Consider the following 121,896-nt stretch of genomic DNA (forward strand, 5'->3'; position numbering starts at 1 on the left):
CTTTCATACAACGTTCAAGGCTGCTGCTCAGATATTTTTTGCAGCAAGCCCATAAAGCTGCCCATGATGTTTCTGGCTAAGTGGGTAGGAAAAAAGAATGCTTCCTGCATGAGCTAAAAATGAAAAGGGCTAATTAAATCAGCTCTGAAATAATAGTGAAACAATGCAGTAAAGGTTCCTCTCTCTCACGCAAATGCATAAAGTTCAGCCTGGTCTGACCCGATTACTGCAGCCCAGGATGACAAAAGCAATGACCCAGTGGAAGAAGAAATCTCTCTGGGCAGTTGCTGGCATGAGGTTCTGAACAATGGGAAAATGCTGACATGCTGCAGTCTGTGGGGTAGGTGCCACAAACCCACGAGTCGCATCCCATTCAAGGCTCTGAAACCTGTTTGTTGTGAAAAGTTTACAAAGTTCACAGTTTTCTTTGGGGGCTGATGGCTGGGTAATGCTGAGAGTGGATCTGCATGCAGGGCTGTTGGAGCAACCATAAGATGCCACTGCTCACAACTGGCCTGAAAGAAGACAATGGCCAATTTTCAATTTTTTTCCTGGCAGAGAGAAGAACAGACTCCTAAAGCCATTCATGCACAGCCATGGGGAACATTGAGCTGCCATGGTGTTCATCAAAAATTTCTCCAGGCTTCAGCTGAACTTTTTCCCCTACTCAGAAGAATGACAACAAAAATAGCAGTTTACCTATTTTTGAATATATTTTACTCTGCACTCTGAGGTCAGTAACAAATCTGTCCCTTCAGCAAACATTATTTGGCTTCTTCACATCTCCTTACATCATAAAGGAGCATGAATTGTTACTGTCCAAATTCTAAGCTCTCAGTTTCCTTCTGATAAACCAGAAGTATGAGAATCACCTGGCAGTCCAGAACTCCAGCTGGCCTTGTCATTGCAGACTCTACAGGACTAACAACATTTACACTTGCTGCTGCCAAAACCAGGACAGAGCAGAAAAACCAAACAAAAGGCTGTTAATATTCAATGACTATTTTCCAGATTAAAAGTTCAATCCTGCAGGTGCTACACCTGGGGTGCAGAGGTGTAGTATTTCAGGCAATATGACTTCTTTTGGAAGATTTTTCTTGTCTCCCATAAAGTAAAAAAAGGGAAACGCAAAACAGCACGCACTCAAAAAAAGACAAACCAAACCGCCTTTCACTAGTTTTTCAGCTACACAAGAACCACACTGTATTTTTTATTTGTAGCTTGTTCAGATTTATCCTTTCTATATTGATATAAACATGCTGCTTACTGATGCTGTTGTTTGCATACAGACTTATGTTACTTTCTTAGGGAGGAGAAAAATTACCAACAAATGTGCACTCCAGCAGACGGTGCATGCCGTGTGCTCGTTAGCAAGGTATCTTTATAATAGCAAAGCAGTTAAATATTGATCATGAAGTTGAGCAAGGGCACAAATGCTTTATCTAAATTACCTTGAGGTTTGAGGAGGTTGCTGAAGATAAAGTAGTCTACAGGGCTTACAAGAAATCAGCCCACACAGGCATCTGCTGTGGAACTATCAGCAAAACTGTTCTGAGGCAGATTGCAGTCTGACAGCCCAGGACTCACGTACTCTGTAACTGCTCTATCAAACACCACCAAGGAATGCTGCCAGTGGCCCTTTATTCACAGGGAAAGGGGCTGGAGCCACCTCAGCTTGCTTAATTCTGTAGGATAGTAAAGAGGGCAGGAGTGGACATGGGACCCTGAAGCAATGTCACAGCAGAAATTCAGCTTTGATCACTATGAGGGAAAACAAAGGGTTGTGGAGAGATTCCGTCTGGCCTAGCTGGATGAGCTCAGTGAGTATCCACACCAAGAGATTCCCAGACACCAGATAAAACAGGGACACGTCGCAATATCTCCATTGAGCAGAAGACTTTAAATAAATTAATTTGATTGCATTTTTTCCAGATCTAACCTTTTCCTACCCATGTCCACACATCTTCCCTGCTTATACATCAGGGCCAGACCAGCCAGAAAGGGACGGCAAACACAAAAAGGTCCAAGGAGGTTTCATCTACAACACCCAGAAGTATCTCACTCCTAATCCACACGGTCAGCACCAAGTTTACACACCAACATGACTTGCAGAGGTGAGATTTGAAGAAGGACCAAGAGAGCACACTGAGCCAAGCTGAAAGCCCAGAACCCTCTCAGTGCTGTCCCAGGAGTTCAGCCCCAGGGTGGCCTCTGCTCTGCTCCAGCCCCCAGCACTCATGGAATGGTGGGGAAAGCAGAGAGCTCCAGTTACCATGGCATCCCAGACAGCAGCCCTCCAAGCCTTACACTAATGAGTCTGGATTCTGCTGTTTACATGCCTCGTTTAAAAGTATAATGATTTAGGAGTCAGCAGGATTAAATCAGAGTAAGAGAAAAGCATTTTGCCTCGAGGCTTTCTTTAGAAATTAGACAGATCACTTTCAAACATGCCCAGTAACATTTTAGTGTACCTTTGAGAGGTTTCAGCTCTGGTATGGCATCTCAAAAGCATAGGAAGAAGAAAATGCAGGTCTTCAACATCTAGACTGTATGAGGAGAGGGGAGGTTGGTGTCCCCAAGGAAACAGTTCAGGGCTTATATATGGAATCACTTTGTAATTCAGACTTTCTAATAACACTCTCACAAAAAAGACTTGAAATCTCCATGCCTTTTCACTGATAAAGTAGGAGTACCCCAGGCAGAACGAGGACAGCAGCAAACATGCTTTAAATTAAAGGGAAAGCAAGATGAGCAAGATGTGACCCAAATATCTGTGTGCCAGCGTACAGGCAGCATTTCTTGTCCTGGCCTCAGGGGATTCACGAGGCACTGTTCAAGCACTGCTGCTCCAGCACTACACAGACACCCCAGAACAAGTGTTCTCAGTCACATTCTGGTGTAGTTTTGCTCAGTACCTCTCATTGTAGCAGTGAGCCTGACAGACAAAACAGACCAAGCAGAAGAAACAAAAACTGCAGTTACAGTTGATGGTGCTTAAGTGTCCAATTTTCACCATTATGGGGCTCCAACTTTTTAAAAATAAGTCTCCCATAATTATTTCAGAAATTTGGCCTAATTCCAGTTGAGGCTTTAATGGGACTCGTTTTTGACAAGAAATAGGACATTGTCCCAGTGGAGTCTCATTTGGATATGGGCCACCTGCAATTACCAATGAGCAGAGCTATGCAAGATGAAAAGCACAGGCAGTGTAATTTCTACCTTGTGTCCCAGGCTCTGTGGATTTGTTACTCATACAGCCTGTCCATCTGGGGAGCAAACAGCATGTACTCCTTGATGAGAAACTCTGGCCAACCGACCAGCTGTGAAAAAAATAGATTACTCTTGTCACTTTTTTTCTTCTAGGTAATTTGCTGGGAGTAAAAATATAATTTCTTTGAAGGTTTGCAGTTAAAAGAAGATCCAAAGGATAGGTCTTACTTGTATTTAAATTCCACCACACTTATTTGCTGAATGCAGTTTTGAAGATATTATGCTGATTAAACAGTTTTTCCCTGTCATATGGAACACTGGAAAAGTGAATTTCTATTATTCACAGTACACCAAAACCAAATAACTGTTAAAGGGAAAATCCCTTTTAAAAGCAATACTACACTTTTCTATCATTTTCTCAATATATTTTTCATAATCATATGTTCTTGCTGCACCCAGGAAACTGAACAGTTTTTGTCTTATTCAAGAAGGTTTTGGGCAAAATTCCACAGTAGTTTTGAAATTAAAAGTTAAGAACAGTCAGTGACCTACAGCTGCTCTGAAAAGACAGATTGCAAGTGACAGACTAAATGACATTATAATATGAAAATTATTCTTTTTAGCTTTAATTCCATTGTAGTCACAGCATTTCACACATCATGCTTGCTGACAGATTCACTGCTTGAGCTAAAAAGGCAGAGGGTTTTGCCACAGATTCTACCATTTTCTCCAGAACACCCACAAGAGAGTGCCAGAAAACTCATTTTTCTGAAAACAAAGAATGAGAAACCAAGCAGGTCCTGATAGGACTTTGGCTTTTGGATGTATTCAACCAATTTCTGATCTGCATTTCTTAGACTTTTTATCTGATGAGCCAAGACTACTTAGATGTGCATGTAAGACTACTGCTTTTAAAATGTTAATATATTTTCCCAACTACCAGCTCATTTTAGGAAGTTATTGGTGATTAGCAGAACAGCAGGACTTATACTCAGCACCTGTCCTAAACTACACCCAGCAGTTGTAGATTTGGGTGTATCAGTGCAGCAATCACCCTTTCAGGGACAGTAGTTCTGCGGGAGTAAATCATGTAAACTTAACGTAGGTATGGCAAAACTGCATCATGAGAAGTGAAATGCCTTATAACACCCTTTATCCCACAGCCTGCTAGAATTCTAAAATTAAAAAAGCAAATACTATTACTTTTTTATACCTAAAGGAGTACAAGAATAGCAGAAAAGTAGTCTGAAATAGAGAAAATACTGTTCTCCTATATGATTCCCCCATTATCTCTGTTCCACATGACAGAAATACCTCTCCATGCACGCTGCACTTTCAATACTAGGTAATGGAAAGAGATGGATCTCCGTAATTAGGAAGAGAGGAAGCCACAACAGGGGAATCAGCGCTTGCTGTGTCTGATGCAGCAGTTGCTAACCTGACCTGACTGCAGAGGTCATGCACAAGGAACAGCTCCAGTGCTGTCTGGAGCCTCTGACTTCACCCACCAAACTCCCCCAGAACAGCCAGAGCTGGTGGGAGCAGCGTCTCCAATGTTAAAAGGAGAGAGAAGAACAGATGCGTTCCCCCAATTGCAGAAACTCTCTGCTAACAGCTGAGCTGTGGAAAGAAGATGATGGCAGAGAATCTGCACCACAAGCAACCATACAGACTCCCCTATGATGTCAAAGACAGAATGTCTCCATGGACAGAACTTGTCCAGCACCTGCAGCACTAAAACACCAAGAAGGGTGCTTTAGCAGAGAAATTAACTGCTCCCCATTTTGTATTGAAAATTTGATCCAAAGAAATAAGAAAAACTTACCAGAAAGCAAAATTTCCCTTTTTTTTTGCCTTTATCATTTGCATATTTCAGTCTACCACAAAGGAAAGCCAAGACTAAATTCTCAGTGGGTTATGAGTACAGAGCAAGTCAGATGAACCAGTTCACCTTGTAAGACTCAACCAGTCTTGATTTAAGTAAACTTTCAGTAGAGATAACAATGAAAAATGCCTTGCAAGGACTTAGTAGAAATCAGTGTACTGTTTTCAAACCCTTTTCACCCTAAACTTATCCTATTCTTCTACTTTTCCACAAAAGTATGTATAAAAACACCATGGATGCGCCCAATGGTACACATTGAAGTACTCAAATTCAATATTAGGCCTTTCTATATTACATATTAATAAGTAGTCAATCCAATGGAAGTCATTCCAAATAAATGCTTACAACAGTTATTTTTAAAAGACCATATATATATATCAAAAAAAGATACTTCTTTTTTTACCCTGAAGCACCAAAATTCACAAGTCTGGTCACTTATTTATAAATATATTCCACACTACACACAGAGGGATAAATATTTTAAACATATCCGCATAGACAACATATATGTATTTTCAACAAAATATTTCAAGTGCATTCTAATCAATGATTTACCATAAAGAGAAGACAGACTGTTCTCCATTCATGATGCAGACAGGTGTGGTAAGCATTATAAAATACTGACTCAATGCACATTTGTTTTGTGTTGACTGCACTGAAATCTATCTAGCAGTGAATATCCCCAACTGCAAAGAGAGCCTGACACTGAATTAGGAGCCATTTAAGTCTAAGAAATTAGTCTTTATCAGACCTGTGCACAGAACTAAGTTTCACATAACGAAGGCAACACGATTCAACTGTGCAAGGCTGTGTTTTAAATAAAATGGACAGAAGGCAACATGCCCAAAACCTGCAGTGTTCTGCTGCTACATGAAATGAAAAGATATTTAGCCAAATAATCTGCTGGCATATGCCCATGCACTTGGAGTCAAAGCAGTCATAGGAGTACAGAATCTGCTAACAATTATCCATATTCTCACACAGAAATGCATTGACATGAGTCCACACTCACACAGGCTTATTCCTCATGCAGTTTCCAGATCACTCATCTTGTGGGTACAAAAAGATACATGCTCATATTTTATACAGTACATTTGAAGACTGAGCTACAAAAAGATTTCTGCATGTAAATGTATGGGAACATTTCCTCCGGGTGGAGAGGGACGTCAGGAGAATCTGATCTCACAGCCAGATCTGCAGTAACCACCCCGAGATAACCTCAGAGGCAGCTTCACAACCAGCTGTTCTGAGCTCACAAAGAATTCAGGCAGCAAGCCAGAGCCAAGCCCAGATGCTGCTATTGGGAACTTTCCAAAGCTTTACATCTGGATCCTGCTTCTGCCAAATGCCCCATCTGCCTGCAAGGTGATAAATTCCACCTCTCAGAGGACAAGAAGCAAGAGAACACAGCAGGGAAGGAGAGCACCAACAACATCAAATCAATACACGGGGTAGTTAACATTTGGTTAGAATTTAATAAAGTATTTTCTCAATATTCTCCTGCTCCACATTCCTACATCAGCTTTCCACAGAATGCCCAAAGTCCCGCTTTTCCATCATTTTCAGCTACTGGAACACTTCATATCCAGGAGACCTAAAACAACAACCCATATGCCAAATGTGCAAGGGCAATACAAATGGTTTGTGGTGGGGGGCATTTCTTCCCCAAGATACCAAGAGATGGCTCAGATAGGTCTGAAGAGTGCAAGGATTTAAAACACTGCAAACACAGAAGCATCAGTATGGCTCTGCCCAGAGGCAGGACTGTCCTTGGGAAGGGTTGTAGGTTTTAAAAGGCTGATCAGGAGGCATAATTAGTACTGTGAGAGTTAAAAACTTATCCCTTTATGCTCATGAACAGCAGGGAGGAAGAGAAAACTGCACTGGAAAAAAAATTATACTCCTGCTAGTGGGGCAACATATCTTATTTTTGCAACTGAGGACAGTATCAGAACAGTTAAAAAAAAGAAGAATTCAGTCCAAGAGAAGTCACAATGGATATTCTGTATCCAGAATTGTAAAGCAAGGAGAGATAAAAAATAAAAAAAGACAACAAACACTGTGGAAGTGGTTTCATGAGCTTCAGGGTTTCTATTGCCCCCCTTTTTGGTACTTTCTCTTTTAAAACCAGCAGTAGCTGAAATCCCTCCGAATATCACAGAACTGTGAGCTCTTCTCTCACACCAAACTGCAGAAAGCTCAGCTTGGGGTGGGACCCTCCGTGAAAAGAACTTCTCTGAAAAAAAATCCATAGCATTCTGTAGCTCAAAGCCTTTGTAACATCACTATTCTTAACAGCACTGGCTTGTACACCGCCCTAGAAAAGAGCAAATTTTCAATAGGGCTAAGCATTTGAGGAAAGCTTACATCACATCCACACTTAAAACAGATTTAAGGGCCAAGTTAGAAAACTACAGAGCTGTAGCACAGGCAAAGATCCTAAACTCAGTGATCAGGCAAAGAACAGAAAACTATTCAGGCAGGCTGCATAGCCTGGTCCAAGAAGGCTTTTAAAGGGGAGCTTATGTTCAGCAAAACTTTTGTGAGCATAGCATTAAAAAGCTGTTGGGACTCAAGCTAGAACTACAAAGTACTGGAAATAAAAGGTCCAGGAATGCTTTCTAGACCATAGTGTATAATGCTAGTATATAAAGATTAATAAGTACAGCAATGATGGCACAATTCATGGAGAGGAAACAAGCTCAGTGCTACACCTAAGTTCAGTGATTAGCAATAGATGGGTTCAACTTGGAAAGAGGGAGAAGTGAATTGTGTTACAATCTGGTTTTGTACAGGACCCTATTAATAAATACATAACAGCACTGTGCAGGAAGCAACTGAGCTTACTTCCTACCTATGCATTCATAGTTGGCAAAAGCCTTCATCAGTCCTGGAAAAACAACAGAAAATGACTTGTACATTTTAAAGACAAAAAGGTAATTTGCAAGCCAATGACTTACACATAATAATATTTTAACATTAAATGTAACAGAGAACATAACACTGCTTAGAGGCCTATCAGGCTGGCAACCTTGTACAAAGTACCATGTAAACAGAATAAATATCACCCCCCACTTCAAAGGCCTTATAAAATAAAAAGTACATGATGTAGTGGGTTTGACATTTCAAGAAGATAAAAACCTAATGGCAAACATGCTAAAGAATCCACAAGGAAAGCAGTCCAGAGAACAAAGACAAACAAAAATTGGAAACCAAACAAGGTCTGGCAGTGAAAAGCCACAGAATCAACCAAGACTGACAACAAGCAACCCAAAAAAACTCCTCAGAAGCTCTTACAAAAAAGAGGTATAAAAGGTTCTAAAGACAAGAGCTAGAACATACAAGATCCAGGTATGCATAGAAACACACATGTGTACATTGACATATATAAAATGACAAAGGGATGAAACCTTCCTGGAACTGAAGCAGAGGTGGGAGTTCACAGAGGCTGTAGTTCAGGACAGTGAAAGGGAATAGAAGAATAGAACTGAACTTTCAGCACCAAATTGTGATTTTTACTGTTGCTTTTTATTATTTAGTACAGCTACATTCCCTGAAGTCCTTTAGTTTTGAGGAACTAATATAGATTTGGGGTCCTTCTAGGTCTAGAGTGACCTGCACTGTTTTCCAGTATTGAAAGCCAAAGATTTATGTACATTAGTGAAAAGTCAGAATCTTTTATGACAAGGCAAGAACAGAGCATGTTGCCAAAAGAGGAGAGCCTCTTACTGGCAGGAATGGGACATTTCTGCAAAGGACTGGGCACATTTTGATTTAACAGAAGAGCAATGCTGCATTTCTATCTATCAGCCAGTGTAAGATTAATGCCTTCTGATGTGAGACTACTACACACCAGAGAGAGCTGACTGACAGAAGCATTAACTAATGTTTGTAACATGATGGTTTTACAATCACTGCCCTCATATCTTTTAAACTAAGGGCTCCTATAAAGCAGGAGGCGACACCACATGTCACGTCAATAAAACTCTAGAAGCTAAATTCAAAATCTAACTGTTTGTGCATAGAGAAATACATATGTATGCACGTGCACATATATGTCCATTCCATGATATTTCTTTTAAGCTTAGTACCTATAATTACTGGTACAGAATTGCATAAGCTGAAAAGAATTGTTCCTTTTTAGAGGAAAAAAATCCCAGCATTGCTGAATTAGGGTATTTCTAAATTTTAGGGAGAATATTTTTGGCCCTAGAGGTATTCCTCTGAAAACTCTACTTTATTTATGTCATTTTCTATCAGGGCACATTAAGTTGGCACAAAAATCCTATCTCATTGCCAACCAAGTAGTCGAGTGGATTTACAGCAAACTCCAATGTGGCTTACAAGGGAAAAGCCCAGATTCCAGCTTTGACTTTACTGCAAAACTGATATTGAGCAATTTTAGTTAGAGATGAAAGAAAAAGTGTTTGTAGACTCAGGCGTCATTCTAAGAAAAAGCAAAACAAAGAACAGAATTAGTATTCTGAAGCCTGTGGTTGACTCTACTGAGCTGGAGACTTCTCATTTATTCATTGCTGTTTTGTGAAATTTAAGACATGTCCCCAGCTTCAGTAGGACTAAAATCAAAACTATTTCTACTTTTCCTCATCACTAATGCAGATTAATTCATTAAGAACTAACCAAAGACCATCAATCAAGCTTCCAGGTAATCAATAATAAAGTCCTATAGGTTCAGACTGAGCCATCTCTATTTTCACTGGGAAGCAATTAGCAGGTTGAGTGTTATTAGAGTATATTGGACCAATTCCAATAGAGATGTAATGAATGGAATTAAACAGATTTCATTAACACCTGCACATATATTGAAATACATACAGAACAGGCTTGGTGAGAAACCAACAAGAAATATGAAATGTGATCCCAACCTGAATCATCTCTTCAAACTGCTCTTCAGAAAAAGACAGCCCAGCTCTATGGACTAAGTCTCTATGTTTCAGCCAGATTATTTTTTTTTTAGTTACTTTCTCATTCCCATCCAGTTGCCCTCTTCTTTTGCTTAGACATGAATAATAAAGCAGGGTTAAAAAATAAAAATAGAAAAGGATCATTTGACAGCAATGCATTCATTCTTCTTTAACTCCAAACACTGACAACTCCAGCAGCTACCTTATATCTCCAGGTTCCAGCAGACTACTGGAAGGATTGATAACCAGCCTGCAAATAATTTCTATGTCTGTGAACTCACTAAATACAGATTGTTTGTCTTCTATGCTAAAGAATCTCTGTATTACCATCCTGCTTCTCCTTAAGACATTTCTATCGCTGCTTTTATGTTTCACTTAGGGTAGGGAGAAAAAAATTAAAAGATCTCTTTTAATCTTTTCTTGGCATGTACAGTTTAGAAGGGCAGTGGGGCAGGTAACGAGTTTGACCTTGTGGGAGTGGTGGGGCCCTCAGGGTACCCTGCTCTCCTGCTCTCTTCCTTTCTTTGGGACCCTGCAAGCAATGGACAGAGGCTTATGAGGAGATGAAAAGATTCCTTTTCAGTTGCTGTTGAAATTAACTGATCAGACTGCCATCTGTAGGGTCCTGCTCTTCCTTTTCTTGTATTCTCCCTGCTGTGGGAATGAAACTGCAAAGAGAACAAAAGTGCCACTCAATTCAGCTAAAAGGAGTTCTCTGAAATGGCAAGCTGTTAATGTACATACTAAAGATCATCTCCCATTGTGCTTGTCAACCAGTTTGCTCATCATTTAAGCTAACACTATCTCTTTGCTTTATCTTGAAAGTCCATGAGTTGCCATGACAAGTCCAGAAAAAAAAAATCTTAAACGTTTCTTCTGATAATTGATGAGATGTTAAGCTTGAGTTAATAAAGGCTAAGTATCAATTCCTGTCCATTTCAGCAAGGTAGGGATACTTCAGAAGAGAGCTCTGCAGACTTCACACAAAACCCAGCTACAAAAGAAGAGCTAAGGAAGTCTCCAGACGTTTGCATCTGGGATACTCTCACTGGGGAGCAATGCCTGGGATGCTACAGCAGCAGGAGATAAACCTAAGGACAACATTCCCAAATAACTCATTCTGATAGTTGGATCAAACCCCAACTGATATATGCACTGCAGAACAGAGTTATACAAGAGGGGCAGACTCATTTTCCAGGACAAAGAAGAAGCAGACAAACATAACAAGTGAAGACTTTACTTCAAAACTGTTCAATGTTCTGCATAAGGGTCATAATTTTTAGGTGCAACTCCTGAAAGGACAGAGTTCTGACCTTGTGTTAGGCTTTGCAGGCAAAACTCAGCACATTATCAGCCTTCATAGTTAACTGTTTGCATTGGGAGACTTTTGGTTAAGTCAGCAGTGACTCAAGGATATTCTTATAATAGAGAAGTAGTTTCAGGGTGGAATAAGTGTGATTTTCTGAAGGAAAAGGGCTGGAGGCAAGAAGAAACAAGAGCTAAAAACAGCTGATGAGCTAAATATCCATGGGAAAAAAAACTATTACTACCATTTTTAATTTTTTCTTTAAATCTCAAGATCACCATTAGAAATTAATGCTTGCCATGCAAAGGTGCAATGCAGCATAAATTTGGTGAAGACTATGGTTAGATCAATATTCCTTTAGCTTGTAAAAAGGTGTCATGACCTAAAAAGCCCTAAAATACCTGCTGTCAATAAAGCAAAGTACATTTGCAAACTCTCAGGTTACATTACCTGATGCAAAAATGTTTATAAGAGCTCTCTACAATGTTTGGGAATTTCTGCTATATTTATGCAAAATTTGGGAGTTGAGCTACAGTACTTGAACACAATGTACATTGTTTGTGCAAGCAGCTTTCAAGCTGAGGGAATTTTAGGACACTGAAAATTCTTTGTCCTTCCTGTTCATATGTGCATACACTGAACTGCCTGTAAACCAGATGCTTTGAAAGTGCTGGGACTCCTTTGTAGCTAAGGCAGAAATGTTCTAGTAAGAGCTTCTAGCTTTTTAGAGAATACCTGACTTTAAATTATCTCTTCTCTCTTTCATCAAGATCATTAATTGCATGTGTATTTGCAGTGCTATCTGAGACAGGTGTCACATATCTTTGCCCAACTCATTTGATTAATTGCCTCCAGAGCCTGCCTCTGGCTAAGGGGCATGCCACCTTTTACTACAATCCCTGCCAGTCACCAGCAATTTATTTGTCACATGTACACACACAGCCCTAGCTAAGAACAGTAAGAACTCATGTTACCATGCCCATCTCATTCAATTAATTGCTTCAGTGGCAAGCCCCTGGCCAGGACAAATTTGGGTAACTGTAGTGTTAAATCACCCATACAAACATTTTCCACATCTATACTAAATCCATTTACTGGATTCTCCACTTGCCCATTTTCTGTCACCATTTCCCCAGTCCTTGCCACTCATTTGAAGGTTAAATATCACATTCACAGTCTCAGCTCCAGCTGTTCATCTTGACTCTGCCTGCCCTTTGCTCCATGTTCTGGAGTCAGAACACACAGATGAGATGTTTCTCCCAAATCCAAATATATATTATTATGTAGAAAGTGTCATCATTTAGAAGGCAGGTGGTGTAAAATTCACATAATGTCATGTTTGTATTTTGTGCAATTTACCCATACCCCTTGTTGTTTCACAATGCCCAGACAGCTGCAGTTTATGCCAGGTGTGCAATGACCAGGAACTTACCCACCCTGAGCAGGAAATAACAGTCAGAATGGGGAATTCCAGAATGCCCAGCTCAATAAACAGCACATGTCATTCAGGCCAACAAAAGTGTTAGATCAGGGTACACACATCCATAGGTTTGATGGAGAGGATTCACATCTTAACTGCAGTTGGGACCAAAGTCTGTGCAGTGAGAGTCAGGCACAGGCATGAGGAAAAGGAAGGAATACACTGCTGCAAGTTCCCAAACACAGAAAATACCAGATGAGATCCCTTCAGCAGAGCCCAGACTTCACAAAAATCAGTGGAGGATATGCAGCTGTCATTACCTACAGCAGTACTCTATCTTAGTCTGGCACTCATGGCTGATTGTACAAAGTCAGAATTACAACTGGTACACATTACTTCTAATTTCTTTGTAATAATGATTAATCACTAAACTCTTCCTCCCTCAGAAGTTACCCAGAAATGAAAAATCATCATGAAAACAGCATTATAAACATATCTGATAAACAATGCAGCCTGACTTCTGATCATTTTGTCATGGTTTAAAACCCCAACCAGCAGCCAAACACCACACAGCCACTCACTCCCCCAACAGTAGGATTGGGAGAGAACTGGAAGGATAAAAGCCAGAAGACTCTTGGGTTAAGACAAAGACCGGTTAAAATGGAGAGCAAAAACCATGCACAAAGCAAAGCAAAAGAAGGAATGAATTCACTGCTTCCCATGGGCAGGCAGGAGTTCATCCATCTCCAGGAAAGCAGGGCCCCCTCATGAGTATCAGTGACTTTGGAAGACAAAACACTCCAAACACCTCCTCTTCCTCCTTCTTCCCCCCACTCTATATATTGAGCAGGAATATCCTGCTATATATCTATGTACATGGTCTGGAATATCCCTTTGGTCAGTTGGGGTCACTGTCCTGCCTGTGCCTCCTCTCATAGTCCCCATTTCCTTGCCAGCATGGCAGTGTGGGAAGGAGGAAAGGGCTCAGCTCTGTGTAAGTCCTGCTCAGCAGGAACAAAAGCACTTCTGTTATCACCATCACTGTGTTCAGCACAAATCCAAAACACAGCTCCTCAGTCACTGGGAAGAAAAATAACCCTACTCCAGCCAACACCAGCATAATATTATTTAACTTCAATCTCTACAATAAAAGTGAGTGAAAACCATCTGAAGTATTAGAGAAAGTAATTTATGGTGGCAGAAAGTAAAAAATTCAGAAAAGAAACAATACTGGAAAATCTTGCTGTTCTGGCATGGGTGAGCTGGTTCTGACAAACAGGCACCTGCTGCTGCTGAACCCTTCACATGCCACAGTCACACTCTGCATCTGATCAGTCATGAAAGCACAAATCCTACCCTCAGACTGAATCAGGAAGAAGCTACATGACAAGCAGTTATCCTCCAAGTTCACGAAATTACACAAAAGGTCACATCTACCCTGGCCATTCTTCATTTAAGTGTCACCCACACAGCCATGTGTTCACAGGAGATTTATACACCAGTTAAGCAGCTGCTGTTCATTCTGGATGCAGGTCCATGCTCAGACCAGCTACTGCAGTACAGCTGTATGCATTGGGAATGATAGTATGATTTCTCTGGATATTGTCCACATTTATGGAGCCTTATTTATTGATCCAGCAAAGGTTTCTGATACAGCTGACCGCACATTTTTGTTACAGCATTTTAAGCGTGACACAGATTTTACTGTGGCTTGGTTTAGCAGCAATATAATTGGTCACTGGATATTATGGGGGAGCTGGCACTGCAACAGCTCTGCTGTGTCCCTGCAACAAAGGAAGGACATTCCATTCCCCCAGACTGTTGATCCAACACCTTCTCCAAGTATGGCACATTCACTCTCCACAACCTACAGGAGTCCACTGAAAAGTCTGTGACAAATACTCAGTTTTCTTCTTCAATGGAACCCGTCCACATCTGGCAGCCTGGACAGAAGGAGAGACAGCAATTTTAAATACCCTCCCTGCTCCTCAGAAGAACAACGTCAGAACTCAGAAGCTTCAACATCATCTTCCAGGCTTTCCCCAAATTCTGCAATTTAGTATTTGGTATCACTTTCTCTAACCCTCATCCTAGCAGATGTCTAATTCTTGGGCTTGCAGAAGGATGTGTAAAATCCCTTCCAAGCTGCAGTAAGTGATTTCACTTCAGCTGACAGCAGTTTAATTTAATACATATACTGTTTTCCAAAAAGTACAAATGCAAAGGTAAATAGTTAATTCTGTGGGGAAAGTGCTTCCTGCTTTATTTACTGTGCTTCTCATGAACCTCAGAAAGCACAGAAATACACAGGAGAATCTCAGCTACAGGAAGTCTGCATGGTGGGACAGGAGTTTGTAGGAAACAGGGCAGTTCTGGTCTCAGAGGTCTGGCAGGATGAAGGCAGAGGGGAGAAGCCACAGCAGGACCAGTACAACTCCATCATCCAGAGAAGCAATAAAGCCACCACTGCTGGCATCAAACACCAGAAGTCTGACTAAAGAACAGGGTTTGAACCCACCACTCAGCCTGGAAATGGAAGGGAAGAGCAGGGGCAAATCCAGGAATGCCCCTGGGCAGGCCCTTTAGCCACAAGGCACAGCAAGTGACAGCAGCCCTTGATTTTCCTCAGTATTCAGCTCAACTTCTGAAAAATTATTGTAATCAGTTCTTTCATTTCAGGGGCTGATCATCTGCCAGAGCTAACAAAGAATTTGTTTTCCTCCCAGTTGAGCAGATGCACTTGAGTTCTTTTGGTTTCTCCACCTCCAGCCCTAAAGCATCAGAGCACTCATGTGTTCCTGGGTGCTGCAGGCACAGGGGGGAGGCATATCCTGGCTTTTCTGCCTGTGACACATCTGCTTTTTCCAAAGGCTAAACACTTCAGTCTGACTAAAAGCACTGGGTTAACAGTGCAGGCATCTGTGAGGAGTAATTATCTCTGTTATACAAAATTTACTTAATATTTAAATTATGGTGTGTCCTCATGTCACCTTTAACCCTATGATGACAGTATCTTAAATACACATAGCTGATTCCTCTTGATGTTCAGCAGGAAATATCACATCATCTCCAAACTGAGAAATTAATTTACTTTTTCTTACAGGATATAAAATGAATTGAACTTTGAATGATATACAGCGCTTAAGGCAATCTGGTCCCTAATCTGTCTCAACTTTCCTCAGCAGAAGCAATGAATTGTCCAAAGAGCCAATTATTGGAGGGAGAAAGGCAGAAAGCATTCCTCCACAAAGCCAAGGGTACAGGGAGATGGTCTCTCTTATCCCAGTGGATCCTGGCATGCACAGCAAGATCCTTGAGAGAGTTTCAGACACATGTGCAATATTTAAGTGTTACAATGTGAGCACACACAGCCAGGAGCTCTCACAGCCTCACAGGTGTTGTTTGCCCCATGGAAATAGCTGCTTAAATCCCCTCATACCCTGAAGGAAACTGTAGTATTTCCACTCCAGAGTATCCTTTCCTTCTATTCCAGCTCATCTCAGGTGATATTTCCATACCTTATGTGAAACAGCAAAGCTGATGTCTCTTTGACATTCTGATTAAAGGTACTGGAGTGCATTCCCTGTACACTCACACACAAAATGGCTTAGGTCCCATTCCAAATTATATGCACTTACTGAAATGGGATCCAAAAATGGATAGAACTTGAGATCACACATTTATATTAATTTTAATGTTCTCAAGATTAGTCAGAATTTTTTAAGCAAATCATTCATTTACTTGAATCTCTGTTTCACATTAGAGAGGATAGTTGTACTGAGATTTTAAATCAATTTTGGAGTCCTTTTCTACTGAGGATTAAGCTTGATGATTAAAGGGACTTCATGTTAATTTCAATAAAATTTTGCTTCCCCTTTCATTTACTATTTCATCAATTCAGTAAGAGAATTTTGCAGTCCCAGAGCTCATCTCTTGAGGTCTAACACTACAGTTTCTTGGTAGGCTGTTCTTTCTCCCTTTCCCACTGACTGTGATAGAGCCTAACAATGGTCTCTCTCCCCTTTGACACTGACCTGCTGAAAGACTCCTAAATGTGCTCCTCATACCCCACTGTTCTCACTAAACGTATTTTGACAAAAGATCAAAAAGGTGAATGACCAGCACATCCCTGTGCCTGCTCTGGGTTACCCCCACAGGTTGTAAAGAGAACAAATACAAATCGGTCTGTGTGCAAAAAGCCAAGAACTCACAGGCAGCACTGCTGGTGCCCTTAGAAAGCTTCCCTCCCAATTACAAAAATCCCAGAAAACACTAAACAACATGAGGCCAACAAACCAACAGAAAATTTCAGCCCCATCTACAGTCTGTGTTACAGAAGCCCCAAAAGCCCCAGACTAAAAACCACAAAAGAAAAGGCTCCAGGTTCAAACCCATTCTCCATCCCAAGGCAGGAACATTCCTGGCTGTTCCCTGGAAGTATTTGCCTGTCCAACAACTCTGCCCCCTCTGTCCAGGTCTGCACAGCTGAAAAAACCCACACTGGCATCATCAGGAGTTCCCTGGGAAGGAACAGTTCTCCAGCACAGACATCCCCAGCACTCCACCCCCCAGGGGTCATGGGCTCAAATGGGACCTCTGTTCCATATTGTTGTGCAATGAATCTAAACAAAATCAAAACAAGCAGTCATTGCTTATGACAGAATATAAACTTTCTTTTCTCTGCATTGTGGTAATTTTCCACCAATTTTCTTAAAGATTGGATTTTTCTAATTGTAAGAGAAATATTCACAACCACCTAAAATTTCATTTTATTTTCCCCACTAAGAAAAAGAATCCTTTCAATGAACCCTGATAGATTTTCAAATTCCAAAGTCTTTGTCACCATAAGTTCCTTTTATTCCAAGTACATCTACCAAGTCCATAAAATATTGTCCAATTCCAAACCCGATATCAGCTTTGCAGACAAAGTACTCAAGGTCAACCCAGATGTCAAAGAGCTCAACAAATGGTGAGGCAAGAAAACACTCTCAGCTGCATGACCACCTCCACAGCACCTTGCTCCTGTGCCATCTTATCCCTCTCAGCTCTGTACTTGTATTAAGAAAAGCTACATAACTGACACCACCTACATACTGTCCATGGCTATATTTAACACTTCAAATCTGTTGCAAGTCTCTCCCTTATCCCTTTTTAAAGTAAACCTATCAAAGAAGTAAGTCCTTCTCTCTACAGAACATAGATATTTTTTCCTCCCAGGAGACAGGATAAATTTAAGACCCAACACCTAATGACTGAGCAGAGATGGAAGAAGGAAATGTTCAGCTGTGAAAAGGGAAGAATTTCAACTTTTTACTCTGAAAAGCATACAATTTCCTTCTTCCCTAATGTTCCCAATAAAAGTATGCCTAGAAAAGAGTTTTGAAATAATTTTAAGGTGTTTTATTCTCCACTGAGCCCTGTGCATTTGGACTCATAACAGCACTACAGAAAGGTTACAGTGGATTCCAGTCATTCGTTCTTCACCAAACACCTTTCAAATTCACCAAACAGGAGTGGTTTGCTCTTTCTGCTTCCAATGGAAACTACCAAGCAACATCTCCAATGCTTTTGCTCATAGGTTGAGGATTAGTTTTGCCATTGAAAATACGTTTTTTAGGTCTACTACCTCAGATTGTGGATCTCTTAACAAATGTTTGTGCTAACCTTTCTCCCAAAGTGTGGTTTTTCCTGGTATCTCAAACAAGACCACCTGGGCCTGTGCCTTGGTATTCCTCAGACTTTATCCAAGACTTTCTCACCTCTCATTTCTCCTGCCAAGGGAGCAGCTCCCTCCAAGGCACTGGCACAGGCTGCCCAGAGCAGCTGTGGCTATCCCAGCCTTGGCAGCATTCAAGGCCAGGCTGGATGGGGCTTTGAGCAAGCTTCTCTATGGAAGATCTGCTCTGCCCATGTCAGGGGCTTGGAACTAAAAGATCTTTAAGGCATCTCTCAACTCAAACCATTCTGTGATTCCTCATCCTCACTGACAAACAGGCAGAAGCTCCCAAGCATGAACAATCTCAGTGTGCCCCTACAAAATTCTTCTCCTTAGAATTAAATCTGGAGTGTGCTGTGCTAATCTGCTACTTAGTCCTACTCTCAATTTCCCTCTCAAGCTAAAAAACAGGGTACAGAAGCTGTGTTGCCCTGTCCTTTAGATAAGCAATACTTCTTGTATTGCTTTCAGCAGTTTGATTAACACAGCTACTGCTCAGTACAGACTCCAGAGCTCCTTTTGGGAGACATTTAGGCAAAAGGTTTGATTGAGAAAGTCACTAGAATCAGCCTGGGTTTAAGAAAGTAGTTTAGCACAGCAGTGTCACTATTAAATGCACAGAAGCTTATGGCTTCCTTGCAGCTGTGAATGCAGAGCTGTTAGAGACCATCTTTATTATAACAAATATATAGAAATCCTTTGTGTTCATCTAGGGGTTTGAGCTGAGCCCAGGCTGCAGCCAGCAGTATCTATTTCATGGTACAGAGTTCTCAAGATGCCTCTGAAGCTTTTATCAGATACTTCAGCACACAGGTATTGAGCACAGGTGACAAAATACAAGAGTGCCTCCACCTCTGTCTGCACTCCACAATGGAAGAAAACAGGTTCTCTGCTCTGTGCCACTGCTGCCATCCAGAGCCAGGATGAATGGTGGTTTTTTTGGGAGTCTGACTCCAGCAGGAGGATTTCTGCTAGAATTTCATTCTGCAGCATTGCTATGTTTTATTTGCTGCATTTGCAATGCCATCCTTCTTCCCCTTTAAACAAATTGACTGTTAGAGCACATCACAGAGCAAAAACAGCTCTGAGAGTGCTGGCACTTTGAATGTTCTGCTGGAGTATGGGAAATTTGTATCTTTTGATGGAACAAAGTCAGTGGCTTTACTTTGCTGTCGCATTTTGTTAAGCCTGTGTCCAGTTTCATTTACATGGCTGTTAACATCCCTTTCTCCTTGCTTAGAAACACTGAGGCAAATAACACAGAGCTCACACTGGAAATGGAAATACAAGAATGCATCTCTCTATTTATACACTCACAGCCATAATGTCAGAGCCGGGGGCAGCAAGAAGAAAAATACCTGTGCATCTTATCTATGACAGCCAGGTAAATCTCAAATTCCTGAATGAATTTGATGTCTAAAATATGCATGCTTAGTTTTCTAATTAAACAAAACTGTATTTGCCATTTGCTGAGAGTTTTTTTTTCCTTGTTGTTCTTCAGACTGTTGTAGGTATGTGGAAAAGGTGAGGCATGCATCTTGCATCTTACTGCTAGATGCTTTTACATGAGTCTGTCCACTACATTGTGTTCTCTTCTACTTTCCCAATTAAGACAGCTTCACAGCATGCTCTTTAGCATAACATTTCCTGCCAGCTAATGCCAGAAGTACACAGTATGCTACAGTTTCACATGTTGGATTTAGCTCCCAAAGGTTTCAAAGCTGTATTTGTGACAAGAGTGGACACTGCTCCTGGCATTTGTAAAGCTGTGCATGTAGCAGAGGATGGTCACCAAACACACCAGCCCTTTCAAGCTAACCCTGCACCAGGTAGAAAAGGGGTAAGGGAAGGGCATGAGAAGATTTAAGCACAACAGAAAGGTCTTTCCATATGTGACATGATGCATAAACATACAAGGTAACATGCAAGGGGTGCTGGAGTGCATATTCCAGATGCTGTCATGGGGGTTACTCAAACCCAGCAGCAGCACCTGACATCACCCAGGATGGTCCTTGGGAGCAGGAGCTCATTTCACATACAGACTCTCAACAGCACTGTCCCGCATCTGCATCCCATTAAAAGTACCAGGAACATTTAAAGACATATTAATTATTAATAAGGTGGGTAGAATTCAGCCTATAATGGCTTCAGAAAAGTGAAGTGGTTCTAGGCAGCATGGGGGCTGTTCTATCAAACTGCTGAATGCAGCAAAGGCATTCACTGACTTCCACAAAATGACTGCCTGTCTCAGTCAGTTCAGACTCATTTGACAATGCTCTTGGTAGAATCAAATATTTCTAAATTTAGAAATTCAACAGGGAATCTGAAACTTGAGAACCATGGCATCTTCTAGACAAGTTACTACTAGCACTGCAACTCAAATTTTATTTCTTCTTATATTTCAGTGCTAATAATTGTGAAAAATGCATCAGGCCAATTTAACAACAGACAAACCCATTTTTGGTATAATTTCCCAGGGCTTTGCCTTATGACACATTTAGTGAAACAAATCTTATGCTCTGAAGATGAATACTTAATTTGATTTTTTAAACCATGTTATACCCTGTGTTCTACATAAGAAAGAGGCAGGGCACGTGCCTGTGCCTTAATCAAAACCAACACCATTTCATTAAGACCCACTTTCCCTTTGAGAAGAGAGGTGTTAGGCTGGGATTCAGCAGGTGGCACTGTTACACATAATTTAACACTTTTACAGGCTAGACATACTTTTTGATATGGAGATGGATTATGCCTTTGTTAGGTTTTCCAGAGAAGTTCCTTTCTGGGGAGCAGGGAAGAAAAAGGACAGGTCTTCCAAAGTGTAGGAGGCTCTCTCTCTCCACTTTAATCTCTCTCACAAGAGTCAGCAGTTGAAACAGAAGTCAAGGTGTACATTGGAAATGCTGGGAGACATGATGCATTTAAATTCAACACCATTTTTCTTTCAGGAACCAGTCAAACATTTAAATAAATCTCACATCACTTTGAAGAGAGCCATCATCCATATGGCTCTGTTTTTAACAGGAAGTCAACTCACAAAAATTTCTGAGGTGCAAAACCTTTACATTGAGAATGCTCATAATATTTAGTAGCAGTTATATTTAAAAAAATAAAAATTAGTACCTAATACTTTTTCTTACACTGAATGTTACTTTATTGTACTGATATTGGTCCTCCCCTCTATGTGAGCACCCCAGGTTACCACGAGTGGTATAACTGGGGTTACCAGGGGAAGAAATCTGGGTACAATACTTCAACTTCACTCTCTTTCCTGTTGTTTTTTTCTGGGTTAAGTGCAGCCCAGGTCCTTGGCTTGGTGCCCTCTATCATAACTATTCCCACCACTAGGAGCTCCCAGATGAGAGGCACTGACTTGTAGTTCCACACCAAGGAAGGGTAAACATAGAGAAGCTTTCTAGCAGCCAGGAAAACAAATTTGCTGCTCTTTTGGCATTTCCATCACTCTCCAGTCTACTCCTCAAGAGCACCAACCACCTCCCAGCAATGTGCACTGCAATTATGAATTTGTCTTGGTGGCAGAAAGCTTTTCTCTAGGCTCCAGACTCGTTTCCCTAGATGTCCCTCACTCACTTCCACTGTCACTCACTGGCCTGCTCCCTCTCCTCTTCCCACAACACAGCAGGGTCCACCTCTAACTGCCCATCAACTCTCCACAATAAGTTTTGAAATGGGATTTCAGTTTCAAAGAATTGATTCTTTATCACCTTTGGCAGTATTGCAAGAAATGAGATTTTCAGTTGCTGCCTTTTCCTGCACAGCCAATGATGGTGGCCAACACCTTTGAATCAGATCTAGAGTTATTTTTTTTTTTTGTCTGGGTTTTTTTTTATATCTACTCGCATGGAATTCACCAAACATGAAACAAAGTACTTTTTTCTTGGTGATTTTTGACGGGTTTTTGTTTGTTGGGGTTTTTTAAAATCATATCATTTAAACCGATTTGTGCCAACATCAAAAGCTTTGAACTTTTATCTAGGAGGTTGAGCTGAGCAAATAACAGATATTGCTGCCTGAGCTTTGGGGAAAAAGCAAGGATGTGGAAGCATCAGGAAAGATTTATGAGAGAGGAGTTCAGTCTCTTTGGAGGCAAATCTATACTGAGATTACAACAGCTTTTAAAACAGATGTTTGAGCCAGGAAACCACAGGTGGGGAGAGTCAGATGGCATCTTCTTAGAAGGACTAAAGGACTCTGGAGAGAAGATCTATAAGAGGCAGACTTGTATCCATTGCAAACTCTGAAGCAAGCAGCCTTACTGGCAGATGACATGCAGGAAAAAAATGGGGAAGATGTAAAAAAAGAAAGGAAATTATCAGATTGTTCTATTCCACTTGTGAGCCTGTTTATTTCTTTGTCATGATGGTGGTCAAACACTGGGACAGGTGTCCAAGAAAAATGTCAATGCCCCAAGCCTGTCAGTGCTTAAGGAGCATCTGGACAATAGCCTTAGGAAACATGCTTTAACTTTTGGTCAGACAAGTTATCCCTTGAGTGGGAATGATTTAAATATAATTTGTTCCTGGACACTAGACAAGGAGACTGTACTTCCAAAGACATGCTGCTGCTTTGAATTAGCATTTGCCTTTGAACTCATGTCCATTTGTAAAGTTAAGGCTTTGGCACCAAGAAAAGCATCAATGCTGTACAAAAGCTGCCTATTTGGGAATGAATTTTTCAGTGACCTTCACAGGACATGGCCAATTTCCATGCCTGCAAGTTATTCTGATAGGGAACTAATATATGCAATTTGAAGACAATGCTGAGGAAACCAGCAGAGACAAAACTCAGAGACCAGTATCAGATGAGCTCAAAGAGACTTTTAATATGGCAGGACACGCTGGGCTATTCTCTCTGTAAAACAATACCATCTGCCTTCCTCCTTTAAAAATTAAAATTCAAATAGAAGCATAATTCTGACTGTTTCAGCCTTTATCAAACTCAACTGTTCAGCACAGCATTAAATAGTATGAAATAAGGACTCTTGGAGGACTGTGCATCCTGCATGAAAGCATTCATTAAGTCTAAGTTATGGTTACTTCTGCTGTCAAGTCAACAATGCACAATCAGTGGTGGCTAAAATTTTAGGCTGGTGTGTTAGACTAACAAATAGCTTTTGAGTCCTATAAATTCTGTTTCCTGCTAATGAGGACAAATTATATGTCACCACAGAATTAATTTCTTTCTTCGCACTAAACAAAATAACAGGAAGAAACTTCTTATAGATACAACTTCGTAAAAACTTGTGATTTTGCCAGAAGCAGCACTTCTGTTGTCTGCATAAGTGCATACAAAGAGGAGGCAAAGGAAAAAATATTTGGGTTCAGACTTTTAAGGAAAAGAACAGAAAATAAATTGGAAATTACACCTCTACGTGATTCTGCAAGCACCCCACACTGTCAAAAATATTTGGATTCACATGAAAATGAAGCATCTCTGAAGTTCAGGCTGTACTGAATCCAAACACAAACTTTATGGCCAGGACCATCTTTAGTTAGGATGGCATCCTACAGTATCACAGACCACCAACCTGAGCTACTAAATTTTATTGAACACTCTTCCAAAAGTTTACAGGCTGCTCCTTGCTGGTTTGCCAAATGCCAGCTCAGAGTCATTCAAATCAGCACTACAAAACAACATCCCCAGCTCATTTCTATCTGACTGTATCAACACCATTTCCTATAAACCACCTGGCATAAAGCACAAAACCTTACCATAGACCTATTGAATGGCTTGGATTGAAAGGGATTTTAGAGATCACTTATCTAGAAAACATTAGGTATAGGGTATTTAGAGTAGGATTTGGGAATAGCACCACTGGCCACACTACCACAGATCACATTAAGAGGATATAACCCCTCATGGAGGGCAAAACTTAGGCCTCAGGAATTACAGAAGCATTCTAGAGGTACTGTACTCCCTCAGGATCACTAAAACAAAAGATTAAATGTTTTGCAGTCCAGACCATGCAGCTGAATCAAGATAAAATGGCCCATAGCTCTGTAGAGCTCCACCCATCCAGTGAGCAAAGAGCCCTGGAAAGCAAGTGCTGTATAGGAGCTACAAGGTGCACAAACTGAATTCATGCCAAAGAAAATGACTGGCTTTTCCATATAAACATAGAAAAGCCTGCTAGAGATGGTTCAGAAGAAAACACAAATAAGACTTACCTTAAGCTCCTGTTGGACTGGAACAAAGGGGAAAGCTTGCACAAAGCAGCCCAACACCAAGAGCTTCAAATTTCACCCCAAGGCACAAAAAACCCACCTCCTCCAGAGCCCCAAAACACCTGGAGGCATTTATTTGTTTAGTAATTGCTCCTCAGCCCAGGTGCTCCTGGGAAGTGCAATTCAAGGTCATTTAATGACAAAACCTGGGCACCTGAGGGAATTACAGACTGTGAGTTCACAGAATTGTGTATTTGTATGCAACAGAAATCAGTAACCCCTTGATTATAAATACTAAATCAATGTTTTCAGGTGAAAAGACCTAAGTCTTTGGGTCAGTGCAAGAGGTTAAATTTCTTCTACAAAGCCACATTAACAGTACCTCAGTTAAGGCAGTTAGGATAGAGTTATCCTAGGAAAATATTCCATAAACATTGATGTACTCATTGTTATATTTGATAGGAAGATCTAAAGCTTAAATATTTTGTATGAATTCTGCTAAGATTTTTAACTAAAAGAGATCTTTTTAACCAATTTTTCCATTTCTCCAGGAGTAAGCCTGACAGTCACAATTGATCCCTGTTTCCTAGTACCTCACAAGGATGTCATCCCTTTCTTTTTAAACCAAATCCTTTCTAGCATTTCAGAAGACAGAAATAAAATCATCTGCTCTCAGTTTCAGCTATAATAGTTCTGAATAATTTATATGTAGGAAGAGAAGGAGAAGAGATGTACAGCATATGACTGATCATATTAGTGTAGAACAGCCTGATAAACTGTTTTCCAGAGGAATGTCAGTCTAGTTGCATCTTTATAAATAACACACTGAAAACTGAACAAGAAGCTACTTCCAAAATGTAAATATTTCTAATGAAATCGTTGCATGTAAGAGCAACCCTATCTTATTGCATAGTTTTTTTTTCCTTATAAAGGCAGATAATTATTTAACTATCGAAATTCCTATTAGATTAGGAGAGGGTGCACTGAGGTATAGACCTGAGAAGCAGGAATTCAGGGCTCATATGTCCATTAACTGTTCTTTCAGAGGCAGTGATTTATGGAGGATCTTGCTGAAAGGCAAAAGGCAAGTTCTGTTCCCAGTTCTGCAAAGTCATCCAAGACACTTGTCCTGTTACAACACTATGGTCTTTGCAATATAGCAATAGACTTCTGTGACTTCTTTCTTTTAAGGTCCACAAGACATAAAAATTTGCAAAGTCCAATGAGATCAAAAAATAAAAGGAACCTTGATGCTTGTTCTAACGTGAAAGAATTAGTGAATTGCCCAAATAATTAGCTATAATTACACACTCCAATTAGCAAAACACACAAACTCTCACAAACCAAACCCATAACTCTCAGTCCAGTTGGTCTACTTCCATGTGCATTTGTAGGCTGGCATCCACATTAGAACTAGAATTTTCCAGTATATGCCAAATAAAGGCCTTACTAGGAGGCGAGTAGGTCCCTGGGTATGGGAATAGTCCTTTGCTCTTCCAGCACAGCCATACAGAATTAATGAAATGGAACATTCAGAATTTAACAGGCTCAGCAGATGATGCAAATTTCACCCTTTTTCTCTCCACAGTATTCCCTGATTGTATCATTAGCAGAACAGCTCCCACCAGGAAAGAAGAAAAAGTGGGTGTGAGTGAGAAAGACTTTATGTACTATACATATACAGAAAAGTACACAGAAAGAAGCTCATGTGAAAAAAATAATTAGTCAAATGACTGAACCAAGACAAGGAAAACACAAGCAGAACCACTCCATAGGTTGCTGTGCGCCCCTCTGCTCCCTAAAAGGATCAATCATGATGGTGATTGCTGTCTAGATGGTAGGAACACATTTACATATTTAAAAATTCCTTTCTACCACTGGGTCAGACTCCTGAAAGGGGAAATAGCACAAGAGCCACTTGACCAATTCTGTGGAACGTTAAAGCATTGCCTTTTAAATTTAGACCAAAGTGACTGCCCTTCCTTTTCTGGCTGTCTGTTCTGAAGCTGCTTGCTGAGAAACGACAGCTTCCCCACCTTATCCTGGGCCCTGCTCACAAAGTGGATTCTGGCAGGGAAAAAAGAGGTGCTCTGCTCCTGCTTGGCCAAAGCTGCTGTGTGCTGGCAACCCAGTACAGCCACAAAGCAGTTGTGTCAGTGTCACAGCTTAGCCAGCCCCTCCTCAGCACACTGACCATGGAAAAGAGGGCAACATTCTGCTTTCTCTTCTAATAGAGAAAAACAAGTTAAACTCAATAAATCACCAGTAAAAGTGCTTCTCAAATTGATTTTCAACTTTTGAGAGACATTTTACATCCAAGAAGGTATTTTCTAATCATCTCTGATACTTCTTATTTTCCAGACATCCTAGACACTGCTATGAGGAAACAGGTAATTGATTGAGGCCTCAAGATTTAATGTATTCACTGAACCTTGGTCTACTAACAGCTCATATTCATCTCAATAACAATTGAATCAGCAGGTCACTCCATGCCACCAGGATAATTACAGACAGAATGTATGAGATTTTTAAAATCCACTATTTTTTGTACGGCTTTAGTTTATATCAAGCATGAATGACAAGGAAGGTCCAAAAGGTTAAAGCAAATGTTTAGCACAAGAATCAGCTGTGATATTCTGTGATATTCAGAACCAAACCTGTTATGTTTAGGGAGGTAAAACATAGTTATTTTCACTTGGAAGATTGTTTATTCAAAAGTTTTGGGTTTGGTTTTTTTTTTCCCAAATAACATTTAGCCTTATTCACATCTGAACTTAAAGGCACTTCATTACAATTTATAGTGAAACCCAGAGTGCAAATATGCATTTAAAAGTATTTATAAAAGCAATCACTTCTACAGTCCACAATTTCCACACTTAAATTTGGATCTTATTTCTTCACATTTTGTTAGTTACACAGTAATTTCTGCTTATCCGAGAATGCCCTGCTCAGATGTAATATCGTGCTTTCAGCAAGGCCCTGCTTTTTACCCAATTTTTCACAGCTAAATTCACTGGAGTAGAAGAAGGTCAATAAGCAACTCTCTCAAGAGTCTTAATATATAATCCAATTATTTTATGCATTTTTTTAACTTGACAATGTGAAGGGTTGATAAATTGAGAGTTAGGCAGACACACTGGAAACAGATGTTGGAGGCAAACTCTTCTGGCTCCCTAGTCTCTGGGTCCTGGCCATCAGCCAGATTATGAGACTCCTGCTCATCCATACCAAGAACGCTTCATTTAGAAAGCATTTACACCCAACTGCATCTCAAGGCTAATGACTCTCCAGGCTAATGTCAGAACTGGGGACCTACACAATTTTGCTGAATTGTGACCAGCACCAACTCTGCAGCAGCTCTTGTGGAGCTGCAGGTAAATGCTGACATTTCCCCACTGAGTTTTGGGAGTGTGCAGGTGGGAGAGATGATGCTACCAGGACATTAGGATCAGAAAGAGACTTCTAATATGTCCAGGTACTCTTAGGTATCATGGAAAAATAATTAATCCCTGAAACAATGTTTAATATTGGAGACTTCAATGTAGGCAGGCAAAATAGTGCTTAGCAATGGGCCAGATGACCAGAGGTGTATCCTACAAGAATGTGAATGCTGCCAACAAAGAAGCTGGTAACTCCTCTTGGAATGACCAAGGAATGTGTCACTGGTGTGTTGATGTGGGAAGCCAGGTGTAGTAAGGGGGACAGTATGGGAGGGATTTGGAGACAGACTCAAGGACAGAACTCACTTGTAATTGCCTCAGATAAGATGACAGCAATGGCTGTTCCCACCTGAGAACTATGCACATTCCCATACCAGTGGAATAAGGGCTGTATAATAAGATGGGATCTATGGTGCTATGACTGCCATAAAAAGTAAATAAGACTATTACAAATAATATCTCATAAATAATTATTATATACATAAAAATAGAGCAGCAAGGCTAATAACTGGGCAATTGGAAGTCTTTCAAATGACTGAAAGAAATTATCACTTTTAATTAAAAAATACATTTAATACTGGCAAATTATTTTCAGATAGGGAAATTTCAGGCCATTATGCTGCAACTTGCTGTTTGAAAGATTCAGGATGCAAATGTGGTTAACTTGGTATCAATAGCCTGGCTCAGTTAATCATTGCCAAAGTAACTGAAGTGTTATTACAATTACCATCATAACACTTAGGACTCACAGTCAGGCATTACAATTTCTGTATATTAAAAAGACAGAACAGAAAGACAGTACCTGCTGTGAGCAGCTTACAGACTGGTTTGTCATGTGAGACAACAGAAGAATGGATACAAACAAGCAGAAGAAAACACACCCTGGCAATGCATAAAGCTCACAGCACAATGCCCTGCAGAGATCCCCCAAGATCGTTGCTACGTTCACACCAGAAAATAGCAACATGTAAATGAGATCCTACTGCTTGAGCACCTGCAGGCTGAACTGTGTTCTGGTCAGTAGAAGCCAAGGCTCCAGCAGAAGGTAACAGCCCCCATTCCCTGCAGGAAGAGAGGTCCTCACTCACAAAGTGAAATCCATCTGAACTGCTGCCAGCAGTTCAAACTCAGCCCACCTCCCTTTGATACAAATGCTGCAATTGCTAGCACACGCCCTTGGCTGCCACCAGTAAACGAGTTGAATCATTACGATTTGTTGCCATAATTTCTTTTTCTATGATATTTTAAACAGTTTCTATCCTAAAGGTTGTCCATTCCATCCTTATACTGTAATTTTGGGAAGTCTGCTCTAAAATTGTCATGTGATGGAGCACTACAGTGTGTGTTGGTGATTAAAGATAAACAAACTCCATGTATGGTTCAAAAGTTCAGCTCCAATTTGAAGGCTCTGGAATAGAAAGCAATAAAAGAGGAGAGAAAATGAAGGGAGAAAATATAGGATAAAAAATGCAGTTGAGAAGAGGGAGTAGAAAGTTGAAAATAAGCATAGAAGCAATTTAATTACTATATACAGCACACTTGTCAAATGCTACATTTCTCTGCTTTAACACCTGATCTACAGAGAAAAGCTGTTTGCTGCTCCTTCAGAGGCAGTTTGGTTTTGCTTTATTGATTCAACAGATACCACTGAATCCCCTGCTCTTGACCTCTGCCAAATGTAGCCCAGAGAATTTCACCAGTGGATTACTGCATGGTGCTCAATAACATCTTGTTGAACTGGGGCACAGCTTTTAGGAAGACATGTGTTCCTGACTGGATCCATAGGTGAGTTGTTTCAATTATTAATTTCCCTTGGTTTAAAAAAAAAATGACTTTATTTCCCATTTGAATTTGCCAACCTTTGTTCTAACAGTCACAGGTTTGTACCCTGATGACAGCTCATCTATCAGCTCGGCATTACACAATTCATATGTGCCAACAATCCTGTCTTTGGAAGGACTTTCCTTTAGAGGGAGCAAGAAAAACAACCTTTAATAAAAACTCCTCAGCAAGAAAAACAGCCTTTAATAAAATCTCCTCTGTAACTAAAGAGTGAATCAGAAACTCCAGGGAGTAATGATACAGGGATCAATCAGTAACGGCTCTAGAAGCTAGAGCGACAAGCTTGGATGTTACAGCCTGAGAGCCTGCTGCTGATGCAAAACTACAACACCCTCTCAATGATTTTTTAATGACTCAGTGGTTCACATTGAACTCTGCAAATCATCTCTAAAATGGAATGAAATTTTGGTGCCCAAAATTTGTCTATCTTTATCACCCAGACGAAGGCACTGTAGCAAAAAGTTACCATAGTTACGTCTTAAGGACAGCAAAAGGAGGTTTCAGAGTTGAGCACTGCTGCTGCTTTTAACTCCTCTCCAATATTTGTGGCTACTCAAATATCCAAATATCACTGCATCAACACCAGCTGCCCAAAGCAGAGAAGTGCCAGGACCAGGGAAGGGTCCTGGTAGCACCATTCCCTGTAGCACCAATGAATGAAACTCAGCTGGCTGAGAAAATCAGCTGTGTGACCCTGGTGTAGGGTTAACCCACCAAAGGCAAAGGGCTTGGCCAAGGAACATGATATTGCCAAGGCTGGCTTTGCAATACATGCAGTTTTAACTGAAATGCACAGTCTTCAGGGATACAAATTACTATTTCATGTATATGGACCTTCTGCCAAATTCCAAAGAGGGAAGAGAACAGAGAACTGGCCAGAAGATAACTGAAATCACAATTTTTATAAGTAGCATTAAGTAGTCAGGCACACAGTAATACTGGCCAGATGGAGATTTGTATTAAAGCAGCAGAATCTTACCTATATCCTCTAGTATCTCTCCACCTAGATTTTCCCAGTTCTCTGTTAGCAGGTGTTCTATGTACTTTCCTAAAATCTAAAAGCTGAAATCCATGCACCCATCAATTTACTTACTTGCAAGCTCTACATTATTTTTCTCCTTCTATTACTGTGTATAGACTCACACATATGCAAACATAGCTATGTCCAGTATGCATCTGTGTAGGTGCTAGTTGTAATCAACACAGCACTCACATTTCACCACAAAAGAATTATTTCTTACATTATGTATCTTGTACACATTCCTTTATCCTCTCTCCATTTGAGCTATTTCAAGTCCTTTTTTTCTGGCTACCATTGTTTTATGTTATATAGGTGGATATGTGAGGCAAACCAAAGGACTGGAATTGTATCACCATCTGACCCAATGTCAACCAACATTTCCTACATATTCCCAATTCTGACATTCTCAATCTGAGAGATGTAAATGCACTCATGAGGTGGAACAACACTCTGACCTTGCACAGAGAGCAGACATATAAGAAGTGATTTTCAGCCAAAACAGTTTGGTTTTTGCTCTGTGTATCAGGCATGAAATTAAAAATCATCAGAGCCATGTCTTAGTAACTAAGTTTAAGTTTTCTTGCATGCATCTACAACTTTGTCTATGAGAGACCAGCAGGTAGATCACTGAGCACTGGAAGGGTTTGAATCAATATATGCTTCTGACTGACAGGTGCTCAACCACTGTGAAGGAAACTTCTCTGTCAGTCCTGAAGCCACTCTGGCAGCCACATCCACACCACCTGGGCTGGGAGTGAGGCCCCTAGAGAGCTACAAACCCTGCAGTCACACAGCCAGACAGAGTTGAGCAGAAAGTTTCCCTTTCTGCTCAACCCAAGGTTTCCCATAGCAGAGCCTCAGATATCTCAATTTTAAAATAATTTAATCATGATGCATCAACAAAATAACACCTTGAGCTCAAGTTGGGGGCCTCCAAGGAGGGATCCTGAACAAAGGAAGACATAGATTTTATATTCTTACAGTCTAAGCACACAAAAGTCTGGGGTCATCAGCTCCTGTCGTGTCTCTGAGTGTCCAGAGTTCCCAGCCTCTTGCCTGGGGCTCCTGTCACCCAGGGCTCAACCTGCAGCTGCACACTGAGCTACCTGCATGGGATGTATTCCTCAACAGCACACAGTACAATCCTGGACGCTGTACCAAAGCAGCTAAGCAGCCATCCAGGTTAGTGTGGAAAAACAACATGGGAAAGTCTAATGTCAAAAACTGTGAATAGCCAACTACTGCTCTGTCTTCTCTAGAAATCCTCTCCAGAAGGTTTGGTAGACCACACAGGACATGTGCTGGACTGCAAGAAGACTGTTGACTGTCCCTGTGAGGGACATCAAAGGAGGCCTCCTGATTACAGCTACCACAAAGCATGTAAAGTTCTCTAGAAGGCCACCCCAGTTAATAAATAGGAGAAAATGCAGCAAGATTTTTTATCTCTGCATTGTAACCACGGATCTTGTAACTAGAGAAAGACAGGAAAAGTTTCAGTGCAGGAAGATTTTCTTAGCTGTCTGAGAGCAGTTGCCTGGTGGAACAGGCACTGAGGTCTGGGTGGCAGGAATATCTTTATGCCCTTTTTGAAAGTCTTGAGCCAGAACCATTTGCCTCCCCACAACAGCTAAGAATGCCATCTTGTGTTACTGTCCTTCAGTTCCAGCCCTACACCCCCTTATTTCAGCCCCATGCATCCCTATTTTCTATGGCTGGTACTTTAATAAGAATTGAACCTACTCACACTTTTCTGATGTTAACTTTAATTTCAGTTTCTGCAGAACAGGTGTCATGAGGAATTAGTACCATTGCATTTAGCAATTCAATTAATGAAAGTATATTAAAATTACAGTGGTAATGAGTAAAAAACTATTCAAAACATTAGCAGTGTCAGAACTCCCAAATTTCAGTAAAAATATGCAACCCTGATGAATTTAATGTTAACTCTCAAGTCTGAGAATAAAATTTGAGCTCCCTGCCATCCAATCACATCTCTACTCTTGGCCTAACCAGTTATTAATAATTTCTGTGCTGGTGATGAGGGCTATTTTGCAATTTTATTTCATCAATTTCTAGTGGAGCAAAGAGGACATGTAGTTTGGTTCCATTTTTCATTTCTAAAGACATGCGTAAATTTGAGTTTCTGACATTTAAATAAATCATTTTCTCCTATAGAAATGACAATAAACAAAAGTCAAACTCTTATTGATCTTCATCTCAAATTCGCCACACTGAATCATAGAATTGACATCCAGAACCTGAGTGTATAATAGATATTTTTTAGCATTATAATTGTAGAGGAAAGCCTGAATTTTGACAGCAAAAAAGCATATGTCACTGCTGCCTGTCAGCATATGTGGACAGCTTGGATAAAGCTCTAGAGGTGTCAGCTGCTCTGCTCTTCTCCCTGACAGCCAGGTAGACCCCACTGCTCTGCAGCTGTAGCATATGTCAATTAGCCAACATCCAAATGCAAATTTTTTCTTTTGAGATTTGCCCTGCCCCAGCAAGATGTGACATGACTTCCTGCCAGACCCACTTGTACTCACCTCAGCTTTCCATCTTGCAGAGAGAGAGAGGCTTGGAACAACTCGAGGATGAGTTGAGGCAATGGAGCAGGCAGGAGGATTGCTGGTAAAGCAATCTGCAAAGGATCACTTGCAAGAAAGAGAAATTCTATGTTGGGTTGCTCAAAGAGCACAATTATAGGAGAAGAATCATGAAGTTCTTCTGCAAACCATTACATGCAACCCAATCTGCAAAAATAATGACTGAGAGAAACAATCCTTTACACATTTAATGACATCTATTATTCTCAAATATAGGACTGTAGATGTGCAGGCTTTGGTGACACCACAAAAAGAGTGAGAATGACAAACATGCCCTGTTAAGAGTACAATTAAAGGGAGTAAAACATTCTGGAATTACTAATATCTAATGTAGGATTGCATGTTGAATAAAGTGATTCAATTTTTCCAGAGACCTTCAGTGAACATTGCAGTCACACATGAGTGGATTACAGGAGCTGATTAATTTATGTATTCACTTTGAGATTTCAAAAATATAGATTAAAAACACTTTGAATAAAAATGTAAAATTACATCCCATTACAAAGCCCTAGTAATGATAAATGAAATTGGTGGAAAGTGTGGTTTTGAATATTTCTCCACACCCTCACACTCTTTGTACCATATAGGATAAAAATATCTATTTTCTATCTATTTAACTTAGAAATCAATAGAAAAAAAGTGGCCAGGATTTAGAAAAAAAAAATTCTAATTAAAGCTCAGCATTTCCAGAGTACAGAAAATGTTTCACATACAATCAGCTATATTCATTTCAGTAGGAAATTTCCCACTGATAGTTGTGGAAGCAAGACTGGATCCTGAATTATAGAGAACATTTGCATTCTTCATTTTAGTAATTGCTCAAAGTTCTGTTTGACCAAGTGGCCACAAAGAGCCATGAGAATGTGGTGACCAAAGAGCTGATGCCAGGGAGGCCTGGCACAGACACAGGCGACTGCCCCTCCTGTGACACACAGCCAGCAAAGCTGCCAGCTGTGTCAGGCTCCCTCCTCTTCCCCTCAAAAGCTATAAAATCTTCTCAAAGACTCAAGAACTATTGGCTAGTAAGCCAAGGCAGCTGAATAAAGGATATCTGGAACCAGATTTTTAGCTGCATGAAACAGCTGTGATGAGTCAAAGTCAAGATGTGTTGAGGCAAGACTCCCCAGAGGGACAGAGGTTTGTGCGGGGAAGGAAGAGACACCCACAAAGAGCTGCATGGGCACTGTGTGCCACAGCATTCCCGGGCTGGGGGGACTCGTTCATGCATGTGTCATTTAGCAGTCTAAAATGTGAACAAAGCTTTGCCCACCATCAGAGGCATTGTCCTTTCATAGGGCTTATGTTTTGTAAATACTGTGGACCCTCAGTGAGATTTCCAGGACAGTATTTTCCTCAAAACTGTTCATAACTTTACCCAGGTATCACCCAGCAATTAGTTTTCTTAAGCAGTTTTATAACGACAGTGCCATGACCTTACTCCAATGAAATTAATTCTATGGCCCTTTTTAACTTAATCCAACAAAAACCTACTCATCTCAACACAGGCTCATGAATCATTTTAATATATACATTTATACTAGTACAATTAGTGTTATTAATATAAATGAAATGAGAACCCTAACATTATTTTACACAGAGTAGTGATAGAATTATTAATGCCAGTGAGTATTAGGACAGTATTGAATATTAAATATGCTGTAGGTCATAGGTGTTTTTAAAGTACATGATCAGAGAAAAGTTGTTCACTTTAAAAATGTAGGTTCTTTTTGTTTCATCTCATATAAGTGATTTTTTATCTACACAAGTTAAACACATACATAGAGAATGATTTTCACAATATCCCAATGTTAAATCCCTCCAGTGAAAATGAAAATCCTTAACAGCAGACATAAGTTTAATTTCCTTAACCTACTTCTGTACCTGCATGTCTTCACTCAGGCACTACTTTTTCTGATGAGAATTAGTGTATATTTTTCTTACTGTGAGAGACCTCCAGCAGAACATCTCTGTCATTAGAAACATGAAATTATGAGAAGAAAGACCTGCTTTGTCCTGTATTTAATGCCCACTCAATTAACAGATTATTGAGTTCTTTTTCAGCTGTATCCTTCTTCTCTGGAGAAGCTTCACTCAACTTTTGCAGGGTCTCCAAACCTCATGTCTACAAAAGACAAACTGTTTTTATCTGGATTTTTTTCCCTTATATTTAAAGGACAACCATTCCTTCTTCACCTCTTCTCCAATCACCACTCTTCATGTAAACCCTTCCTTCTCCAAAACATCAGCTAAGAGCCACCTTCTACTTTAACAGCAACAAGAGCAGTAGATCACCAGCAATGAGGAAAGCTGGACCTTCTATATAGAAGAGGATATTACCAAATGATATCCTCAACATCTTTACATTTCAACAAGAATAAGTGCAAATCATTTTCCAAAAAGTGGAAAATCATCATTTGTTCTAAGCGAAAATTCAAGAAGTATAAAATCATTAACTTTATGAGCTTGAGAAGTTCAGAGTACTCTGCCTGGCAAAAAAAAAAAAAGTCTGAAACTAGACACTAAATAGTATTAAAAATCCATTTTCCTTTCATGTTAATTCCCAAAATAATGATGGATTTATTTTAATGAGTATCCAGATAAATTTTCACTGCATTTTCTGTATAAGATAAATGCTGAAGTCTTCATTTAAACCAAGTGCAGACCCTAACTATAGAATCACCACCGGAGCTTCTGGAAATCCATAGAGCCATCTTTTCTGGTGTGGAAAGACACACACTATTACACTAAAATCAGCAGGGCCAAGAAATTGTTTCTGCATTTGAAACAGCTTTCTGCACAAAGTGTGACATCTTTGTAAGAGATGTGTGTAGAATAGACCTTAATCTTAAAGCTTTTGCTGAGAGAAATGAAGTTTAAGGACTGTGATTTCGTTAAACCAAAAAGCAAGTGCAAATATCTAACAAGGGATATACCAGAGGTTCCATGAACAGAATGAAGGTTGCCTTGTCAAGTGTTGTAGAAAATGATATCTGTGTTTATACTAGAGACAGACACCTCAGGAAAAAAAAGAAAGAGCATTTGATTTCATGAGTAGAAAACATTCATCTGACAGATTAATTATTTTTGAAGCAACAGCAGCAATGAACTGATTAATACATGGAGCTATCTATCTCCATGCTCGTATAACCATCACATTAAATAAATTCCATTTCCCTGAAAAGATTCTGACTTACTGAAAGGTCTTTATGCACTTATAAATGTGTCAACAAGCGACAAGGAGGTAATAGTTTCCAGGAGGTGCTACTGCAATGTATATTTGATAATGAAATTTGCTGGGTAAATTAGCCAAAGAAAAAGTATAAAGGTCTAATGGGCTTAGTCTACCATTCAATGAAGCACACACTGCTGGCTGTAGAAAAGATAAGATGGATGTTTTCTGCCATGGAGTATCACAACCAGCCAGGACAGAGATTAATTTATCGGTTTGCAAGGAAGATATTTTTACAAATAAATTTGGCCACGAGAACAAAGTATTTTCTTTGACAAACCAAGCCCCATTACCATAGTTACCAGTTTACCAGAAAAAAAATCTATCTTTTGTCTAGATTATTGCAACTTGCCCACTCCAGGAATCCTTTAGTGGATATCCACTGAGGGTCACTGATCATTTAAATCAAAGATATCACTGCTGTTCTGATCCCTAAACAGATTGTTCAAGTTAGAAAGTGATAAACAGCAAACCAGCAGGTCCATTCTGGACATTTAGATGCTTTCAATTTGCACTTAAATTAATATTTTTAGATTTGCAATATAAAGTGAAGATTCAGAGACTTCAGGGAGCTGTTCAGAGAGCACACACTGGGAATTGTATGCCCAAAAAATTAATATAAATCAAACTCAAAGCTTGTACTCTACCAAAATAACTTAAAATCACTCTTGTTAATAGTTGATTAGCCATACCAGCTAAACAGGGCAATGAGTGCTACTTATTACACAGGAGAGAAGAGCTGCCTGAAACCAGAAATCAAAATCTCCAAGCTTTAAAGATGCAGAGCACTGGGAAATCCATTTGACCAGCACTCAGTCATACACTCACATTATCTGATGAGTGGCTTATAAGAAAGGATTCAAGTGTCAGAAATGTGTCATGTGCTATCATGGAATGCAATTCAATATATATACCACTTTTGTCACTTCAGCTCATTGTTTAAGAAAAGGAAAAACCTAGTGGGATGTAGTAAAATGGCAATGGTATATTTATGCAAATGCATCCTTCTCATAAAGCTTCTCATCAAACAAGATGAATTACAGTTCATCCTCAACTTGAGACAAATTATAAAATACCAGAATATTTTACAGTTATGCAAGTATTATCACCTGGAAGAGCCCAATCTAAAGGGATGATGTGATGCAGCGGGGAGCTCTGGGACCGGATTTGCTTAAGTAAATACATCCCATATTTCCATAGAGAAAAAATTCACATTGCAGAGTTCCATATTAATATAGAATCATGAAAAAAATTGTAAAACTATACTGGTATGTTAATGGACTAGATCTTCAATATAGGAGCCAGATTTATTTTTCTTCTTATGAAATGCAACAAGTCCTTTCACATTCTTTCTGAAGTGAAAAGAATTAATGTTCATTTCTGGAAGTGTGAGAAATTAGGTTTTATCTGTAAATATAATATCTTTACAGATTCTAGTGTGAAATTAATACATTGCTACTACACAAAATGTGTAATTCATGTATACTGATAGCCAGTCAGATGTAGCAGCCATGAAAACAGAGGCTTCTGCAAATCATCAGCATACATCTGCAAAACAAGTGTTGGCAACAATCCTCTAAAAGTGGACTATGTGGGGGGGTTTAAGTACCAAATTTTCACTGCCTGTTACCTTTGCAAGTTAAAATGCAAAAATGGAAATTAAACTTAGAAAAGAAGATAAGTTTTTCTGTTTGTGTGTTTGTTTAAAATTATTACGTAAAAGTAGGAAGAGAATTAGTTGTTTTAGACTCTAGAAGACAAACACCAATACACAAGGAATATAATTGGGGCATGAGCTGTAGGAGAATAGTAGGGGCATATATTGAAACAATTATGTCGCTTGTAAGTGTTGCTGAGAGCAGGATTTGGGAAGCACAGTGAGCAAATCAGGAGCTAGTGACACAGAACGTAGGCAGACCTTCACAAACTCCCATTTACTTTAAGTCCTTCATGTTGTGGACCAGACTGCGAAGGATCCTCCCGAGAAGGTCACAGATCTCTGATAAAGTCATCATGAGCAGATTGCAGGGGACACTATGGAACATATAACATGTACCACAAAAGTGAATAAAAGAAACCTGTAAAGTTGTGGATTAGCTTGTCAGTAATTTAAACAACGAAAAGGTAGATATCCTGAACCAAGAAACAAAACAATATCCCAAAGAAGCCAGAATCTGTAGAATATATTTCCTGAGAGAAAGAACTGACTGGATTTGAGAGTGTGCATAATAGATACTCAGTGTCTTATGTAGTGGATATCACAGCCACTGAGTGAAAACGAGGGAACAAAATGCCATGCATCTGCCATGGCTGCAGTGCCAGAGTAAAGGGATCACAGCAGGAAACCCAGTGCATAATGCCTCATTTCTGTAGCTCTTTACAGGGACCTCTTTCACATTTCAAGTCAGAGCCAATGCCCCCCACACAACCAAAATATGGCCAGAAAGACAGTTGACTTTGTTGCCTGAACCTCAGAGTATTCCCCCAAAGCATTCCAACTCATCCTTATGGGAAAATGCTGACAGGATTTGCAGGATCTTGCAGAGAGGCCACAGGGAACAGAGGCCTCATTCTCCTCTCAGTCACCCCGGGCTATACAACAAGATCCCTCTCCCCACTGAGCCTGATCCTGCTTTGCTTGCCAGCTGCCATCCATTGTTCTAATGGCTTCAAGCAGCCCCAAAGCCCATTAGCCACTCACTGGCAAGAAACTGAACATTTCCAAAGCATCCCAAATGTGCTTCAGCCCCAAGCTGTCAGCACAGCCTCCACAGACACTGGCAAAGAAATGAAGGGAAGAGAGCTTTCACTGGAAGTGCAGCAGAAGCTGGTAGAAGCTTCAGGGTACTTGTGGCACAAAGATGGACATTAGGTCACCTTCATATGGAGCCACAAATGAGGGTCTGGCTCTTTGCACAGGACTAAAACATGAAAAGAATCTTTTAAAAAGATACAAGAGCAAAGAAACATTTTTTACTGGCTAGTCCTGTTCTCCCTGCTGTGATCTCCACACATTGGCATGCTGGCCTTGACAGATGCAAAGCATTTTTTGCCCTTCATTCTCATTTTGCAGTGGTGGCACAACTACAAGAAGCACAGTGAATCCATTAATCAATTACTCTCAAATATCCAACTCCTCCTCAGTCCAAACAGATGTCCCACAAACTTGTCACTGCATGTCTCAGGGTGCCTTTGTGAAAAAAGTACTTTAGTTTGTTTTGCCTATATTAAAGAAAGAATTAGCAGAAGAAGCTCTGTGTAAGGTTTGAGGAGTAAGCAGAACTTGGTATCACAGAATCATTGAATGGTTTGGGTTGGAAAGGACCCTAAAAATCTCCTTCTTCCAACTCCTCTGCCATGAGGGGACACCTTTCCACCAGGCCAGGTTGCTCAGGCCTCCATCCCACTTGGTCTTGAACACTTCCAGGGACGAGGTATCCACAATTTCTCTGGGTAACCTGATCCAGTTTCTCACCACCTTCTTAGTAAATAACTTCTTCCTAACATATTATCTAAATCTCCCCTCTGTTAATTTAATTTTTCTTTGCCCCTACAATTCCCATGGGAAAACCATTCCAGAATTTTACTTCATCAACAACTAAAAATGTCCTTCTAGTTTCCAAATTTAATTGTATTTATGATTGCTTTATGCTCATTTGTCCTTTTGCCAACACTGCTCTTTAGCTTCAGCACTTTTGCTTCCTCAGTCATTTCCCATACACAAGCTTGCAACTTACTCGTCTCCAAATGCATGACCTTGCACCACACAGCAGTGAATTTCATCTGGTTTTCACTACTCCAGGCCTTTAGTTCATCCACTTCTTCCTAGCTGGCAGACTACTCCTGTCGAGAGTTCCTTCATCTGTATATTTCACACATACACATCTCCTTTTTGGGAAAATTATGTGAACAAAAATAGCAAAAAATTAGTCAGATCATTTCTTTAAATTGTATAGCAATCTAGTCCTCCAATTAAAATTTTCTAGTGTCTCCTGTAGCTCTCAGACCCTCACATGATTCTTTACTTGCTTTGCAACTTTCTTTCTGATGAGTATTATCCCTAATCTCCTTAGGAAATGCCAGATCACATACACAACTGCAGTCCAGCTAGAGAAGTCCAATTGCATTTTCCTATATAGAAAATGAATTACCTTATCAACGAGGTCCCTATAGATTTATCCTCAATGTATTCCATCAAATCAGTGCTGAGCAGTGGCCAAAAGGACAAGTTGCTGAAAGATTGTTTGCAAAAGTGCCAGGTGCTGTATATTTTATTCAGCACAGTTCACCTTCATTTCTCATAACCCAAACCTCTGTTAGTGGCTAAAGTGACACCAGTGCCAATTTTTGGCAAGCTGAACCAAATTCCATCATGGCTGGGACCTGAGTATCCCTATTTATCTCAGCAGGCATCCCAGGGCACAGAAACTCCCCAGCCTTCCCTGTTTTTAGAGTCATGTTGTACCAAGGTGCAGTATAGTCTACAGCAGCCTGTGGTACAAAGCTCCACCTATAGCAGTAAGCTCCAAAAAGAACAGAAAGTTCAGTCAGGGAAGGGACAAGACAAAAATGTGATCTCTTCTCCCAGATTCACGGCATTCATGAAAAACTGAGCCAATAAACACAGTTTCACATCATCTTGATGGCATTGGTGTGCAGGACTCCTGAATTATGCCAGTTTGATTTGCATCCCAAACTTCTTCAGAAGCTAAGGGTAACATGACAGAAATTGAAGAGACTGAAAAACTTTCTCTATTTTGCAATTCCCTAAAGCCTATTAGTCCTTTGCACTTACTTTGCATTTGGCTTTATTCATAAGATCTAATGATGAAAGCATTCAAACTATATTAGCAGAATCCTGTGGAAGCTCAGATCACCAGGTCACTGTGTGCTTTCACATACATGTATTGCTTTTAGCAATACATCCTGGTAAGAAGTAAATAAATATACCACTCCACAAACTATCCTCTGTGAGAGTGGCTGCTGCTCCACTGGCAACCCCCAGAACTTGGTTCATTAATTAAAAATGTAAGTCACATAATTCACATTTTATACTTTAAGAGGAATCAGTTAAAGTCATATAGAATTCATGCTTTGGAAGGGAGTAATGCATTTATGTCACATTGCCTACTACCAAGTGTTTGTAGTAGTACCAAGCAAGAATATAAATGCATAAAAGGAATATCATATTCATTTTGGTAGGTTTAAAATTGTTCATGCTCCCCTCATGACAGAAGAATTTGTCAGCTCCCTCTAAGAAATATACAGAAACATTTGTTTTAAGTTGTTTAAAATGAACCTACCACAAAATTATCTGAGACATGGCTCTCCTCCTTTTCCATCTGCTTACAACAGAAAATAAAAGCTGGCTGTATCTGAAAGAGGAACACAGCTTTAACCTCCACCAGCCTTGGAGGTTTTGACAACCAGCTACTCAGTCAAAACACAGTAAATATTGATTTACATTTCAGATCAAAGATATGAACAAAAGACCAAAGACAGTCAGCTTCCAGAATACGCTGTATAACATCGAAATGTAAGGCATTAGGTCAAGTACTCCAAATCTTCCTCTTGAAATTGGTGACATTTTTTAGTCTTACTTTATATGGAATATCCTAAGACATCAAGCTCCTGAAAGGCTGATGAGAATCCACAGCAGGATGCAGAACAGATGTTATTGATGCTGCCATTAGTGAGAGGTGGGGAGAAATGAAGTCACCACTCATTTGCCCTGGCAGCAGCCAGGCTGACAGGCACTCCCTGGCTGTCCCCCCAGCGCAGCTCCTCCTGGACACACCACAGCACAGACGTTCTGTTCTGGCTGCTGTGCAGAAAAAAACACACAAAGGAGCCTGGACATCTGGGAACTCTGCACTGCAGGAAGAGTTTTAGGAAAGCAGAAACTGGTCAAGATACAAGATGAATGGCCAGGGATATAGAAATGGGGAAATATTATAGAAGAAAAAGGAAAAACGAGTGGGATTGTTGTCTTAAGGGAGTTATGAGAGACAGAGGAAGTTGAGATTGTTAGACAGGAGGAACTCAGGACACAAATCTGCAAGACATCTGTCTTTGTGAAGACTATTTTTCAGAGAACAATTTTGTAAGAGCCAAAATTAAGAATGCTGCATGGAATCCAGTGACTCAGTCCAAAGAAATTCATTGAAAACTGCAGATGCTGTTTATTTCTCAAAATTTGTATTTGTATGTTTATTTATATTCCAAATCTGCAAAGAATTTTATTTGAAAATGCTTGTATTTCTGAAAAAAACATTAATTTTAAAAAATTAATTTAAAAGATAACATATATGGAGTCCCTACTATGAGAAACCTTAAACCCTAACAATGTGAACAATAATTGAATGAAAAAGAAGTATCAAAACACTAAACAAAAATCTGACAGGTTGGATGAGCAACATCAAACTATATATTGACTTCTTTTTTTTTCTTGTCAGTAAAAATAAAATCAAAGGTGGAAAGAAAGGAAAATAAGCCCCACAGTTATCAGAACAAATAAAGGCTGTGTTTATCCCATTTCAGCACAAAGGAACACAGGAAATGTCAAAACAGAAGATTCCATTTTGACCCATTGCAACCAATATCCTTCTTTCTAATATTTTATGCTGCTTCAAAGGAAATACTCCATGGCATTCTCATTCTTTGTACAAACTATGTGATGGAGAGATGAAGAAATTCCTCTGTGAGTCCAGACAGCCATCCATTTTAGCACTGGATCGTGATGCTGCTCCTGAAATTCCAATTTTTATTCTTGTCTGGGCAAGTTACTAAACTTTTTAGGTACTATAAACTATCTGCCTTAAGAAGGTCCCAATAATAGTAAATTACAGTGGTTACATTTTTTTGTATAGACACACTACAATGGGATAAAGACCATTGGTCCATTTCAGAGCCAAAACTCTGTGCAGCACTGGACTGGTGTGGAGATGGTTTCATTCTGAGAACAGCTTGAAGGTTGTTTTATTCCAGACTGAGAACACTCTCCTCCAATTCACAATAGATAATGTGCTGAGTGCATAATACAGAAAATGTACAATGATTTCTTAAGAAATCATTGGCACCTTAATTGTGTTATAAAAATCAATAGTTTATCATTTAATGGATTTACTGGACAGAGAAGAGTGGCTATGCTATTAATGTTCCCACCAGTCATCCAGAGGCTGTTTTTCTTTAATCCTATTCAAAAATTCTCTGAATCAAAGAAGCATGACCAAACTACAAAAGGCATTACACAAAATATCCTTCTACACTGCAAAGCTGAAATGAAACAAGCAATGGATTGACATAGTTTGGGCTGTGTGAAGACTAACTCCTGTAAAGAACAGTAGCAGGTGCAAAGAGAACCTGCAAATGTTTTTTATTCCAACATAACTTGTCAAACTTAAGCACAGGTTACTTCAATACTAAGGCAAGCCATGGCAGGTTGTCACTTTTCCTGTATGCTTTTCTTGTTATTACATAGCTTTAATGAACTATCCTGAAGGAAAGAAGGGGATTAGCACATACACTGCATAAAGCTGATGGATCTTTCATTACAGAAATTGACTGCCTTTCTTCAGCTGATACCACATTTTTTTAATCTGTAAACAGATACCAGCTGCCTCAAAATAAACCAAACAAAACATAAAAGAGGAATAAATGAATAATCTTTTTGACCCTGTGCTAATTGTCTTTCTACATCCATGAATGGTGGCTAACTAGTTAGTCATCCTCATTAAATATATCTTCATGATTTAAGGTTTTAATTGCCTGCTCTTGACCGAAATGTGGCCAACTGGTCACAGGGGTGGATTCCAATAAAGCCAGACAAGACATAAGCAGCCAGTTTCAAGTATTACTGTCTGAGGACTCAATGCTTTCCGGAGTGGCACCACACTCCAATGCTATTTATTTTACAGAAAGACTATAATTTTTTCCATGCTTTGTCAACAGAATTAGTCTGGTGATGGAGAGCTGTCTTTGCTCTCAACTCACCACTGCCCAGTGTGGTGTAAAGAACAGAGAGATGCAATGTCTCTACAAATTTTCTATCCCTGCTGCAGCTGTGTCTACCCCCTTGTCAGTCCCTTTGACCATGACCCTTCTGGAGTCTCCTTCTGTGTTTGAGCATGAGGACTACACATGAGTGAGAGGAAACTTTGTGGAAGTCTAATCTTGGAAGTAGACACCACAAAAATTGGCCCAACTGTTTTCTCATAACTATCCACAACCCTCAAATAAGGATTCTTACAGAAGAATCCTTATTCTTGAGGAATAAGGGTTCCTCAAGAACCTTATTGTGGGGCTTTGGAAAATAGGTTGCAAACTGATTCTCAATTTTAACATATTTACCCAAGAAAATATTTACCCAAGTCTTCTGCAAACTGCTGTTCTTTGAACCAAAGATGTTACTCCTTCCTTCTAAAAGCAAACCCTTAAGATGATGGAGAGATTATATGCATCTCTCACAGAATTTATTTTTTTCTAGAAGATCAAACAGTCATGCTAATTAATGAATTTCACTTTTTATTTATTTGTACAGTAATTCTATCAAAATACCAAGGTATTAATAAAAATTCAGAGCTTGGGTACATGGGTGAAGAAGGAGGAAGCATTCTGCTGGAAATTGTTCAGAGAGCCACAAATAATAGTGGATACAATGGTGACCAGGCAGTTAAGTTACCCTGCATGATGTAATCTTGGCAAACTCACTCCTAGGAAGGTGACTGGCTGAGCAGGAATGTTCAGAGGAAATGCAGAGTGGCCTGGCACTGGGGCAAGCACACCTTGGCTCCTTGGCAGCTGTCACCAAGTGAAGGCTAAGCAGGCAGCAACTTCCCTGCACATCAAGAATAGAATGAAAGAACTACAGAAAATTTCATAGGATGCCTGGCTGTCTTCTTTTTTTAGCTTAAATAGCATTTATAATATGTAGAGATCTCAAGACAAAACATTGCATTTTACAAAATACAGTATGAACTAGAAAGATAAGATATCTCCAGACTACATGAACTGACAGTCTTAAAAAAGCACAAACCAAACTAATTCAGAAGAGTACTGTACTGAACAGACTGGCAAGTGGTCATTAGAGCTGAAATGGAGCTTTACAGAGGGAAGGGAGACTGCCCCAAGTGTGAGCAATGATATGTAATAAGGCTAAGCCAGGAAAGGATGAAGGAAAATACAGAACTATTCCTATGAATATAAACCCAACCTATGTCAGTGGGGGTCCTTCAAAAATGGCTGGGTTTAATATCACACATCAGATATCTAATGCACATTGAATACTCTCCTAAATTAAATCAATTCATTTCCCAGCATGATGCTTCCAACTTCTCAGTATTTTAATTTAAGACAGGAGACCTAACCACACCTTATGCTTGGGTTATTCATGAGAAGAAGGGATGTTCATGTGTTCCATTTTCCTAGTCCAAGACACAATAGAAATCTCTTCACTGAAATGTGTTCTAACATGTAAGGGGTGAAGATAAATGTATTTGAGTTCTCACAGTTTTTCCCAAATTATTACCCAGGCACTTGCTGAACACTGTGTAGTAGTAGTTGTACACTGCACAGAGGCTTCAAATATTTAGCCAAAAAAAGTGCATAATCCAGCAGCTCAGGTACCTACTGCAGCCAACCTACAGCTGCAATCTCAAAGAATCAATCATAACAAACACCTTGATTGTTTCATCACTATTTTTACAATGTTTCCCACATTACCATCATTCCAAAACAGACCATGGAAGTATGATGTGCTCAGGCTATGGATGGACCAAATTTAATGACACAAGATTCCTTGCCAGTCTTACATTACCTGCAATTTTTTGGTCACAAGATATGAGGTTTTTTCTGTAAATCTGGAAAAAAAAACAGGGGAAAGAAATTTCCCTGACAGTATGCCTAAAACCAGTTTCCAGTGGCAGCTGGCAAAGGGTATTTGGGCAGCCCAGTTTTGCCCCCAGCAGGCAGGTAGCTCTTTACACCTTACACTCACAGATGGCTGCTTCATACAACATTTCGAATTTAGGTTCTTCAGCCCAAATCTCAGTTTTTAATCAGAATTTCTAAACTACTCAGGCCTTAGCATAACTGCTGTCAGAAAGGGTGCAGGGTTTTTAGATACAGTGCTATGTGCAATTAATTTCAAAATGACTTTAGGTTAAACTGTATGTAATGAACTATGTAGTTTGTTTCTGTTGGCTAAAGAACTCCACAATGCTTTTTTAACCTTTCTTTTCCTATCATCATCTCTCTTCTGTCCTTGTTCCATTAACTGTTTTCATTGAATAACCCGTAGCTCTGCTTTAGTATTATTGTTTTCCTTATCTCCAATACCTAAGAACTCTAATCAGTGTAATCCAGTGTATGATAAAACAGCATTGGATTTCTTTGAAAATCCTAAGGTAAAATGAGAAAGCTAAATACATCCTAAAACTGATTTAACTCATTCCCTTCCTTGGCAAAATCAGGATGGTACCTTCAGGATGAAAAGCGAGGGAGGTGAGCAGAGCAATGGTGAGCTGAGCACAGCAGGTCCCATCGGGTCTCAGCCTTTCAGTTCATGTATTTCATTATACCATGATGGGTTACAAGGTTCTTAATAATTGCTCTTCACAGAAACATTAAGACACACTTTGAGGAAGGAAAGGCTATTCCAGTACTTTTTTGTGAAAAGGGTACAAAGTTTCATGAAGAAATGCTGTGATCAAAAAAGCAGTCACTTCAAGGGAAGATCTTCTTTGACTAATATCTCATTATAAAACCCCAGATCAAATTGGTTCCCCATAACCTTGTTCCCAGAGGTTTTTGAAGCCATCGGGAGGTGTTTGCTTGTACTTGTCAGTGATGTTAAACTAATGGGGCTGTCCTTCTCGCTTCCCTCTCACAGGGAAAAATGCCAGACCTCCGAGGCCGCTGTAATTCCTTGAAAACCAAGGACTTTGATGTGGCTGCTGTGGCTCACCCTTCATCCCTCTCAAAAAAAAAAAAAAAAAAAAAAAAAAAAAAAAAAAAAACCAAAACAAAAGAGAAAAAAAAAATAAAAATTGAGACTGCAGCCTTAAAGGGGAAAGGGAAAATATGTTTCACGAGTTGACATGTCAACGACATTTGCACTGGGTGACACGGCGTCATTTCCCACACGCTTGGGGGCACCTGCGAGGGGCCAGCACAGGCTCTGCGACAGCCTCGGCCGTTTGCGAGTGGTTGGTGCGGGACCGGGACTGCGGGCCCGCAGCCCCCACGGGCCACCGGCACCCCGCACCCCGGAGCGGAGCTACCGCCGCTGTCCCCGAGCCGGTACCGGCCCTCAGGGGCCGCGCCGCCCGTGCCGCCATCTTCAACGGCCCCGCCGCCCTCACCCAGGTGAGACCCGGCGGGGACGGAGCGACCCCGACCCCGATCCCCGACCCCGATCCCCGGCCCCGATCACCGTCGCGGTCGCAGCCCCGGCTCCGGCGGAGGGGCGAGGGAGCCGCGGCCGTGCCGCTGGAGCTGCGCAGCCAAGGGGGAGCCGCAGGTGTCGCGGTCTTGTGTCAAAGCGTTTTGCGGTCCAGTTTTTATAAAGCGAAAGGCTCGGGTTTGAGTTATTTTTCCCCTTAATTCTGTGCGTTGTGCATAAAAGCTTCGCCCGCTGGAGCGCCAGTAGGCTTGCAATAGCTTATTAATGGTCTTTCTGCTCATTTATTATGGTAACTTGTGTTTTGAGAAAATATATGGTGGTGTTACAAACTCAGCTTTAAATATTTAATATGTGGAATTCATTTGTCTGGGAGATACTAAAACCCTTCATCAGTGATGAACTGCTCTCCCTGGCGTGTCCCAGGCACCATAAATCAGCTCTGGCTTTGGGCCCATGATGGTGAGTTATATGTATGAACGGGCTTGGGTCTAAGCCTGTGTGCCCTGCCAAAAATAGTGTATCCGTGTCATTTTTCAATGCAAATTACTAATATGTGCAAATTCACTTTATTTTGCTTCGCAGATATGACTTTGGAATAAAAAAATCTCAAATAAACATTGCTTTGCCAGCACTGGGATATTGATCAGAATCTTGTATTCTTATACTTATGTAAATAGTGCCTTTTAAGATAAGGGACTAACCATGACTATGAAGGGTTTTAGGTCTGTGTCAGTCTGTCCATCCCTGTCTGTCCTGGATTTAGAGCAGTGCTTAGTACTAATTAGATTAAGAAAGCTTGAAGGTCTGTTTGCATTTGCTTTTTGTGAAATACTCTTTTTGCTTGTCACTTTCAAAGGACCAATTGTTGGAATCCGGGACTACATAAACACCAAATATTATTGAAATATACATGAGAATCTGTCACAGGATGGAGATATTTTTGCAGAATCCTGAGTGGCTTGGGTGAATGGAAGGAATAAGGGGCCCTTTGGATACTGCTACTTTATTGTTGATGTAAGAAGCATGGTGAAACCAGTGATCAAAGCCACTGCAAAAACCAAGACATCACAAGGTAAATTCGGATAGGAATCTATTCAAAGATAAATACCTTTCATTGTTGCTTAACTTTATAAATTCTTAATTATTTGTCATTGACTGATATGTTAGGCCTGTGTTTCCAGTTGGACAGACGTACATGGTTCATGGTTCAGGGCACTAAAAAAATAATTTTGATCTCTGACTGAAAAATGAGAAAGCTACTAATCTATGGCATTCTGCAAAGATGTCATAAAAGTCCTATTTATTTGATAACTATGCAAAAAATTGAGGACTTGTATTTCAAATTCCTGATGATTTTTTTTTTTAATATTCTCTCTGCATTTTAAGTACTCTTGAATTTTAGACTTTCTGGAGGGACTGGGAAGAGGAAAGGTGAAAAGAGGAAAAATACCACAACTATAAATTTTCCAGATTGTTCTCTCCTTTAAGAATAGCTCACTATAATTAAAGACAATAATACTTGATGCATAATGGAAGCACTTTTTAACGTTACCTCAGTAATTACGTGACAAATATGTCATTCACTTAATGGTTTTAGTGGCCACCAATCTTACTAGCAAAGGTAATTTCTAGTCTTCATTTGTAGTAATGAAATTTGGTAAGTTATAATTAAGCAATAGAGGAGCAAAGATGTATTGCAGTGTCACTTGCAGTGTTTTTCCTGCCTGAATGAAAAACAAACTGACATTTCACTGATTTCACAGAGGTGTTTACAATGATCAGCTTTGTAGCTGAATGACTTGTTCAAACACAAATGCTTCTAAACTTTGGGTTTACAAGTTTACCTTCCACTGAAGTTAGGAAGAGTCACCTGGTTATGAATTTGATCAAAATACTAATTACAAGTTTTGATAGGCCTGCTACAAATGCTGTGGGTTTTAAATTTCATTTTCCTTATAATAAAAAAAAATTTAAACAAACATTTCTGTCAACAGCATGGGATAAATTTGCAATATCTGATTGTTTTTCCATTTTTATTTTATTTACAGACAACTTTAAGATTTAATTGTTGCTGATTAAAATAAATGTGGATAAATAGCCATAGATTTCATCCTGCTTTCATAAATGAATTATTATTTGCTTTTTCAAATAGAATGCTGCCCTAATCCTTTAGATGGATTCATTCTTCATGAACTCATGCATATTGTCACTGAATTTCTAGTTCATTTGTAGCCATATATGTTTTCATAATTTTTTTTAGCTTTGTTACTTTTTGGTTGTAAGAGCTGAACTGTTCATTATGAGAAGCTGTATTTATAATCACCTGGTCAGCATATTGTTTCTATTTGTAAAAAACTGGTTGCAGTCTGGAATAATATCCAGTAGTTAAAAATAATTTAATTCTTAAGTTGTTTGTACCCAAACTGAACACAAGCAGAAGAAAGTATATCCAATAAAGTGAGGCAGTCTTGTGAAAGGATTCTTGTGTGAGTTGAGGAGCACTTCCAGTTCTCAGTAAAGGTGCTTCTTGTCTCTTGTGGCTGATTTCTCTCTGTCTTTGGAGTGACAACACTCTTTTATGTCCAGGGTCTCTTCACTTTCTGTGGATGCCAGGTGAGCCCCCAGACACAGTGTGATCAAAGAGGGACGTCCAGTGTCAGTCCTATTCCCTTTCCACTGTTCCAATCCTGTTACTGCAGACATCTCTTAATTCACAGTGACTTGAGCAGCCCTCAGATATCTGAAGTGCTTGGTTTGAGTCTTACAGTAATCACCCTCAAAGAAGAGTGCTGAATGTGAAAGAAGATAACTTGTCTCAGAAGTCTCTGCCAAATACCTCTAGATGGAGAGATTTCTGCTGCAGCTGTTCCATGTTTCTACTTTTCTATATTGAGTATTAAGCTCCTCTTAAATGGATTCTAATGTTTTCCAGTGGGCATTTGAGAACAAAGAACAATAAAAAAATATGTGTCAAAGGTGATTTTTAAGCATTTTTAAAGAATGAGAAGATCTTCATTGATAAAAAATAAGGATTGACATAAAATTACTTGTTCTACTTGGAATATAAGAAAAGGCAGCCCTGAGTACTTGATGCACAAAGAGAATGTTTTCCAAGACAGTGTCAGTGTCAATATTAATATTGTTTTGGTGCTAATTCTTTTGCAGTAGCACTTCAATGCAGTTGATACACATATCTACTCAGAAAAGTACTTTATAATAGTGTTCACATATTTTAAAATATGGCTGGAGTGTCATTATAGGATATTTTTCATGTCAAATCCTACATACAGTTGTTTGCTTGTTTTTCAGCATAGCTTGCAAGTGTCTTTACTGACTGAGAAGCTAAATTATTTTCTGCCTATGAAAGTTGGAAAAATGTTCAGAAACCACTATCAGGTAAAACAGAAATCATTCTAATTTTTACCCATTTTCATCTCATCTCTGTGAGAGCTCAATTAAAATAGCTTATCCTGAGATGCAAAAAGTCCAGCTACAGGAGTGTTTTGGAGTGTTTCATAATTCAGTATTTTTGTAGAAGTGTTATGAAGAAGTGGGTACCTGCTGATGCTGTCAGGTCTAGAATGTGCACAACGTGAGTTTGCCAGTGTCTTTTGTTCTTTACCCTTGTGGGCCAGGGAAGGCACATCTGCTTCCATGTAGTCATGGAAGGAGTCCCAGCTCCTAAGGTGTGGTCAGAAAAGGGGGTTGGTTCATGCCCTTGGTCCAGCACAAGCATGTGACAACAGCAGTCACATTATTTGGAGCTTCATGATCCCTTTTACTCCTTCCTGGCCTCTCTTTCCACCACACTTTGCCTTCCCTTTCTCTGCACCAATCCCATCCCAAAAGAACAGCCCACCCCAACTACATTTTCCCTACTGGTCCCAAATATTTTACTTCTGCACCCAAAATTGATATTTCTGATTGCTGTTCTGTAGGCTGTCTCAGCTTTCCATGGAATTTCTGATGCCTAGCTGCCACTGACTTTGCAGGATTGTGCTCCCAGAGATGCCCCATACTCCCCTGCAGTTGATTGTGGAGTTTGTGGTTTCTTGCCTAACTTCACTGGAGCCCCTCATGAGGCCTAACAATCTTCCACAGCACCAAGTAACTTTTGTCAGCAAAAGTAGCATCACTGTTTGTTTGACATTTTCTCATGTCAAACAAACAGTGTCTGGTATTTTTCCATGTCCTGTTCAGTTTAACCTCAAATCAGGGCCAATTCAAGGGCTGTGCTATTAACAAAATGTATTTGTAAAGATGGAAGAAAAAGCCACTTGTTTAAGATTTGCTGCAAGCACACATACTGCTTAGCAGTTAAAAATCTTTCTTAACTTTTTGAGAACTTGATCCTGTAGTCCTCAAAAGAATCGGGTAACTTGAAAATTGATAGTATATCATATTAAAAATCCATCCATTGTAAGTTTAAAAAATATTTTGGGCAGAGTTTATGGAATGCCATTTTGAATTTCCTTAGAGTTTACTAAGTCCAGTCACTGGATCAGCCATTTGGCTGGAGCTGCCAGGTGTGTGTGGGCAGAGGAAAATACCTAATTCATACACAGTGCAGAGTTGATGTTCTCTGAAAAACTAATCTGAGGAGCATTTCTTTTGCTTGCCCCTCTTGCTCATTCTGACTTACAGGCAATTGCTTGGGCAGCTGAGCATAAAGAGAATTGGGGAGTGCAGGCAACTAGAAATGAGAAGGGAATGGCAGAGTTGTAATGATTTATTAGGTCAACCGTGCTGCTGAAAAATACTTAGCAAACTGTAGGCTCAGTGCATCAGATGTCACAAAAAATGTGACATCAAATGGCAAAAATCTAGAAGTGAATAATTCCCTAAGCAGAGGTGATAAAGCCAACCTCCCCAAGAGCCTGTGTTGGGATTCCTTGAGGTCCAGTAGGCACATGCTGTGTGTCAGGAGTTTTCACCTGACAGGGACATCCATAATAATCTTTTTCCAGTAGTAATTCTCTGTTCCCTCATGAAGGCTGTAGCCCTTTTCATGGTGATGCTGCCTGGAACAGATCTACTCCCAGGCTGCTTAAGTTGGCCCAGAAAAGTTAGTAAGATTTTTTTGTTCAAATCGAGTTGAAATTTGGTAACTTAGAAAAGTTACTGCAAAATATGTAGGCAGAGCCATTCACATATGTAGAGAGATGGTGTAAACTTCATTTCCTTTGGAAATCAGACAAAACATCCTATCTGCAACACCTGTTATTTTTTAGCAGCGTGTTTTAAAACTCACTTCATTTGGTAAATTGTAGAAATAAATCTCATCCAAATATAAATTAGTCATGTTTTGCATGGTTTTTGAATATCTACAATAATTTTGCCTTTAAGAGAATGACATAATAGATAAAATAATTTTAAAATACTCCATGGTATTCCTTCAATTTTATCTTCTAATCCTCTAGTAAAGCCAAATATTGACTACATTAATTGATATGTTATAGTAGTCTAGAAGCTGTTATTTATATTCTGCTGTCTGACTGATCAGTAGTACTGACTGTGGTAACAACATGATACAGAGGGATTCTTAGGTTCTCCTCTTGACCCTTGATAATTTAGTGCTGGCTGATGTATCCTCAAACCATTTTATCATAGGGGGGCCGGTTTGTTGAAATATTCAGTGCTCAAGGCAAGAACCCAGGAGCAAAATGGAAGATTTTTGGCAACCCATCAGCTATATCAAAAGTAAGTTTTTTAAGAAATCTATGAAACCTGGAGTATAAACCAGAAAAATGTGAATGAAGCTTAAAATTAGAAGGTAATGAGGGCTTTGACCTGACAGTGGAGTTGTCACTTGCAGTTCTATCATTTTGGCAGACTAAATGACTACTTAAATTACTTCTGTATGCCTGCTTGCAGACTGAGTTGGTCACAGTGTAATTTTACAGTTTAAATATTTAGAAAGTAATTTTGGCACTCTGGTAACCAGTGAATTGAGCTTTGCTCACTGAGTCGTGAATCCTGTTTGTCAGCAATATTTGTTCATAAAACACACAAGTAAAGGACATATTTGTATGGATTATATTTTTGCCATCAAATGTGAGCCAGTCATACTTGCAGTGCCATCTGCATTTTCTGATATGTTACTAGCATGGTTGGTTGACAGGAGGAGAGTTCTGTCAGGATGCTTATGTTTGTTGTTCCTTTCTGTAGGAATACGACAAAGAATTAAAAGGCTTTGTTTTTGTACTTGAAGGAAACAGTCTAATCAACAAAATGAAGCTACCAAGGGAAACCAAACAAACTTGTGAGTATCAAAGAACTCAATGTCTGTGATGCTGTTCTGATTATTACATCAATCTTATATTGAAATGCTAAACATTGTTCTCCCTTAGTTCAGACATAATTCAGCATGGAAAAGTTTTTTAACTTTTTAGCAGGTCAGTGACAAATAAGTAAAACTTACAGAAATGCCATATTAGAGTAAGTGCTGTAGGGAAGATCTAACATGTCCTGGTGCTGCCACGGTCACGTTGTACCTGATCCTGCTACAGACCAATGTCTGATAAATAACTCTGATTCCATTCAGCACTTAATAAAGTCAGTAATTCTACTGGCATTAATGAATGGAAACTAGGTTCTTGTCCCCTTTCTTATTTTACTTTTTAAAGAATTTTTAGTTTTGTATCAAATAAGCGCTAGTGGTACAAGAAATTTATACCCAAATTTCCTCTGTGTTCATGTAATCAGTGTTTAAGGGTACTGTGGAATGTTTTCCCAGGATGTCTGTTGCACCACAATAATCCAGAGTCCAAGCAGTCTGCAATACAGACTTCTGCAGTACAGCAATCATCATATGCCTTAAACTCCATGACAGGGTGCTGTACCTTGTAAGGCTTGTACAAGTGACTTGAGCTGGCTTAGAATTAACTGCTTGCTTTTGAAGAAAAATTGAGATGGTGGTTTTAAACAAATGGTATGGGAATCTTTTAGTGTACTTCTAACATAGGGTATACAGTAACACGTAGGTGTCTCCCAATAAACGCCAAAAAAAAAAATTCCTTGGGCTGGTGACTCTGTAAGGTCTTTAAGTTTAGTCTGATTTTCATGAAAGAAATTGGCTGTTATCTTCATTAAAATTACTATTAATGCAATGTATATTTTTGAGAAACCAAACTAATTTATTTTCAATGGTACAATAAACTAATATAGCAAACAGTAAACAATTAAAAGAAAAACAGTTGCTATCTGTTGCTAAATATTAAAATGAGGATTAAGAATTTATTGTGTGGGTAATCACTGCTAAAAATAGTTTGGTTTTAAATTTACTTTAGCTAATGCTGCAATATTGCAGTCAGGTTTCCATCTGTTACCATTCTGTTTCCTTCTGTCTTGGTCTCTTCCTCTCTTGAGGTATATGCACCTCAAGTATTTCATTAATCAAGTATATGGTCTCCCAGTTGCACTGGAACTTTGAATACTCTTCCAAAATAAAAGCTACTATATATGCAAATCTAATTTGAAGTTTTAAGGTGTGATTTGGCCCTCAAAAGAAGAAAGTTCTGATGTGTCATTCTTTAGAGGAGGAGCCAGTGTTGCTGTTCAGGCTTGTGAAGTCAATGAAAAGCAGCCTGTGTCATCCCTGATGGAATATCTGAGAAAACAACATATGGTTCAATTCAGACAGCTTTGTACTGTTTTCCCTTGATAGGAAGCTACCTGAATCTTTTTGTTTGCTCCCTCAGTCAAACTCCTTTGTTATTATTCTAAAAATCAGAAGCCTCCACTGAGAGGCATTGTCATGATCTGAATTGCATTCTTACCCAAGAGTTTTGTTAAGTTGCTTAGCAAGGTGTAAATTGTCACCAACATGAGTGCAAGTTTAATGCCACTATAAGATAATCTTGAAGGGACAGTATTGCTTCATTTTAAAATTCTCATGGGATATTTATTGTCTTCATGCTCTTGGAGCACAAAAATTGTAAGCTAAAAGAAAAAGGTTCCTTTTGCTTTCATGAGAATTCCACCAAAGCCACAGATGGACTTTTAAAACAGTACCTTTATTGCAGTTTGAATTGGATTTCTTCAGGTTTTTCTCGTGTTCATATGTTGTGTGAACCTTGGGAAATAGTGTTGTAGGAGCATAGCATATGGTACAAAATGGAAATGCTGGATGGTGAAATGTGCATCTGCATGCACACAGCTTTTTTTTTTTTTCCTGTTTCTAGTGGGACTGGTGCAGCAATATCTGACACTTCAGATTTTTGTGCCATTGGGAAAAGACTTCGCCACTGAGTTACTGTAAGATGCGTAAAATTTCTTTGAATACTTAAAGTGAATTCTTGATTGAGGTCATTAATTGTGGTGGCATATTTTGCATTAAAGCATGGTGACTTGTCAAGTCAATAAAAAGTAATTAAGCTAATGAGATCATTATTTCTTAGATGTTTTAAATACTGACATTCCTTTGAAGACAGAACAAACTCCAAAAAATCCTGAATGAAGATGATGAAAAATCCGAAGAAAGGGAGCACAAATTTGTCAAACATATGAAAATACTGGGGCATGAGGACTGCCTGAAAATTCATGAGATTTATTCATTAGTCATAAGAGAGGGCCCTTTGGTCCAGGGCAAAAAGAAATGAATATTCTAATAACTGGAGGATAAAAACACAACCAAACAAATGCTAAAAAGCTAGAAAAACAAATGGAGTACTTGATTGGTATAATTTGTTCCACACTGTGAAGAAAGAGAGATACAGCAGAAACAGACATTTTATTAGTTAGGTGTGAAATGATTTAATAGAGTTTTAAACTTGGGCAGTTGTCAGGCTTTGGACAACATTTCTCCCTTAGTGACACCATCTGTTTATACTATATATAAACAGCACAACTCACTCAGCTTTGTAGCCCATAGAATATCTGAGATTGGACTAAGAAAAGAAATATTAGGCCATTAGAAGCCCTGCAAGCAAAGATGGGTTGAATGATATCAATTAAATTAGCAATTAAATCGTGTAAAGTGAAAGAAGGATTTTATTTTTGTTTGACTTTCTGTAAGTTTGCATTTAAAGGGGAAAACAAACAGGATATGTCATGCAACAGAGGCCAAACACCAAGTACCAACTCAAAACCAAGATTTGTTTCTCATGTTCATTCTGCAGGCAGGGGCAGAGATTTAATGACAGGTGCAGGAATTCAGATTTTTTTGTAGTGTCATCTTCAGTTTGATTCTTTTGGGTATTTGATACCTTCTTAACAGGAACCTCTTTTCTACTTCTACTAATTTCATTTTTCTTATTACTTGCTTTTCTTGATAAAAATATTTTCTATCACCTCTCCCACCCGTATTTACCTTTTCTCTTTTCAGCTTATATTTAGACTTTACATTTTTTAAATATTTTCTTTCTACTTCCTGTTCCCATCTTTACTGTGTCCCTCTTATAAAAGCAAATATATGTTCCTATTATATTCTTAGGTACTTTTATAGGTTTAAATACATGTATATTGTATTTCCTATATATATATTTTATGTAACATATACTATATTGCTATATAATGCATATAATATAAACCATATTAACTGTATTTTCTCTGGAGCTCCAGTTACTTTGAATGAAGGTGTTTATGTCTTAAAAGTACAATATCAGTTGTTCCCCACTGAATCCAGCTGTATTAAAAAGTTAATAAAAGTTCTTTAAAAATAGTTTTAATATTGAGTTTTGTATTTGAAATCAGCTATAACTTACTTGTACCCATAAAGTCCTTCAATACTTGCAGAACAGACAATGCATTATTTTACCCTAGCAGACTTAAGATAATCCAGTAAATAATAAATACAAGTCCTTCTTGCCATGTGACTGCTGTTCAGTTCCCTTCTTTCCAGATGTTCTGAAAGAAATCTCTTGCTTGTTTGCAGACAGAGTGTTGATGGTGCTGTTGCTTTCTGAAGTTTAATGTTCAAAGGTGGTTTCTTACACAACCTGCCTACTTAGTGCTGAGTCTTTGAGCAGCTTCAAGTGAAAATTGATAGCATGCCAAGCTATGAAATTTACTTTATGTAAAAATCACTGACAGGTTTTGTAATAGCTGGGCATGAAGCTTTATGTTGCATTTCTTGCTCTCCCATTCTGCAGAGAGATGGAAATAGGAATTTAGTTTGAGCCTCATCTTCTTTTGCATTCTGTTCAGTGATTGATTTGGTCAGCAAACAAGAATTTCTTCAAGACCATCCATCACTGCTGGCATCAGCAGAGCTAAACTTTCTAACTTGCTGCTGTCAACCAGTCATTCGAGATTCCTGCCATAAATACTGAAATGTACAAACCATATATTAGCTGGTTTATCTTTTCTTCAGAAGAAATCTTAATAGAATTTTAGATACTTTTTAATGTGTCATGATTAGATGAATACCACCACATTAACAGTCAATGTATTGATCTGTGTAGAAATGTGTAAAATAGATTGTGGATGAAAAATTTGATGAAGCATAATAAAATCACAACTAAGGTAGAGAGCATGTAATTTATGCAGCTTCTTTGGAGCAAATAATAGCAAAGCTATTAGTAATGCTGAACATAGCTGTCTGCTGCAAATGCAGTAGCCAGTTGTTAAATCTTCAGTGTTATGGATTTTGCTACTTTTCTGAAAAAGCAGAGGTAACTCGATGTTTGAAAAAATATTTGCATGTAAAAGAAAACAGCATCTGGCCTGCGTTGTCATTTTTGCTTTAATTCCCAATACATGGACATGTGGGTGTTAGTACTTCTGCTTGGCATTTTGGCAAGCACTCAGACATTTATTCTTAAAGAACTGTACTGCCAGTCATGGTCACACTTTGTTTCTGATATGGTTTTTCTCAGTGTTTGGAATCACATGAAATTAGCACATCTTGTAATGGAAAGTTTTAGAGCAAATGTGTAGAGCAGTCGATGTGAGGAAGAAGATTTTGAAATTGTACCATGGCATCCAAAAAAAAAAAAAATAGAAGGAAACAAAAAGAAAACAAAAAGAGCAGACTGGTCGACTCTAAGAACAAGGATGAGGTGCTCAATTCCTGGTTATATACTGAAACATTTTGTGGTCTTGTATGAGTCCCTGTGTATTGTTCAATCTTTTTTTCCCAGTTCAGGCATGGTTCTTACTCATCCATTGCTGCAGCTCTGAAGTCACACTGTCTCTCTCACTCATGCCCAATTCCTGCTGCTTCAAACTTGTTTAAATCTTAGCATGGCAAACAGCTGTAAATCACATGTGGCACAACTTTTATCTGGGGAGGTCTGAGTTCTGTTAAGGCAAAACAGAAAAATAAATTTTCTGCCATGAAAAGCTGCAGAGCAAACATGCCAGTTGTCAGTGAGAGCTGCAGCTGCCCCCAAGCCCAGACGTGGTGCTCAGTATTAATGTGCTGTGGGGCTCTGCTGTGCTGCCCCTTCCTGGAATCACTCAGTACCTCATGGACCATCTTTCCAGCCAGAATGTGCTGAGGATTCACATGATTGCTCATTCACTCTAATGGTACCTATGTCTCCTAATTTCTTAATTCTTCCTGGTGTTCCAACCTCAGCCTTTCAGCCTTTGCTCAGCTGGCAAAGCGCTTATCAACAGGTTGGCTCAGTTACTGTCCCACTGTTCATAGTCAAATTAGCTTTGCTTGCCACTAGCCTTAGCCAACTCCAGAAGGCATAAGTTCTTGTTATATTCTGAATTAATGCAAACTCTGTGAGTTTCAAACTCTGGAACATACCTGGTAAGTTTTCTGTTGAAGCTAGTTATGTATGAAGGAATCTGGAGGGGAAAAGGAGTTAAAAATCTCTTCATTCCTGAAATAGTTGTTCTTGCTGATAAGAAATCTTATTGCAAGGTCTGTGAACAGTACAGTGAAATATATATTTTGGTACCATATTTCCTGTTTTCAAACATTTGTTTCTATAAATATAAGCTTATTACTTTGAGATTTTTAATAACCACAACATAATAGATTTTTCAAGTATAGCTAATTTATTCATAGATACCATAACAATTTGAATTTATGTGAATTAGATGCTATCATAATCAGTCATCATTTTAGCTATGCTGACAGAAATATCATAAATTATTCATGTTAACCTAAACACCCAGCATGTTTTCAGATTCAGAACAATATGAATCTTGGTTAGTCTTGTAAAGCTTAGACCAATCTCTTAAAATTCAAAGCAGAACATAGGTGCTAATTCTATCATATACATCTGAAATTATTGGAAGATTTTAGAAAGAGAATGAAAGTAAACTTTATTGAATAGATTTAGCTGAGAGATTATTTGAAATTCTGGTATTTAGTAGCATGAGACATGTTCCTTGATTATTTTATGAAGCAAGAGTGAAATACAGAAATATTCTTAGAAGTATTAGGGTATGTTGAATTTCATAATTTACAAAGGAGATTTTAACTCATATATTTGAAAGTTTAAAAATTTTAATAACTCTCCCAGTCATCACATCTTCTAGAACTTTAGATGGAGGCACTAATAATAAGTACTAAAGTATTAATTATTTTGGTTGGGAGAGGTCAGGATTCACCATTTCTTCATAACTGCTCATATTTTGAAAGATTTTCATTTTAACAACCAGATTTGATGATTCATGTTTTGTGCCTGCCACTTGTGTTACTCCTTCTTTATGGATACTGGTTAAGGGCACTTTGTGGGGTTTTTTTCTTAATGCTCTCCAGAAAAGAACACTATCAACAGGAAATTCTAGTATACAGTACAACTTGTTCTCTAGTCTGGGTGACATATCGGTCTTCCAGATCTCTTACTTTGTAGAGATTTGATGATTTTCAATGTAACTACTTCTATTTTTATGGGGGCAGGATACATTGTTCTGGATTGCAGATCAGGCAGGCACTTCAGTAATGTGGTATCTCCTATAAGACCAATTTACAAGTAGCATATAAAATAAAATGTATGTAAAGTACAGGGTGCCTCTGAATAAGGAAATTTGAGAATCTGAAAGCATGGCAAATCAGCTGACAATTGGTATATTACTTTGTTTTTTGTCTTTAAAATGGAGGTGATGATGATGATAATGATGTAACCTGTAATGTTTAGGAAGCACATGCCTTTATGGAGAAAATGGCACTACAGTTGTTAAGGACTAATGTACTAATAGTGAAGCATTAGCAGAGAATTCTCTCTGGATTTTGACCAGGATACAAAGAGATTTCTGTTAGTATTAAATTGCATGGGAGCTTAGCAACATCGATGAAATACCTGCTTTTATGTTTGGTAAACTTCCAGGTTACATCATTTATAAAGAGAAAACCACTTTCATTTGAAGACCAAGTGATCCTGACAAATGAAGCATCCCTTCAATAGTTCAGTATTGTTTTTCCTAAGTTCATTTTTAGCCTTGAATTGAACATTAACAAATGGTTATAAATTATTATCCATTTATCCATAGAGAAGCAAAGTGAATAGGCAATCTGAGCAGATGAGTCTGTCTGTGCTCTTGGGTAGTTGCTGCCATTCACTTGCAATCTCACTATAGTTACCATTGTGAGCAAAATAGTCAATCAAATTTGAAGATGTAAAATAAAATTGAAAATTGAATTGGAAGGTAATTTTACTTTCAAATGGCTTGCAAATGTAGATGTTAAGTGTGAAATGAATGCAGTTAATGACCATAGCTGGAAGAGTTATGCACCTGCTGATCACAGGAATATTATTATAAATGAGGTTGATTTTCTTGTTGACCACCTCATTTTTCTCAACATGGTCTCATTACTTTTCTATCACATCTGACCCTTAGATATAAATACTCAAGCACAGACATAATAAAAATACATTAACTCCCATATAGATTTTTAAAATTCATCTTTGAAAATCAAGATGTGTGCTGCAGATGCTTCTTGCGATTGTAGGTTTAACATAAGTTCTACTCTTGGATAGCAGGAAAAAAAGTTGTGTGCCACCAAAAGTATTCTGGACTCATTTTGTAACTGAGAGATCTGATGTTCTAGCTCCCATTGTCTGAATTATTTCAGAAAAGAGTTTCTCCAGACCCTTTCTTTATTTTTATTTTCCAATAAGGAGTGTAATTGAAAAGTCTGAAAGTTACACTAACTCTTAATTATCTTCCTTCTCCTGGGAAATAAATTATTTTATATTATTCTAAGGCCATTTTCTTTTTTTTTAATTTACCTGTTAGAATGTTTCATCTACTTCTGCCTATGAAATATAAGTGTTTTTATTATTTTAAGTGTATTTACAAAAATAAATTGCACTTCTTTAGGAGTGATTATATCTGAGCATCTCAGGTTTGCCCCTTCCTTATGGCACATCTGTTGTCATAAAAAGTCTTACTTTAGACTTACATGGCAGAGTCTGATATAAATGTATGTCTTTTGAGTAAAACAAATGTGTTCAGTGTTACATTCTGGAATGTAACTGAGTTGTAAATTTACCAATGGCCCTTCTATAAGCAAGGTTCTTATTTTTTCTTCATGAGGGAGAGAGATAAACCTATTCATATAGGAAACAAATAATAAAATTCAAACATATTGAACTGATAGTATAGAGTGAACTTAGGTTTATTGCCAGTTGTTTGGAAATGTGCATGACTTAATTCTAGGCTCTATTGCTCTGTTACAGCCTCATTTAAAGCACCATTCTCTCTTTAGAATTATGCAGTTTGGGGTTCAGCAGGGATGGTATTTTTGTTTCTCAGTACTTAGGTTATTGCAGCTGCCTGGTTTCTCAGCACAATTGCTCAGCTCTAAATGCAACCAGGAAATCCAGGGAGCCTCAAGCAACCACTGCTCCACTGCTTTGGACTTCTTTGGTGCCCTGAATTTTAGCACTTCTGGACACTCAAGATTTAGAGTGAAGAGTTTCTGGAAACTAGATTCATAAGTTTTTCACCGAAGGCTATATGGGAAGTAAAGTGATGGCTGGAATTATGCCTCAATCAAAGGATTAGCCATGTGGCCCATTTGTTGGTGATCTTGATGGAATTATTTCACATCTTGCTTAAACTTCTTCAAAAGTAAATCAAGCCCAGGCACCAGCACTGTAAGACACTTGGAAGTGTTCTGATGAAATCACTTTTCAAGGACTTGATATAATTTGTCCATTCATAAAAATATGTGCAGCTGATTTTGGAATATCTCATGTCAAACAATACCAATAGTGAGGATATAATAGTTTTTTCTTGGCACAGTAGTGGGATTTCTGCTTTTCAAGTGCATGTGATTTATAAAAGGAACTGCCAGTCTTTAAAAATGAAACAGATAATGAGTCTTCCACTTTGTTTTCATTTGCCCACCCATATTATGAGGATGAACAGATTAAAGGTCAGGTTATCTGCAAGGGAGAGGAAAGAATCAGCAAGTTCTGGAAAGCTGGTGAACAGTTTGCTTTGGGTGATGGTCTTAATGACTATGGGGGAACGAGAAGGTGCTTATGTATTTTTATTGCCTGTACTTGATATTTACATACTTGCAGTATACTTTGTACTGTCCTTGCTTAAACTCTCAAATTGGCAAAAATAACTAAAGTATGTAATTTGTCACAGAGTAATGTCCTCCTAAGTTGACCAAAGGAAACCTATGAATGTTTTGTGGTGTTATTCTGCAAATTTAAAATTTTATTATTTAAGCTACGGGTAGTCCTTAGCTAATGAAAAAGTGTTTTCAGTAATAAATAAAATTTTAAAAAGTCTACAGGACCGTCTTTACTGTTTTAAAGTAAAACCCAGCATTTCAATGATTATGAGTAATTACTTTTAGCAACACTAAGTACTGACAAAAAAGTTGTTTTTTATAAGTGTTTGTCATCTCAGAGGGGCTGCTAATTACAGAGAAATACCCATCTGTTAGAAATAGGCTTGTTCAAAATAATAGGTAAATTAATCATTGTTTCCCCATAGATTAAGCATATTCTCCCAGACTGCAGCCTTTAAAGTAATGTCTGTGCTCTGGAGTGTTAAGGGAGGACTGCTGGGGACTGTCAGGGTTGTGCTGCTGCTGTGGTTCCACCCCAGGAAGCAGCTGAGCCACAGCGGCCCCTCTCTTTCCTGGGGAAGAGAATGCACAAGGGTAAAAGTGCAAAACCTTGTGCCCTGAGATAAAAACAGTTTAATGGGTGAGCAAAAGCTGCACATGGAACCGAAATCTAAACAAGGCATTAATTCCTTCCCATGGGCCTGCAGATGTTCAGCCATCTCCAGGAGCTCAGGGCTTCATGCTCTGTAATGGCTGCATGGGAAAACAAGGTAGCTCTGAGCCTCCCCCATTCCTTCTCCTTCCCCACAGTTCTTTCTGCTGAGCGTGGCTCTGTGTTGTCTGAAACATCCCCTGGGTCAGGAGGCATCTCCTGTCCTGACTGTGTCCCCTCCCAGCTCCTCACACATCCCCAGCCTCCTGCCTGGTGAGATGAGGTGAGGAGCAGAAAAGGCTTTGGCTCTGTGTGAGCAGAGCCCAGCAGCAGTGAAAACATCCCTGAGTTACCAAAAACACATCCCTGAGTTACCAGCACTGCTTCCAGCACAAACACAAAGCATACAACTCTCCAAGATGCCCTCAAGAAATTTAACTGGGTCCCAGCCAAAAACAGTACAGCTGCTAACAAGACTTCAAGGAAACAGAACATAAAAATTACCCTCTTTATCAGTTTAAAGGAAATATTTTTTCTTTTTTTTTCTTTTTCTTTTTCTTTTTCTTTTTTTTTTTTTTTTTTTTTTTTTTGTGACCATGGCTGTAGTCTGAATTTATTGGAAATGTTGAAATTCAGTGTCCTTGGTATCATTGTGAGATGACCTGAATAGTGAGCAATAAACTTCTGCATTATAATTCACCTTTGAAGATAAGTCCTTGTGAAGTAAAACAGATAGACAATGTATTGTGTTTACCTTTAAGCTGAAAAAAATCTATATGCAGTGACAGAGGCATTTTTAGGAAAAGAAAGCAAATAATGTTTTTCTAGTTAGCAGGCCCCAAGATAAGACAAACTTAAGGGGCCAAATACTTGTGATTATTAAAGGCTACTGGGTTCTTAGTTCATACAAATTGAATTCTTTCATACTCTGAAGGGCTGTGGAAATCTAGCAAAGAGTGTAGACTGTTGAAATGAAATTAGCATGTAAAGTGATTTTATATATGCAGGGATATAGCCACAAAGTTTGAATTGGAGAAAGAAATCTCATTACTCATCTTGTAAAAATATTTTTTAATTCCATATTTGTTGTCACTGACAAAGGTTTCTGCACATGAACAGGTTTTTTGTGATTTCCCAAAGATATTGGATTATTGAATTGACAAAGATCTGTTCCATTCTCTCCTGACTTTTCTTTTATAGGATAACTGATTTTGACAATATTAAAAGAAGATTGTATTTGTCAACGGTGCACAAGGAGTTGTCTGTAACCCCTCTGCATGCCAAAATTCCTCTGTTTATGATCAAGCGCAAAATAGTAGGTACCTTGGGAATATTACTTGGACTGAGGTTGAAAATCTGAAATATTTTGTGTATATTATGAACTTTTTGGAATTATTGCTTGTTTAGAACTCAGCTCCTACTGATTGAAGATAATTAAAGATACTTTTGTATGTCCCCTTTACCAGATGGCATCAGAACCACTCCTTCTTATATTAGGAATTCATTCTCATTTTACAAAATTACTGCTGTTTTTTGATGTTTCCTCACCTCACCTGTTGATCCAGGCTCTGTAAAATTCTCTGTGCCCCTGATACTTGTTCATGATAGTGCTCCTGCTCGCGTGTCCCTTCTCCTGTAGTGACCTTTGGTGACATTCACTGGAGGTAGACTGCAGCTGATGGCTGCTTTCACATTCCTCAGGTTCTTCCAAATATAGAACAATCTCTGTGTCAAACTGATGAGAACAAAACAAAAACAATTTTCTTCTCCTCGTTCCCCTCTCCCAGCCACAACATATGGTTATAGCTGACAGGATACAAAGCCTGATGGTTACTGTGTGACCATGTAAGGATTGGAGCCTCAAATACTGCTTTAGAAAATAAACTTGATATGAGAATAGTTAGATTTCAAATACTTTAAAATTTATATTTTCAGAAAGAGAACTAGATAACAGTATACTAAGCAGTTGTGAATTTAAGGCTAGTCATGAGAGATAATATTTTACAAAAAACCTCTGAATTTATAACTTTTTTTGAGATAGGTTAAGTGAAAGCAACTGTGGTAACTTAAAAATGAGAAGTTTTCTGCTTTGTGGGAATAAGTAGTTGGATTTTTTTTAATGAATATGTATCAGATCATACCCCTGAAGTTGCTGTTAATTCAAAATCCAGTGAAATGAAATTATTTTTCTTCAGTGTGATTTCAGTTAGTTGGTGTCAGACTAGAACAGGTATTTCAGGATTAACGTGTGCATTAATGTACACCAAGTTAAATTCAAGCAGAAGATGAACTTCAGTTATGAATTTTAATTTAGATAATAAAGTATGAATCAGATATGTCTAGATGCTCTGATAATTTATAATGACAAAATATTTTAATAACCTTAATGCTTGACCAACCTTAAAGAGTAGATCTATATTCCTGAGTGTATCTGAATACATATCTGTCTCCCTTAAATGCTTCTCTGCCTTTTTATCATTGCTTTTGCTTAAAGGAGGGAGCATTCTGCTTTCAATGATTAGATAGATCTTTTACATGGCTCTGATAGTTCACCTTACTGTATACACAAGCTGATTGTTATTATCAGCACGAGGGGTTGTGAATCAGGATATAAAATAAGTTGTTTGTTCCATCAGCAGAACAGAGTTTGCATTTTCACATGCTAGATTTCTCTATTGTATCCCTACAAATTATTCTGTTTCAACCTCATCACTAGAAGTATAAGTTATAATTAAATACTGAATTTTTCAGTGCTTTGCTTGGTGTCTTCAAAACAAGTATTCCTTTCCTTCCAAAATTTCAGATTTAAGACCTGAACAGTAATGTATGCACCTAAATTTTTTCTCAAAAATATTTGCTATTTGTGGATTAGAAGCTAATATTTCTACCTTGACTTTATAAGGAAATCAGGCATGTACAATCATTCTGTTTTTACTTTTCTTTTCCCTTAAAATTTCAACCATTGTTCAGCTGAATTTTACACATGAGTAATCATATAAAATGTATTACAGTTCTGCAAATTAAATGAAAATTGCTGCATTTCTACTCAAGGCCATCTATTTGTATAGAAGGTGTGTTAGCCTCAGCTCATGGATTTTACTAAAGAGTTTGTTTCCCTTTTCTAGTGGTGCAATATGTGTATTGACTTGGTAACGTTTACCTATGAAATATTCAGAGGAGCTCTCTTCCAGTCCTTGGATGGAATTACTATTTCAGCCAACTGTAAGCTAAGAAAGGTCTTCACTTTAAAATTCAAGCCTCCAGTTACAGCTGAGGAAGATGGTGTGTTTTAATTACTGTCTAGTCTTAATCATAACTGTTCATGTTATAAAATCAAAAGTTTCTTATTCATCAGATTGGCAATTTAAAGGATTACATGATTTAATAAAAATTAAAGTGGTAGTGCAGCATATTAAGTCTTATAGTGTTGGACTTAGGGCAACTAATTAAATATGTGTGTACTCCTGTGTTTTAAACACTGAATTCCTTAGAAGTTTTTTATTGAAAAATATTCTGGGAAGATTTATCAAGTAGAGAGCTTGTTTTAATGAGGGTGACTGATGCTGATAGAAATCTGATTTTTGCTAGGAACAGAGTATCTGAGAGGAAAGAGAAGTACTGAAAACAGCAACATTTTCTGTTTGCTTTCTTAGTTTTGGATGTTAGCAGCTGATGAAGTATTTCTTTCTGAAATAATGCAGACAAAATTGTAACAAAACATTATATGAAACAGAGCTATGAAACTATAATAAACCCCTCAGATCATGTCCAGTTATCCTAATGCGGCCTTGTTTATTGGGAAAGTAATCTTGGTGGTGAGCTGAAAAATAACAGGGTTTTTTGGACCCAATATTGGTCAAGTTTACCAGTCTCCAGACTCACATCATAATCCTGAATCATCATTTTCCAAGGAGAGAACTTCATTCCTCACTGGTATTTGCAGTAACACAGGAGAAATTTCAAAAGCACAGCTGGCACTTTCTTATTTTAAAGGCACCCCTAGGAATAACTCAGCTTCTATTTTATTCAAATTTTCATTTTTCATCTTAAAGGAACATACCTGAAAAACGTTTCTGGTTTCAGAAGGAGGGGTAGTTAACAGAATTATAAATGTAGCAAAGTGTATTTTCCATTTGGAAACACTCAACCAATAGGAGAGAGTAGGCAAACGTTGTGATTACTCCTCTGATTTTTTGTTGGTAAGATTGGAAAAAATATTAATTAAAAATGTCTACAGAGAGAATATGGTAAATTCTCAGCAGGAAACTGCAGTTCAAGCTCTCACTAGCATTCATTTAATTTAATTCCATTGGTGCATTGTTTTTTCCCTTCCACTCTAAACAGCTTCTGAAATGTGCTTAAATATTCTAAATGAGTTCCAAAATTCTAAAATGCAGCTAACATAATGAGTCAACAGCTTTAATAAACTGTAAGCATACTAAAATATTACACTTTTAATTACTTCATTATCAATTCTATGATTATTACACAGCTGGTGGGCATTAGTAGTTTCTGTATGCTTTTGAATTTTCTTATCTAGGCAAGAATATGGAAATATAAATAGAATATAGAATATAGAATATAGGAATAGAATCAGAATCATGGAATTGTTTAGGTTGGAAAAGACTTTTAAGGTCTTTTGTGTCCAACTGTTAAGCCAGCAGTGCCAAGGCCACCACTAAGCCATGTCCCTGAGATCCCCACCCACATGGCTTTTAAATACCACCAGGAATGGTGACTCCACCACCCAGGGCAGTCTGTTCCAGGGCTTGACAACCCTTTGATGAAGAAAGTGTTTCCATTATCCAATCTAAACGTCCTCTGGCACAACTTGGGGCTCTTTCCTCTCGTGTTGCTGCTTGTTGCCTGGGAGAAGACACCAACACCTACCTCTGTGCAAGGTCTCCCTTCAGCCTCCTTTTCTCCAGGCTGAACAACTCCTGTTCACCCAGCAAATCCTCTAAGCTTGTTCTCTAGACTCATCTTAAATTTTCATTACAGCTGAAGGTTTGGCTGAATTTAAATGATTCTATACTTCATACCCAATTAAAGAAAAACAATAGTAAGAGTTTTTATTATTAATTAAGTTGCAGATAACAATTACTCTTTAATAAAGCTTTTTCCCTCTCGGAATGACTGGACTAGTTAGTTTAGTCCTACTGAATGTAATGACATTGTATTGAGAGTTGTGCTTTAGCCTTGGCCAGCACCTAAGCAACACACAGCCACTGCCCTCAGTGGCATGGGGGAAAGAAGCAGAAGGGTAAAAGTAGGAAAATGCATGGGTTGAGATAAGAACACCTTAATGCTAAATTGTTATTACAAGGGGGAAAAAAGGTAAATAAAACCCAAGAAGGACCTTTGGTTTTTATTTGCATAATTTGTTTACCACCAGCAGCTCCCCCCGGGCAGTTTCCCCTCTCATTGAGATGCTGAGCACGCTGCCCTGTGGTCTGGAATATCCCTGGGGTCAGCTGGGGTCAGCTGTCCTAGCTGTGTCCCCTCAGCTTCTTGTGCCCCCTGCCATCTGCTCCCTGACAGGGCAGCTTGGGGAGCTGGACACCAACTCACACTCCAGCTGAACAACACCTCACCCATCAGCTCTGCTCACATGCCAGATCCAACACACAGCCCTCCACTATCACAAACCAGGACAAGGGTCGAGCCCTTTGCTTCAAACTCCTTGGTGTGGTGGAAGAATTGATTTCAAGGTGCAATGAGTTTGTTACTCTTTTCAAGTAGCAAATATACACTATGTTTTGAATTTTTAAAATGACAGTAAATGCAAAGGGGACAACCACATATACGGAGAAATTATTTCTGTATGAGATCATTGAGATAGAAGAGGAAATACTTCATCTTTTCTGCCTCATGACACTGAAGCACACAAGCTTAAACTATACCTAGTTTCTTGTTTCCATAGTGATGCAGAACTTATGTATGAGTTTTATCACTAAGTATTGCCCAACAGTGATAAATAATGTACTGGCTTGGCAAAAAAAAAAAAAAAAAAAATTGAAAAAATATGTCCCGCACTGAAATACAGCATGGGACATTTGATTTTTTTTATTTGAATTGCAATACTTGATCCCTTATTCATGTTTGGGTTTCAGGTTGTGTTTTCCTCTTATTTTCCTTGGAAAATAGGCTAATTCATTTGCTTATTATATTCAAGTCTTCTAAAATTTGCAATTAATTTGTGTTGTAACATCAGGAATGGTTTTGACGTGGATTCCTTTCTTTGCAGAGAGCAGCTTTCATAAACTCAGTCTATATTGGTTATCAAAGGGAAAGCAGAGATAATCAGCTCACATTCTGCCATGCCTGGTGTCACAAGAATACATAGGTTGACAGCTTTTTAGTTTATCTGAAAGCATAATGGAGTCCAAAGTTTGGAATTAAAGCTTGTTAAATTCTTTATTTGCATATATGGGACTTTGCTCCTTCAGTCCCACAGATATGAATACCATATTTAGGTGTTCATTTTATCTGAAAATCACTGTATCAGTGTTACAATTAAAGCTGAGTTGTAAAAAAAATTATCAAAATATATTTTATTATTGTTTTGTTTGCTCTCTTGACAAATCAAAGAAATTGATTCTCTATGGCTACTCCAGCCATTAGTGTTTATTTCTATAACTGTATTCAAATTTTTTGGCCTAAAAGTATACACAATATAATTTTAAAATTTGCAATAAAAAGTGACCAATTGCAGAAATTTTTTCAAATTACCATAATCTAGTTAGTTTTTATAGCCATATGAACTAAAGTATATGTAATCTACCAAATAATGCAAGTCCTATTGAATTCCATAGTGTCATGAAGTAAAGCCCATGTTTTCTGATTCCAGGTACATCCATTGTTACACCTGGGCCATACGAGGTCTCAGATGATATTCCTCCAACCTGCCAGCTCAATTCTGATGTCCCACAAGTTACACAACTGCTGAATTTAAAGGAAATTCACAAGCCAAAAACAAAATTCTGGGAAAAGGCAGTGCAAGAAACAGGTATTCTGTTGTATTAGAATACTGTGAGTACAATCCAAACAGTGTGTGTGCAAACAATTGATTGGTTTGTAAATGTCCATGTTTAGAGTTCCAATGTCTTAAAAGGAAACATGACAACTCCTGCACACCTGTAGTGCCTCAAGCACACAGACACATGTGTGTTCTATAGTTTGAGATCTGTGTGGAGCCTGAACAGTTATAATTCAAGCATGAGATTGATAATAATATTTGAGATGTCATATGAATGTACATTGAAACATTTTGCAGTGAAGTTGTTACACTTCTTTTTAAAGTATGTTCACATCAATGAAACTTTGCTGGCAATATGAGTATGCAGTGTCCTCAGCTTATACTCTGAAAAGGGAAATCTTGTCTTATTGGTGTCTTGTCTTATTTGAATGTTTCTTTAAGCTACAAAATAATTAACCATATAATTTAGACTTTAGCAGCATTGCACTGAAGAGATTTATTAAAGAAGCTGGGCAGTGGTGTGCTACAATACAAGCTATTGACTTGGATAAAAGCTAAGAGAAAGCAAAGAAAGGATTAAATTTAAAATTATTGTTACAGCTGAAGGCTAACAGTAGGAGACCTAAAAAGCTTTTGTTCTACTCTCTGTATTGTTTATCATAGTTATGAATAATCTCAACAGAGAAGCAAATAACAGGGGAGCAAAATTTTGTTATTATACAGATACTGGTTTAATAAAGAGTGGGACTTCAGAAAGTTTTAAGTTTGTTAGATTGGAAATCCCATATTTACTTTTTCCTGAAAAACAAAGCAGGTAACATGCAGGAAATATCACAGTTTTCAAAGCAAGGTTTATTGGTTTTATGTCTTGTGGCCACTGTGTTGAAAAATTGTGGTCTAGGGACCACTGTATGGGGTAAATGTGGAACATGACATCACATAAAATCTAGCTTTGCTAAATGCAGAGGATTCTACAGTGGGGAGGAATGATAGATACAGTTAAGCTTTAAAGGATCAAAATTAAATTAATCAAGGCTGGCAGGTTATCATCACCAGAGATACAGCTCAGTAGAACTTTCAGATTTTAATATGTTTTAAAAAACTAAGTAGCAGGAAATTCAAATTCATAGGAAATGAAAAAGGTATCAAACCTTTAAATCATTTTTGCATTATTGTCTGAAATACTTTATACATTATCAGCTAAACCATCTCAGAAAATATCTTACAGACCAAGAAGTGGTTCAGGGAGAAACAGCATGAATGATAATCTCTCACATAAGATATGCTGAAAACATTAAAAATCTACATAAGGGCATTTAAAAAGTAACCAGTGATACAAAGGATGTTCAATAAAAGCTGTTTTTCTTATCTCATAGCACAAAAACAAGACATCATTTGATGTGATGTTGCAGTTGAAAATTAAAAACTCATAAAAGAAAATGCCATGTTACACAGAATATGATTAAAATATGGAATCTACTGCTAAAAGAGGCTGGTAAAGAAATTGGTATGATTTCAAAATCAGTTGCCAATTTATATAGGTAACAGTAATGTTGTATTTAGCAGCAGTAAAAATGTGAAGAGAAAATTCAATTTTGTACTTCTGTTTTTCCGACCTTACACTAAGAACTGTGTTGAAGGCAGATGATTTCAAGTCCATACTGAATTATATTGTGCTATTTCTGAAGTGTTGGGTTTGGCCTTTGGAACTGAATGTTACAGAGATTATTGGCCTGTTCTAGACCAGCATTTCCTGTGTTTTTATGTTTAAGTTGGCATGTCTGCTTGAGTAAGATCTGTAAGCCAAGAATCAGTAGAAACGAAATTGTAGATACAAATGCCAAGATGTGAAATTGCTTAAATAGACTTGGGTCAGACAATTGAGAGCTTTTTAGTAAAGCTGCTGTTTTGCTTTAAAACTGTGTATTGCTTCCTACCTGCAGTAAAGTCAACAGCAGAATTTCACCAAGGCAAATATATTTCCTGTCCTTATTGTCTTGATTCAAAGTACTGATTATCTCTTTAAAGCAATTTTGTAAACAGATTGATCATCATTATAAAACAGCAGTATAGAGAAACATAGATTATTTATGTTCATTATCGGAAATCTGGAGTTGTAAAATTATTCATAAGTGGTGGTGGTCTTCAATCCCACCTTATAAACATAGCATGTGTCCTTGAAGACATGTTTTTTAAATTTCAGAAGTTGGCCTGCTTGAAATTGGAAGTTTTGGTATGCTTAGGTAAATTTTAATTGGAAAATCTTCCTTTAATCCACTAAACATTTTGTTTATTTGATAATCAAAAGCCCAAATTATTTTTAGTATCATCCACTTTTAATTACACATATTATTTCATTATGTCATCAACACACTGTTATGTGAAGATGTAGGTAATTAATTGCAGTCAATTAATGTGGTCATTAAGAGAGATTTTAATGCAAATCAGCTTTTCTAATTAGAGCTAACAATATCCCAAGGTAGCCAGTAAAAAAGAAATTGATGTTAAACCAAGACAGGTCATCTGATCCTGTGAAATGGCAGCTGTTAACAGTAACCAAATGTCACATCAGGAAAAGAGTCAGGTAATGGCAGCAAGGAGCTTCTTCTGTGCTTATTAGTACAGTAAATGATGATATTGGTGGCTAATGTATGATCTGTTTTTCATTTCCTTGATGACACTGTAAATAAAGCTGATCTTGAAATAAGGTTATGAAAAATGCTCAGGGGAATCAGCAGAATATTTTGTTTCTACTTTATTGCTTTATGAAGGTGTCAAATCTCTAAAGTGAGATAGCAATTTAATACAAGTTGTAGCAAGAAAATATCTTTGGACATTGTAAATATTAAATATAAATTAATTTGAAGATACCGTTTTTATCTGCTCTGGAAAGGAGAATTCACTGACAATATTGGAGAATTATAAAAGGAAAATAGATAGTACGTGCAGCTCTACAACCCTGATAGTAAAATTAATGTGTAGCCATTTTACTGTCCTTCCTTTTTAAATTTTTTGGAGAACATTCACCTGCATTACATGTTTACTTTTTGTCTTGAAGATTGGTTGGCAATTTCCATGCTTTAAAAGACTTATAAAAATAAATCTACAGTTTAAGCAGTAAAAAAAAAATAAATAGTAATAAATATTTTAGCAGCAATAGAGTGCATTTGCAATATTAGGGCTCAGCCCTGGTAATAGAGTAGATTCAGTAATTTCAAAAAGCAGGGTACATGTAAATAGTTCTCTGAGCTGTGACTGATACCTTGACAGTCTTGCCTTCATTTTTTGTTTTATTATTTATTTATTCTGTTATTTATTAATTAGAGTTCTTTTTTCTTCCTGTCAGAAGTTAGGTTTTCATTGAAGTTCTAAAGAAATCCTGCAAACCTTTTTTTTTTTGTTTATAAATAACCCACTTTTAAATAAATCTTTAAAGCAAGAAGATTAGAATTATGTCTCTATAATAGACCAAAAGTTTCTTGCTGATATGTTGACACACTTTTATACAATGTGCATTTGCTATTCCTATATTTCTAGGGAGTGCACTTTAAAGGCTCATAACTCTTAAATATGTTTAGTATTCATAATTTTTTTTCTTTTAGTTGATTCTTTTAAAAAAGCTACTTTTTATTGTTTGTAAGTACTGTAATTTTTTTAAACTCTTATTTTTCTTAACTTAGGCATTCTGGCTAATAGAGGCCAAGGCAACACATGCAATGGTAAAACTCAGGATGTATCACATATTGCATTTGGGTCAAAGATCCTTGGGCCACCTCCATCTTCAAACAAAAGAACCAATGCAAAGGTACCTGGAAAGGTAAGAAGGGCTAAATTCCAACAACACCATGGCCCTTTTGCAAAGGAAGATATTGATAAGCAGAGGAGTTAAACTAAAGGCTTATTCCAGAGGCTGCCTCCAGAGAACTGGGATAGGTCTCAGTGCCAGAGATCCTGCAACATCCAGAGGGGGGCAAGGGAAATGCACGGGTGGCTCCAGCACAGGGCATGGGTTTATGAGCCCACAGGAGAGGAGGCCAAGGGGAAATCTGGTTGCTGTTTTCAGTGAATGTGGGGCTGTAGAGATGCCAGACCTCTTCTAAGAAGTGCCTGAAAGGCCAAGGACAGCAGGCTCTAATTGCAGGGAGCCCCTGACTAAATACAACAAAGTGGTTCACTACTGCAACTGAGCCACAAGAGAGTGGAGGATTTCAAAACTTAAATGAAACAGGCTGATTCAGCATCAGACATAAAGATGCCTCTCTCTACAGAAATTGGTCTTACCATTCTTTTCTGAATTTTTTTCCTAGACTACTAACATCTCTCTCTCTCTCTCTCTCTCTCTCTCTCTCTCTCTCTCTCTCTCTCTCTCTCTCTCTGTGTGTGTGTAAATATTTTTCCTTACGATGAGAGCCATAATGCAAAGAAATTATATTTCAAGATTCTCTGATAGCCAGCCTTACAGTAGCTCCTGTGATGCTGTCAATTACAATGCCAGGGGAAACACCTGATCCCAGGCTGCCAGCAACAAATATGCAGGTTTTTGGAATCTGATCAGGACTACAGTTTTCAGTTTAACACCGAGAATAAGGGATCCAGCCAACTCTTGTGTAGGAAGTCACTTGAAAGTCAGGTTGTAAAATGATATTCCTTTCTTCAAAGAAGAAAATACTCCTGAGGTCTAGAATAACTATAAGTTTTAGTCTTTTTGTTCTGATAGTGAATTCTAATTTTTTCCCTTTTCTTTGCGTTGTTCCATTCACTCAGTGGAAAAAAAATCTCTGCTTGCTACTTGACTGTAAAGATTGAAGATACCACACTGAATAGAGCCTACCATGAGGTTTTGTGAAAAGATACTGTTTAAAAAAGATTTGGAAATATATATTTGGAAAAAAAGTGTAATTCATAATCTGTGTTTTACCTTTGAGTATTTTGAAAGCTGTTATATTTTTGTCTTTCATCAAGAAATAATGTCTTTCAAGGTAACAAAGACCTTGGGTAGCAAAACATCATGCCAACTTCAAAATTCAGGAACACCAACTGAAACCATACCAGAAAATGAGAGGTTGGAGTCACCACTGTGGCCATGCAGTGATACTTTAGATCAAGGAGGCAAAAGAGGTACTCTCCAAACACCTGCAAATGAATATCAAAATGGTAAGAGCATAAAGCAAAGAATATGTAGGCTTTTCAAACTGCCAAATTTTTGCATGATTGTGCCTTTGAATTAGGACTTAATTCTTTGTTTTTCTAATCCTTTATCTACTTAATTAATTACTGAAGACATATTCATTAAATCATGATTTATTCTCCTGTATGAGGGTGAATAAATGCTCATTCTCTCTGCAGCTATTTGTGTTGTGAGTGATTGAGCCAGGGATCATCACCTGCTGGCAGTACCCACAATTTATACACATGCTCCTCTTTCCTCATGCTGTGAAAATAACTGAGCTGCTGCCATGGTTCTTGATTGTTTTGCAGAGTTTTGCAAGCCTGGTTTTTATAATTACTATGGTTTGCCCTTCTTCCATACCTTGTGTTAAATTTTTCCTTCCTTGTGGCTGCCCTGTTCCTGCTGCCCTGCAAGATTCCCATGCTGTTTAGATGTTTGCATCCCAGTACAATGCCCCATATGCACACAATATGAGTCTTCACAGGCATTTCATTTCTGCATTGCATTTCAGACCCTGAAATTCCGACTCTGACAACACCTGTAAGTGGAGAAGCAGATTTTCAGCTCACGTCTCCACAAGTACCATCACCAGACAAGGACAGTCATATAAGATTATCTCCAAAAAATGCAGCCAAAGCCACATGGGAGATAACCAATGGTATGGTACTCATTTTATGTTATTTTACATTTCAGTTCTATGTGGTCTGAAGGAATATTGTAAATTTCAAAGGACCCAAAAGCAGTTCATATAAAAAATAAACATCTGTGTTGTGGGGGATTATGGAAATCAAGCACCCTGCAACAGAATTGCTTTAGAGCATTGATAAAGATTTGCAGGATTAAGCAGAGTACCAGAGCACTGAATGAATATCAAAAGAAAAATTCCATGCTCTCATGATTAAAGGAAAAGAACTAAAAATAATTTATTCTTTAAATCCCTAATAAATTTAACACTGAAGATTCCAAATATGAAATGTACAAGAAATTTTACTTGTCCTAGATAAGAGTTTAGAATATTAACTACAGTACCTATGTAATATCACAAGGGGAGGGGAGAAAGGAGGAGGGAAGAGTGGATTTGTTTATAGAGTTCAATGCTGATTCATTTCTTGTTATTCACAGAAAGACACCTCAGCTTACATTTTGAGTTTTTTCCCTTTCTCTGAGTTTTTTCCCTCTCTGCCAAAAAATGTGGATTTTTTTTTTTTTTGTCATACATTGTCCATCTACTTCCTTTGCATGAGTCTGGGAATTGCATTCTTGGGGCAAAAGTATCCCTTGTCTCTATAAAAAGTAGTATTACTTTTTATTAGAAGGCATAGTCACCAATTTGAAAAGTGTTTGGACAATTCAAATGTGCTCAAAACTGACCAATGAGATTTTCCTTCATATTGTGAGTGATTTACTTTGTGTTTATTCTTTGGGGATATTTAGAAATTATTATATACTCTGGCAGTTTCAGTAATTCATAATTGCTATTATGGGTTCCATAATTTGACTGAAAGAGATCCAAGATATTCAGGCAAACAGAAAAGTCTTCTGGAGAATTTTTTCATTCCTTCCTATTTATGTGAATTTTGAGAAATCTGGGGCAGGAATCACTATCGTTACTTTGTTTTTATCTAGAACACCAAAACCTCTATCTAGTGACAGAATTAAAAAAAAAATAATCAAAACTTGTTATTTAATGAAAATATAGATAATATTAAAAGACAACTTTAGGGCAGTAGGCTGGCCTGTCTGAATGTCCTCTCATAAATTCAGAGGCAGAGAACTGAGGAAGAAAGATGTGTGTAAAGTCTGTTCTTTTGCTGTTTGAATGTCAAAGAATGAAAACTGTTTCTTTATAATCTTAGTTGTGTGTACAGATAGATAAATGCATTATGTGTGTTTGTAAGTTACAGTTCTACAAATTTTTTCCCTGTATTTTCATTGCTTGTCACTGTTGTCACTCAGTCTGCAGATTTCTGTCTTTTTCAGTATATGAAGTTATCTCATTTTACATAGATGACTTAATGATTTCTTTATCAATTAGTATTGGATTTATTTTTTCTGAAGAACTTCCTATAAGGAACTTCTTCATCAGCAAAGTCCCCTTCTAGGCTTTGTTCTGGACATCTTCCAAAGTGGGATAAACTTGACCTGAGAGAAGAAATAAAATGAATAAACACTGTTTATGCCAATCTTATTTACTCAATGCTGAAGCCTTCATTATAATGTTAGGCTGTGATTAGGAGCTTTAGCATAAGTCTGAGTGTGTAGAAGAGCTAATTAGATGTTAAGGTGATCATTCTTGCATTTATGTTTTTTGCTGCAATGTTGTGATTACGTAGTAGTTTGCATATTTTACTCAGCATGTACTCCAAATTATTCATTACAATTGACATGGAAATTATGAGTTAAAAAGAAATTCTAGTATAGTTTTTGTTGGAGAGATAATGGAATTTTGTTTAGTCCAAAACTCCTGGTATCTTTCACTTGTGGACTATTGAAAGAGTGCTACACTGACTGCAGGTTACAGAAGTTCCTGAACTCTGTAAGCAGCATAAAATGTCATCTTCAAATCATATGGACTTTTTTGCCTGCCCTCTGGATATTTCATTAAGAATAATTACTGTGCTGCATGAATGAATGTTTGGGTTTGACTTATTCCTAACTCAAGGATATTTCTTCAGCTCTAGAAATGAATGTAGTTCTTTACAGGGTGGCTTAGACTAAAAAAGCAGAATATTCAGTTTGATATTATATAGATAGTAATCGTTTTAAAGCAGTTCTTTATATTTCTGAATTTCTTTTTGCTCTGGGCAAGACATTATAATGGTGACTAAAGTGTAAGAAATTTTTGGATGCCTGAGGCAGAGCGAGGATTAGTAGTCAGGAGTTTGAGTCTCTAATTGCCTCATGTTCTCTAAACACTTGATAAAAACTGTTGCTCTAGGATTTCTTTTCCATGTTTTGATACTTCATTCAAAACTGACTTAAAATCTTAAAAAGCAAGTGATTCGTCACATTGTTTCATTCAGAATTCATTACACAATTTTTTCTGTAATGCCTTCTACAAATTAAACAGCAACAACTGCATTGGAAGTTATTCTAGAATCAGAACAGAACAGGTGAGATTGGGGGAAATGGGTTGTTGCTAAGTCAGTAGACAAAAATATTAAGCTACTCCTCTCTATGCTTTCCCAGTTGTATGTGCATAAGAATTAGTGAATTCTCCTGGAGTGGGTTGTACACTAAGTGTATAACCATACCCTAGAGGGCTCTTCACAGTGGTCTGAGCTATTAGTGCATATTTGTAAACCACAAAGGCAGCATGAGACATGTCAAATCTAATTTTATCATGGGGAAAAGACCTTCTGAATACTGAAGGAGTTTATGTTATGTATTTTGATGTTAGTCTCAGCACCGACAGGGAAACCTAATAAAATGTGTCTAAATTAAAGTGGAAGGGTTGGTGCCAGACTGGAAAGAAGACTGAAAAGTGCTGAGATAAGAAAAAATATAAAAAGTTTCTTAGCTAGGTAACTTTTGAAGATTTTTTTGGTTTTTTGTTTGTTTGTTTGTTTTGATAAATGCAGCAAGTAAAAATTTTAATATTTTTGCCTTAGGAAAAAGGGTAAACATCATTTTAGACTTAGCAACCAAAATAGCTGGGAAAAAGATTCTTCACATCCTGAAAAGTTGTCTAGTTGAAGTTTGGGGATAAATAATATTTTTATGTCATTTCTGTATAGCAATTTCTGAAGCTGTGAACAAGGCATCTCTCCAGGTCCTAAAACTTTAAAAACAATCTCGGTCTTGATGGGCCAGATTCCTACAGAATAAATAATTGAATAATCGAAAATACTGATGTAGTGTGACAGAGTTTTTCAGTCATGTTAGGTCACAGAATCAGTTGGGGAAAAAACAGTTCCTGAGTCTTTGTCCTTGAACATCCAAAGACTGTGTTCAGCCTCACTTGAAAAACTCATGAAAATATCCCTCTTCTCATTTCATTTTTATAGGGGAAATGGTAGCTTAATAAAGGTAGCTTATATAGATATAAAGTATACCGAAAGCATAAAATTGTGAAATGTTCATGACTGTGTTTTCTCTTATGATTTCAGTTGTTTTATTTGTGTACCACCCTTCACATGTAATTCCAATTGCCTATAAAAATGCTTTATCAGAGGGATGTGACACAATCTTGAATGATAGTAGACTGGAGAATTCTGCTCCAACACTCTCCTTTGAAAAAGCTGTAGTTATAGATACAGAAATAAAAATCATTTGGTTTACTCATTGAAGGGTGTTTCCCAGAAGTTTTGAGTAGACTCACTCATTTCTTGATGCTCTTTGAAAAACTAGTCCAAAATATTTGTAACATAAATGGAATCACTTGCATGTTCAGCTTTCAAGGCTTATAATAATTAAAAGCAGAATATTCTGCATTGTTTTAAACCAGAATGATTTTCTAATAGAATAAGAGTTTACTTGAAAAACCTTGGGAGTTCTGACTAAAGATGGTCTTCATGAGGAGATTGAAAAATGGCATTTTCTGGAACAAGAAGGTGCAAGCCATGATCATATAAGATACATCAAGTCCCAACCTTCCACTAGTTCCTGGATATTAACTGGAGTTTGGTAGCTTTACTGTCTGTCTTCAGTAAAAATCACAGCAACCCAGTAAGAAGACAGCTGTTTCTCCTGGCATCTCAGTCTTCTTTCTTTTACCTTCATTTATGGTGATTCAGACTTCCTCCCACCCTCTCACTCCTCCCCAGCTGCTGAATGTGCCTGAAGTGGTAATTCTAACAAAACTAAAAGTAGAATATTACAGTAAAGCACAAAATACCCCTCTAAACTTACTGTCTTCTGTGGTGGCAAGCATTTTATTATTGCAATGATGCTTTATTATTACATTTTTAGTATTTTTTCATTGAGTTTTTTTAATATGGTTGATGGTAACTTTGTTTTATGGAGCTGGAAAGTTTCAATATCTAGTGAATAATCCACACCACACTACCTTTAATGAAGATAAGGGAGTATTGCATACTTGAGCAATTCTCCTTTTCTTAGATGCTATTTGAGATTGGTTGTAATCAATCAAATTGACATTTTTTTCTATACCATCATTCCAAACAGTAAAATATAAGTTAACAATAAGAACATAAAAATGGTCTTTTCATGTGTATCTGGTGCACTCAATCTTTAAATCCATTTCTGTAGTTTATTGTTTGTTTTAAAATTGTTAGATTAGTTGTGGCTGTATTCAGGGAAACCTGGTGAAACAGATATCTTTATACATTTTTCATGTCACACTTTTTTATCAGAACAGTAGTTTGAAATTGAGATTTAAACCATAAGTTCTGAATGTAAAAGTGTGGAATTTCAGCAGTAAAGAAGGAGCAGATTGTAATATTATGAACTTTCCACCAATGTGTTGTTATTTTTTAAATGTCAGATACAAAAAATGCCTTTAGAAAAATATCAATGGCCATATTAAATAAAATCATGTTCTCCTAGAATAAAATTCAGTTATGGGTTTCAAATCTTGATGGCTAAAAAAAAAAAGCCTGTGTACTTTTTGAGCTCTGTTTAGAAATTTTATTAGCTTTGCACTTTGAAAGCAACCTGTTCTTTTTCATTGCACCCTCATCACTCTTGTTCTTCTTTAATAGGCAAAATATTTCTGTATTAGAAAAACTTAGTTTGCTGTTCAACTTTCTGAGAAAATGAGAGTGATCAGAGTAGCTGACAATTCACATATTTTGGCATTGAAATTGTGTGTTTCAGATACATGGGTGTTTCCAGAGAGGTTCACTGAGAGCATTCAGTTGGATAGCAAGGAGCAATTTGAAGCTACTGCAAGTTCAGCCTGCTGTGATTTACCCTCAGCCCAGAATGCCTCTGTTGAGCCTCCCAACAAGGAAACAGCTGATCACCAAAGGAGTAAGAAAGAGGTTTTCACATTTTCATCCAAACCTCGATCAGCTCCTTATGGAACATCTCCCAACATATCCCCAGAAAGTTCCATTTCCCCACTGGAGTTGGAGCCCGACAGTAACGGAGAACAGGAGCAAACCAAAACTGAAGATAGCTTTGAAGGAGCTGACAGCAGTGAGGAGGTAGGCCACTTTGTGCATGTGACTCTTGATAAAGCACTCCTCATCCTCAAACTCCTAGAATGAGAGTCTGCTTTCAAGGCAGACAGAGAGGATAAATCATCTTTTCCCCATACACCAACGGGTAGATTTGTCTCTGTCAGGTTGCTGTGTCTAACCAGGAGTCGGTGCAGGTGTACCCTGTGTAACAAGTTGACAAAAGAAACCTAACTCTGTCAGCCCCTATGCTAACAGAGAGATGCCAGAACTGTGCATTATTACAAAAAAAAAAAAAAAAAAAAAAAAAAAAAAAAAAAAAAAAAAAAAAAAACCACTTGCATCATAGATTTAGATTTGAGTGAGATCCAAGTCCTTTCTGGTTGTTCAAGACTTGAGTAAATAAGACTTCATTGCGTTTTTTAAAACTGCAAATGATGGAGACTGGTTTTGCTTATTGACATTGTTGAAAAGGACTTACAAAATTCCAGCTTTTGAATGTCACTTGATTATTGGTACTTCTGCTGCATATTCTGTCTGAGCATCACCAGCTTTAATTCCTTTGCAATGTGGAAATCTTCCAGCAATGAAATTAATGAAAGAAAACAATCTTTTAGTATACCTATCTAGTATAATTTGATACTATGAATAAATTTGCTGAATTGTCAATGTATGCAATAATTTCATTATGTCATTACAGTGACTGCTAAAGTTCCTCCTTTTATGAACATTCTAGTATGTTTCACTTCTAACTATAAAATCTGTTTCTTAGCATTTGAATCTGCAGCTCACAGCAGAGAAATAAAATGTAACTGACTTGCATAATAGCAAGATGCGCTGAATTTAACTGTTTTACAAAATAACTGAGGGAATCAAACTATAAATTTCCAAAATGTGTACCATTAATAAAACTGAGGGATTATCTTCTCAAACATACATTTCATGCTGTGTAATCCTGGACTCACTGAAGTCAGTAACAATCTTGGATCACTTTCATGTGCAGCAGGATTGCACCTCAGCTGTGAGAGGCACTGCAGGTGATACTGCCTGACATCCTCTGTGGGAACATATGGCAGATCATGAGATGAGGATGAGGCTGCTCTCATTCTTTCCTTCTTGGGAATAAGAACACTGAGGCTAACACTAGATGCACTCCTGCATTATTTTTATTTTCATCTGTTCAGTCCTGCTGATTGCTGTTGAGATGGGGTATGAGTGAACATCATACACTTGATTCATGGGATATTTTGCAGGGACTTTGTTAGAAGCGTGGATATAAGATTAATAAACTAACCTCTAAAATTCCTAAATTGTATTGAAATGGTAATGAATATGATATCCAGTACAATATGATTACCAGGGCAGAGCAAAGTGATCTCAGCAGGAGTTACTGCTTCTACATTTAAGTTGAAGATGCAGTGTGAAAATATGAAATATTAATAATTCAATGGAAAGACACCATCATGGACACATTGCTTAGTTTTGGTTTACAACTGTAATAAAAAAATAATTGAAATTATGAATGTCAGGTGAGACACAGGTCTTGGATGTTACCAGCATTCAAAATCTGACCTGACATTTTTAAAAGTGTAAGCAGCTTCAGATGTAAGAAGATGTTTATGGTATAGTCAGTGTATTTACCAGGAGAAGCAGCTGTTTTTCAGAATCCTTGTAAATTTAGAAACAGGAGGCAGAGATTAAAGAGAGATTTTGAAGTGTTAAGGTTATGTAAAACTGAACTGTGTAATGATGAGAGCAAACCAACCACTCTTGCTTTGTTTCCTAAATTTAGGATGACAACAGTGAACTCATCCAGAGTGCTGAGAACATTGAGAACAGCCACAGCAGAGAAGGAACACCTGATTCAGCAGTTTTTAAAGAGATCCCATTAAATAAGATGTCACAGGGAAATGAATACTGGAAGAATAAGGAACACAGCAAATATAACTTCGAAGAGGCCGTCTTATCAAAACCACAGAGTTCCACCATGACAAAAACAGAATCTATTAGCTTTCATAGAAGTTTAAAGCCTATCCTTTCTCTTTCTCCAATTCAAAGTAAATCCAAATCCTTTAGAGTAATTAGAAATGTATCTGAAGAAACTGAAAGATATGAAGGAGTTTCAGATCAATTCGAAAGATCTGTCAGTAAAACATCTCTCAAGAAGGTTTCAAACGGAAATTCATGTCTGACAGCACAGACTTTTGTAAGTGATTTTTACTTTGAAATTGAATTACTAGATTGTGTAGAGAAGCTATATTAGATATACCCATTTGCATGAAGTGATTAATAGTACATCTTTCATTCTGATATATTCTGGCTTCATCATAACTGCATTTACTGTGCTCAGTCTGTTGAAAGTTGATTTTGTAGGGGTTTGTGGAACACAAAATCATACTCCAAATAGAACAGAAATCAAAAAGGTTTGTAGATAAAAAGATGTGTCACTGAGCAACTCACATTTTGGAAATAAATTAGTTAGAAAATAGTTTGGGGCTGAAAGGTTACAGAGGAAAATTGGCAGATTTTAAATTGCTGTGTTAACGAATGACCACAGCAGGAGTGTTAATTTGGGTACTTCATGGTCTCTCTGTGTCAGCCCTGAGCAATGATGAATTATGTGCCTGAGAGCCAGCAGCCAGGCAGCTTCTGTCCAGCAGTCAGCCCTGGATGGCTGGGAGAATAACAGGGCAAGGACAGGGAAAGCACCCAGGGTACCTCAGCAGCAGGGCCCTGCAGGCTTCCTTCCAGCAAGCCTTAGCTTTGCCATTTCTTCAGGACAGGTGGTGAATAACTGGTGGTGGAGGTTTTTTCACAGACATTTGTGTGTTTGCTTTTTGCATCTATATGGCCTTTGCCTTGTGACAGTGAATTTCAAAATTTAACTGCTATTTGTGAGGAAAAAAAACATATGGATCTTCACTTTTTTAATGCATTGTCTCATTCCTGGTGCTTTCTTATTCTTCTCTTTGCTATAAAAAAGCAATGATTTTTTTTTTTTTTTACCTAATATTCTTTCCTCTGCCACTTCCTGACTCATGGCTGTGTATCAGATTCCCTTGCAGGTGTCTCTTTTACAGGTCAGGGAGTTCTATGGTACTTAGTCCCAGGATTGCTGTTTTGTGATTTTTTTTGGATAATTTTGCCCAGGGATGTTGAATTGAACTCATGATCATTATTGTAAGCATGATCATTATTGTAAGCATGGGGTTTGTTTTCTAATATCTTGGATATATCTTGAATTTCTTATCATATCATTGGTTCCCAGGTATTGCACACTTCTGGGGACCAAAACAATAGACTCCTATCTTTTGCAGGGGCTCTCAGCTTTTCTGTGTGTCCTTGATGGGGAAATGCTCATCCTGCCCTGGCACAGATTCATTTTTGTGCAATGAGTCTCTTTTATTGTTGGTGCAGGGTTTAGGTATCAGTGCTGTGAGGTTGTGTTTCAGACTGGGGATTCTGGAAATCTCTTCCTGCATCCTGCAAGTAGTTTGTTGGACTGGTGAAGGCCCTGCACTTTTCCTGACAAAAACAGAACATCCTTTTCCATGAAGGTTGTGGAGACTGGTTTCCTTTGGGAAAGAAGGAGATTAGGGGGAAGCAAGGGGAATGAAACACAGCAGTGCAAGCGAAAATCAGAAGCAGTGCTGGGACTTTATTATCATGAGAAGTATCGGTGGCTGGTGATTTAAAAGACTATGAAAAGCAAAAAAAATTAAAAAGCAAAGAAAATCCTTTTAATAGCAGCATATGTTCGATGTATTTATGATCTGGAAAAGACATTAGAATTGCCACTAGTGATGTGGAAAATGTGGAAGAAAGCAATGCATGGGTTCATTTCTATTTGGAAAGAAGATAATGTTTCTGTAATTTTCAGTGATAGGAAAAGCCCCAGTTGATACCAATAATCTGATTCTCTTTTTCTTAGAGATGGTAATATGCAGTGAATGTGTATGATAAAATTTGTTTGTATTTTTCATTCCTTTACCCTCCTATTGTAGTTTATAGAAATTTAATCCTTCTTTTTTCCACTAGCTACTTATATCTTTGCAATTAAATGTATTCCTTGTTTCCTGATACTTTCAAGTTTTAGAAAATTGTTCCAATTGCAGTTCAATTATGTTTATTACTTATCATAACTGTAACCTATTTGTCCATAATAAATGAAATTACACATGTATTACTTTCCTTAAAGATATTATCTGTGTTTAATGCAGTTATCAACTTTGTCCTGTAGAACACGGCTAAATGTAGCCTCTCTGGGTGGATTGCAGTAGTTGATTACTAATTTAAACAATAAGATTATTACCATACTGCAGTTGTAGCTGTAAATGCATTGCACATGTGATTTGTTCCTTGTATTTTTTTTCAAGAACAAATTCTATTATTAATGTATAGAAATTCATTAGCTACAGATTTTGTTTTATTGCTACAAAACATGAGATTAAAGTATCTGGCAGATCTAGGTCTTACACTTGATCAGGTCTTAAAATTTTAGGGAAGCCCTTCCTTGGAGTTCTTTGACATTTCTTTGTGTGCTCATACAAGGGGCCAGTAAAGGGAAAAAAGTGCTTAACCAAGTCTTCTGCAATTGATTTGCCTGCTGCTTAATATGCTTTAAGGACCTGGTTTCTTGCAATGTTTTATTCATGTTTTAATAGAGTTCTCTATTATTAAGTTCAAATATTTTTAATTAAGAAAGAAGTATAGCCCTCTGGGAAATATTGCAAGCATGTAGATAGCTGGTAATTAAAGTTTTCCACACGTACAACTACATTCAAACAATTCTGAATAAATCATTTGAACCTAGAAGAATGCAAATGTCATTATATATGAAAAAATCCTTTAAACAACAGGTTTCAGCAATCTAGCAAAAGTTTTAAGTGCTTAATAAAAATATTTTATTGTAAGGGAAGGATATTCAAATAGACAAGATAAGCTTTTAATTACTAAATGAAATATTAATTTTAGACAAATTTAGGAGTATTGCAAAATTACTTCTTACATCAAAATATTCTCCTAAATTACAAAGCTAACTTAATTTCAAATTCAGATTTCAAATTCTCTTTTTGAAAACCAACAAAGATATTATAAAATTTTCAAAGAGGCTTTTTGGTAGCAGTCATCTAAACCTGAAGAACAAATATTCCAAACTATTTCTCCTTCATTAGTTTATTTTAGGGGATGTTTAACACAGAAAATGGTCATAGCATCTCTTTTCCTTCCTGAGTGTGATATTTTCAGAGTGAGACCATTAGAGGAAAAGAAAACAGAATGACAATTTGAAATAATCTGGGGAGGGGAACAGCAGATGTTTAGAATGACGCTGTAATAATTCCACAAATCTATGCATCTTTCTTTATAGATGTAAAGGAAAAGACAAGCAAGTCAGGGCAATTTTTTGTGCTTTTATTAAAAAGAGAATGAGTAAAAAGTTCTTTCAATAGTTAGTGCTTTTATTCTGCAGAGCACCAGTTCATTCTGTCAGTTTAATGACTGCATACCAATTATATGAAAGAAGAAAGATAAGCCAAGCTTCTCTTATAATAATCAAATAACTGCAGAAGGTTTAAATATAGGAAAATTAACAGGAAATCAGCCTGTTCAATAAGATCAATAAAAGTGACAGCAGCTGCAGGTCTGGTAGAATATTGATACATTTGAGCAAAGCAGGCTCCCCAAGCACAACAAAGAGCTTTGGGTGAGGTGAACAAATGACTAATAGTCCCTGAGCTAGTAACAGGCATTCAGAAAGGGTCACATTATTTTAGGATTAAAAATGGTAGCAGTCATCACAATATTCAGGAACAAAGCTTGGACCTCATTAGCTAGCTTTGTAAAAAAGGAATGGTAAATGTGCAAACTGCTTCTGTCATCTTATGCTTTGTATCTTCTGTCATCTTCTTGTACTTTGTATCTTATATACATAGGAAGAAAGCAAAGGAGGTAAAATTTCACTATGAATTCTGGTGTAAGGTGACTTCTATACCCCTGAAGATACACTAAAACATTACACTCCACATTTCATAGCAAGAAAAATTGTCAGTGTTCATGTACTTGTACTGCTGACTCACGTGAGTTCTTGAGGTCTTCGTTTACCCAGTGCCTTCTCACAGCAAAAGAGACTGAGAGATCTTCCTTTCTGCCATGAATGTGGTACATTCCTGGTCTAAAAGCTCCATTCTCTAGAATCAAAGCTCTGTCCCTCTTTGGGATGGTGTTATATAGGGTCTCACAGCCCACTGGCCAATACTCCAGTGATCCATTCAAGTCCTGCTCACTGCCTGGATTCACTTTTCAAGCAGAAATGCTTTGTACTTACATTTAGAACCAAAACTAAATGTCTCAAGTATTAGACTTGTTCCTTTGTGAAGGAGCAAACTATGTGGACCCTTTAAAAAGGGGAAAGCTTTGCTTAAAGGAGATGTTCTTTAAACAAAGATAGTGCCAGCAGCAGGTTGGGTGACTTTAAACTGTCTTGTCTTAAGGTTTTGAGCAAGGCTTAAGTATCAACTGCAAAATGGTCAGTATGTGTTTGCAGCTTTTGGCCTGTGCATGAAGTTAGGTGTAACAATTAGGGTTATATTAACAATTCCACCAGTGGATTTGAAGTGAAAGGACGTTGAAGTTTACTTGAAAATTCATTCACTAGCAAACTGCCAGAATAACCTTTGAAATCTAGTGTTGACATGGTTTTCCAGAGAAGTTTTATGCTGTGCTTGACCAACAACTAAATGTTATATTGATGTTGTTGATGATACTGTGATAACTGTGGGATTGGCTTTAATTCAAGATCTGCATTTAACAGCTGATGGATTTTTGAACTTCTTAACGCCTGTTTTTATCTTCCTTTTTTAATTGCAGTGGAACAGCAGCTTCACCAAACACTCTGGATCAAAACTGCAGTTCATTACAGTGCTTGTGGTGTTCTTCCTTCCTGGAATTGTTTGTAAATATGCTTGATCTTCATAGATTAACAGAAATCTGTTAACTAATTTTTTTCTAGTAAACATTTTGTTTCTCTTTCAGTATTGAAGCTTTTTAGGATTCTCTGAGAGATTCTCCAAGGTCTCTCTGGGTTTCATTCATCTATTCTGTTCGGTGATCCTGTCTAGATTGTTGACTTTTCCATTTTATTTCGCAGGAGTATGACAGGAAAAAGTACCAGTCAAATAGACTGAGTTCATCTGAACTACAGATGCTGGCCAGCACGAAGAGACAACAAAATGAAGAATTATGGGATGCTGGGATTTCCCATGGGCTGGGTGCCACACTGATCGATTGCTGCAATGTCACCCTAAGTATGAGCAGTGATGATGCTACAGCAACCTGGAACTCTGGTTTCTCACCAGTAAGTCTAAACTCCCAGTATTTTCTCAGGGGTCTTGAATGCTAAATTTTCTTTGAGTAGAGCTGAAATTTAAGGTATCATTACGAAGGGCTCTTAGAACTTATCAAGGAAAACATGTAACCAAGACACATGCACTTTCATCATGTTCTCTAGTGCCACCATGGAAAAAGAGCAAATCTGTTATATATATATCCTTCCTAGAATTCTGAATAATCATGTAGGCTGTACAGTTCATCACAATAGTGGCTGACAACCTGCAGGTGTGTGATATAGTACTTAAAAATAGTTTCAAAATGAATGAAACCCAGATATACCAGTCAGCAGCTGCATTACAGTGTGAGTAATGGAAAATAATTGCTTCTTAAAATGATAAAGTCTCATTACTGAAAAGCTAAATGTTTAAAGAACTGAAGCAGGAGAAAGCAGCAAAAAGCTGCAGTAGTTCTGAGCACTTAGTATGTGATCATTATGTGTTTTACACCTCAGATCATTATTTGTCCTGGTACAAAGTGGTACAGAATCAGACACAGCTGCACTATGTGACAGTGCTGCTATAAGAAGCAGAGTATTTGTTGCATTTCACCAAAAAGTACTGAATGTGTGAAAGCACAGAATAACATTTCTGGAACTATATAAAGGTACTAGCAGGAGCTGCTGTGAAACTAGATAACCTCATACTCCATATATATATCAGCAATATAGCTGTTATTTTATGACAGTAGAGGCAATAATAAACAATGAATGTGGCTTAAGTAAAGCACATAGCACAGCTCTGAGGCAAATCCAATGTTAGGAAACTAAACACAGCTGTGTTGCCCCAATATACACTATTGCAGAGTAAATGCTTTAAAATGTTAGGTGCAAATTACCTTCAAGGGTCTACAGGGTCCAAATAGAGGCCTGGAGCAGCAACTTTCCACAGTGAATATCAACACAGTGCTGGAACTTTGAAGTACCCTGTTAAATGAAGGTTTCAAATGAGAAGAAATGTGTTGATAAGTGGGTAACTGTACAAATAAAAACTTGATTTACAGAGGAATATTTTGCTGGACATCAGAGATACATTAGTTGGTATTAACTATTTGATATACATCTCCATTAGGCATTTTGTTAATTTAATATTTCCAATGTGTTTTCTCCCTGCTCATTAAATAGGCTCAAACGTGGTACAAATCTGCAAGACCAGACAAATGGAACTCAATTAAATATAGAGAATAGCAGTCTCATTATTTTTTAGTAGTTTAATTATAAGGAAATTGATAAGAATATTTAGACACGTCAGGTTTGGTTATTACAAATTACATGACTAAAACAAAATGAACTTTTAAAGTAAAATGTACTGCTGCAGTATTCAGTGAAGAACAATGTGATTGCAAAGAGTATTCTTTGATCTTACTGCCTTGATCAACTTCTGTAGCTTCAATCTAAAATAGTGTTTAGATATATTAGGTTAGTAATATAAATTGCAATTTAATATAGTTGTAGTTTTTCATAACAGCCCTTTATTGCTATCTTTCTCTACATAATTCAAGCATAAAAAACAAGATTTTGTCTTTGAGAGAGTTCTTCACATTTCACTCAGCTGACTGAAGAGTTTGATGTGCCTTACACATTCAGCCTTGTCAGGTTTCTCCTCTGCATTTTGCAAGGTGGACATTGAGGGTTCAAGATACAATGGCAAGAACCTCATTTCCAAGGAGGCATAACTTAGGGAAGAAACCTGAACTTTCTCAGATAAAGATTAACCACTTAGTCCCTCTCAAAAATAATGAAAGTCAGCTTTTGAGGTCTTCCATACCCATTTACCTCAGCCTTTGTGGAGAGCAGCACTGGACCAGCACTGGATCAGTACAGTGTCAGTCAATCCCCAGAATCTCCTGCTGCACTTCATATTTTCCTTGCTGAGATATCAGCCAGAGGACCAGCTATTCATGTATATGATGGAAGTTTTTTGAGTATGTACTTGGTGTTTAACACTACTCAATGTAATTCTGTTCCAACATTTGGAAAAATGCAGAGCATCTATGTGAGGGTGATAATTCACTTTGTAGACCTTTGGTATCTAAGAAGGCTTTAACAAGATTTGTTAATGGAGATGATTATTTCATCACCCCACATTCTTTTAACACAGAAGCTTTTAAAAGAGTAGTTGGGGGAATTGTTGGTATGCTGCTGTTAAATGTCAGTATATTTTGATATTACTACAACATTTCAGAAGGCTTGGGAGTAGCAGTGCTGTGCCAGTATTCAAATGGTTAGCTGAAAGTCTTTAGTCATGCATTCTCTTTCTGTGAGACCTAAAATAATGGAGTTATAGAATACTTTCATTTGGAAGGGACCTTTAAAGGTCATCTAATCTATCCCTCCTACCACTGGGCAAGGACACCTTCCACTAAAACCCAGTTGCTCAGGTCCCCATCCAACCAGGCCTTCAACATTTGTAGGGATGGGCAGTCACAGCTTCCCTGAGCAATCTGTTCCAATGCCTCATCACCCTCATTGTAAAAAACTTCTTCCGAGCATCTGGTCTAAATCTACACTCTTTCAGTTTAAAACTGTTGCCCTTTGTCCTACCACAACAGGCCCTACTAAAAACTCTGTCCCATCTTTCTTGTGAAGCCTCCTTTAGGTTCTGAGTGGCTGCAGTAAAACCTTCCCAGAGCCTTATCCATGCTGAAACCCCAATTCTCTCAGCCTCTCTCCACAGGAGACATCTTCCAGTCCTCTGGTAATTTTTGCAGCCCTGCTCTGAGCTCACTCCAGCAGGTCCAAGTCTTTCCTGTGCTGAGGAGCCCAGGTGGGGTCTCACAGGGACACAACTCCCTCCCTGAACCTGCTCCAAGGCTTCCTTTGGATGCAGCCCGGGAGACAATTGGCATTCTGGTCTGACAGGTCATGTCTGGCTCTTCAACCCCCAATACTCCCAAATCCTTCTCCACAGAGCTGCTCTCAATCCCTTCATCCCCCAGTACCAGTAAACTCATCATTTTCTCAGGTTCCAGTTTTATAAAGTGTTTCTTTTATATATATATTTATTCCTTATACATATTTCTTATGTAAAAAATATATGTGTAGAATAAAAGCAGATTTGTTTTATGTCTCTGATCTTTAGTACCACTATCATTTAAGAGAATTTTCAAATGCTCAATCCTTCCAAAATCAGATGTACACAACTGCAGAAAACTTTTGAGATAGATAGATAGATAGATAGATAGATAGATAGATAGATAGATAGATAGAGATAGATATAGTTCTGTAGCCATCTTCCAGTTGCATAGGTAAATGATTTTAGCAGTGCAGTATACAAAAAAGAAATAGAAATAATCCTTATATTGGAATTTGAGAAATTAAGTACAGCTTGAAATTCTTGTCATGATTAAACTTTCATGCTTACATGTGTTTCCAGGTTGTATCTTTCTAAATCTTTAAATCAGTAGTATCAATTGCTTTCTCTTATGTTTTTCAAAGATAAATAAGGAGTATTTTCTTAAAAATTTTTCTTCATTTTATACATTTGTGTCCTTTAGGTGGAATCTATGGCAACAGCACCACCAGAAGGCAGTTTTTTGTGTATCTTTAATTTTGAAATACCTTTGATGTTTTGCAAGGCAGGGCAGGGTATAATCATGTTAGATAGTGAATTTATGTATCAAAGTAATATACCACATTCTAAGTGAGTTTAATTTTTTTCATCACTTAACCATTTTTAGCCTGATTTCCAGAGTCATTGAAAAGTGTCTTGTTACTGATTTTAATGAATCTGAGAAACCCTTGTCAATGTAAAGGCACAGAGATCAATCATATTATTGAGCTGCAGTTAGAACAGATGTCCTTAACAACTACATAACAGATATACTGAAATTGTGGATTTATATTCTATGACAATCTACCAAGAACTGAATATATGCTGTCAGGAGAAAATGTTGAAATGTAAGTGGTTTAGCTGCTGCTGTAAACTATGACAGCCAAAAAGGAATAAAATCACTTTGAATATTATACATTAGCTAGTATAGCCTCAGTTATAAATATGAAAAACTTCTGCTTTAAAATGGGTTTACTTTGAAGGAGAATTGTAAACCCTTCTAAAATGTGTGTGGGGCACAGTTTCAATTCAAAAATATGTGTTTGTAGAACTAAATATTTTTAAATATTTTATTTGACCATGTCTTACCTGAATGTTTTCTTAAATCTTAAGGCCTACAAAAATCCATGCTTGATTTGCAACACTATGAAAGACACAGTTCTGTATATTGCAGAATGTCATGTGAAGTTTATATTCACACATATATAAATTATCCAAGAAAATTTGCAAAGCTTAGAAAACATTTCTGTTTAAATGCCTTGCTTTATTCTATAGATCTTGTAAGACTTCCTTGCTTTTTCAGAGAATTGGCCCGTTCAGCTTCTTGGATTGTTGTTTCCACACTTCAGACACCAATTAAGACACAATCCAAACATTTTGGAGAAAGATCTATAGGAGAATTCAAGATATCTTACTACATATGGTCCCTGTTTCTCATCAGAAATTCAAAGGAGAAAGATGATTCTCCTAATTGCTCACTGATATATCCTGGAAGCTTGTAGTGATATAATAGTGATATAATGTTGCATTAGCAGAATCCAGATTATGCTCACCACTAAAACCTGTCTTTCAAGTTAGGAGTACTCACAGAGAAGAAAGATTACTTGTTCAACAAGCGACTTCCTAAATATAAATTCAGTCACATGTCTTGATCTGAAAAAATATTTGAAATAGCACTTCCAGGTTCATACCTAATTTGTGGAAGGTCTTTTGGCCTCCTTTGTGAGTTTTCAGAAAAGAAAGCCACTTAACACAGAAATGGTCTGGCAGAAGTGAAGCTGACAGACAAGAGGAGTGTTATTCAAACCCAGAATTATGCCAACTGTGAGCTCAGTTTGACAACCCCTGGAGGGATCTGTTCACGTCAAGTCAAATTGCAGAACTGAGGAAGAGCATTCTTTACTATGAAATAAGACTAAAAATTATTTAGACAGATATTCTGGTTCATAGACTCACTAATTCACTCTCTGTCTTGTCTTCATCTTCCACTAGCTATCATCTGGGAATTGCACTATCCACCACCAGGCAGTGAGTCATATTTGGTAGTAATTAGGATGTCATTCATCCTGAACATATATTTTACAAAATGCCTTTTCCTTTCCATTTTCTGAAACCAGTAGGACATACTCAGTTTTATACTAATTTTTGTTTTAAAAAATAATTTAATAACACTTTTTTTAAATTGTAGCATTTAATGTACTAAATTGAGCAAGTATTGTCAATGTATGCTTACATTTTCACTTTTTTTGCATTTCCTTCAATGATTTGTTTAGAACTGCTTTCGATGTGTGTGATAATGGCAGGGAGAGTCTCTTCTGGTAAAACCACACATATTCTGGGAGAAAATGTATTGGTGGATTTTAGAATTCTTGAATTTTTACATCAGTTTATGAATATTGATTTTTCTTGCCAATAACTCTGTTTAATGCCACAAACCAAATGTAGTTTGAAACTTTTGGAGCATGTACTTACAATGGGCAGGTAAGATTTGACTGGGAAATGATCATGTCTTGTATGAATATTCATACAGTCCCCTGTTAGCTATTCATTAACAGTTTAATTCAGGCTTCAAAGCTGCAGTGCCATGGAGAATCATATGTGCTTCACTAATCTTCATTTGGGGCTGCTAAAATTACTGTTACTGCTTATGACCTGGTCTGCCAGCCCTCTTACCTCTCCCTTGGTGTTTTCTACCCTTAAAAGTGGTTCATTCTGCACAGATCCTAACAAGATTTTCTTCCTCATGCTTTGTACACATGTTCCATCCAAACTCTTCTGTCATACCAGACTTTACCACCCTCCATCTCTGAAGTCTCCTGGCTATCCCAACACTCTCACAGGCAGCAGAGAAATAACTGTGTGATCACCTCTTTAATTCATATGTATTTCCACCAAGACAAAAATCATCTTCAAAGTTGTACTTATATACAGTTATGACCAGAATATCCATTTTTAATTTCACAGATAAGAAAAGAGACTGTAAAAATTCTAATATCAGAAGCTGCAAATGTATATGCTCATACCAGATCTCTGACATACTTCTAAACAATCCATTCTTTTTGTTTTCCACAGCCTGTCAGTCAGCAGCATCACTATCAGAAAGAAATGAGCCCACTTTCCCATTCCAGCCCACGGTAAGATTCCATTTATAGCCCAGGCAGTAAGGATTCAGTTAGAGTGTTCTGAATATTAAATGTGACACTCTTTGATTTAATCTTCAATCTCTTTTCAATTGCAACCTCCTCTCAGAGGGCTTTATTGCTCGTTTTAGTCATTGTCTACAGTATGTCTGAGCTGTCTGGGAACACAGAACTGAATTCTGCATGTTTTGGATGTACCACTGTGTATTTAAAATATCTGACACAGGCCTTGCTCCTGCATCTGCTTTGATGTGTGATTCAGCAAATCATCCTCATCTCACATCCATACACTCTCATCTATTTCTTTCTCCCTCTCTGCTTTGAAGGCTTAGAGCCAGAATTCTGTATGTGGCTGTAGGTGTCAGGGAATCAATTGGTTCCAAAAGATTTTAATGCTACTTATTAAGAAAGGGTTTTTTTCAAAAGATAGCCCAGTTAGGAGAGGGGGTAACAACATTTTGGGAGAGAGCAAAGGGATCCTGTCTATAGCATATTTTGTGTGGCAGATTTTTAGCTTGATCCATTTTGTTTGGAATCAGGAACAAAATCCCTGTGAATTCATTGTAAGGTGAGATGACAAGGGGAGAAGGTGGCTAAGGAAAATTAATCACATTGAGACTGTTGAGACAATCAAGATTAATTGTCCAGTTTCAGGACCTGCTTTGTACCTGTGAAACTCGAACATCACTTTGTCAATTTTTTAACTGCCTGAACAAGAGGTGTACTAATTTTTAAAAGCAGTCCTATTTCACTTTCACTTGGTGTCATTAATGTGGATTTTGCTTGTCCAAGTTTTAACTGGATGATGTATGTGTGTGTTGGGGGACAGGGACAGGAGGAGAGGACATTTCAGTTACAACTTCTTTATATTTTACCAACAGTCTGAAATGTTTTCTGAGAGCTCACTGGCAGTCAGTTGTGCAGGATAATGTGTTTCTCCTCACACAGATGTTTTCAGCCACTTGTCTCACTTGCTATCCATATTTTTATGGATTCAAGATCTTCTGATTAGATTTTATGAAGTAAACCATCTGAAACTTTCTATGCAAGTTCACCCTGTTGCATCATTTATTTCAAGACACAGCCATATATTTCCAGTATAGTACTGGAGTTAAAAGAATAATCCTGGATTCCTGTTCCTTTTCACATGTAAATCAAAGTACTTCTGTTTGTTTAGAAGACCTCTCTAGGTGATGGTTGTCTAAGGAACCATCTCCTTGTAAGTTGGATGAATGAATGGATGAAGTGGACAGAGATAATTGAACTACAGTCCACAGAGTACAACAGGAGATACCTTGAGACAGTACTTTGGACTCTTTATTCCAAAATGGATTTTATAGTTCTGATGACATTAAAATTGCCTATATTTTAGTGCAAGGTACATTGCTTGTCATCTTTTTGCCCATATGTTGGTTAAGTCAGGTTTTATTAAGTTATTTTTAAGCATGTGCTAAAGCAATTTGGTACTTGGTACATTTTATATACTGGAAAAACAAATAAACACCGTTATCTGTAAAAAGAAAGTGTTTCATCATATCAAGTTGATATGATCAACAATGAAAACTTGTATATTCATATAATAAAATTTAAAACAAAATAGTATAATTTATTGCTTAGTTCTTATGCTATTTTAATCCAGTACACACAGTAGACTTAAATTTCCCTAGAAATCATTTCTGAGAAATGCAGGTGGTATTCATAAAATACCTGACTTGCAAGTGCCTCATAAATTCAGTAACCCTTGTGAACTGCCAGAAAAGCATTATTGGGCTGTAAATACAGAAGATGACAAAATTATGAGGTCAGTTTGCATCATGATATAAAAACTGGAGAGGATGTGACTTGAATACCATTATTCACATCATTACCTTTCATTTATAATGGAAAAATTGTATTGTTTTTCACAGAGGATGTGTACCTAAATAAGGAGGAAATAAAATTAATGGCAATTCTATAACTTAGTTCCTGAACTGTTTCTAAAGGGAATTTTAACAAATCCTGTATAAGCAACTAGAAAATGTCTAAAACTTTGTAAGCCTGCTCTAGCTTTGTAGGGAACACATGGAATATTTGAAATACAGCCCCTTTAGGTGTGTGGGTGTAAATGCTATGGTATGAAGATAGTTACATGGTGCATTTACTGAATGAACAAATAGGTTTTTTTGTAAAGAGGGGAAAAGAACAGTCTTGAGAGTAATTTTAGAAGTGTAGTAGTGATATCTTCTGGGAAATGAAGAGACCAATGTGGAAGCTATTGTCCAGTAAATGTAGGTTCTGTCCATAATGAGATAAAAGGACAAGCCAGGAAAGAAAGGCTGTGAAGGTAATGGAAATTCAGTCAATAAGTGACTCAGCTCGACTCATTGCCCATTGGTTTCACTGGGTAAAGGTCATAACTCTGCCAGGAACATTGTTCCTGCCACAGAAACCAGCCCAGCTGGGGCTGCTGTGCAGGGCAGAGACCCAGGTAATGAGAGGAGACAGCTGAGGCTGCAGGGCCAGGGCAGGGAGGGGATGTGGCTGCTCCTGCCCTGGCCCTGCCGCTCCCACAGCTGATGGGCTGCTGGCAGAGCTCAGGAATTGCTTTCCTCTCTGCACACAGGGAGCTCTCACTGTCTGTGAAAACTGAAAATTATGGTCATAAGTCCAAAAGATTCCTTTGCTTTCCATCACAGTTCAGCTGTCCTGTGACATTTCACTTCTCCAGTGCAAGGACTACATTTATCTATATAACCAGCATCTCCTTAGTAAGATTTTCTCCTCCAAACTATTTGTGTGTCATAGAAGGTTTGAAAGTTTCACTGAAGGAAATCCTGGAAGATAGTAAATGTTCTAGAATTTCAGCCATACTGAATTGTGGTATCCAGAGCTATTCTCTGAAAAAGATCACTTGAACCTAATTTATTAAAAGACTTTTATACAGATATATAGAAGACTTTTATACTTCTACAGATGCTCTTCAGAACATTTATTTCTGATAAAAGATTATTTTTCTGCCTTGGAGAAAGGTTTCAACTTGTTAGAAAAACCCCTATCTTTATAAACGTTGCCTCACTAGATCCTGTCTTGGAATCCTACTCAACTCTTCCCAAACTACAAATGAAATTTGTTCCTCTTGTTCAAACAGTTGTTCCACAGAAACTGCACTGAAGTAGGGCACAAATATTTCAACATTTAATTGAGTATTCTTTCACAAGAAGTATATTTTACTTAAATAATTTTGTGCCAAATGTGTATGGCTAAATTTTCAATTAGGTTTTTTCCAGATGTTTCTTTTTCAATTTCTTCTCTCTAAAACCGGCTGATAAGTTCTGCAGCCTCTGACAAATGATTAAGAGCCATTGACCTCCCTTCATGTGGGCTTGGTATGAGCTGACTAAAGCAGGTTGTCTTGTCATTGTAACCTACATTTGTTAAGTTAGACTGATTGGGATGTCATCATTATTCTTCCCTCTACAATCAAAATAACCCAAAAAACTAAACAATGCAATCGACCCAAAGAAAAGTAACTAACATTTTCATCCCTTTTATGGTAAATGTTATAGATTTGAGATTTGTCACCACAAAATGTTTCACTGATATGGAGAGTGGTGTGTTTGAGGAGGACAATAACTTTAAAAACAAAAAAAAAAAAAAAAAAAAAGTTGTTGGTTTTACCTTAAGGAAAAAAAAAAGAACCCAAATCCTCAGTTGCTACTTTATCCAAGAATGCAATTTTCTTATTTTTGTAATGATATGCCTGCACAGCACTTCAGGTAATGGATCATGAGATGCATAAACATGTACCTTTAACTAAAAGTATCTTCTAATTATATACAAACTTGATGACTGGTAAAATTTAGGTGTGTTAGTTCTAAATATAAATTATATGTAAATATAATGAACACCTCTTTCTGTGCATTCTGAACACTCTACTGGTTTTAGAGAATAAATTATTTCTTTCTCTTTGTTTGGAATTTTCTTCTAGAGAAGTCTTTTTGCAGAACCTATGGTTACTTCATATATTGCCAATACCATGGTACCTGACATTTGCATAATTTGCATAATATCAGTGATTCCAGCATAAAAAGCACATCAGCTGTAAACTTTAAATATTGAAAGTATCTTCAGCTTTGAGATTACCATTCAAGTACTCTCATCCATCCCAGATGAAAACTAAACATTCCAATAGCTGGTGCATGTGTTATTATACCGTTGAGAGATTCTGTAAAATTAAACTCACCCATGAAATGGTGCAGTAAAAGAGGGATTGCAGCTATAACATTTATTTGCACTACACCAGAACCTCTCTCTCGTGCAGGGTGTGAAATTCAGGCACAAGAGGCCCCTGCATTTTCATGCAAAGGTTTGAATAACAGAATAACTTAGTTAAGAAGCACATTTAAAGACTGTTTTTTTCAAGCAAAGAAGCATATTTATTCTTATGATTCATTATAAGATCATACAATACCATTACTTCTGCAAAACAGACAATATTACATTATGAAGTAGTATAAAATTACACAACAGTTGTCAAAATAAGTGAACAAGAACAATGTATCACAAAATGTACTTTGGTTTTTATTTTACTTGTTCAGTTACTTACCCACAAAATAGAGTAATTTGCAGTTGATCTCCCAGTCGTTAATCTGAATTAGCAAAGTTCTGCTGCATTTGTCAGGCAATAATGTGCATGAAAAAGAACATGACAAAAGAAGCAAATGGCACAGGAACCATCTAATTGAACAGGTTACATTTTTTTAATCATGATGCTAAAAAGCTTAGCTGCAGAAAGATTATGGAGAACCAAGCAGCTAACGTGCTAAAGCTTGTTAAAATAATCCAAAAATGGTTTTCCCTTGTATGGGAATCTAAGACCATGGAAACGTGACAGCATATGCACTAAGGATTTTAGAAATTACTTTGATTGCAACCAAGACTTCTTAGTCACTAGACTCAGGTGCTTCCTGAACTGGTAGAAGAGTAAAATATAATTTCTTTTAAAATTTTGATTCAATTGTTAAAAGTACACCAAAAAAAGCACATCCTGCCTAACAGATACTTCATTAAATGTGCAAATCCATTTCATTCACTGATCAATGAGTATCTAATGTAGTTACTAGAATTTACTTGCTTAGGTTAGATTAACACAAAGGAATTTTGACACACCTTTGCAAATTCATTACTTCCAATTTATACAGCTGATCTTCTGATAAATGAAACACAAGTAGCAAGGAAGAAAGAGTTAGTAATTTACTTACATCAGGTGTGAAAACACTGGTTTTCTCTACTAGTGCCATTTATATTGCTAGTGAATATCAAGACTGTGATCTAGCCAGCAAGCTAACAAAGTGATAATATAAAGGTTCAGTCTTTAAGTAAAATTAAATGTTCCTTCTATTTAACAGAAGCTATGATAGCAATTTCATGTATTTAACTACAAAACATAGACCAAATAGCAAAATAAAATAATTACTGAGCTGTTAAACCTCCAAATTTAGGTCATTTGTATTTTTAGATGTAGATGACTGTGTATGGTTTTAATAACCTGCACAAAGTTATCATTTCAACTTTGATAATGAAAGAAAAACTGGAAAACATTAACAGGTGAGATTTTCTGCCAATACCAGTCAGCATGATTATAGTGTAGATACCTGTAGTAGCACCTTACTTTATCTAAATATCTTGTTTACTTAGTAGAATTCACATCTCCTTTGTTATCCTTGAATCCAATCTAGCACCCCTAAGATTGTTCATTTAGAGATTTAAGACTTTAGGAGCAGATTCAAGTGTTCCCTGCACAGTTGCATTTGTACTTTTTATGATCCCGTGGACCATTAAATTATTTAGCTTTTAAGGAGGTCCCTGCGTCCATTAGAAGTGCAGTGTTTGACAAAAAGGACTTGCTGAAGTGGTTTGGAGGAAGGAAAAAAGCATTTTCTAAATATGCTTGTGATTTTCTCAATCTTAGTGCTAGGAAAAAAAAAATGCAAGTTCCAGTAAGGCATACAGTAAATGAAGATATTATGTATTAGGGATGGAATGAATCTGTCACTTTGACGGATTGTGAGGCAGAGAACAGATTAACAGATTACTCATAGTCAGAATGCAGCTCACTGTGAAAAATGTGCAGGAAATGATAAGTGTTGCTTTGTGCTGATTTAATGATATCTTGAAACTACAGTAGCACTCCAGGAAAATAACACAATTTTAGCTCATGGCCTACTTTTTTTTTTTTCCAATAATCAATGTATTGCCAGATTGCCCTTAAATAGTTTTGAAAATAGAACTTTCAATTCCTGCAAAGTCATAGCAAGATATTTATTTATGTTCTTTTTCAAGATTTTTGTTTAAATATGCATTCAAAACTCCTTGATTTTTATGTATAAGTATATTCTGTATTCTTTTGGTAGTATATCTTCTGCTTCTGTGAACTCTCCCAGATTTTCATTTAAAAAAACACTTGTTTCCCCACCTGAAACTGTGTAGCACTAAACAGTTATTGATGTATAAATTAATACTGAATTTGTATTAGCTTATGGAATTTTTATGGAAAAACGTAATAATTTTCAAGAACTTGAATTGTTTAAAGCATTTTATGTACAATAATGGACAACTTAATGCTCAGGTGGTTTCATAATTATTACAGTCATATGTAGTGGCAGGACCTGAAATTATTTTCAAATAATAATGGCATTTTTTACACACATCAAACAAATCTTATCATTAATAGCCTACAAAAGTCATTGCTTCACTATTGAACCTATTATTTAAGATTATTATTTAATAATTATTATTTTTATGGAGGTACTCCTGTTAAAAAACAAACCAAAACCTCCCATTATGATTCAGGACTTACATGTGACAAAACAGAAACAAAACAGGTGTGTGCAGGTAATTTGCCTTAAATTAATAAAGTTACACATGTGCCTGAAACTGATGAGATATGGAAATAATTGAAAATTCTCATCTTTTAATCTGAAGGAGCCTAACCAGCAACTCATGCTCCAAAAAAAGTTGGATCAGGGAATAGATGAGGGGTCTTACAATGCCAGGCTACTTTTTATTAATTTATCTAAGAACTGAGATAGTCTCTACTAAATTGTCTTAAATAGATATAACTAAAATCAAAAACAGGAGAAAATTAGGTCTCTATCTCAGCAGAACTGGAGCATCCTTGAGATGGGAGCTGGCACTCTGCATTCAGTGCATCAGGGTAAGGTATCACTGTGCACTTTCAGCAGTTGCAGCAGGATTTGCTCCACATGGTATTAAATACTGTCAATACAGCAGAAGTATGTACTGAGATTTAAGTTGATAGCTACACAAAATGTCAGGAATTGGTCCTTTTTTTGTTAAAGTGTTTTTCCAGTTGATTCATACATTGACATTTTCTGGCCCTCCACAGTTAGTCAAATCATCCACTGTAAAAACACAGTTCAGCAAATGTGCTCCTCTTACTTCACCCAGGCACAAGCCCATTCTCCTCTCAAGTCCATAAAAAGTCACTGAGTAATGCAGTTAAATAAGATCTTTTGTGGTTTTAGTGATTGTACCCTTCAGGTGCTGAACAGACTGTCGATCTGATGTGTTCATAATGATACAAAACTAATGCTGGTTTTCATTCCCTGATTTGATATAATGGAGCCCTGGCCTTGCACTTTTGCAGTATACTGCAAGGCTGAACAAATATTTCTTTTAATATTTTTAGACACAACCATACTAAAACTTTGAAGCATTTCATTTTTTAATAAAGTGAATTAAATGATCCCATTGAGTTAAGTAATACAAATTAAATGTGATCCAAAAGAAATACAATAAAATATGCTATCTCAAGACAGTGCAATATTAAAAATCTCTATACTAAGTGATTTGACATTTTCTCAGTCTCCCAATCTGCAAAAGTATATGTGAAAAAATCAAAGTATCAAAGGTGTTCATTAAGATTTCAATGAAGAAGTTCTGATTCTAAGCATTTCTGTTGATGGTAATAATTTTAATACATTGTCATTGATAAGTGCTGCTTAATAAAACATCATTAATTTTCTCAACAGACTTTACTGATAGAAGCCTTTTTCCTGCAAAATTTACCATACTGTCATAAAAGTGAAAATGATGTTCATAAGTCCAAAAGATACTTTTGCTTTCTATCACAGTTCAGTTGTCGTGTGACCATTTCACTATATGACCACTATTATCTGAAAGTATTGTAAAGAATTTATAAGTGATATTTTTTTAAGAAAAATGTAACAAGCTTATATAACATTTGCATTATATTTTGGTATGCAGAATAGCTTTCAGAATAATGAAGAATTTCAGTGCAAGCCCTAAAGGTACATGATACTGTTGAGTGTGTGTGGAACCTATTCAGAGCCTTTCTACAATGCAGCTCACAATGTCAAAAGACAATATTTGGCATTCCACACTTTTATCAGGAAGCTCTGGATGGTTTATTGCACATTGATTGTATTGATTACAGCTGGAGGCATTGATAGCATAAATAGAGTGGGTTTAATTAGTCAGAATGTGTGATTAGCTCTTCTGTTTTAATGAGATAAACTAGCTTCTTTAATAAAAAATAAATATTCTCTATTCACTCAGAATAAAACCACAATAACCAGGAACACAGATCACAGTCTGTGTTGCCTCCATGCTGGTCCTTGACTTTTGTCAAGGTCTAACACATTTTTCAGGATGCTTTTTTAAAATTCGCAGAAATCCTCTGTCCCACACACACACAAACAAATGCTTTAGCTTCTTCCTAAAAGCAGCTGCAGTTTTTACTGTGGAAGTTTGGTGTGACTGCTCAGCTGCAGCACCTCTCAGAATTCCTCCTGTAAAGCCTCTCCTCAGAATTTTATCCATCAACTGCCAGCACTTAACCTTCAGTGTAATTTAACCAGGAAGATTTCAGCACTCATTACATTTTTTTTAAATTCCTCTTCAGGTTTTTAGGAGGGTAATTTAGACTTTGCTAACTAACTTACAGAAGTAGTAAACCAGTTTTTAATACATATTGTGTAAAATGTTTTATCCTTGAAAGTAATACCAAGTAAACAATGAAACCCTAACACTGTAATGTTTGGATTACATGTCTTGGTGGGAGGGGGTTGAATAGCAAAACTACTTGTTTTCCTTGGATACTGAGAGAAAACACATGAACTGAATCAAGACTGTCTTAAGAGGAAATAATAAACTTTCCAACACATCTCTGTTGCGTCTGCCATTGATAAAAACTTCTTTGCCTCCTTCTAGAACCATCAAAATCATTTGATCTTACACTTGCACCTCCTAAAAAAAGTAGTTATTCATCTACTGAGTCAGATAAATCAAAATAAATATGAATATGAAACTGAACACCTTAACAGAATATTTGACTCCAATAAATGAAGGACAAAATCAAAAATAAAATCACCTGGCTACTCAAAAAATCATCCTATCTCTGATTTCTCAGACTTAATATTTCATGCACATCTTCCAGATATGATACTTCAAACTAAAATTTATCAATTTCCTGAGTAATAAAATCTATTAATATAGCACAAATACTGGTTTTAACAACATATTATTAAATATTAACAACATATTATTTAATTTTAACAACATATTATTACCTAGTTCCTTCATTGTTTTCTCCATGATTTGCCTCTTTCTTTTCCATTGGAGGTAATTACCTTACTAGCTTTCTTTCCTTCTTGCTGACATCCTCTCTGCTTTACAGGTCCTATTTTCTTTAGGAACTCCCTGATATATGTTTTATATGAAAAAACACAAATCTTTAAATGCTTCTGGTTTATGCCAGACTGGTAGAACTGCACAGAGACTCCAAAGCTTTTATATTTTATAACTGTGTTGGTCTGACTAAGATAATTCTCATTAGGAGTGAGCATTGTCTTTCTCTCTCCTTGCACTTTTGTTTCAGCAGCTGTCCCAGCAGAAATATTCTGGTTCTTCTCTGGCTCTCAGACATTGCTGCCTTTTGCAAAAGCTGTGGTGACTGTGGAAGGAAATGCAGTTGGGAAGCAGAGGTTTTATTTAGGACTCAGTACTTCCTTACCTTCCCCAGATCTGATGCAGTTTCTCTGAGATCACCTTTGCCTTGGCTGCCTTTGTTTCAGTGCAGTTGTAGAGAATCAGGCTGGTGCTGCTGCTTTGTGCTGCCAGCCCTGCTGTGAGGATGGGCAGAGACATCTCGTGGGTTTGGGGCTGATTTTCAGACAGATCAAACCAAACATGCAAAGACAGCAATGGAAAATACCTTTCCCCATGCTACTGGGTACCAACCTGCATTTAACTGTTACCTTTAAAACTTCTGAAGCATTGGTGTGGGCAAAGAGGCTTTGGCTGCATTCAGGGAATGCAGATAAGGTGACAGTGACAGACAAGGCTGTGGGCATTGCTTGCACCAACTCCCAGTGGCCTCGGCTGAAGAGCAGAACAGAGGGATTGGCTGTGAGGTTGGCCATGTATGTGAAAATAACATGATGCTATAAGGAAATTTTAAGGTGTGTTTTTTACATTTTGACATGATGGAAAATTCAATACCTCTTCCTTTAAATCTGCCATGCTACTTGCTGGGTTTCTACACCAACAGTTCTGTTTCCTGAGGCGGAAAATTAGTTTTTTCCATTTTGACTGCAAACAGATAGGTGGTTGTCCCCAGATTCAACCCAGATTATGCACACATGCCAACAGGAGATGATGTAGAATCAATAACAAGTCCAGAAGTAGCAGAAAAACTAAAAAAAAAAATCCCCAAAGCAGTCAGCATATTTTAGCAATTGCGCCAGATGACTGAGCCTTGCCAGATTTCTCTGACAGAAGTAACTTGTACATGAGATCATGAAGGCTCTTAAGAAACTAGAAGTGTGTTCCCTATTTCCTTGGTGTTGGACAATCAAGTTGAGACAATTACAGTCTGGAATGTAAAGAAATCTGCCAAATTTATCTGGAAATCTGGGAAAATTTATCCCTTTTAGACAAAGCCATGGATGTCTCCAGCTCTGGCAAATCTCCCCAGCCTGTAGCACAAGTTCACATGCATGATGCTTTTGTGCCACAGCCAGACATAAGATAAATCAATCCCAAACCAAGTTTAATTTACTCTTCAGAGCTGCACTGCTCCATCAGCATGAAGCAAACATATGGGAATTTATCCCCTTCCATACCTCTTGCCTTGCAGTGGAATAGGTTGGTCAAAAATTTTGGATCTGGTTCTATCAAAATGAGGTGATTCAGTGAGGTCCCTCAAACTCTGTTCAAGTGTTGCCTTGCAGTTGTTCAGTCTAGTTAATGATGATGTGGAAGCTTTAATGTGTTCCAGCTCTTTCCTGCTGGAGAGGAGAGATGGGAATTTAAGGAAACTTCAGCTATGCACAGTGTGCAGAGATTAATTTCATACGTGAAAAGAATTACAAGACATGGTCACCTAACAAAGAATGTCTTTGTGACATGGATGTGTCCTTCCAGGGCTATCTTTCTCTGATATGTGTGACTTTGTCACTGCACTGCAGTTTGCAACAAAAAAATGTGACAACAATAAAAACAGCTGTTCTGTTTTCCTTTCTCTGAGCTGGAACAATCAAAGACAGTGTTTCATAAAGTGGGGTATGGGAAAGGAACATTGACCTTTGCATGAAAGTATGATGGCATGAAAATCATTCTTAGAAGTTATGACACTAGTGTCCAGAACAGACATAATTTGTCCTTAAATAGAAGTACTCTCTCCTCTATGATGAAGATCCTATCAAAATCTTTTTCTTTACAGAATTAAAATAGATACAGGACACCTGTTAGAGTCCTCTATATTGTCTTGTCAGTAGCTAGAATCATGTTATGTTCAATAATAATTTTTTCTCTATTACATACAATACTTTATAACAATAGGAAATGGATAGAAAGAATTATTTAGGATGTATTTGCCTCAAAATGTTTTTTCCCCCCATATCAACAACAGCATTCAGACTCAATCCAATGTTTCCCCTCAGAAAAATGTTTGTGGCATCCATTTCTGTCTGAGCTCAGCTCTAACTCACCACCCATGCAGACAGGGAATGTCACACCACATTCTGTGTCTGTCACCCGACTGCAGGGGCACCAAGCACTGCCAAGGCACTGGTAACCAAACCAAACACATCTTGTGGTTGTCTTTGAGCCTCTTTCTTTAGAGGGGGTAAGGATTTTTAATCAAATTGACTCCCACAGGTTGTTCATTCCAAGCCTTTATTCCTCAGAAAAAGACTCTGAAGGGTCCTGTAGGCTTTCAGAGGATAATTCTGAGTGATACTTGCACACCCTGTGCTGAGAGAGCAACATCAGCTGAAATCTAAAATGCAAACATGATTTAAATCACAGATTTTAATGTAAACAGAAGAGGTGAACAGGCCTGAATGGAGAAAGCCTTAACATTTAATAATTATATTAACTGTAAAGTTTATTTTTATAATAATAAAATCCAGCTTGATTTTGTTTCAGAACACTTGGCAACCTGAGATTTCTTTTGGCTTTTTTTTTTTAATAATCAAAAGAATTAGAAAAAAAGGAACACAAACTGGGTTTTTATAGATGATATTTTGATTTGTATCTTTCAGGGACTCGTTAAATGTGTTCAGTCCCCCTGTCATTCCTGTAAGCCAACAACTAGAAGAGAACATTAAATCTTCAACAAAACAGAGACCTCCAGGTAGGAATTTATGAAGACAATGAAAAGAACCTGGGTAGAAAGACACTTCTAAATGTTCTTTCTGTAGTGCTGGCACTGCCTTCTCATAGCTTTCTATCCAACTACTTTCTGGTTTCAAGTTCCCTTGTTTATGAATCTCAGCTCAAGGCAGCAGAGTTTTCCATGCAGTATTATTTGCCTTTGTTAGAAGAACAACATGCAATTGCTGTTTCCTGGTGTTCTGGCTCTATACAGATTAGCTCATAAAAAATGCATCTTATTTGTTAAAAATAAGGAATTTATGCTAATGGGGATGGCAAACCTACATAAGAACACAAGGACTAAACATTCTTATTCAGAGCCATGATTATACTTGCATAAGAGATACTTCTCTTATGAAGAAAAATTGCAGATTTAGCTCTAAATGAAATCTTAGAGTGATTTCCTGAGGACTGTTGTCACCAGAGTTACAGGCTGTTGCTTATTAATGGTGTTTGCTTAGAGAATGGTAAAGACCTTAACTGAAACTGGAAAGTCAACAGCAGAATAAAGAAAATACCTTGTTTTCCTTCTTTTTCTTATCATTTATGTTAGGAAACAGGGCAGAAGGGTCATCACCACAGAGTATCACAAAATGGTTTGGGCTGAGGGGGACCTTGGGGTCCAGTTCCAACCCCCCTGCCATGGACAGGGACATTCCCCTCACCAGGTCCAGCCTGGCCTTGGACACTTCCAGGACAGACATTCCCATTTTTCTCCAGGGCTCAGGAATTCACTGGGAGCTCTCATAAATCTGACCCCTCTATTCTGGCTGTCCAAGGGGTAAAGATGTCTCAGGGATTTACTGTCTAAAATAAATTATGCCCCTCAAATTGGGAACATTTTCATAGACATAGACTTGTAATTGTTTGTGACAGCAAAATACAAATTTTCTGTCAGGAAGGGACCTTGGTTTGAAGAATCAAGTAATATGTCGTGTTAAGGGTCCTAAATAAGCCAAGCAGAATTGAACAGTCATCCTTGAGCTATAGGCACATTGCATAAAAATTCATGAAAGGTCCCAGAGAATGTTTTTCATTAGTATTATGAAATTCAAGGCTTGTTGCAGCAAACCTATAATTTTTTAACTTTTTTTCAATTGTGTTATTATCTTTAAAAAGCTTTTTAAAATAAGTATATTTGGGGATTTGTATTTCTCCTGGTATCCACACTAGAATTTCCAAACTGTTTTGTGAATTGTTCCTAAATTCATTTTCCTTTAAGCTGATATATTTTACATCATGTGCCTGTGATTGCACATTTGAGGAAGAGAAATTGTCTATATACCATAGCTGCTTTTTTTGCCTTTTATTTTGTACCTTCATTGAGTAAAATTCTGAGTGATGTATATGTAGGATGTTTGTAATTTTGATAACTTCATACAGAAATTTTCTATCTCCAGATTCTCAAAAAACCCTTCTGTACTGAAAGGATCATTTCTCCAAGAAACAGGAGAGAACAACAAAGCCATTCCATGACCTTCCCTCCCCAAACAGGACAGTTTGGATTTTTTCTGAGCTACTGGACACCCCTCTCTATGAAGCAGCAGAGAAGCTGCAGTGCTGTTTGATAAAGGCCTGTCAGATTGGATCATCCCCATCAAACATCAGAATCTGGGTATTTTCCTAGGTACCAAAAAAACCCAATGGACCATGGTAACTAGATAGTTTGGAGTATCATTTTTGAAAGAGGTGCTAGATAAATTGTGTCCTGTGATATATCTTGAGCACCTTGGGAAAAACTTTTTTTCCTTATTCATTTCAGTTGAGGTCAGTAATTTGTGTGGTTCATTACTGACAGTTATATTCCAGATGTGAACAACAAACTGAATGCTCAAATCCATTCCAGGAAATTCTGCTGCTCTGCTCAGCCTCACCTTTTTTTTGATTTTTTTAATACCACATTAGATAATTACTTAATTCTCATGTTGGGAAGTGTCCCAAGATTATTTACTCTGTGCAGTTTTCCAGTGTTCCAAGTGTCACAAGATAACAAAACCATATAAAGAGCCCTGAAAATCTGCAATGAGTCATACTCTATTCCAGATAGGAATTTTATCTAAAAATATCCTTAAGTAAAAATAGTATAGCATTAGTAAATTAATAAAGATTGGTCAATTTTTATATTTTAAAGAAATCTTTAAGTTGAGGCTTAACTTTGGGGGGAAAAGTGATTCCTTTCTAAGAAAGGATTTCACTCTGTAGTTCCTTTCTTAACATTTGCACCATCCATTAGTTAAATGGTGAGATGCAATGAGTAGTCTTCTATTCAACAGGTTTCCCAATACAATAAGAGGAAAAAATTAGACTCATAAGTATGATAAATTTCCACAGATTTTTCCATTATTGGGCATTGATGTTTCTGGGGTATATACAGTTTTGTTTATCTTGACATAGCAAGAAAATCTCCAAATAAAGTGACAGTGATAAAGCTATAAGTGTTCTGGAACTTACTTTATGGTATCTTGGCCTTAAGACCAAGGGGGATAAGGTTATAAAAACTCCAGGAACCACAAAGTCTTCTTCTTTGGGCCACAGCTGCTGGCAGTATTCATATGGTAACCCTGCAGTACATAATTACAGGATAGATTGGAGCACTGTAGTTCAAGGATCACCTTGGAGAAAATATCAGCAGTGTTCTTTCCACCAGACCATCTGCTGACAGCTGATCCAGTGCATGGGACTTCCATCAGAGTCAGAATATGGTCCATTTATCTTAAAGTGAGATTTGCTACAAAGTGTTTTCTAATGTTAAAACCTAGAATAAAATAAAAATATATTTCTGTGAAAAGGGAAATTATTTATTTTAGTTCTCCATAGTGGTGACTATGTAAACACTGTTGACATAATCCATAAAACAACACAGTTATTTGTACATTCATTTCTGAGTTCAGAAAAAGCTGCTACATGCCTGCCTGTTCTTTGTTGTCTGGGTTTAGACATCTTGATCAAGTCTTCTTCCAGAAAAACAATGCCCCCCTTGATTTCAATGGGACACCATTTAATTTCATATAACACGTATTTGCAGGTACTAGCTGCCTTCAGTCTTCTTTCACCTGAACATAAAAACCACTCATCCCTCTGTAATGTATATCACAGACCTCAGTTTTCATTTAAAATCAAATTATTTTCTCACCTCAAATACCATTTAATTTTTTAGTGATTTAAGAACAAAAGCTTTGATTTTGCTTTCACCATGAGATGCAAATTAAACTGCAAAGAGTTTTTTTTCATGCAATTCTGAGCAGCTCCAACCCCAGAAGTGTGGGTGGTGGCGAGATGAACAACGATGGAAATTTTCTTTAAAAGTGACGTGTTGACCAGTTAATTTGGCCACAAACACTTCTGTCCTGTCTGTGGTCAGGCTGCCCAGATTGTACCCCTTGAAACAAGAAAGACAACTTCTAATACAACCACTACATACTGCTGGAGTCTTTTAGAAGAATATCACTTAATTTAAGTAGTACTTCTATTCAGGAAGAAGCAATGAGGTTTTCATATGTCTGCTCAGAATTGGATACTCCATCCTGCCATTGGAAATTTGTTGCAACACCTAGAAATGCCTTGTAATGTATTTGGGGGTCTGGTGAGCTGCTAAAGGAAAGAAGCCTGACTTTAAAAACAAGATAGGTCTGGAAAACTAAGTTCTCCTTCTGTTCACATGAAAATACATGCAGGGAATTACTGATATACAGGTATAAATCCAGCTAGTCCTGGATGCAATATAATTTTGATTTGTATGATTTCAAGGACCATGGAGAAAGAGGTATACCTGTGATGGGGCTGAAGAATTTCTCATTCCTAACTCAAACCAGGGAGTGTATTGAGTGGCCAGTTTCAAGCTAAAGAGGGAGAGACATTTAAGCTTAGAGGAGAAAAGAGAATCATTTTAAAGTGAAGCATAGGCACTGGAAAGCAAAATAATAAAAGGAAGAATGCAGTGGAAATAACAGCATGGTTTCAGGTGAAATTGTGAGGCTGTGTGAGGGAGTGAGGCATGAACACCATTTGCTTGTGTGCTGTGATCTGAAATGGAGAAAAAGACATTCAGTTCTTCCCCTTCTTTCTGCACTGCATCACTTTGCCCAAGAGGTGCCCAAACAAAATATCCCACTTGACCTCATTTGGTGTCCCAGGCCTGATGAAGCACCCACAGCAGGAGGGAAACGATTTGGCTTTGCCTTCTTATCTTTGGTTGGGGTGAACGACAGTTTCCTTCTGATGGTATTTGTTACATGCTAATGAGGAAACAAAACTGAAATCTCTTCTGAAGGGATGAAGTGCACATTTCTGTATGCATCAAATGCTCCAATTTACTTTCTGGTCTCCAGATAATGTTCTTTATTTATTGCTGTGTGATCCTGGCTGAAAATAGGATCTGAGAGTTGTGAAACCATTGCTGTTTGTGTAACAGGCCATTACTTGTCATGGAGCTTTGGGGTGTGCAAAGCACTCAATATCAGCAGGCTGAGGATGGGATGAACATTTATGATGAAATTCAAGGTACAGATTGCATTGAGCTGTGAATTATCTCCTATCAAAAAGCTGTAGATCGTATGACTTAAACTTAGCTTATATGAAAGACACACAGGTTCAGAAAAGAAGCTATACTATATAAAGCATCTGTAAGAAAAGCCTGTAGGGCTTTATCAGTGTATTCTAGACTAAAGATTCATTTCTGTTACCTGAAAGTTTTCTTGCATTTTATATAACTTTAGACAAGTTAGATTTAAATGTTTTATTATCTGGAAGAATCTTTTTTCCTGTCTGATATTGAAAGATCTTCTTTTGCACAGCTTTACCAATCCTGGATATTCAGGTGACATATTGGATACTAGACATGCAAATTCTTTCATTCTTACAAGCCTTAAGTATGCACTAACTGTCTTTGTTCAAGCTAAAAGATTATTAAGAAGGTTATTGAGGAAAATACCACTTAAGAATACTTTTATCCACTATTAGTAAAGGTACTTTTGGTGAACTGCTCCATTGAACTTTGAAAAGTCCAGTTGTTAAGCAAACTCCAGCTGACCTCATTCCACCTCAAGTTAAGTACAAGTCTTCAGAAATATAATAAAAATGTGAATTGCTGTTATCTTGAAGGCAACAATTCAGAAGTCAGAAGATTATACATTTGAAAGAAAAAATGTCACATCTGAGAGAAAGATATTTCCATGTTATTGTTGGAAGGAATAAGAGTGATTTATTCTTACTTTCTTCACTTCACACAGGTGAAGATCACCCCAGTGCTGAAGAAGATGAGCAAGTTTTGACTCTTTTGTATGATCCATTTCTGAACTGTTACTTTGACCCAAATTCTGGGAAATGCTATGAATTGGCATAGTCAGAACATCAGAGGGTGTTATTTTGTATTCATAGTATCTTCTAACTTCTTGCAAAATCTGACTGAGCCATATAATTTATTATATAACTTGAAACTTAAATTAAACAATAGTTTTGCAACCAAATTAATATATTTGGCAAAGAGTGTCTTATTTTTATAGCTTTGTATTAAATTGTAATGCAGTGGAAGATCACATAGCATAAAAGTTCCTTGTGTCTAAGACAGTTATTTGCTAGTCTAATTTATTTCCAATATTCACAGCTTCCATATGAAAACAAATGAAGCTGAGTCAAGAAGGTTGGTAGTGTTTATGTGTAAATCATGGTTTTACTCAAATAAAAAAAAAATTACTTGTTTGCTGTGTATTTTGTGAAGTGCTGAGGGTATCAGCTGTAACAACACAGGGCTGAGGGGTGGGGAGGGTTGGTCCAACACTCCAAAAGTGAATTCTTGTGTCAGGTAAGGCAGGGAGGTGTTTGTGATTCCTGTGGGAAGCTGTGCTCGGAGGGCTGGTCCAACTTGTTTGTGTGAGGTTCCCCACTACACCTTGCAATAAAATAATGCAATTAATTTAACACATCTCTGTTGGGTTTCAGTCCAGTTTTCAGTGAGGGCCCTAAATTCCAACTTGGAGTTTTAAATTTCCTGCATCACTGTGGATTTTGCTTTTATGGTATGTAAAATAAGTCTACACAAAGAATACAGATAAAGAGTACAAAGATCACAGAGAAAGAATACAGATAAAGAGCAGAACATATGTAGCATTTGCAAATGAAATCACAATATAAAATAGCGTGCATGTATTTTATTTGTTTTATTTATTCATGGATTTATGACTGTGCATGGATCCTGTGTAGTGTTCTTTGATCTAAAATCCAGTTAACCTGACCCTGATGTTTCTGGCTGCTGCTCAGCTCCAAGCTGTGCCCAACATTGCCAGCCCCAGAGCAGGAGCAGTGCTGCTTGCCAAGAGCATCCCCCCCAGCAGGACACTTGTCTAAAGGGTAAATCAATCACTGAAACACCAGCTGCCAGTATAGGAGAAAAGCTGTTGCTTAGGAGTTGTCCATGACACAAGAGGTCCAAGGAGTTTTTGTTTTAATGGAGTTGAGTCAGTGGAACAGCTCTGGAGCCCACAGTCCAGTACATAACATTTCCTGGAGGGAATGTGAAAATCACATGGCAAAAGTGATCTATAGGCATTGCTGGTCATTCCTGTTCTAAGTTTCTACTTGATTATATCCACTGCTATCCCACTGTAATTATTTTCAAGCTGACTACTCAGTGAATTTTTAAGAATAATGTATTTGAATGTCATAAAGTGAGCTTAGTAAGCTCAGTGCAAGTGATTTAAAATTATATGCCTGTAAATTATATGTAATTGTAGATTCCAGTTAATGAATATCCTAGAATCAATTGAAAATGCAGTTGTTAATAGTGGCTTGGCATAAGATCAGATTGTGTATTTGGCTCTGTGGCAGGTACAAACACATCATCACAAATTGATTCAAGGAAGAGTAGCACTGAAATCCACAGGAAGACAGATACTGCACTGATATAATTTACTTACCCTGCCTTAGCCAGAAAGATTTGTACTGTTCTTGCTAATGGCCTAATCAGTTTAAAAGTTCAATGAAATCATAATTTTGACTTTCAGAAATCAGATGCTGGCTTGTACATACTTGTGCGTATCTCTGGCCATTTTAGCATCATTTAGTGATCACGACCACACTCCCTCCGTTTGTGGCAAGGGTATTTAAAACACGTCATTAATTTTCTTTCATAGCCACATGTCTCACAGGAGAGGTTGGGTGTTCCAGGGCACCACTGAGTCCAGACTGGGTCCCTGATGCAGCTGAGGTTGCCACTCCTTGGGAGAACAGGCCCCAGCTAAATGCTGGCTGCAAACTGGTGTCAGGGCATTGTCTGCCAGGGCCTGTCTGGGTGGGTGTGCTTGTCCTGGCACCTGTCACACACAGAAGGGCACCAGTAGGTGTCACGGACGTATTTTATGAAATATCCTTTTGCTGGGATCTTTTCTCCTGAGAAGCTGAAGCCTCAGAAATGAAATGTAAACAATGGTTATCTGCTGCTGTTATGGTTATCTGCTGTGGAATGCAAGAGGTGCATCTGTGATTGGTCTCGTGTGGTTGTTTTTAATTGATGGCCAACCACAGTGCAGCTGTCTCGGACTCTCTGATCAATCACAAGATTTTGTTATCATTCCATTCCTCTCCTTTTCTGCCTTCTGATGAAATCCTTTCTCCTATTCTTTTAGTATAGGTCTAATATATCATTTTCTTTTACTATAATATATATCACAAAATAATAAATCAGCCTTCTGAAACACGGAGTCAAAATTCTCATCTCTTCCCTCGTCCTGGGACTCCTGCAAACACCACCACCAGCAGGCATCCAAAGCTTGGGCAAAAGGGAGTCCTTGGAGACTCTACACCCTTATCCCTGCCTGTAATGAGCTAAGGAGGCAGGTGAGGACTGACAGTAGGTTCAGGGTGAGTTGTTGTTCCCAGATCATAGTCAAGCACAAACAGGATCTGTTTTTTTGTCATTAGCACAGCAGGATTTTATAGGTAAGCAGCTGTAACCTGCTTTTCAAGATCAGCAGTTTGGGATCCTTGCCCTTTGTGTTCTAGTTAGCAGCTTTATGTCTCCAGCACCAGGGGGATTGATTGCCACGAGGCTGTGAACAACAGCCCTGCCTGGAGCAGCACCAGAGGCTCACAAGGGCTCTGAGTTTTGCTCACAATGTTTTCCTTAATCATCATCCTGTGAACCTCAAACTAAAGCACTGCTGACACACAGCAGGGGCTTTGTTGAGCCAATTTGTCAAAGCCAGCAGTTATGGCAAGTGATGAGGAACACAGAGATTTGCTCTCAGCAGTCATGTGCAATGGTTGAGGCCATGAGAATCACAGTTTTCACTAGAGCATGCTTTCCAACAGGTAAAAGTACCTGTGTCTGGGCATAAAGTTTCATAAATGAAATTGCAGGGATTTATTTCTACAAATCTGGCATCAATTATGAATTTTGGGAACGGAAATTTTGAAATGCAGTAAATTTTAGTAAGGCTTCAATAATGTTCCTTGGATCTGCATTAAAAATAGAGGAATTTAGGTTAGTAGAGCTGTTGGAGTCAGCAGATCACAAGTCAACCAATTGGTCTCTCAGGCCTTTCTGTGCTCCTTACACATGTGAGATGTAACTGATACCTTTGCTTTGTTTCTGCTTGCTAAGAAACAGTCAACCAGCTTGCAGATAGTTCAGGAGTAAGAAGAAATCTTTAAAATACATTTCATTGCTTTAAAACACAGCCCAGAGCAGCGTGTTTCTGGAATGTTGCTGGAATGATTCTCCTCATCTCTCATTCTTTTTGTCTTAGGTCCATCCACCATGGTTTTCTCCAAAGTCCAGCCAGGTTTCAGCCCTCAGGTGTGTGTGAGAGCAGCAGCACTGAGGTGCAGATCACTGAGCCTGGTACCTTGTGCTGCCACCTGGGCTCCTCCCAGCAGCTCTGAGACTTCACACTCTTGTACCCAAGTGTTGTCTGTACCTGAGCCTCATTGTGCCAAACAAAGAACACACTCTGTCCTAAGGAGCTTACAGCAAGAAATCAATATTGATTTTTCTCCTCTGCTGCCTGGGTTACTAGGTGAGAAAATATGAAAAGTCCTGCTTTATTATTCACATATTCTTCTGCCATAAAGCATTCTGCTCAGAGACTCATCCTCTAAACACTGAGTCAAGGATACACAGGCTGGAAAATCCTAGAAAATAATTTTCCATAATGCATTTCATATTCAATTTTTTTTCATAGGGTTTTTCCCTTTTTTCAAAGGGTTTAATTTTTAAGCAATGGGCTACATGTAAAATGAAAAGACAATCCAGTCTTTCCTATGTGATATAGCTGATAATCACTGCTTTTCTCCTGGTTACTATAGAAACTTGGCATCCTTATCTGCCACCTTTTTTGGTATCTTGAAAAAAACTATTTAAATTCACTTCCCTGATAAACTGAAAGCTTGGCTTGACGATACCCATGGGAATATGTAAGTGTAACAACAATATTTGTCATTTCTTCTTATTTGGTGTTTAACTTACTCATTAGCAGCTGCAGAGGCATTTCTGCCTGTGATGTTCAGGGATCCTGCTGCAGGCACTGTCAGCAGCACAAATGCAGAGTCCTGGATGAAACCCAGGAGCAGCTCCCAAGGCTCACATGCATCAGCCCAGGGTGCCAAGACCTGAGCAGGATTTTGCTCCTGTCACACCCCTCTAAAAGCAGCTCTGTTTCCAAGTCTGACAGTTTTCAAGCACACAAATAATTTGTGGGCATTATACTGCATGGTAAAGTGATTATGAAAGTTCCTGTGGTAAATCAGTGGTGAATCAACACTTGTGATGCTTTTAATCCCTTTCCAAGCCTCATCCAGTCTGCATGGCAGATGAGAGTGGGCTTGGGCTGGGGATGCTGAGGAGCTGAGAGACATTTCTGGAGGTGAGCACAAGGCCTGTGCCAACACCAGGTGTCCCAGCACCAGAATTGTGCTTGTAGCCAAGGCTGTTTCTCTAGTTCTATCAAAATGTGGCCCGGCTGGGTCTCTCTGCTTACACAGCCCCTGCACTGGTGTCCTTCAGGTGTCTCACAGGAATCCCCTCAGCACGGCAGGAGAAAGGAGATGTCAGGCCCGGGCAGCTGCTCCGGCTCCCAGCCCTCAGCACGAGGGCCCAGCGTGGGCCGCAGGGGCAGCACGTTCTGCTAAAGCCAGGGCAGCGGGTGACAGCCCTGCAGCTGCGCCGCCCTCAGCACATCTCAGGGTTTAATTTGTTACCGTGTTCTTTCACCAGGAGTTTCAAAGAACAGACAGGTTTGAAAGATTACAGAAACGGGTTACAAAAAGATTACAGAAACAGGTTACAAAACAGCAGAAGAAAAATGCTATCAAGAGTCGTTAAATAAAATGCAATTTTAATTTTGCATTGTGGCTGGAGTGCTCCTGAGGACTAACACTGTGTTCTCATCCCAGTCCTCTCAGGTATCCTCACCTGGCCTCTGCCAGAGGAGAGGTTCAGGCTATGCCCGTGGTGGGTTCTCTGCACCGACCCACAGAGCAACAGTAAAACTCTTTTCATTAAGAAACCCAGCTAGGCTCCCAGTGCAAACTGCTAGTGTACTTCAAAAGATGTTTACATTACTCTACTTAGGGGGTTCTTTGATGAAAAAGTTTATTATTGGATGATTGTGCATTTTATCTGCATGGGAGACCAAAAAACCTGAGGTCACAGAAATTACTGACGTTGTTTTAGAACCTTGCATATTTATTAGACCATCTGCTGCTGCAGCACTCCAGGCAGAAACCTCCACACAGGCAATCTATTCCCAGCTACTGTTCTACCACCTGATGTGCAAAATATCAAAGCTCTGGATGCATTTATTACAGCACTGAGTAATTTTCTAATGAATACATAAAGCTCAGCAAACATCCCATGCAGGAGTTTCCTGTGCATTAGGCTGCTGTTTTCTCACTGGGAATTGAGAGGAGCCTCTGAGGAGGAATAGCATTGTGTCAGTGCTCTGAAATGTTAATGGGGTAAAATTGAGTCATTCAACTGTGTGCCATGGCAGAGGAGCTGGGTGCTGAGGGCCTGGCAGCTCACGGTGCCAGGGATGCCTTGCAGTGCCCTTGCTGTGCACCACACCTCATTTAACATGAGCTATAAATCCTCACGTGCCAATTGAAGGAAGTGTCTGTCAGTCTGTCAGTCTGTCAGTCTGTAAGGTGCTCCAAGGTCTTTTACTGATGTGTCCTGTTATCTTTTACTGATATCTCCTGTTAACTTCCAGCTCATAAGCAAACCAACCCCCAACAGGTTCTGAGACACCCAGGACAGGAGTGTGAGCTCACATGGATCCACCATCCCTTCTCCTGCTGCCACTTCCCCTCCAGAGCCACCTAAGAGCTATACACACACAGACAGAAGGTATTTAAGGTATTTAAGGAATTTATACCTTCCTCCAAGTGAAACAGGGGGTTTGATATCACTTTGTGCACTCATCACACTGAAGGTCATCCTGGGAACACTTTGCCACTGTTGCAGGTTAATGATGCATTGTTTAAATGCGAATGAGCTGTCTGTAGTCAAATTTACAGCTGGATTTAGCACTGAGTGCCAGGCAGAGCCCAGCTGAGCCAGGTGCCTGTGGCAGGGAGCTGCACCAGCCCTGCTGTGGCTGCTGCCCCAGCCCCACACCTGGGTCCTGCCTTTTCCCTATCCCAACAGCCTTCCTCCTCCCTGGGCTCTGCTGGCCCCATCCATGGGCACCCTGAGCCCAGAAAACCCTGGTGACACCCATTTGTGGGGCTCTGCATGAAGAACACAGTGAAATACGGATAAAGGTGATAATTCATTAATTTGCTTTCCTTTCCTGGTCCTCTGACACCTCCAGCTCTGCAGCCCTCTCAGCAATAAACTCAGTGCCAGGAGATTAAAATGTACAACTACGTGACACCTTATAAACCACATAAATATGGACTGGCAAGGCCCTGTAACAATGAAGGATTTTGCACAAAATGTTCAGGCACTAATTCAGTCTCAAGGCTCTCTTTCCACTGCAGTGGGTATGCAGTGCCATTATGAAGCCTTGACTGAATTATAACCCTTTATTCTTCTAGGGCACCTTTTTTTTCTGTCTTCACAAGGCTTTGTTTTGATCCAATCATGAAAATAAAGAGCATTAGAAATACAAATTCACTTGGTGATAGATTTGTTTTCCCTGGAAAAACGTGTTATATGCTAGGAAAACACCTATTAACTTGTAGTTTATTTTAAAGCTAATGGATAATTATTATTCTGTGGAAATTTTTTTCCCAGGGAAGAGTTTAGTTTGCTGAATGGTCCCTTTCCATTTGCAGCACTGATGTTTCTTTTCCCCTGCATTAACACGTTACCAGATGTTATCAGAACAAATGGCTGTGCTTTTGGCTTTGAATTTTTCTTTCCCATTTTTGACAATTGTTTTTTATATCTTGCATAAATCACTGTAACACATGATGAAGTAAAGCAGATTCAATGCCTGTGAAGAGTTAAGACACTGTTTCTCCTTTATGCAACAGCCTGTAACTATATTTTAAAGCAGTTAAAATCTTTTATCAAGCAGACTGGCACATTTGTGCAGCTGGATCACTGAGCACACTCTAACAGCTCTTAAGAGCTCTCTCAGTGGTTAAAAATCCTTTTTAACCAATGGTTCATTTGCCACAGTGGTTCTGGATGATGCCAATCCCCTCTGGGCAGGGGGACACCAGCTGCCACATCAACATGGAAATTCCTAAAGTTCCTCTGAAAAACCAATCCAGATGCTGCAGATCATCACTGCTTCTTTCCATAGGGAATCCAAGTTGGAGAGAGGACACCCTTTGCAGTGGTTGGTGAGTGGAACAGCCCATGGCCAGGCAGACAGGAGCCCCCAATCCTGGGGGAAGGAGCTCCTGGAAAAGCGCCAAACCTGTGTGGAATGAGGAGCAGGAGCCTTCATCCCAAAGGGTCAGTCCTGGGGGAGCAGGGGGTGACACCTGGTGCTTGGGGACATGTGTGGCTGTGAGCAGCTCGATGGCACCCAAATCTGTACACCCCAAACCCCCAGGACACCCCTTGTGCAATCTGCACTCAGCGTGGGTGGAAGGGGTTATTCTGCTCCCTTTATGAGCTGATTTATGACTTGTTTACTTGTATGCTTCACCCACACTGCTAATGGTGTAATTAAACCTTG

General features: G+C 38.0%; 1 protein-coding gene across 1 annotated transcript; it reads left to right on the forward strand.

The window, feature by feature from the left end:
* The first annotated feature begins 49,166 nt into the window (after positions 1–49,166).
* On the forward strand, positions 49,167–114,115 carry CFAP20DC (CFAP20 domain containing). The gene is given in 18 exon segments (XM_058032035.1): positions 49,167–49,261; positions 51,499–51,585; positions 53,800–53,889; positions 54,358–54,451; positions 56,373–56,445; positions 65,478–65,592; positions 67,403–67,580; positions 67,947–67,954; positions 71,160–71,286; positions 74,937–75,073; positions 76,236–76,410; positions 76,938–77,084; positions 82,205–82,536; positions 84,302–84,715; positions 89,657–89,863; positions 96,018–96,079; positions 108,655–108,746; positions 113,995–114,115. Coding segments are annotated over 17 exon segments (2,400 nt in total). The 5' UTR covers positions 49,167–49,261; positions 51,499–51,549; the 3' UTR covers positions 114,108–114,115.
* Positions 114,116–121,896: the final 7,781 nt, after the last annotated feature.

The sequence above is a fragment of the Melospiza georgiana genome, chromosome 11 (assembly GCF_028018845.1).
Source record: "Melospiza georgiana isolate bMelGeo1 chromosome 11, bMelGeo1.pri, whole genome shotgun sequence".
Lineage (NCBI taxonomy): Eukaryota > Metazoa > Chordata > Aves > Passeriformes > Passerellidae > Melospiza > Melospiza georgiana.